Here is a 142853-nt window from a genome sequence, read left to right as displayed (position 1 = left end):
GCAGGGATGTTCACAGAGGGGATAAACTAAAACTGGGAAGTTTTTAGTGTTTTAAATTCACCAGTTGTGCTGGTTCATTCAGTTTCATGCCATCTATAACGGGGATAGAAAAGCAGTGCAGCTTGTAGGTTCACCACTTCATGAGCTAACGTTCGCCCAGCTGCCTGGCTGCATGTACATCTGTGTTTTGGGAGCATGGGTGAAACATCACAGCGGTGCCCAAATCCCAAAAGGTCGGGGATCTCACCCTGTTTTGCTCCCAGTGGAGCTGCAGGGTGGCAGGGTGAAGGAGGATGCTGCTCAGGAGGCACCATTTCATTCTCCAATTTACCTTTCAGATCATTAAGTTATGGCGTCATTCAAGAATTCCATAATTTTCTGAAACTGTACAATGTGGATATCCCCAGCTTTCAAACAGCTTCACTGATAACCATTCCCTTATTTTGACTTGGGGGAAAATGTTTGCACTCTCCAATGAGATGTTGATGCCCAGAGGAGATGGATGAGAAGCCCAAGGAGTGGGCACTGTGAGCTCAGCCCCACGAGGTGTGTGAAGCTCTCTGCACAGCTGCTGCTCTTCATGGAGCCCCCATGGGAAGAGGAGAGATCCTCCTCGTCATCACTGTGAAAACAAAAGTGAGTGCTGCTGGATGGCTAATGGAAGTGGATGTGAAGGCTGAAAAATCCCCCCTCGTGCCTTGATTAATAGCTGAACAAAGTTCTGAAGAATCGCCTAGCTTGCAGAATGGATGAGATTTGCCATTTGAGACTTATCCAACGTGTTATGTCCAATTCCTGCCATCGTTCAGCCTGCACTGCTGTAGTTACTCTGTCTAAAACACCTGCCAGGCTCTCTTTCACTCTACTGACAGTCGTTTAGTGGCCATGCTGCTCATGTGCTTTTGGGTTCAAAATAGCTCCATCATTACACCTTATCCTAATGACTTTTCAAAGCTTATCCACCAAGACTAGGCTCCCTTCTGGGTCTCTAAACATTCTCAGCTGTCGTATACGTTATGCAGGAAGAGCATCCTTGGTGGTTATAAGGTCAGCCCTGTGAGCTGGTGAGCTCTGCTGTGGTATGTGGCATTGGCAGAGATGGCACTTCTGTGTATAAATATGTATATCCACTATAAATACATACATAAGATGGACATAGGAAGTACATGATATTACACATGTTTTACAGTCCTCCATCAAGGAAAATGAAAAAACAAGGCTTTAACTCCTCAGATCCTTGGGCAGCCCTGTCCCCCTCCTTTGAGGGTGCAGCACTTTCCAGCTTCCTTAGGACCGTTCGTTTACTTGCAAAAAGATCAAGAGGTCACACAGCATCAGCGCAGTGAAGCTTCAAGTGAATTACATCATGCATAAAAATTTGCTATTTTCAAGCTAAGAAACTTCTCCTGTGAGAATATTTTGCTCGCTTGAGCAGAAAACAGGCTGTGTTAGCAGCTTTGCTGAGCAGTGTGCTGAGAGCAACCCTGCACACGTTCCTCCAGCCCTGCCCTGGAGGCAGCATCAGATCTCGTGCTGCCCGAAAGGCCATCTGCAGCTGTGCTCCCATTTACTCAGCAATTGCTCGGGTCACAGACAGGGAAATGAGCACACACATGGGGGCTGGAGAGCTGCACAATAGCTGGCTTCTTTAAGGTGTGTTCTGCACCTAGGCACAGTGTGGCTGCTTGAACTCAATGAGATTTCTGTGTGCAGAACTTGTCCCAGAAGATCCTGTCTGCTTCTGTGCAGGGAAAGGCAATTCTTGAGAAAGAGGGGGGATTTAAAAATCTTCCTGGTCCTTATTGACTTGAAATGTGTGAGCAGAAATTTTGGATTCTAAGCAGCACTGCCAGAGATGGGCTTTGGTTTTCTATGGAAGTTTGCAGGGGAGCTCTGTTTGCAGGGGAGCAGAGTGCCTTCCAGTATTTGAAGGGAGAGTATAAACAGGAGGGGGAATGGCTGTTTATGATGGTGGATAGTGATAGCACAAGGGAGAATGGTTTTAAACTGAAACAGAGAGATTTAGGTTGGATATGAGGAGGAAGTTTTTCAGCCAGAAGGTGGTGAGGCACTGGAACAGGTTGCCCAAGGAGGCTGTGGATGCCCCATCCCTGCAGGCATTCAAGGCCAGGCTGGATGTGGCTCTGGGCAGCCTGGGCTGCTGGTTGGCGACCTGCACACAGCAGGGGGTTGGAACTGGATGAGCACTGTGGGCCTTTGCAACCCAGGCCATTCTGTGATTCTATGATTCAAGGGCTCAGTGCTGTGTCCTGCAGAGCGCCAGGCAGCACCACCATACTGTGGTGATACTGGAGATGTCCTGCATGCACGCTGACATGGAATGTATCTGTTGGAGTGTACGAAGATTAGTGACATGTAAGACTTTGCAGCTATTAAGATTGTGTCCTGAATGTTGCAACCAGATTCTTTTGGCCCCCTCAGCAGTTGGTCAGAGAAGAACCAGCACTGAGAAAGGGGAGAAAGGTTCAGTGAGGAGAGAAGGCCTGGCCGGTACCTGCTGGGGTTCCGGCAGAAAGACACCATTTCATCTTCTTATGTGGAAGTTCAGCTCTGTTGAGTTTTTCCATCTCTCTAGTGCTGTAAAGTGTGGCATGGCAATGAAACTACATGCTGGCGTCAGATAACACTCACAATTTTCACAGTGAATAGCAGCATTATCTCCTTTGATTGAGCCCAAGCAGATAGCACAATCTAGGTGTGTATGTGTTCAGGCGAGGCCTGTGAATTTTACATCCTATCACTTCCAGAATCACATATCCAATTATTGCAAAACTGCACGTCCTTGGGAGCTGACATCCGGCCAACACTAATGAAAAAATGTGTGCTGTGGGTGGAAAACTGTGAAAGCAGCAATGCTGAGCTCATAGCACCGCTCCCTGTGTTGGAAGAGCTGCGCAGTCCTGCTCAGGTGTGCTCTGAGCACTTCCACTGTGAGATGGCAGTGTGGGTTGGGCTTTGCTTACCTGTGCAGCCTGGCTGTCTGTTAGTACATCCCCAGCGAGCCAGGCTTAGCTTGGCCACTGCTGGCTTGTGCATACTCTTACAGACATCCTTGCCACTTTGCATGCTCCCTGTGCCATGCAGCCGCTGATTGCATGGGATCCCGCAGCCCCAGCACACACAGCACAGGGAAGCTCCTTGCTCTTCACAAAGCATTCGTATTTAGCAGGAGGTGATGACAACAACCCGTTGTTGAAGAATTATGCAAGTTATAAATGCAGCAGTGCTTGTGAGGAAACACTGAAAGTGTTCAGTTATTTTTGCTCTGAAAAATACTGCAGAACAAAAGGCAGTTCTGATGCAGTTGTTGATAATTTGTTCCAATGTGGTTAACAACACAATAGATCCTTTAAAAGGCTGTGATTTTCTTGTGTCTGTTTTACACATAGGGTCCCAGCTGCTGCTCAGCACTCAGCTATTTTACTGTTGGTGGCTCTAGAGCATCTCCACTGCCTGTTGTGCTGAGCTGCCTCTGCTCAGAGGGAAATTCAATGCCACTGAGGAACCTTGTGAGGCCAAGTCCACAAGAAGTGGTTTTTATGGTTAGCAAACTTATCATAGAATCACAAAATGGCCTGGGTTGAAAAGGCCCACAATGCTCATCCAGTTCCAACCCCCTGCTATGTGCAGGTCACCAACAGCAGCCCAGGCTGCCCAGAGCCACATCCAGCCTGGCCTTGAATGCCTGCAGGGATGGGGCATCCACAAGCCTCCTTGGGCAACCTGTTCCAGTGCCTCACCACCTCTGGGCAAAAAACTTCCTCCTAATATCCAACCTAAATCTCCCTGTTTCAGTTTAAAACCATTCTCCCTTGTCCTATCACTATCCACCCTCCAACTTCCATTGCTAATGTGTGATATCTTAAAACGCTGTGGCACTTCGTGGCCTTATGTCCTGAATTTGGAAAATAATTCCAAATGAGTTTATCCAAAAATGATTTCTCTAGGTTAATAGGCAAATGAGACAGGCAGGTCATGTTATGCAATGAAAACACTTCACAGCATATGAGCTGTACTGAAATGAATATTTGGTGGGATCTTTACAACTTCATTCTGTCCACACTTTCTATTTTTAACCGTTAATCAAAGCTTCTGGCTTGTTGGGAAATATTGCAAATCTTTATATCCCCAAAGCTTTTAAATTATTCACTGTGCTTACTGTTCTCTTCCCGACAGGAGATTATCCTTTCTAATTGGAATTTTTCTTCGTTGTGTGTCTGCAGTGTGTGAAGGTCAGGGAGCAGCACAGGCAGTGGCTCAGATGGGGCTGGGGGAGCTGATTGCACATACCCACCCTGCTGGCACTGCTGCTGTACCCCACACCTGCACTGGTCCCATGGGAGCAGCGAGGGCAGCAGCACACGGCCAGGCCCCATGGGATGCTCAGTTTTCTTCTGCCAGCAGAACCAAAATCCCAATGTTCTGAATAGAATCATAGAATGGCCTGGATTGAAAAGGACCACAATGATCATCTAGTTTCAACCCCCTGCTATGTGCAGGGCCACCAACTACCAGACCGGGCTGCCCAGAGCTGTAGAAATGTGGCACAGAATAGACACAAAGCAGGCTATGTCCTCATCTCACGGGGATCCAAGGCAGAACAAGCCATACAGACTGATGCTGCACCTGATTTTATTAATTCTTCACATGCTGGGATAAAGGCAATGTTTTCTTTCATGTTCTGATCATCTTTTACAGGAGTGCTGAAAGCTGGGAGTTAGTAGGAATGTAATCAGGATCTGATGAGGTATTTGCACACCTAGTGCTGCTTTAATTAGGAGGAGCTGGGCACATTAAAGTCCGACTTCACAGTGGAGAGAGCGTTAAGCGATGTGTTTGTCAGCAGTGGAAAAGGGAACTGCTGGTCCCCACTGCCTTCTGCTCCGTGTGCTTCCAGCACCACTGGGAATTGAGGTGTGTGCTACGTTTAGATTTCTAAATATGAACTATTGCTCTTACCTGGGCTGATGTTAGAAAGTTAAGGCAGAAGTGTTTGTTTGCACGAGTTCTGCTCTGGCTGTAGCACAGTGCCACGCTCTGCACACCCCCCGATGCATGCAGTGCTCAGTCTGGTTCCTCCCGAGCAACTGCAGAAGCAGATGGCTGTGGCACAGCTCTGGGGGATGTTTGGAGCATGCACTGAGCAGAATGGTTGTGGTGAATCCCCAGTGTAATACCAGCACTGCAGCAGGGAGCCCAGAAAGCCCAGCACACACCATTCCACAATCTCCCAACCAAAGGCACTGGCAGGGCAGGCTTGACTGCTCCCATGCACAGATTCCCTTCCCTATGACCAAACACATTCTGCTGCTGACCTCTCCTCCCTGCACACAAACAAATGAGGGGCCACAAAGGACAGAAATGCTCCTCAAGGCCATGAGCCCATCTCCCTGTGATGGTCCCAGCTCTGGGAGGGGGGAGCCTGGCACCAGAGTGGCACCAAACCAGTCTTGCTGAAGCTGGAGGGCTTTGGTCTTTTTTTCCTGTGCTTCTCAGATCATCTGATGGACTGAATGGCACCGATGACCAACTCTGAAGCGGGGAAAAAAAGAGTAAATATACATATTTGACCAGTTTTTGAACAAGTGTTTGCTAGGAAGAGAGAATGTCTAGAAAAGACTGGAAATGAGAGCCTGGGATCCAAAGAGTGAAAATCAATGACTTTCACAATGATTTAAAGTACTTTTATCAATAATAACCTAGAGAGGAGGTAGAAATGCATGATCCTGTGTCAGAAGGGGACGAGCCCTGGTGCAGGGCTTGCAGCAGCCCCATCCTGGTTGTGGTGGCAACCACCAGACCCACTGCCTGTGGGTGTCCATAGCCTGGGACCCAGCATGCAAGGAGCAGCTCTGCAGGATACCACCCCCAGCTCCTTCACAAAGCTTTGGTTTGTTCCTTGTACCAGGCCCTCCAATCTCACACAGTTATCCACTTGCTCTGAACCTCCTGAGCTGAAAATTTCATGAGGACAGTCTGCCTCATGATTTTCTGCTGTTTCTTGCTTTCTCTCCTGATGGCAAATTGCTGTGAGAATGGCTGCTCTTGTTGATTTCAGGAGCTAGCCTTATATTTTTTTGCTGGTCTGGGTTGAATTTAAAAGTGCCTCTGTGCAGCAGGCAAATCATGGGCACTGAGGAGAGCAGGGAACTGAACTGCCTTTGTACATGAAATGGTTTGTTTTGAGCCAATGGTGGCAGGTAGTGAAACTGCAGTGTTTTCTCACGTGTGCACATGGATGTGCATGCTGAGGGCTGGGATAACCCTGCATGTTTCACTGCTGCAGTGAATGTGTTCTGCTTGTGATGTAGGACAGAACACACCGCTGTGGGAATGCACTCATTCTGCTTGAGCTAAATGCTTGCTGGTTTTACTCTGCACAGACAGGATCATTTATTTACACCTGAAAGGCTGCCCCTGCCCAGCTGAGCATTCAGACCCTGCAGAACATCTGCCAAGCTTGATGTGTGACATGTAGGATTGAAGTGAAGGATGATTTTATGATTTATTTAGGTCACAGTGCAGTTTAATTAGTAATGATGTTATGCTGATTTTCAGAGGAGCTTTGAAGGACTCCTTCACTTTGGTTTGGATGCTTGAGATTCCTGGTGGTTCCCCAGGCCCTGCACTGACAATGAGCTCTTCCTTCTGGCACACCCAGAGCAGCACCAACTGGTAAAGAGGACGGGGGAATACAACATACTTTCCTATACAGCAGCATAGGAAAGCTGGTGTAGTGGTTGTTACTTTTGGCAGCAACTCTGGTGCATTGTTCCCTGGGGCACGTGGGAGCAATGGCTGCAGGACGGGCACAGCGTGGTGCTGGCAGTGCTGTCACCAACACCCAGGCTTTGTCACATCAAGGCCATAGGGCTACAGTGCTGGGGTCGGGCTGGGCTGCCCAGCGTGGGCAGGAATTTCCTACCTGAGCAAAGGTTGCCCCTTTTGCTTTGCCAATGTCTTCCACCCAGTTGTCTTCTCTCCTGATTCTCATCCTCTCCCTGGTTTGGATGGAATTGTATTTCCATGATGGTTGTGCTTGAATAGAGTTGTGGACTTCTTGTTTGGACAAAGAAGTACATGAGGGACATGGCTGGTGGGCATGGTGGGGATGGGCTGGGGTTGGACTTGGGGATCTTGGAGGCCTTTTCCAGTCTGAACAGTTCTGTGATTCTATGATACTGTGTCTCCTAGGGAGGAGTTTCAATGAACTCACCCTAGGAGGGTGGTGAATATAATGGTGGCGAAGGTAGAGGTGCCTGTTATTTGCAACAGGTTAATGAATGTGACAGATTAAGATGGCATTCTATTCAGCAGAACCACATGCAAGCATTTTAAAGCCTTAAATACCTGCATTTGAACTGTGAGTTTTGTGTCTTAGCAATGAAACAATCCTTTAAGAATGCACTGAAGGAGTTTCCCTGAACAGGGCTTTTTTTTCATAGATCTGTTTCTCAGCACAGGTGCAGTAATAATTTACAAACCAGAATAATTTGGAAAGCTTCAATTGGTTACTGCCCTCACAGAGTCAAAGCCCAGTGCCCCCTTCCCACCTTCCCAGGCTGCCAAAACTGGTAGGGTGATTTTGCCATAAATTAACCCTGGGGTAAGAGGTGTTTGGTGGAAAGCTGCTGAGGAGCTGCTGATGGGGGTGAGGAGCTGCACTCTATTGAGCTGTGGGAGATGTGGCACAAAGGGAGCTGATGGGCATTGATCTGAGGCACTGGTAGAGGAGCTGCCAGCATCTCATCAGGGCTGTCAGGGAAAGGGTGTTGCTGGATAGCTCTGGATAATGACAGGTCTGTGGGGTCTGGGATCAGGGAGCAGGAAGGGCAGCTCTCCTCTCTCGTTCCTCTTCTTGGCCACATGCAGTAGAGACAACGAGAGCCTGGTGAATATGAAATAACAGTGGCAATGCCACAGTGCCAGAGCCAAGAGCAAGCAGGAATGAGAGCCCGTGGTTGCACTGGGATGGTGCTGCAGCTCTCTGTGCTGCTGCCAGCTGGCACAGCTATATGTGCTGCACACAGCAGGACAAACAACAGGCTCCCCGAGTGCACACATTGCAAAGGAACCTTAGGAGGGCTCCAACTCAGAAAATACAGCTTTTATTTCAGCCTTTCTAATACACTATTACAAAACGACAGTATTAAAACAACATTTCTTCTTTTTTTCTTGATTTCTGCAACTTATCTATGCACTGCCATGTGAGAACAGTGGTATGGCTGAGTTGGGTTGGCTCACAGCTTGTTTTGGTTTCTGCTGGTAGCACAGCCACTGAAGTTTTCAATGTCATTCAGTATACTTTAAATACAATTAATCAATACCTTAATAACAAATGCACTGTGATGCATGCTGAGGTAATTATCTATTTAGATTCTCCAGCTGTCTGTGCAGATGTCTCTAATGGAGCTCGGGTGAAAGGCATCCTTTAGTGTTGGTCTGGGTGGGAGGGCTTCGCAGGGCTGCTGCTCAGAGGGGCTGGAAGCTGCAGTGCAGTTACCATGTATCAGGCGATGCTCTAAACCCAAAGACCAGGAAACACTGTTAATCTGATGAGGTTTTGTAAAAGCTATGGACACATTGTGAATGGAGCAGGAAAAATCTACCTAAACCTGACACAGTTGGGCAAAAGCCAGCCTGAGAGCTGCTGTGAAGGACTGGGCTCTATCAGATGATGAGAATCCCTCCTGGGTTGTCTTACAGAATGGTTTGCTTATTTAAGGACTGGCTGTTGAAGCTGGTCTAATAGCAGCTTCATAGATTTCAGGGAGAAGTTTTTTAATATGAGAGCGGTGAGGTGCTGGAACAGCTGCCCAGAGAGGCTGTGGATGCCCCATCCATCCCTGGAGGTGTTCAAGGCCAGGTTGGATGGGGCCCTGGGCAGCCTGGGCTGGTATTAAATGGGGAAATTGGTGGCCCTGCATGTGGCAGATGGGTTGGAGCTTCATCATCCTTGAGGTGCCTTCCAGCACAAGCCATTTTTTGGTTCTATGATTCTATGGTCTACGTTTCCACTACAATATTATATCCTTACCATAACAATTCTGAAAATGCTTTCCTTTTATTTTATGTTATGTGAGGGATAACTCCGGTTGTCTTTAGGTTGGTGTCAGTTTTGGGTGAACACCATTCCCTACTACTGCAGCCAGCTCATAATCATGGTGAGGAGAACTCATCAGCACAGTCACATAGCTTTTAAAACACATGATGTTAGAAAATACATGAACTGGTATTAAAGAGCAGCTATAGGAAGTCTATGTGTTACAGTTTTAGTAGCGCATGTCAACTGAGCAATTCTGAAACTCTGCTCAGGGGCGGTGAGGCATGGAACAGAAGCACAGTCACAGAGAGTGGATCTGCAAGTGCCTGAAAAAACTGAAGCTATCTCAGGAAACACGTAGCTTGGTTTTAATAGAAGGCTGTGGATGTTCCTGTGCCAGCTGTCTGATGGAACTGACTGACCAACGTGGTACCACAGAGTGAATAAAGAGCACAGGCTGTTTGCTGGGTGCCTGCCACGGTCTGCTTACTTCCCAAAGCTTCAGGTTCGTCAGCCTATTACTGAATAACAATGATAATGATCATAACATATACCCACAACGTCCATGTGCACCTGCTCACCAAGCATCCGAGCCACTGCTGTTAAAATCCAAATATCTGTAAATTAAAACTGCCTTTTTAATGCAAATAAAACTCATGTGAAGTAGCAACCTCGACTGATTTTTCATTGCTCTTACACTTACCGAGCGGGATGATGCTACCACAGAAGGGTCAGTGTTAAGCCCATGCAACAGTGGTGTGGGCCCTGCTGGGCTGCTTGGAGGCAGTGGTTTGCTTGGCACTCACTGTGAGAACTGCACTGTTTGTAGGGCCAGGGAATACATGTGAAGGATGGATTCATTCATATTAAAACCCCTGCAAAGAGGGCTAGTGGATGATGAATATCACGAGCAGAAGAGGCTGTCCTCACCTCCAGCCCAAATTACCCATGCTTATTTATTGCAGGTATTATCTGCAATGTCCTGAGATTGTGTGCGAGGCTGCTGCTTGCAAATAGCCTAAATGTTTTTAGATGAAATACAAGATGGATAAAAAGGATCTTTATTCTGTCAGTTTGATGAGTAATTACAGTACGGGAGCTACTAAAAAGCTCTGCTTGTAACAGGTTTCACCATCAGAGTTATGGCTGAAAGAGAAGTGCTTTACTTTTACTATATTAACTAGAGCTACATTTACAATCTGCGAGCTGACTGAGTAGCTCTGGCCCTTCAGTTGTGGATTAATACCTGTTTGATTCAGATCTATGGCACTCTGTTTTGTAGTGCTGAATAGAAGGGTGTTTCTGGTGAGGCAGTCCTCTTCTAAATCACTGCACTCCAAACCTCCTCTCCACTTTGTGCCTTTTACAGAACCAGTTTTTTTTTTTTTTTCAGTTAATAAAAATATTTGAACTCCTCTCAATGCAAGATTTGCTAATTAGAAATCCATGTCAGGGATGAAACTGTTACGCTTTAGGGAAGGTTCATTTATGGCTGTGCTTTTAGCCTCGTGCCGACGTCGTTATGCACATGGTTTGTTTGTATGATTGAATGCTGCCATAATAATGGGGTGGGAAATGTGCAGGCTGCTAATCTGCATGCTGAGGTATCACGGTCGCAAATGTAGTCCCAGAATTAGAGCGTGTTTGCCCATAGCTCAGTTCTGTAAACAAGGGCCCAGGGCTTGTTGACACACAGAGAATGGAAAAAATACTTTTATCTTTGTCCTGTGAGTTATCCCTGTAATGCAGGAGACACAGAAAGCTCCAAACTGAGCTTTCAGGTCATGTCAGGAATGTAATGAATGGTGCATCCCTGAAACTTAACCACAAAAGCCTCTCCCTAATGTATTCCTTCACTTATCAGCCTGGCAGCACGTGAGCGGCTCAGTAGCACGTTAATCACTGCAGCACCAAACACATTTCCGAACAGTGGTGTTTTGGACAAGCACCAAATCCAGTGCCTCTCTGAGGACCTTCTGTGCTTCTCATTTTGGAGTCCACAAATAGGCAGAGCTCCCCTGGGAAGCAAAGCTGTGTGCAGGAAGAAGAGGAGAGGTGAAGAGAAGCCCACCTGCAGCACAAAGCCCTGGGCTGGACAGGTTCTCACAGCACTGTGACCACAGTGGCAGAGCACTGATGGTGTTTGTCTGTTGCTGAGCTCTGGTTTTTGCTCACAAGGTACAAAGCCTGCTGTTATCAGTCTGAAAGAACATGAGTAAAAGGATGGAGCTGAAGCCTTCAGAATCAGTTGAATATGAGCATCTAATGAGAGTGAAACACTGAAATTCTTTGCTAAGAGCCTCCTTGCTTTCTGAGGAACGTTTAGTTTGGAATTCAGCCCAGAACATGCATCTGCCCCTGCAATTTACACCTCATTGAATAAGGCTAAAGAGGGAGGAAATGAAGATGATTAATTAAGGAAAAGTAAATTAGTCTCACTTTGTATATAGCAACTGTGAGTGATTTTCTTATTGCAGAAAACCTATTTGTGAGCTGGCTTGGTTGCCCTTTGTTTCTGCTGTCAGGATATTCAGTTGTGAGCTGCCAGGTACCAGCTCAGGTGAGTGGATCACCATTGTGCCAAGGAAAGCTAATATGCAATGCAGCTCAGAAGAGCTTGTTCCCCACGACTGCCTTCCTCTCTTTCTGTGAGTTTTTGTTCTCGCTTCATTCTCTGCCAAGGATGATGATAATGTTGCTATTTTTGAGACGTGACCATAAGAGAAGTTGGTAGCTCCTGAGAACAGATTAAGCTTTCCTGAAATTAGGGCTATTTGGTAAGAAGTTCTGCCTGTGATGTAAAGGTGTGATACTGTCCTGCTGCTGGTGTAAATCAGGAGCAAAGTGAGAAAGCCTGGTGCTTCCCTGGGTACTGAGAACAAGTGTTCTATCCTCAGCTGTTCTATAGCACGCTCAGCTTGGCCAGGCTAGGACAAAGCTCTGTTTTTACCCAAATGATACAATGAAGATCCTAAAAGAAGGCGATGTGGCAAGCTGGCGGGCTGCTTATTGCATCAAGGAATGGGAAAGGACTGGACAGCCATTTTCTTCTGTGCTGGTACAGGAGTGTTCTCCCTGTGCTCTATGGAGAGGCAGCAAGGCTGTCTGCAGCCAGCGAGGGTGCAGTGCTGGGGTTTGGGCACTGTGCTGTGTGCACAGACCCATGCAGTTTGCTTTTTGGAGTGTTTTCTGTGTGATTTTTAGTTGCTTTTTACTATCTGTGCCTGACTAGCCTGGTGTAGCAGTCACAGTGCTCTAGAGGTGAAAGATGCATTATTCTTGAAGAAGGACTCGGCCTTCCATTCCTTCTTTTAGTTTTTAATGTGTCTTGATTCATTTTACTCTGTTCATTGAAATGGATGTTATTATCTGCTCCTCATTAAGAGAGAACTTTTTTTCAAAATGCATACCAGGCTCTCCTTTGGCACTGCAAAGGTTTGGGTTCACTTTGATTTATCATAATTGGAAAAAAATGAGGAAGATTAAAAGGGATATGACTGTCTCCTTTGGACTTTGCTCTGTCTTCAGCAGAAGGAGCATCTCTACTGGCTGCAGAGGAGGAAGGAGGAAAAATGTCTCAGATAATGAGACTGGCAGCTTCTATGTAAATATTGTGACTTTTACTTGAAGTAGAGAGCACCTAATGAAAGTGCTGCCAGTTTCCATTGCTTGGAATTCTAATAGCTGTGTCCTAAGAGCTGACCTTCTGGTGGTTCTGCTGGTTGCCCTTTGGGAGTGAAGGAAGCGGGTGATGTGTGTGGATGTCCTGAGGTGTGGGGGATGGACAAACCTAAGGCTGAACAGGAGCAGAGGGGGAAAGCACTTCTCAAAAGGGTTATCTGCACGTCCAGGAGCCACGTGAAGTCATTCAGGACATTGATTTACTGACTCAGCTGGGCCCACTCCAAGAGAGGGTGATTGGTCTGAGGTGGAGATCAGTGGAGAGGAGAAAGGTAGTGAGGAGCTCTGCATGCTTTGCCGCGTCTGCTGCCCTCTGCTTGTTGAAAGAACAACCGGAGAAGTTGTGAAAGCTCGGTCTTAGCAACTGCTCAGCCCTTCTGGGCTTGTTTGCCTTCCCCTTTATTAATTATTGACAAGAAATGAGAGACAGGAGGTAATTGCTAACTTTACTGGTGCCAGGCTAATGGCTCCCTGCATGCCAGCCTGCAGAAGGCCTGCTACAGGGCTATGGTACTGATGAGAAAACAAGTGGAATGCTGCCATGGGAGGTATGGTGCTCCTCTCCACCAGCACCAGGCTGCTCTGTGCCAGGCTGTGTGTTGGCCGCAAAGAGTGGAACGTCTGCTTTGCCATCCATCCATTCCCTCTGCTCTGGGTGGAGCTCAGGTGCCTGCTGGGACCACATCTCCAGCACCCAGGGGCAGTGGGTGAGCAGGCTGAGCCCACAGGCAGGGGCAGCCCATCTGCAGGTCCTGCTCCTTCCCCACTCCTGAGCATATGGCCTCCCTGACAGGCTCAGCTCTCTGAAATGAGCTCTGCTCCAGATAGACTGAAACTTTCTAAAAATCAGTCAATTAAGATAATAGGCAGCACATTCTCACTCTAGGAAAAGAGTACATAAATGAGCGGCACAAAAAGTATTGTATTTTCCTCTGCAAACCACAGGTACTTAGATTAAATGGATCAATAAGCCATCTGTATCACAGTAAGAACAGTCATAAATTACTCAAAAATTCAGTTTTTTGAACAAGTTCTTGGGCACGTGGGCAAAGGCAGAGCTGCAAAGTGCTGCGGCTGGAAGCCATCCTTGCGTGCTGCAGGTTTAATGATTCTATTGCTGGTGAATGAGGGATGGGACGCAGGGATGGGCCAGCAGTGATAAAGACTTGATGTAACGCAGAACAAATGAAGTAGTTCAAATTATACTCCTCATGATGTGCTTAAAATCCACGCACTGGTTAGGTTTCTGAGTCTGAGCAAAGCCCAGTGTGTGTGACTCATTAAGCATTGTGATGGGAGACAAACGTGCTCTCAGATGTCCTAAACTGCTGTCATTGGGCAGCCACAGGAGCCCATGGGCTGTAAGAGCTGCCCATGGCTGTTGGCTGTGCTTGGGGTGGCTGCCCAGGTGCCTACTGGTCTATTCACGCTTCAAAAAGCAGGTAGTGATCATTTAAAGCATTAAACTTGGCCCTTTGTCCTGCTGCCAACTTTAGTGGCTTTATATGCTGGCAGCTAAGCGTTGTTTTCCCCCTTCTGCTGTGTTGCCCACACTGGGGAGATGAGGTGAATGCATACACAGAGGAAACACGATGCTACACAAAATGGCATTGAAAGCATACTTTTTTTTACCACCCTCTCTCCTCCTCCCCTCTCCAGTTTTTCTCACCTCACTAACGGAGCTCTGTTCCAAAGCAAACACAGGCTGTCCAGGTGTGTGTGCTCAGCAGGAGCTGGAGGTGCAGTGCAGCCCCTGACCATCACCTGCTGTTTTTGTTTTTTTTCTTCCTGCCTTTGTCTTCTGCTAAATTGAAGTTTATGAGAGTGCCGGGTCCACAAGCTTGCAAGGTTTCTGTTGAAGAGATTTTGCAGCTCTGCATGATTCCTTTGGGAGGCTGCTATGCAGTTTGCAGACTGGTGTATGAATCCTGTTAGTTTAAAGAGAGAAGCAGCAAAGGGGAGGGAGGGATTCACCCACCAGCGACTTTATCTGTTACTTCCAGAGGTCACATCAGGAAAATGTTCTACTCGGCCGTGTTATCTGCTGCTCCATCTTTGTATTACACAGCACTTCTCAAGAGGATATTTTAATACCGTTTTTTCTTTACTTACCAGAAACTCTTATGCTGGGCAAGCAAGATGCATGCTCACAGCTGCTTGCTGGAGTTTATCTGTGGCTCAGAAATAAAGTATAAAACCATGTCTTTAATAATGCAGGATAGGGCTGTTCCATAAGTGATTTATAAACTTCATAGGTAGAGTGAGTCGCAGCTAAAGTAGATTTACTGCTCTCTACATGAGCATCATTGAAATAATAAGGCAAGCATATGCAAGGTTAAAAGAGTCCCCATTAGTTTCAGTGTAGCTTGGAGGTAAATCTATCTTCTGTCACAGCTCTGACTTTTGCTTGTGGTCCAAGCAGAGCCTCTAGGCAGAATAAAAACAAATGCTGTGAGGATGGCAGTCAGTGAGAGGTGGGGATGGGCAGGACGGGGTGTGCAAAGCAGTGCTGCAGGACCATGAAGCTTCTCCTGCCCTTCCTCCCCATCATGGCCCGCTTTCATCTGGACAGCTGAGAACTCGGTGCAAACAGTGGGATGGAGACAGCCGTTGCATGGCTGGGAATGGAAAAGGTCTGTTCATGGTTGGTGCTGACTGAGCCCAATCGATGCAGCCCTTGTGTCACCTGGAAGTCCTGGAAAATGAATCCTTCCTGACAAAAGGCAGTAGGAGAGGAGGCCTTGGGAGTTGGGAGCGTGGCTTATGTGTCTCCTGAGAGCAGCAGGAGGGTTTGTGATGGGGGAGAGAATGCTTCAGACCAGCTCTAGCCTGGCCCTAGGGGCAGAGAGCATGGTGTGTGCCCACTGGTCACACAGCTCTCCAGCAAGCATGTGTGCTGAACTGTCAGCTCCATGGGCATTGAGAGACCGTCTTGCACACTGCTGGATTCCACCCTGCTCCCTCTCTGCAGGATCCATCCCACTCCACCCTCACTGTCTCTATATTCACGTTCTCTGTGCAGTTTTACAGAGCATGAATCTCCCAATCATGTTCAGCCAGCTGGGTGCTCATTACTGAGTAATATATCATCCTGGTGGCACTGTTACTAACTAACTAATAACAACTCCAGATGGCAAGGATACATTCTGGGATCTCCTGACCATGAAGGAGTAGTCTTGAAAAATCTTAAATATTATCTTTTAACGTGCCACATGTAGTCTCTTTCAAAGAGGCCTAAGAGGTGAAGAGATCACAGGCAATGTAAAGCTTGAAGTTCTCCTGATCTCTGGCTCTGCTGTTTTCCTTCTGGAAGGGAAGGAGGCCACTGTTAGAGATGGATACCAAAGCAATGCCTTTCTCAGGATTTCCTCTAAGTAGATTCAAAACCACCCGCATTATGTTGAGACATTTGTACAAAGTAATGAAGGAGGAGGTTTGTCAGCGTCTGCCGTCAGTATGGAAATCCAAATGTCAGAACCAGCAAAGACACAGCAGGAGTAGGCTGAAAACTTTGAACTTTTCAAGGAAAGAAAAAGGCATTTTCTACAAATTCCACTGAAATGCATTTTCTTCATGTACTCAGGTCTTCAAAGGAGGGGCCTCTTCCCCTTTGCTGGAATAGAAAAAAGCTTTGCTGATAACTGCGTTAACAGATGAAAGGGTGGGCAGAGTTTTTAAACAGACGGGGAAAAGGATTCTTCATCCATCTATTTTCTGTCTTCAAATGAACAAATGGGAAAAATAAACACGTATGGTTTCTCAGTCTATTATTCTCCCTTCATTGTCAAGGCAGATGCTTGCTCAGTTAAAAAAGACGGAAAGGTCTGTGGTTCCTTGAAAGGGCATGTTTTCATTTCAGCGGACGCTTTTTGAAATGATAAGGAAAATGATGTGCTATTTTTTCTTGCCAGATTCTGTTTATCCTTGTTGCTATGTCTCAGCTCTCAACCACTGTAATGCGGTGGGAGGATTTGTCCTCCTGCTGTGGGTCGCTGCACAGCCAGGGCTTGGTGAGGGCAGGGATTTGCATGCCTTCTCCTGCTCTGGCCTGGCTGGAGCCTCATGCTCTCTCCTTGCTCCTGTCTTCCCCACACTCCACCTGTCTGCAGCCTCTCTTCAGCCCCCTCTGTCCACAGTTCAGCCTTCATTCTTCTCCCCCTCTGTTCAGCTCAGCCTCTCCTCTCCCCAGCTCTTCCCCCATCCCAGCCTCCCCTCTGCCTCCCCATTGCCACCCCAGCCCTCCTTCTGCTCCCCCTCCCCCTGGTCCAGCCTCCTCCCTGCTACCCCTCTCCCCATCTGCCCCCAGCCCAGCCTCCTCTCTGCCTCCCATCACAGTGCATTTTGTTGGGTCTCAGTAGAGTGGGGAACTGGGCTCACTATGCCGAATTTCATTTCAAATCTATGGTGGAGAGTTTTAATCTGTGGCAAGCAGGTGCTGCTGCAGGTGAGCACTGCTAAAAGCATATGTTTACTTGTGCTGTTGAAATTAGAAAAAGCTGTTATTTAGAAAAATTCCTTCAATAGTCTGTGTAATCATTGGCAGCCATGCGCTCTCAGCGGCAGGTGTATTCCAATTTTATTTAAAAACCAATTTCAGACTAGCAGGAAGATTTAGTTTGAGCAGTTCAGTACTCTCCGGTACAAAGGAGAGGTTACTGATGTTTAGGGAGTAATGCCCACGTGCATCCCCCCACTTTCCAGGGAGAACAGAGTGGCTCCTGGTGCATGAGAGCCACTGCGTACAGTGGACAATGCAGTACCCAGGATGGGGATGGGGCTGGTGCCTGCTGGAGGTGCTGGGCAATGCCACAGCTGTGTGCAGGACAGGAAAGGAGAAAGGTCAGAATGAAAGAGCTGGATCATGAGAGCACACACTTGTAACATGAATGTGTGAGCAGCGGCAGAGCCATGGGGCATCTCAAAGCATAGAGCCTCTGGGTCTATGGGAGAGACGTGAGGGTTAAGGATGCTCTGGAGATAGGAGGAGAAGGGTGCATGTGTGCAGGACATGGGGGCAATCAGCACTGCTGTGCCAAATGGGGAGCAGGAGAGGCAGTGTGGGGCTGAGAGCAGGATGGGCAGTTCCTGCCCTCACCCCCCTGAAGTGTAGGATGCCATCTGTTTTCCTTGAAATCCCATCTCACAAAGAGTTCTGAGGTTCTTCCAATGAAATATCACCATTAAGTTCCTGGGGAGCGCTGGGCAGGAGCAGCCAGTCGTCCCACTGGTGGGAGTGCTCCTGCAGAATTACATTTCAGCTGCAGGGGAAGCAGTAATGTGCAGCCATTGCAGACTCGGTGACTACAGTATAATTTTATTTATGGGTAAATAATACTTAGCACTGAGCTCACAAACATTAATCTTAAAGCAAGGGTTGTACTTCTACATTGCCTCCTATTGTAAAATTAATAACAGGTTAGATGCACCGGTGAATTTAAGGGGCTGTTACTCTCACTGTGCCGTGGAAGCATCCAGGTTCACTTGTTTACAGACGCAGCTGCATTCCCAAACCTCCCTTGATGCAGATTGTCTGAGAGCCTGGGGCAACTCTGAGTGCAAGCAATAAGCAGGTGCAAAGTGAAGGTGATGTTTAAATTGCATCCTCTTCTGCTGAATTAGTACTCTCTAACCATGTAAAACTTAATCTCCCCGGATGGTTCTGTGAGCAGTCTTGTTCTCAAGAACAACAGAAAAGTTCTGCTGGAACAAACAAGGTGATGCACCCCTCAGCTTTGTTGCTCTAAATACGTGTGATCTGGATGCTACCAGGGCATGCTGCTTAATGCTGACACAGCCAGCCTGCTCACGTGGGGTTCTGTCCTCTTTTATTTCTCATCAGAAATTGTCTCTTAGAATTCTTTTATATGAGTGAATGCCTCCATTCACCCCAGACCTCCTCTTGACTTCACGGCTCCTCCTTGACTCGAGGCCCCTCCTTACATATGCCCTCTTGCAAATGAAACACTTATATTTCAAAATCCTTATTCATAAATATCAACACTTGCAGAGACAGGAAAGTACACGTGGGCTCTAAGTCTTTATTTAAGCTCTCAATAACATCCTCTTATTTTTTAAGTGCTCGGTGTTAAGCAGTTTCTACAGGATTCTTAGCCTAAACCAGCAGCAATAGGATGTCTCCCAGCCCTGCGATTGAGTTCTTCACCCCATCCATCAGAAGTTTGCATCTCATACTCAGTGTGTGCAGCTCTCAGCCCACCAGTCTGTACACTGGGATTTACTGGGCATGAATCCATGCTTTAACTGCACATTTGCTCACTGATGTTTGTGATGTGACGCATGAAGGTGGATCCAGTATTTGTGCCATCTTGGTGGAATGAGGAAATGTTTCAAAGAGGAACTGAGAGATACCCCAATTATTCACGTGTAGTGCCTCATAGGGATCCTCATAGTGGTTTTCTAAATCAGAGGAAGGAGAAGAAATAACACTGGGTCACTTTTCAGTGCTTCTTGTGAACGTGGCTCCATGAAAACGTTTTGTGCTTTCTGATGGAAGCCGTGGATGGCACATTGTCTCCATTACTGAGGTTGCAGTGTGAGGAGTAGTGCATCCTGGTGGCAATAGTATACAATGAGTGCTGCCATTTGCTGTTGGTGGGTGCTGCAGCAGGATGTGGCACATCATAGGGCTGAGCTCCTGACACTGTGTGTGGTGCAGCCTTTAGGAGCCCTCAGGGCAGTGCTGGGGAACAGGTTCTGCATGAGTGTGGGGTGACTGTAGGCACTGGTGTGTTGATGTCAAGCTATGATTTTTGGTTTTGAGTTCTCTTACACTCTCTCCAAGGCCATAGAGAGGGCCAGGTAACCCCACTGAGGATGTCATTCCAGGGCACGGGGCACGATGCTTCACTAGTGATGAGGCTTTAATGCTTGCTGCCTTTGCTCCGTTTTCAGAGTTCAGAGTTTTCAGGATTCAGAGTTACAGCAGGGGTTGTCCATAAGGACGTTGTATTCGAGATATGGAAGTCACAAGCCTATAGGTCTGTCATATCGTATATGTCATATCGTATATGACAGACCTATAGTCTTGTGGTTCCCACGAGCTCTGCTCAGAGCAGAGCTCATTGTCTCACAGTGTCCTGGCTCTGGAAGCACTGCCCAGCAGAGGAGTGGGTTCCTCCTCTGTCAGGGACCCCCAAGGCAGTGTGATGGGAAGCCGCCATGCCTTAGGGATGCCCTCAGCATTGCCACACAGCACCCACCACGTCTCTGTGAGGCTCTGCTGCCCCACAGTGCTGCTCTGCTTCCCCGCTTGCAGGAGGCTGTGCTCAGCTCACACTGCTCCTTTATAGTCAGAAGTGGAACCTCTGTAACAGCCTTCACAGCTGCGATCACCCGCTGATACCACGTTTGATTTCATCTCGCAGTCCGCACCAATGACTAATTCAAATCCCAGTAAGAGATCATCAGAGGCAGAAAGACAGAGCTGAAATAAGCTGAAAATGAGTTCCAGAAAATGTTACAAACCGCAATCCACCCCGTGGGCCTCCTCTGCACACCACCCCTCCATTGGCATTTGCAATGAATGTACCTAACACAGCTCCAACCAAAGGCCCTTCAATGACTCAGACACATCAGTGAGATGGTCTGCATGTGTTGTCGGAGCTCTGAAATGCTCATAATCTCCTAATAAAAGCTGCTGTTCAGCGTGTCCTGATCCAGACTGACTTCAACTGGGTAGACTTGGAGTAAAAAAACTCAACTATGTCTTTAAGGTTTACATGGACACAGGGCTTTAATGAGCTCCCAGGGGAGGCTGAAGGACCTGTGTTTGCTGGATGAACCTGTCCTTGTCCGAGCATATCCCCAGTTGGTGTTCGGGCTGCACCAGTCCATGCTGACCCATGGTGCTTAAGTAACAACAAACACTGATTGCATGAGGCTTTAGTTCACCAAAATGGAGAAAGAAAACCCGCTGTGTTTTGCATTTCAATTTGCAACACAATAGCTTGGCATAACACACAGTTCTGTTTATCATCCAAAAGATTATTTCATCAAACCCTTCCGTCATCCTCAAAAAACTCCTCACCTGAACCACTTCTGAAGTAATGACATAAAGCACATCTGAAGCAAAGACAAAATGAACCCAGTTCCTGTACCTCTGAATTGTCGAACAGTGAATGTAAATGCTGAGAATGAGTCAGAAATTAAACCTCTGCTCTCCAGCAGAAATATTTTAAGCTTCATTCAACAACTTTGTTTTGCTTCAGACAGGAACATGTTCCCGGGGAAACGTTTCTCCAGTTAAAAGAAAATCTTAACTCTGAAAACAAACAAACAAACAAAAAAAACACCTAAACCTGAACTTGTCAGAAACTTTGCAGGTATACTCTTCAAAAAGAAAGAGTTGATTTGTTTTTCTGCATGTTTTTCAAATCCATGCCAGAAGGGCGATGTCACGATCCGGTGATCCGGCCTCGCTGCTCAGGTCCCTGCAGGACTGCATTGCTGGGCTCACTGTGTGCATCACAGATGGGACTCCCTGGGGCTGGCTGAGCACTGTCAGCAGTGGGACCCTTCTCATCTGCCTTCACCTGGTTAAATTCAAGTCAGTGTTTCATCTGGCTTTAGAATCTCAGAACCATTCAGGTTGGAAAAGACCTCTGAGATCCCCAACCCCACCAACCCCACAGTCGCACTACCTGCTCCCTCAGTGCCACATCCCCATGGGATGAACACCTCCATGGACAGGGACTGCCCACGCCTGAGCAGCTGTGCCAGCGCCTGGCTGCTCTCTGGAGAACAAATTGCTCTGATACCAACCTGACCCTACCTGGCACAACGTGAAGCCATCACCTCTCATCCTATCGCTGTGTATGGGAACTGCTGAGTCACGGCCTGAACCTCTGATTGATCACCTGAGGCGAGCAATGAGGCAGCCCTGGGAGCACAGGTGAAAGCAGTTCACCTGTGCTGCAGGAAGGGGTGGAGCCTGGCTGCACCTCTCCTAGACCCATTTAAGAGCTGACTAGCAGGGGGGAAGGATCTCTCTCTCTCTGGAAGATCCACTTCACTGGTCTTTCCTGAGCAAGCCCACAACATGGGTAAGCATCCTATTTATTCTCTTTGTCTTGCTGTGCCTAACTCTCTTGCTTATTTCATTACTATAACATCTTAATGTTATTTGATTATATAATATTCCTTTATATAATTTTCATTAATTATGCACGCTGTTTCCTGGGGCAGAGGCTGACACTCCCTTGCCTCCTTGCCACAACCTGTCAGGAGTTGGAGAGCACCAGGTCTCCCTCAGCCTCCTCTCCCCCAGCCCAACCCATCCCAGCTGCTCCCCATAGCACTGTGTTGCAGACCCACACAATTCCTCTACCCTTCTCTGGGCACGCTGCAAAGAGCTGAACAAACTTTGGTGAAGATGAGTTGAGCACACAGCTAATCAGGACAGTGTGCGAGCGCTTTTGATTGAGGTGGGAAAACTTTACCCTTCTGTCATTCTGACTGTAACAAAAGCTCTGCAAATGAGAGGCTCCTCTAAACCTAATGCTTGGGAAAACAAAAGCAATAAGCAAAAACCCCTCATTTGAAGTAAAATCTTGTGTGTTTGCATACATATGTAGACATAAAATTGTGTAGTATAATTGTTAGCTATTTTAGATTAGTTCTTCCATTATGTATGTTAGGGAGTGATGAGCTGGTCAGTGATTCTGTGTTTGGTCTGCCTGGGATCACTGGGGCTGCCGCCAAGCCCAGTGTCCCTTCACCTTCTGATGATGACATTTCTGAGAGAGCAAATGGGGGTTTGGACACAGAGCATTTACATGTGTCAGCTGACATTGGTGTAAATTAAGCGTGCGCTTAACTGCGAGCAATGGGTTATTGGTTCTGATCCCAGTGGGACCTGACATGGTCTGAAAGCACAGCAGCTGGGTTCCTCTTGGGTTGCCTGCACCCTTCCTGCCATGCAGAGCAGCTCTGGTCTCTCTGGCCACACTCAACTGGCATCTCCCACCATAAGCTTTACTTCCTCTTAGTGCTCAGGCTCAGTGTTTGCCAGCCAGGAGGCACAAACATGGCCAAAGATACATTCCTGCAACCCATCTGCTCCAGTCCACATGGTGAGGGCTTTATTAATGCATCAATGGCTTGTTCCTCCATCCCTCTTTGTCTGATGTGTTGTAATGTTCACGCTGGAGGGTGGGGAGAATATTATTGTAGAATCATAGAATCATAGATTGGCCTGGGTTGCAAAGGCCCACAGTGCTCATCCAGTTCCAACCCCCTGCTATGTGCAGGTCGCCAACCAGCAGCCCAGGCTGCCCAGAGCCACATCCAGCCTGGCCTTGAATGCCTGCAGGGATGGGGCATCCACAGCCTCCTTGGGCAACCTGTTCCAGTGCCTCACCACCTCTGTGTGAAAAACTTCCTCCTAAAATCTAAACTTCAGGGAACTTAGGCACTGGGGTGCCTATGCTGTGGTCACATAGACGTTTGTTCCTTCTCTTAACATAGAAAGTAAGGAGTATAAATTAAAGGAGCAGATCTTCCTGCTTTTCCCTCTTAGAAATACACCATTAGCGTACGGAATGTTGCTGTAACTCAGCAGAAAACTAAAAACATATCAGACCTCAGCTCCTAGGGAGCCAGATCTCTCTGTGAGATTTCAGCAGGCAGGCGGCCAAGTGGGAGCTGCAGCCACTGAGATATATTTCTTCTTGCTCCGGCTCATTAGCAAGAAGCAGCTGTTAGTTCATTCAGTATTAATGTCAGCCGTAATGAAAGGCACCCACTTGTAGGAAGAGGTGAATTTGGAGAGAACTATAAAGAAGGACACTGTGCCAAATTGCACGGTATCAGTCAGGGTGGTTGAATTATAACAAGACTCAATTTTTGTGAAACCATAAAGTAACAATGATAAAAGTAGAAAAGATGTGCATACTCCTGACTCAGCAGACTCTAACCATAATGTGTGCGCTTGACTTCAAATTAATGCAACATATAAAATTAAGAGGAATTTTGCCGGGATGATTTCAAGTGTCAAAACCTAAGATATATTCACTCGTATCTGTATGATACTGCTCATGCTTGATACAACCTGACTGCTGCTGCTCAGACAATCCGCCCCAGGGAATAGCTGAAAAAACTCCTGAAATGAAACTCGTTTCACTTTCCACTTCTGAAAGCACAGGACGAGACTTTACAAACATTTAACCATTTTTCTCCCTTTTAAGAATTAAAAGGAAAGCTGTATCTGCAGTGAGGACAGTCACTATAGAATGATGCTAAGAAACAAGACTGAAGGATTTGCTGGAGGAAAGATTTTGGTATAATTCCTCATTTTTCAGAAATATCGAGGGATGGGGCTACTAAGTGAGGGGAGGATAAGAAAGAAAATAACCCAGAAGGTGCAGGCTTTGCTTGCAACCTTCCATACCCAGTGTGTGGATATCCTATGGTGAACAGGTGAACTCCCCATACCAGCAGCATGCTGTCACTCTGCCTGTGGGTCCCCTTCCTGTTTCCCTGCCATCCCTCCTCAGCTCACTTCCTTTTCACCTAACTCCCTCCTTCCCATTGAAAAACATGCTTCTGAGCAGCAACGGCCTCATTTAGGATCATAGAATCATTTAAGTTGGAAAAGACCTTCAAGGTCGTCAAGTCTGAGCATCAGCTCAGGTGTCCCTGCCTGTAGCAGGGGGTTGGAACTAGGTGAATCTTAAGGGTCCCTTCCAACCCAAACTGTTCTATCATTCAATGACATGCACAAGGCCATACACTATGTGCTGGGGAACCTGAATGCTTTTATTGGGTGTTCCCTTCCACCTGTAGGTCTGGGCAGGTGGGATGTTTCCCCGTTAACACCAAGGTGATGCAGCAGAGGAAATGCTTCTGTGTCCCTCTGAATCCTTCAGAGTGTAATGCTGCTCTGAGCAGGGAGAGGAGAAGGCAGTGGGGAGGGCTGCTGTTGCTCACCAGGAATCTGCTCTGTGCAGGGTGAGTGTGGGTTGTGGTGGTGGTTGTCCTCCTGCCCTGTCCTGTGACCCTGGGTGCTGCCTGGGATGTGTGGGCTGGAACCAACCTGGCTGATGTGTGATGCTGGGGTGCATCTCACAAGATGGTGAGTGAAAGCTTTGGTTGCAGAGGTGTGTGTTTGGCGTTTCTCCTTACAGTTATACAAGGATTATGTAGAATCTCTTTAATGGCAGATGATCTGACACTGTTGGTCTTTGCTGGGCAAGGAATACTTGTATAACCAGCAGACTTGTTTGCTTTAACAGAAACCTGTGGCAGTGGGAGAGAAGCATGGTGGGGCAGCCAGGGCTGGAAGAAGGCAGGTGCAGCCATGTGCCACACATCCTGTACAAATACTGGATGAAATCTATAAGCTGAAACTTCTTTTCAGTTTAGTTTGTGGTAGTTATAAATACTTAGACCCAAAATAGTCTCCTTAGCAAAACTCTGTTCTCATTAGGAAGTTCAAATGCATGATAATTTTGCAGATACATATATTGATCTGTTCTCAAGGATTCCAGTGGAATAGCATTGTGTGTGTGGTTACATGGTGTGGGTCACGAGAGGTGTGATGGAGAAACAAACCCAAGGCTGGTGTGCCACATCCCTTCTGTGCAGCTGGTACTAGCGCAGAGATGCTGCTCTCACTGGGCAATGGTTTCTGTCCTGATTTGGCTTTCTGCTGCATCATTCCCCACTCGTCGGACTTCCACAAAAGAGGTTTGGAGAGGGGAGCTGGATCCTTTCTCAGGATGTGAGTTTTTAGGGATCTTTACAGTGTGACCCCTGCAGCCAATGCTGCTGTCCTGCCTTAAATGCATTGCTGGGAAGAGACCTAAGGGTGAGAATGGCTGAGAACTGCAGCCAAAGAACTGTGGGGTTTGTGATAATGCATTTATGGGCTAAGGTGAAGTATGTGAGCTGAGTGCTTGCTTTATTTGCTGGGTAATGTTCTGTCGTCTTTGCAGGGCAAAGCCAAATGAAAGAAAATCCTCATTTAGGAGCATCATTGTGCATTCAAGCTGAGGGGAAAAAACGCATGAGTAAGTGGAAAGCTTGAGGAAAAGAGCCATTTATAACAGCAGAGAGCAGTAATTACTGCATGAGGCCACATTTGTAACTTTGGAGATTCTGGGTTAGACAAGCACTAGATGCACAGGTGTGGTTTTTTTGACCCAAGGCATGTGTGTTCTTACTCCCCACTGCCTCACAACCAGAGCTGCTGCATCTTCTGTCTCTATTTGATGTCTTTTATATTTGCTCCTCAACAATCGCAGTGCTGATGGCTGACAAAGGGATGGAGTGGGACAGTGCAATGTTTTATTCTGTCAGGGCAGGTGCATGGCTGGAGGGGTGTGCATGGCCAATTGCTTGGATTCTGTGATTCTTTTTGTCTGCAGCTGTGATGACCAAAGTTGCAGCATCCTATGGAGGTGACAGCTATGGCCATCTCACTGCTGTGACAGAACTGTGGGTGCCATGTGGGGAGGCAGGGAGGGGCTGCCTTCAGCACAGCTTGGTGCCATGTGTTGTGGTTGTGCCAATCCCTGCCCACCCTTCCCTGGGGAAACCTCCCCTTGTCCTGGTGCATACATCTTTTCTGCTGATGTTTGCTTGGGCATAGTGATGGAATTCAAAGAACTGAGTGCAATAGTGGTGTTGGTAGGGTCCCTTTCACAGCTGGGAGCTTCTGCCCCCCCCACAGACCCAGCAGCAACTTGCACACATGGGATCCTCAGCAGAGGCAGGGCTAACCAGGTAGGAACCCTGCAGAAGCCCAGCCCTGCCTGGCTGACATCTGCTGTATTCCTGCTTGCCCTGGAGGAAGGAAGGGACAGGCCTGGCAGCCCCGTACCTTATGGGTGTCAGCTCTGTTGGTCCAAGTTTGAAAACTGCTCTTTTAAAAAATACTTGAGGAACGAGCTCTATCAAAGTGTATGTAAACCAGCAGTATTACTTCTAATAAGCCCTATCTCGTTAGCAGTGTGCATGCACTAAGCCCTGCTTCCCAGAAAGATGCAGTTGTGATCCGAGCCCATAAAGCACAGCATTCAGCTCACAGCCAGGTAGTGATTAACAAAAATGGTCCTTTCTGCACAGGGGGTGCGGTGTCTAATGAACTTCTGGGTGATGCTGATTGCAATCAGTCCTCTGTCCAGAACTCATGCAAGGATGGCTTTCCTTTTTTGTAAAGCAACTGAGAGATTTGAAGCATACATCTTCTGTCAGCTGTCCAATGAATATTAATCTATTTGCAATAAACTGCCTTATGAATAATTCGCTTCACAAAATGAGCGACTTTAAGATATTGCAAAGTTAAATGAGCCATTAGTGAAGAATGTCTTGTAAATATTGCCTATTATTGGATGTTTGGGTTTTGTCGCGAGCTTTCATTCCTTCATAGATTAATGCATTGCAAAGAGAGGCTTTAACTTTTGTTCCTCATCACACTTTTTATTGTCTCTATTGAAATGTTGGATGGATTTATGTTAAATTACAATGGTTATGACCCATTAATAACCATAAGAGACTGAAATGCTACAGCCAGTGAGGAACAGAGGGTGGGAGACAGGGAAATACTTGATTAAAATGAAGGAGGAGGATGCCTGGGTTCAGACTCTGGCTCTCATAAGTTACCTCTATTAGCTGGGATATGTCTTCCAGCCTGCCCAACATCATTAAGTAAGGATGCTATTTGTTTTTGTCCAGAAGATTTTTGGTGAGAACAGTTGGGCACCTTGCTAAGCAGGTGTGCTGCCTAGCTCTGAGACAAGCTGATCTTTGCTTGGGGTACTAAATTCTGTACGTTATCTTTCTCAGTATCAAAGTCTGCAAAGCCTAAGAAAATGGGGATAGGGAGGAAGGCTCCAAATTAATATGGTCTCCATGGCTACTGAATCAAAAATTAATTGGTCACTGATATTCTTCCTGGAGTGATGGCCCTGTCTGCCAATGGTCTTCCCTGGGTGGGAGTTCTTCCCTTTTCCCCTTCGGAGGAGGCACTGCATCCAACAGAATCCTAGAATGGCCTGGGTTGAAAAGGAGCACAATGCTCATCCAGTTCCAACCCCCTGCTATATGCAGGTCACCAACCAGCAGACCAGGCTGCCCAGAGCCACATCCAGCCTGGCCTTGAATGCCTGCAGGGATGGGGCATCCACAGCCTCCTTGGGCAACCTGTTCCAGTGCCTCACCACCCTCTGGCTGAAAAACTTCCTCCTCATATCCAACCTAAACCTTCCCCGTCCCAGTTTAAAACCATTCCCCCTGGTCATATCACTATCCAACAGAGAGGAAGAAATCACTCTGAGGTTCCCAACTCATTATCTAACAAATAAATGACAGCTGAAAATGCCTCCTTTCCCCCAGTATTCTTACTTGGCAGTGTGTTACTCGTTTCTGTAGGTGAGCATCCAACAGGTAGTATGAAGATGAGCCTCTATCACAGAAGTAGTCAAGCCATATGAGCTTAGGTATTAATCACTTTAAGCTGCAGTGAAAAATTCTATGAGCTGCTTCCTTCAAAATAAAGGTTTGGTAAATTGGGGAAAGCCATCTGAAAGGAAACACTGGCAGCCATTAGATGAGTCCCTCCTTTGAGACCATTCTCACCTTAATTCAACCAAAAAGCAAACAAACAAAGCCTTACTGCTCTAAGTTATACAAAAAATAATTAAATCAGATATTAGTCATAATGACAGCAGTCATTGTGGCTGTTGGTATGCCTTAGTGCAGCAATACCTTGCCTGAAATCCACCCTTGTTGGAGAATGTCAGCTGCACGTAGAGGAGCAAATGGGGAAGCAGAGCACAGTTTCTGGTTCTCATTGTCTAATGCAGTGAGGGAAGAGGTTTGTTTGTTTTCTCCTTTGAGCAAACACAGATCAGACAGTGCTTTGTCAGCAGGTTACTCTCTTCCTCTCTAAAATGCCACCTGTGACTCCCATTGAGAGAGTCACTGGTTGGACTCTATAGCAATTAACACAATTAGTGTTGCAATATGTTGAAGGGTTCATCAAAACCACTGAGCTGAAAACTTCTGACTAATTAAGTCAGCTGTGCTGGGGACACGAATCTGTTCCTTCTGAGAAATGAGGTGAGCCACAGATCTCAGCCTCCAAACTTTGAAGGGTTAAAGGACCCAGCAATGTGCAGAAATACGCAAGCTGGGCGGACAGATAAGCGTTGCTTATGAATAACATTACCCTATAACTCTCATCTGACGCTCTTATCCTTTCTCCGATGCTGCTATAAAGATTGCAGAGCAGATAATAGAGTCATTTGTAAATTAAGCAGGGTGAGTTTTGTGAGTTATTTTAACATTTCAATCTGTGTCTCTTTCTCCTCTTTGGGCTTATGTGGAGCCGCCCCTTCTTCTTGGCTCATGATAGTGCATCCCATTGCTGGGGTGGCCGTGGAAGCCCTCCCATCCTGTTCTGCATGCAGGATTGTGCTGCTGGTCGTGCTTTGCCCTGGGCAGACTGCAGGGCCTGGAGGTGGGCAGGGGGCTGCTCAGCATGACCCCGTACCCGAGTTGGTGCAGTTACAGCCCGGAAGGCATTGCCTTTCCCAGTTCTAATAACCAACAGGTCTGTTCTCAGCAAGCTTGTTTCCTTGTGCTTCCTCCACAGCCCCTCTGTACCAGGGCATGTGTGCGGAAGCCCACCCCAGGTAGAACAGCCCCACATATCCCAGAAAAGATCCTTATGTGGTTGCAGCTCTGGTAGAATCTCTGCAAAGCAACAGCAGCAGCGATGCTCCATCCCAGGCTGCGCTGCCCCTCGTGTGGCTGCAGAGGTCGGGGAGGAGCTGCTGTGCGGAGGGGGTGATTCTACTTTGTGCTTCTCTAGCAAATTAATTAGGCTATTCTCAGGGCTCTGCAGCAGCAGGTTGCCATGTGGTTCTCCTGTGTGGGTGTAGTCCTGGAGGTTTTCTGAAGCTTTTAATTACTAGTCATGAGCGCGGCGAAGGCTTGTGAATCGCTGTGCCTTGGAGGAATACAGGAATGGGAGGTGGTGGGGGATGTTCCCAGCCAGATACCTGGAGGTAAACCTGCTTGAAACAGTCTCTGGGAGAAATAAAATCAGAAGGAACAATTCTGTGCATTTGAATTAACGTTGCAAAACAGTGGGGTATATACATTATGTTTTTAATTCCAACAGTCTTATAAAATTTGGCCGCTACAGCAAGGGCTTCAGAGGGCTTTTAGCACTGCCAATATTTTCCTCTCTTATAGCAGCTTTTCATGCGTTCCCTTCTGAAAAAAAATTCCTTGTTCTCACTTGGCTAATCTGGTCTCTTACACAGATTTTTAAAGGTTCATTGCTTAGGAACAGAAAACACCACATTTGTACATGGGCTGCGTTACAGCGTCAGATAGGAACAGCAACTGAATGTTTCCAAGGTGCCACCGGGGGGAAAAAAAGTGCTCGTAATAATCATCTCCATTAGATGCTCTCTGCAATTGGGAGGGAGGGGATCAGCTTCTGCCCCAGGTAACAGCGATAGGATGAGAGGTCATGGCCTCACATTGCACCAGGGAGGGTCAGGTTGGTATCAGAGCAATTTGTCCTCCAGAGAGCGGCCAGGCGCTGGCACAGCTGCCCAGGGGTGGGCAGTCCCCATCCATGGAGGTGCTCAGAGCTGCAGGGATGTGGCACTGAGGGACGTGGGCTGTGAGCATGGTGGGTCTCAGAGGGCTATTCCAGCCTGAATGGTTCTGTGATTCTATGCACAGTACCACTCAGGACAGAATGCCACACTCCTCAGCACGTGCAGGAAAGCATTGCTGGGCAGTCCATTGCATCCTGCATGTCTTCAGGATATCCCTGGTCTGTGATCCTTGTTTATATATTCTTCTAGAAAATGAGAGAAGCATAAAGCTTTGAGCTGTCCCGATGCTTCCACGTGTGACACCGTAATCCCAGTAAGGTTCTGGGTTGACCTTGCACAGCTTCTGCTCTGTGTGGGTGGTGGGCAAGTAAATCATCTCCTACTCATTGGGAAATCATACTTTCTCAAAAAAAATTGCATGTTCGTGCTTGGGGCTTCTGTTTATTTGGTCAGTCAGAAAGGCAACCAGCTTGAGCACTTCTCCCACTGACAAGACCTGGTAATACCAGCTCTTCTCTATAACCTGCAGCAGACCGTGGGTTAGGACAGAGTTACCTGCACTGTTAGTGATGCTGATGTGCATCTTTGGAGATCCTTGGACCCCCAGGGATGGCTGAAGCAGGAGCTGCCCTAAAAAGCATCTGGCTTTTTCTTTTGTGACTATCATTATTTTGTTTTTGCAATTGGAGACAGAACATTCTGCACATGACTTTTATCTTGAAGATCAACACTTAAAGAAATAATAATAAATAACACTAAATTAAGAGCCTGTAATAACTCAGAATGTCAATTCCTATATGTTTTTTTTTGTTTTTTTTTTCCTGTGGCATTGAGATTACATGAATGTTTTCCTCCAGTGAGGATCTGACAGATTTGGGTACTTTGTTTTGTTGATGAAGACAAATCCCTCAGATGCTCAGCTGCATTAACATGATGTCTGAGTGTTGGTTAAGGAACACGGTGATAAATTGCTGCTGTTTGACACACGTGTGGGCAGCTGATCAGTACGAAGTTTGAGGGTAAGGCAGAAGTTATTTACTCATAGGTTGTGTAGGTTGATGCCACGTGTTGCTGCCATGATATTTACTGAAGCTTCTCACCCCGTGTCTGGGTGTGCAATTCTGAGTTTTCCCAGCCTACCCTTCCTTTTCCCTCCTCTGTGCACAAATCTCTGTGGCATCCAATGTTCAGGTGAAGCGTTTGGTAACAGCCCAGTTCTACCCAGCCTTGGTTTCATCACATAAGAAATGTGAATTTGCAGGAGGATTTGAGGCTTGATTTTGTTTTAACTGACCTTCATTGTTCCCTTTTCGTTTGCTACTCACTTTTCTTCTTCGTCTCACTCTTCTCACCTTTTTTTACTTATCTTTGTCCCTTCAGTCTCCTCCTCCTTTGTATGTCTCATCTTTCCTCTTGTCAATCTCTTATCATTCTGTTCCTTTTTCCCATAGCACCACTGCCTCTCCATTTGCCTTCAGTGTGTTGTTCTTGCCCTGATTCCTGGTCTCATGTTTTCAGAGCAGGAAGATGCTGGGCTGGAGGAGGTGGCTCAGGCTCTGCTTTCACTGGCCATGCACCAGAGGTGGTGATCTCATCTCACTCATTCTGCACTGCGATTAAGAGGCTGCCCAGAGAGGCTGTGGATGCCCCGTCCATCCCTGCAGGTGTTCAAGGCCAGGTTGGATGGGGCCCTGGGCAGCCTGGGCTGCTATGAAATGTGGAGGTTGGTGGGCCTGCCTTCAGGGGAGGGTTGGACCTTAATGATCTTTGAGGTGCCTTCCAACCCAAGACATCCTATTCTATAAAAGCAGGGAAAAAGTGATTCAGAAAGTATTAACTCAACAGATAACGTCTGTAAATACAGCTTGGCCATCTATGGAAGAAATATGATCTATTTAGTTTCATATTTCAGACTTCTTCAGTTTCAACTAATGCAGCAGTAATGAATCATTGACCCTAGAAAAATATCACTGATTTGATTAATTAGCACTTGAAAGAAATCCTCAGATAGGAAACTTTCAAAGGTTGCAAATAATGCTGGTATTTTATTTGTCCTTTCACTAACTGGATTCCTAAGAAAAAAATCCAACACAGTTTTTATGGAAATTATATTCTGGTTTGCACAGTGTAGCTTCAGATTAGGCTGTTTTAATCAGAAATGTTGTGATACATAGATCACAAGGGAAATTCAAAGGGAAGAATCATAAAATTATAGAATGGCCTGGGTTGCAAAGGAGCACAGTGCTCATCCAGTTCCAACCCCCTGCTGTGTGCAGGTTGCCAACCAGCAGCCCAGGCTGCCCAGAGCCACATCCAGCCTGGCCTTGAATGCCTGCAGGGATGGGGCATCCACAGCCTCCTTGGGCAACCTGTTCCAGTGCCTCACCACCCTCTGTGTGAAAAACTTCCTCCTCATATCCAACCTAAACCTCCCCTGTCTCACTTTAAAACCATTCCCCCTTCTCCTATCACCATCCACCCTCATGAACAGCCATTCCCCCTCCTGTTTATACACTCCCTTCACGTACTGAAAGATGCTGAAGAGCACCTGTGGCGGCACTTGGCAGCAGCTCATACCTCACTTGGGAAACAATTGGGAAACCCAGGTGATTTCCCAGCTGTTCTGTGGGATGAGAAGTCCCAGATGAAGAAGTCCACACGTGCAGTAGCACCAATGTTGTTGCTCCCAACACCAGGAGCAGTGTTAAAATCTCAGTGCCCTGTGCTGTATCACACCGTGTTGCACTCCCACCTGACTGCTGGAGCGTGGCTGCCTGCTGACAAAGCCCAATGCGAGGGATCGGGAGGTTAATCAGGCACAGTGGTTTTCCTGTAGGAAACTGCCAATTGCTTTAAAATTAATGGCTTAGAAGAGTTTCTAGTAGATTTAAATTGGAAAAGAAAAAAAACCCTGAGAAATGCCAGGTTTCCTCCGTAGAGCAGCCACAGAGTAGCTTGCTGCTAACAAACAAGCAGCGAAAAGTCTTTTTTTTTGTCTGCTATTATTGGTATTCAACAAATAATAACATAATCAGAGCAATCATCTTCAAGTGCTGTCAGATTACTTCTGGAATGTGGAAGTGTGTGATGCTGTGGAGGATTTTGGTACAGAGAGGGAGCAAATGGGAGTTTCTCTGCACAGCAATCCAGTGCAGGCTCATAGGGTGCAGTGTGAGCTGGGCTGAGCTCTGTGCATCAGCACTGTGAAAGTGGCACAGGACGTGTGAGGCACTTTGTGTTTGCATGCAGGGGAGTCGCTGGTTAAGAGATGCTCTTAATTATTTTTATTTTAATTTGTTGGAGAAAGAGAGCTGCTTTGTTTTGCTGGAAAAAGCCTTTACCTGCTGCGTGCTATCAGTCAGCTGAGATGTTTGCCTTTCCTATGGAGTTCAGCCCATAACTCCTGAGGGATTTTAATGGGAGAGCTTTCAATGGGAGGCTGCAAACCTAAGGGGGTTAATGAATCCTCAGGAATGGCATTGAACCCTCACCATCTGCTAACTGCTGTTCACAAACCCAGCACTGCTACTTGGAAATAGCTCTATTTGTGCCCTGCTCAGCTCCCTGCCCGGTCTCTTAGGTCTGCGCTGTGCTGCTGTCTGTGTGTGAGCTCTGAGGATCCCAGGAAGGACTCTAAAATAAAACGGGATCAAAGCCAGACAGCTCAGGGCCCTCCTCCACCCCCCACCTCTCTCAGAGTCACGACAAGAGACGCACGGAACTCAATTACTAAGCAGAAATCCAGCGCAGGACATAATTGCCATCCAGCAGCAGGGCCCTCCTGCATTGATTACTTTTTCCCTTTAGGAGTTTACCTGTCAGTTGAGTTTTGCTTTCATTAAAGTACTTTTTTTCTTTCAATTTTCCTCTGTTCAAAAATATCCTGTAAAGCAACTTAGGGCTTTTCTCCTCCCCTCTCTCACAGACAGCGCTGCCAGCTGCTCCTGCACTACCGGCAAGTTAAAACCGAGCGCAGGAATTTTCTAATAAGAAAGGATTTCAATTGCTATTATTCTGCCTTTAAGCCCAGCCTGGAACAGGCTGTGCTCCCACCTCCTGCTGTCCTCTCGAAGGAAAAAGGCAGAGAGGTCTGCAGCAGCTGCATGGATGGTTAACTCCCTCCCTGCCAGCTGTGATGTCTGGGGGCTCAGGAGTGGGGTCTGAGCAGGGTTTGGCTGCTCTTATGCTTCCCCAGTGCTCCTACATCCCCAGGAGGAATGCAGTAGGAGCAGTTCAGCCCTCTCCTAGCACACAGCTGCTGGGGACATGGGGCACCTTGGGGCTGGGGCTGTTGAACAACTTCTACAGCTTTAAGCGCATCTCCTTCCAAGCAACAAACTTCTTTCTAAACGAGGCAATGACTTTCTGTAGTGTTTTCTGCCTGAATTTAAAAGGCTGGAAGCTGCAGCTCAGTCAGTGTTATTCATAACCTGTGTGAAATGGGGTGATCAGTAATTCTCTCTTCCTTGAAAATTTAAGAGGCTGCTGTAAGCCCTAATGAGGAGCTCTTCTGCACGCAGTGCCAGCCTGACCAGCTGCTTAGCTTCACTGCCAGCCCATCGTTAGGCCTCACTGCTCTAACTCCTGTACAGGAGGTTGTGGTGGGGTGGGGGTCAGTCTCTGCCCTAGATAACAGTGATAGGATGAGAGGTGATGGCTTCATGTTGTGCCAGGGGAAGGTCAGCTCGGGTACCAGGAGAAGTTTTCTTCTCCAGAGAGCGGCCGGGTGCTGGCACAGCTGCCCAGGGGTGGGCAGTCCCAGTCCACGGAGGCGTTCAGAGCTGCAGGGATGTGGCATCCATAGCAGTGAGAAGAAAACTTTGCATCCCTCCGGGAGCACATGTAAGCAAGCTGATGCATGCTGCAGGCTGCTCTGCTGTGCCCTGCTATCTCCTGCCTGCCCTGCAGTGCCGTGGCTGTGCAGATGTGAGCGCTGCTCCCCACCTCCTGGTCATAAGCAAGCTGCTTTGCCAAGGAAGGAAGATTGAATCTTCCCACATGAAAACCTGCTGTTAGTCTTCCTATAAGAGAGTCCATCCGACTGCCCATCAGGATTCTCTTCAGAGCAGTAATAGATACGAGATGCCACCGTCTGTTGTTTGTTGCTTTGGAATCTGCTGCTGCTGCTTGGCTAGCAAGGTGTTTTGAGCTAATCATGAACATATTTTGCAGAAATCCATGAAGCAGTTAATTTCCAAGCAAGTTATCATGACAGACATTGTTGATCTGACTTCACTGGAAACCTGGGATGCTCAGTGCATTTTCCTGGCTACCTCAGTGTCATACCTGAGGTACCCAATGTAAGTACATGGCATGTGGTGATGAAGAAGCCTCTGATATATGTTACTCTATTGAGGATGAGTTGTAGCCATTCTCACCTGACCAGTCTGCTTGTGGAGGAGTGCTGGACTGGTGTTTCTACCAGTCAAAGTAGCGTGAAAACTTTCTGGGGTCTATTAAAGGAGGAAGGAAGTTTGTTCTCAAAAGTGCTTTGGGATAAGGTATGGACCAGAGTAGATGCCTTTATGTATCCGAGGTATTTTTATGCTTTTGTTGCTGTGGGTTGGAGCTGGGAATGGTAGAAATGAAGTGTGGTGATCTTTCATTTGTTTTCCTTTCACAAGTAATCAGTCTGAAATACTGATATCAATAACATAATCTTTGCATAAAAATAACTAAAGAATATTGTGTAAGGAACAGCAAAACAGATCAATTGAAGTATAATAGAAAGGAAATTCATATTTTACAACTTGCCAATTAATAATCTTTGTGCAATCATGTGCTCTGACAGCTGCTCCAAGTGCCATCAGTTCGGCTGGCACCCAGTGAATCCAAGATCAGCCTGATCTCCTCAGGGGGCACTTAAAAACCAGCAAGGTGGAGACAGACTGAAAGGGAAAACAATGGCTAATGAGGAACCACACAAGGTGTGCATGGAAGAGCAGTCCTGAGATCAGCAGTGACATGGCTGGAAATTGTTGACACCGGAAGAAGCTGACTGATGGCTGCTGTGCCCCCTCCAGCAGGGCCAGGTTGGTGGTGCAGGAGTTCCCCACCACCCTTTCCCTGACCCTAAGATTGTTTTTGAGAGGAAAAAGCTTCCTCGTGGTTTGACATTTTAGTTTTCCCCATCTGCCCCCTGTTGCTGCTCAGCAGCGCCAGCCCAATGGCTGCTGTGCACTTCCACTTGGTCTCCTGCAGAATCATAGAATCACAGAATGGCCTGGGTTGCAAAGGCCCACAATGCTCATCCAGTTCCAACCCCCTGCTATGTGCAGGTCGCCAACCAGCAGCCCAGGCTGCCCAGAGCCACATCCAGCCTGGCCTTGAATGCCTGCAGGGATGGGGCATCCACAGCCTCCTTGGGCAACCTGTTCCAGTGCCTCACCACCCTCTGGCTGAAAAACTTCCTCCTCATATCCAACCTAAACCTCCCCTGTCTCACTTTAAAACCATTCCCCCTTGTCCTATCACTATCCACCCTTGTAAGCAGGAGGGCTGGGAGAGGCAGGTCTGGGGGGATCTGGGATCTCAGGGTGACTCCCATCACAGCCCCGAGGCGCCAGGAATGACTTTGCTGCAGTGACTTTTATTGCACCAAAGGTACTATCCATGTGACTCCAATTTCTGAGATTTTTCTTAATGGGTTTGAAACAGAGCTTGATACACTGGAGATGGAAATCAATGGGATTTGGCAAAAAATGAGTATGAGGTTATTTCACATTACAGTAATAGAAACAAAAGGTCACTTCAGGATTTTTCATTTGATGTGTTTGCCTTGAGGAACATGTTCAGCAGAGAACAGAGCTGTGCCCTGAGGAGCCATGGGAGCTGTTCTACCACTCACCACTCTCATGTACTCTGTGCTTCCCTCCATCTCCCCATGGGCATCAGCAGCTAAATCATGAAAACTTGACTGCTTCAGGCATCAACCCTGCACAAAGCAGGGGGGTTGAAACTAGATGATCGTTGTGGTCCTTTTCAGCCCAGGCCCTTCTATGATTCATTCTATGATCTGGGGTTAATCCCTCCCCATACAGAGGGACTATGGTTTGGTAGTCATTGTTTCCAAAAGGGGTTGGTCAGAGCTTTAGGTGAGCTGCATACAAGGATAAAAATAACTTCTGTGGTTCTGCTACGTAGAGTGAAAGACATAGAGACAATCAATCCTCATGCTACAGGTTGAAAGCTGATGGCTGCCCAAGGAGGCCCCATCTTTGGAAGCATTCAAAGCCAGGCTGGATGTGGCTCTGGGCAGCCTGGGCTGCTGTTGGTGACCCTGCACATAGCAGGGGGTTGGAACTGGATGAGCACTGTGGTCCTTTTCAATCCTGGCCATTCTATGGTTAATTGGAGTCAGAGCTCATTTCACGTCATAGCAAGGTATCACACAATTAGGTGCATCATGGGTTTATTTGATCTGTTTCTGATGGATTTGCTGTTTATCACTGTTGGAAACAAATGACTGATGCAGCAGGTAGGGATTAACCCCAGGGAAGGATGATTAGTCTTCGTCGTTATGTGAAACCTCAACAGAATAATCACCAGCTGGGTCATTTATTTGGCTGGATGCTTTGGCAGCTCTGCTTGGAAGACATAAGAGCTCCTGAGATGGGGCTCCTGATTGCTGTAGAGCTGCAGAGCAGTGAATCGGGTGGTTTAGTACTTGAGAAGAAAAAGCTGCTTATGTTCATGCTTGCTTTTCAGACAGCTCCAGATAGCAGAGATGGCAGCTGAGATTCCCTTTGCTCTCTCCAACCCCTCTGCACGGTGTGAGACGAGCAGGTTAGGCTGGGAGGCAGGCGCTGGCAAAGATAGCAGGGAGCATAGATAGCGTTTGGGAAGCAGGGAGGAGTTTGTTTGTTAGGGAGCTGCTGAAGCACGCGGTTCTGCCGGGACTGGGCAGTGCGAATCATTGCAGGCAGGCTCACATCTACGTGTCTGCGCAGCTCTGTGCTGGGAGCTGCACAGAACACCTGCAGGCAGAGCTCTGCTTCTGTTCATCACAGCCACTGATGTTCGTGCCTCTGATGGCTGCTGTGCCAGCGAGGAGATTTAGGTCCCCGTCCTATAGATGAGCAGGATGCATTACCATAAGAATGGTCAGTCATTACCCAGTATCGTCCATTTCCCATCGAGAGAACCCAGCAGAAAGGGCAGTTAATAATATCCTCGGTAGGAAATGTCTTTAGTTTAGATGTTAATGAAGGGAGTCCCTTTTTGAATGTTACAGACCCATTTTTCTGGACTTAAAAATGAAGATGATGGACCTCAACCTTTTGTTTGAGGGCTAAATTGACTCTGGGGCTATCCGAAGTACACTTGAGGGTATTCAGGGGGTAATGTGTGCACCAGGTGTGGGTGATTGACTGCCCGGAGTGCTCCCACAGCCTCCCAGAGCACTTCTAAACTGAAATTACCAGTCAAAAAAAAGTTACGCTCCAGACACTTCTTTCCCTTATGGCTTTTTTTCCTTCTAATTCTCCCATTTGTCACACAGCGTTAAATAAGCCGTGTTTGCTGTGCCGGAGCTCTGCGGTGCTTCACCGCCCCAGCGCTGCTTCTGGGCGCTTCGCTGCATCCCTCGCTGCTTAAACCCAACTCAGCATCACTGCCGCTCGCTGGTCTGGCCAGGAAAAGCAGAGCACAGCACGACTACATCCAGAGCCTGACGGGGGAGGCTGAGCTCCTGGTGCGGGGTCCTGTCATAGCACTGCCGTTTATGCAGATGAGGAGATGCTCAAAGGTTTCCTCAGCTCCAGGCAGCACCAGAGCGACGCTTTAATCATATTTTAACCTGTAAGATAAGGAAGTCGACGAGAAAAAGCAGCTGTAAGTGTGAGCATGCGTTTAGCCAGGTGATGGAACGTCTCTTATCAGGAGCTCTCCAGCTTTAACTGACGTGAGTGAGCTCGGGCTTTCTGAAATCACATTACCTGTACAACCTTTCCCAACTCTTGTTAGTGAAGTACTTAGGAAGACTGCCCTCCCCCCCCCCCACCCCCAATTACCAGTAAGTAAATTTGCTTAATTTTCCATGTGGAAAAGGGCACCTGTGTGTGCAGTTGAAAGAACACGAGCACCAGCTGGCTCTGCCCATGCACAGAATCACGGTTGGAAGGGACCTCCAGGATCACGAAGCTCCAACCCCCTGCCACATGCAGGGCCACCAACCTCCCCATTTCATAACAGCCCAGGGCCCCATCCAACCTGGCCTTGAACACCTCCAGGGATGAATGGGGCATCCACAGCCTCTCTGGGCAGCTGTTCCAGCACCTCACCACTCTCATAGGAAAGAACTTTTCTATGAGAAGAACATGCAGTGGCTGCTCCTGCTTGCTTGTGAGCCCTCCTGCTGCCTTTATTCTGCTGGATTGGGCTGAACCCACACGGGGAGGGAGCTGCTCTGAATGTAAAGAGGGCAATGGGTACAAACAGCCACTCAGTGCCTGCAAACTCTCCTCCAGATTTCCAATCCTTGGCAGCTATGAGAAATGTAACAGTTTGCTGTTATGTTGGGTATTTTGTAGATGAACTGCTCCATTTAAGACAAATTCTACTCTAAGAATATTGCGTTTCATAGGAAACAACCATTTTTTCTGTCATTATATTTCTGCTTTTCTCTTCAGTTTCAATTACCACGACAAGATTTTTGTCTTTTTACAAAATAAAATAACCCAGCACTAAAACATTCGGAAGTGTGTTTCTCTTTATCTGATTTCTGTCACTTTTTGTACTCACATCAGCACTTCCCAGATCTCTCTGAGGGGGACTGTAAGCAATGCATTTTCCCAAACATTGTGTTTTAACCACACATCCCAGTGATTTGGCTTCAGAACTTAGGAATTAACTTTGCTGAGGTCATTCACAGCCACAAGAGACCCAATCCCCTGGTGCACCGAATCAGATTAGAGGCAGGGGGGTTGACGTGGATGATCTTTAAGATCCCTTCCGACCCAAGCAATTCTATGATCCTATGAAAAAATCAGTTTTTAAGCCTTTAACTTTCTTCCATGCTGTTTTAAGAAGCCTCCAATTAGCTTATGGATGTCAGCATAATGCTGGCATTGTCCCATTGCAGCCAGCTGGATGGAGCCTTGCTCAGTCCTACTCTGAGGGCCTAACCCTCCAGCCAGCTCTGCACCCAGTGATGGGCATGGCTGCCCCAGGTGTGGGCTGCAGCTTCTGCAGGGGGGTCCCAAAGGAAGCACTGCCACAGGCTTTCCTAAAGTCTGGCTAGTTTGTGTTTTTCCACGTTGGGGCAGAAGTGGGTGGGGTGTGATGTGCTGTGGTGGGGTCACCCAGACCCTCTGAACAGTGCCACAGAGGTCAGCCTGCAGCACACCTGGCCTTTCCAAATGTTTTTTGCCACCAGCAGTGACAGTAAGGGGTTGTGTTTCTGCAGACTGCAGGTGAGGGTTTTGTCGCTAATGAAGGCAGGAGAGCGTTATTCCTCCGCAGCCCACAGCAGGAGCCCTACCGGTGGGGTGGCCACGTAGCAATAGAGACCCACACCGAGCACGTCTTCGCGTAACATCGCCTTTACAGCCAAAACCTGCGATGCGTTTTGCGCGGTTTCGTGTCAGAAAGCCCTTCCGCGGACTCGCTTCAAGGCTCGGTGTGAGGACTGTCCTCCCCCCTCGAAGCTGCCCCGATCCGCCACATCGCGGCTCCCCCCGCACGGCCCCGAAGCTCCGCGTCGCGGTTCCGCCCCGCTCCTCCCTGCTCGGGCGGTGCCTCTCGGCGGGGCGGTGCCTGAGCCGCCGTCGGCTGCCGGCGCGGAGCGGAGTTTCACTGGGCGGCGGGCACGGCGCAGCCCCGTGCCATGTAGGATGCTGCCGGCTCCCGCAGCCAAGCGGCCGCCGCCCCTGCTGTGGCCCGCCGAGCCCCCCTGGGCGTGGGCAGTGCCGGGGCTCCTGAGGGTCGGCGCGGCCCCGCCGCCGCTGCTGCTCTCGGCTCCGGCCGTGGGCTGGCCCGTTCCCTGCGAGCCGCTGCTGCCGCTGCTCGCCGAGCATCCCCCGCCGCTCCACGGGCAGGTAACGGCTCCGTGCCGATCCTCGCCGGGCGCTGCGGCCGCTCGGGGCTGCGCGGTGCGTCCGACAGAAGCCCGTGTGGGTGCCGTGCCGTGCCGGGCAGCGGCCGCTAGAGGTTCTTCGAGCCCCGGGCACGGGGATTTTCCAGCGGGTGGGAAACCCGCGATGCTTTTATTTTGTTCGTTTGGGTTTGTGGTTGTGGGGTTTTTTGCGCCTTTCGGGCTCTGTGGGTTTCTGCTGTCGGGCCGTAGGCGCCGTTCGCGTGCGGTGCGTTCCGTAAGAGATGAGCGAGGAGGACGCGCAGCAATACGAGCACAGCTCCCCGTACCCAGGGGCTCGTTCCGCTCCCGAGTTCCCCGCCGTGCCGCCGAGCCCAGCCCTCCCCGACGGGGTTTCGGTTATTTCTCGCTGCCGCACTGGGAATAATCGGGACTGCGCTTCAGATCGCGCTTTGGCTGCAATAGTTGCCCTGCTACAGCAGGCGGAGCGGCAGCAGTGCCGGTAGCCGCACCGCTCCCTTCGTAACGTTAGAACAAAAGTGCGAAGCAAAGCGGCAGTCGGCGTGCGGCGGGGTCCCGGCAGCGGCAGGCGGGGGCTGAGCTCCGTGTGAGCCCCTCCGCAAGAAATACGCTGCTTGCTTTTCCTTTGGCTCTTCTCCTCTCCGGGGGGTGACCGCTAAAGCCGCCTCCGCTGTTCTGAACGCGGGGTTCCGTCGCAGGTGGGCAGCACCGCATCCTTCCCTGAGCCACGGCCGGGCAGCACGAACGTGCGTTGGACTGAGGCTTGAAATTCAATGCAGTCACCCCAGAGGCGGCTGGAAGATGATGGAAGCATAGACTTGCTCGGGGCAAAAGCCTTCTGTTAACTTCCTGCTTTTTTTTTTTTTTTTTTTTTCTTTTTCTTTCCCCCGCAGTGGATATTTGGAGCTCATTCTCCAGTCGTTGGATTTTCACCATCATCTGGTGTGGAATTTGTGCCCGTTTTTCCTCCCGTGTACACATCTGCTGTTCCACCTCACGCTGGGAAGAGCTGGATAGATAAAAGGCTGCCGAGCTGCAAAGTAAGTCTGGTAGTGTTTAATGCTGATGCTCACAAACTATAGCAGCTGAGAAATATTTCTGGCTTTGTAAACTGTGCCTGCATGCAAGAGGGCAGTAGTTTGTCCAGTGAAACAGCATGGAGAAGAAATATTGTGGGGTTGATGTGTGCAGAAGGCTGCTCCAGTTGTGTTATGTCTTTGGTTCTGTGAAGTTATGCAAAGGATAAAATGCCAGAGGAGGCTGCAGTCTGTGAGCTGCTGATGGAGTTGTGCTGCAGAAGCTGTGGTGGAGGCACTGTTGGCTCCAGCACTCGTTTTCTTTTGGTGATGCTGCTTTAGCTGACTTGTGTTCAGGGCTGGCTGGGTTTGGAGTGATCAGCTGAGTGCTGTCCTCACTTACACAACAGCAGTCAGTCTGTTCTGGTGTTTGTCCCCAGGCTGAGATCCTATCCATGCGGTAATAACGAGTTAAAGACAAAAACAAAAGCTCGGAGATGGAAGGGAGAATAAAGCCTCTCCAACCTTAATGTTCTTTTGCTTGTGTTGGACAGATATACCTAAATAATGCATTTGCTCTGGATTCGGCGTGGATACATCCTGAGGAACCGTGCCTCTTCCAGGGCAATGAGAAGCCTCTGCTAATGACAAATCAAGTGGCGATGGCCATTGCCAGGCCAGCTCCTGCCTCCAGGCCTCTTCCCACAGTGGTGCTGGCACCTCCGCTGATGCCAGGTTAGTAAATAATTGAGTATTTACCACCATTCATGCAGCTCAGGAGAGGAATGAGCCATTTCCTAAAGTAAGGGTTTCATTCCATTCGTCTGAAACTCTCCCGACTGATCTGGAACCTTGATGGCAGAGAGCTCTTCATCCCTTAAGTTACTTCCAAAGTATGTCAAGGATGTATTAATTGAAGGAGATTGCAACAGATAATTCTGTAGCTGGCAGTCTGCTTCCAGAATGATGGGGCGAGTCAGCTCCAAGGTTCTGGGTTTGTTTTCAACCAACCAACGAAAAAAGACCAACTCAGTTCGTCCAGGATTCTCCTATTTGCTGTGAATTTTTGGAGTGAGATGTGGTTTCCATAGACAACTATCAGCAGAAGACAGTAATTGATTGGTCATCTCATTAAAACTCAGTTGTGTACAGTGGTATTTATTAAATAAATGACATTAATCTGCAGAACACAGCTGCTAATAGAAAAGCTGGGATTTATACTTGGAATTCCATTGCTCTAGAGCCCAATCTCTGCTTCTGTGTCACGGTGTTAATCTGAGACAGCAGCTGTCTCATGGAGGAGGTTAGGAAGAAAAAGGCTGTTGGTACTTAAATTTTAGATTCTGAAATTCAGAATCGGGGTATTCTTAGTGGCTTGCTGCCTCTGCTCCTGCGTTCCTTAGGTGTCAGGTAATGTTCCTCTGGTGGGTTTCTGTGGGCACTGCCGTGAGCAGTGCTCCGTATTTGGAAGCTGCGCAGCATGCAGGCAGTTCTGTGTTTTTGCAGTAAGACAGAGAGGGTGCTGGAAGAGATGAGTGCTCGGGTTGCTTTGCCAGATTGATTAATGAGCAATGAATATTGCTGAGAACGGAAGCACGTTGAACAGCGCAGAACAGCTCTGTGCTGGGATGCTTCTAGCAGTCCTTTATGGAAAGCTGTGCTCTGTTCTTGCCAGCATCGAGCGATGCTCCGCTGTAGTGCAGAGTCTCTCTGTTGGGAATGACAGCGGTCATAAATAAGAGTGCCACAGCTTGAAAATCTGTTCTATTGTCGCACAGGGAATATTTGAGTTGTGTTGCGTCGTTCAAAGTGTGTTTTTAATAACAAATGCAATGGTGAAGGAGGAGTTCTGCATAGCTGCATGCATGGCAGGTGGGTTGGTAGCCTGGTAACTGCTGAGCTGGCTTGGGTTTACACGTTGGTTTGTGTGTGTCGTTCTGCTGAGCATGGGGAGAGCCCTGTCCTGAACTGTCAGCTCGTGTGATGCAGTGGATGTGGAGAGTTTAAAGTACATATGTAATATGTCAAACATAAACAACGAGTCTACCTGGTCGTGGATTAGAAGAGCTGGCCAGGCAGAGCAGCGGGTGGCACATGGGTGATCCTAGGGGAGCTGCGCTGTGTGTAAAGGGTTTGCTTCCAGTGAACAATATGTGCGCAGTCAGGGCTGTTGTGTCAAGGGAACTTGAGATGGATCAAACCGGTGCTGATCCATTTTCTTCATTTGGAATGTCTTGCTGAGCAGGGTTTCTGGTAGAGTTATACTGAATGATGATTTTCCCTGCTCTGAAGCCTGTCTGCTGCCTACCTTTCAGACAGGGCTTGGTGTGCAGCTCTTTGTATTATCATAGAATCATAAAATGGCCTGGGTTGCAAAGGAGCACAACGCTCATCCAGTTCCAACCCCCTGCTATGTGCAGGGTCCCAACCAGCAGCCCAGGCTGCCCAGATCCACATCCAGCCTGGCCTTGAATGCCTGCAGGGATGGGGCATCCACAGCCTCCTTGGGCAGCCTGTTAAGACATCTTAGGCTCTGCCTCCTCCCTCCTTCCATCTCTTGATTGTTTTCCCACCACCTTCTGGGCTGATGGCTGTGTGCAGCCCAACATGGCATGGGCTCCTGCTCCTCCTCCAGCAGCGTGCTCAGCATTTAGTGCCCTGCTCCTCAGGAGCACAAGGACCCCTGGCTAACTTGCACTGATGCAATCAATGCATCTGGCTGATACTAATCAAGTAACATCCTAAGCAGTTGGTGAGCTCCAGAGCTCATGAAATCAAACCTGTACGTTTATGACCGTTGTAAGAATGGGAAATTATAATACCAATGCTCTGCAGCCTGGAGGAGAAGCTGCTCCCAAACATACTTAAAGTTCCTAGGAAACATTATGGTAGTACTTGAAGTATTTAGTGTATAATTTTTACGGTTAATATGAAAAGTGATTAAAAATACAGAGAGCAAATTGCTCAGGTAAGTGGCTTAAACTGAGAAGTTAATAAGCTTTTAGCAGGCTGCGTGGCCGTGTTCGTTCTGAAAGCCCATCTCACAGGCAGGTTTGCCTTCTGCAGTTATCGGTAATGATATAATTGTTTCCTCAATTTATCAGCAGTGTTACAAAGATACAGGAATGTGAAGCACTGACATTTGGTGAATGATAATGCACGTAATTTTGCAGCTGTGAGTGCTGGTACTGGCTACCAGGAGGTGGTGTTTTCCATAAGGAAAGGGTTCTGCTGTTATTCTCTAGTATATTTCAAAGCATAAATTTATGTACTTGGAATTTTGGTTTTTCAAAGTGAATAATGGCATTTTATTTTCCCACCATGAAATGGTAGCTTGTTTTATGTCTATTGGAAGAAGGCAGCGCTTGAGTATTTGTGCAGAGAAAGCATTAAGGTTTCTGCCTGCTGCATTGTGCAGTGCCACATGGTTGGAGCTGTGGCTCATTTGGAGCCAAGTCAGATGTGCCCACATCGGTTGTGTTGTCTGGCACTGCCCTGCTGGGGGAGCTCCCTGGAAGCCTTCCTGAAAGCACTGCAGCTTGGTGCTCCTGGGTGGTTCGTGTTTTTGGAACTGCTTTGCACTGAGTAGCTCAGGTTTTAACACTGAGCTTCCCATGGGGAGAAGCAGCTGCTGGCACACTCTGGGTTATGTGAAGCACACGTTGCCTGCCTCCTGGCATTCTTTTTCTGTGTCCCAGTGGGGTTGGTGGCCTGCAGAAAGGAGCCTTGGTTGTACTGTGGAGCTGTAGCCCTCTGATGGGCTGTTGTATCCCCCTGGACACTCTAACTTGGATACCAAGGAATGGGAGAGCTGGCAGGAGCTGGAGCTGAGGCTGGAGGTGAAGGTGTTGGTGGCAGAATGATAACAATGGAGGAAGTGAAAACCCAAAATTAGGGAAGTCAGAATGAATGAGACCTGGAGAATGGAAGATGTGTGGGGGTCTGCATGGGCTGCCAAGGTGGTTCCTGCCTCTCCACCCACAAATCCTTTCCAAACAGCTGGGAAGCACTGAAGGCAAGCTTTATCTTTGTGGATACAAGCAGATAGCTTTGGGACATCTCAGATTGGATACTTCTGTATTTAATGGCCACGTGCTACAGTTCCCAGTTTGTAACACAAGAGCAGCCCTGCAGGGACCTGAACGACCCTGCAATGTCACACAGCTCTCTTAATTCAGGCACTTCAGGGAGGAGCACACGGTGAAATCTTTGGGAATGCTTGATTTAGTTGCAGCCTTCCTGAAGTTTTGGCTTTGTTCGTTAAGCCTGTGCTTTTTGTCACTCTCTGTTTTATCTACCCTTCAGCTCCAGTTAAGACCAGTTAATTTTCACTTCAATTATATAAACGAGGTGCATACTGCATTACAATATGCCTATTGAAAAGGCTTGTTGTTCCAACTTATTTTGTAATATTGTCCGGCTTGGTCCTGAGACCATTATAAAGAAACTCATCCCTCAGTGATTTGTGGTGGCTGTTTTGTTGGTTTTTGTGCTGTTATTTATTGCGTGTGGGCATAGAAATGAGCAGTCAGTGGTTCTTTTACTGGCAGACATGCAATACCAGGCTACAAACGTAAGAGGCTGTACACTTTTTTTCCCCCCCTCCCTTTTGGCTTCGGAAGATGGGAAAATCAATATGTTTTTCTTTGTATTAGGATAAATGCACTATTTAAGTCAAGCCATTGCCTCGTGTTATTGATTGATAAGCACTGCTTCTAGTTGCTCAGCACCTGTAATTCCAAACCACGTGCAGTTCAGATAGCAGAGCCAGCAGGTTCTCCTGGATCTGAATTCTGCAAGTATAAATGCAGGTGTGATAAATGCATGTGTTGTAGGTCTTCAAGCGTTTGTGCTTGATAGAAAAAATGACCAAGTTCCTTGCAAGAAGCACCTGAAATGTTAAAATCATGAGTGGCTTAGGGCCTGCCATGTGTGGGGCAGTGCTGCCCTGCAGGTGGACTGGTGCACTTGGAGAGTGCTGTTCAGTGAAGAAGTGACAGCAGAGAATTAGCCACGGCTCCACCTTCAGGTCACAAACCTATTAGTTCCAGAGTGTGCTTTGCTGATGAGGGAAGTCAGTGTTCTGTTGGAAGTGGCCAGTTGTGGCCAGCTAAGTCTTCTGCAGTGCCCACACTGAGTGATATAGCTGAGTAGATGCTTAAGCAGCATGCTGATATGAAGCAGTGGGCTCAGTGTAGGTAATGCTTCCAATTTCCTTCTCTGTAAATGCATGAGGTTTTCAGCTGAAGCAAATTCTCTACTTGGTTTCCTTAAGTTCTTTACCAAGAGAGTGGTGAGGTGCTGGAACAGCTGCCCAGAGAGGCTGTGGATCCATCCCTGGAGGTGTTCAAGGCCAGGTTGGATGGGGCCCTGGGCAGCCTGGTCTACTATTAGATATGGAGTTTGGTGGCCTTGCATGTGGTGGGGGGTTGGAGCTTCATGATCCTTGAGGCCCTTTCCAACCCAAGCCATTCTGTGTTTCTGTATGATTCCTTCTGCCAGGGTTTTCAGCCTTCCTCCACAAAAAAATGCTTCATTCTTTCTGGTCAGTATACCTCTGCCTTACTAAACCTGAGGATTTTCCATCCTCCCCCTTTTCAGCCCTGTGCTTCTCTGTCACCCAGTGGTTTCCCAGATGATGCTACGCACAGAGCTTCCAGGGCTGTGGCTGGAGCAACCTGCAAGCAGCTTGTGTGCAGCCCTGCAATGGCTCGAGCAAGCGGCAACTTTTGTCCTGCTCTGTTCCTCCCTTGTGCTTTAAATGCACACTTTGTGTAGCTGGCCAGGGCTAGGAAGGTGCTGAGAAAGCAGTGTTGTAATCTGCAGGAGCCCAAGACTCTGGGAGGACTGAATCTAAGGTAGAAATCAGGCTTTTGTTATTCTGTTCCCTCCTTTTTATGGCTTGTCTTCAGGGAGGGGTGGTCAGACAGCAGCAGTCACCATAGCTCATTTCAACTACATTCTTCTCTTTTCCTATCAAGAGACAGTTGTCAGTTTTAATACTGATAACAGCCTAATAAGTTTAATAAAGAACTGTCACATAAAAGACTTTATTTTGTTCCTCTTAAAGACTCTACAGACAGAAGGGAAAGGGAATAAGGGATAGTAAACAATAAATTCACCCTTCAAATGCTTCGTTCTTCTGGATTGCTTTTCCATACACCTTTAGAGGTGGTGATGAGTGCTCTGTGCTGGCTGGTGCTGGAGTGCTGTGCTGCTTGCAGCCAGGTTGGGCAGCCCCAGGGCTGTGCTCCAGCACTTACCTGCTGCCCTGGCCCAGCAGCAGGAGCTGATCGAGGAGCATCCCGTGGCATCTGTGCTGTGTGTCAAGATTTATTGCCTTCAGGCTGGTGCAATAAGAGGCAACCCTATGCTGCAGAATGGGTCCCAAGCTGGAGGACTAGACCTGAGAGATCCACTGTGAGTGTTACTGTCTGGTAATAAACCCTCCTTCTGCCTTCAGCTGGTTTAAGCAGCATCGGCTGTGATTCAGTAAACAGTTCTGGAATGTCCTTGTGATCACAAATGATAGGCTTCTTAACTTTTTTAAGTAGCAGCTGGGATTGTGCAGTGCTTGGATGTGGCACATTGAGTCATGGATGGGCTGTGCAGTGGTAATGGTGCCAGAAACCAACAGGGATCCTGAGGCCAGGGCTGGGATGGGGGAAACCAGCTTGAGCCTCAGAATAGCTTGGGTTGGAAGAGATCTTAAAGTCATCTAGAGATAAGGATGCTGGTGCAGGTTTTTACTTGTTTTATGAATAGAAGTTAAAAACAAACAAGAAAACTGTTGCTTTGAAAAGAACTGGTAACGGTATACAGCCCTCTGTAGGTGAGGATTAAGGCCTCTGTGTTAATTACTTCATTGGCTCTCCATTGAAAGTATTTAATCAACCTGAATTCAATTGGTATTTATTTTCATACAGCCTTCATAATATGTGTGTCCATTGAGAGCCTTCCAAATATTTGCTACCTTAAACATACATGGAAAGTGTTGTAAATCCCTCAGGATGCTGCTCAGTGCTTTGATAGCTGTTTTGGAATCCTTTTCCTAAACTACCAAAGGTCATTTGAGTAGTGTTGAAATGGAACTGTTGGTGAAAGGAAAGCTTAGATATAAGTTGAGTATTGCATGGTCCCATGTGCCTGGTGTCCATTTCTATTGGAAGAGGCAGAGCAGCACTTGGAAGTGGAACTCCATTTGTGTCAAAAAGGTTTCCTTTAAAGAAAGTTAATTCTTCATCAAGACACCCAAAAGTTCCTTTAACTTTGTAGAAGGTCTTTATAAAACCCGTTTGATTTTTTTTTCCTTCTTTCATTTGGGTGTTTTGGGAGATGCTCATGGTTTTTTGGAGGGGGGAAAAATGTTTTCCTGTAGGCAGAACTGAAGAAACAGACTGAAAGAATGTAATAACAATCAGGGTTTGTTATGAAGCCAACAAGCATGGATCTACCATATGAAAATGGATCTTCTGGATGCAACTAGAAAGCTTACCTAAATGATGCTGTGCTGTAATAAAAGAAAGGTACAACAGAAACTTCCATATTTGTGCTTGTAGAGCCTTCTCTACACAGATGGCAACATCTGGGATCTCCTGTTTGCAGGCAGTGTTTGGAGATCAGATGTTGTTCACTGCAATGGGCTCACTGCTGTGTTCCACCTCCATCACTGCACTTCACCCCCTTTGATTTGTTATCTCTGAGTACCCCCACTGCTTGTTCAGCTGCTCTGTGCTTCCATAGCTGCACACCAAGATGTGCTGCCCACCTGCTGTGTCTTTCCCTACTGCTGCTGTAGAGGCACTGGGAAGGAAGGCTGGAAAAGAGCATCAATGTGGGTTTTGTTGTTTTGGCAGACAGCTGCTGCGTTGCTGCTCAGGATGGAGTGTGCCTTGGCAAAAACACATTTGGAGAAAAAGCCATTGGTCATAATTTTGTCCCCCTCAAGATTATCCAGATGAGAGATTTTTACTCCTATTTACAAGGCATTTGCTTCTTATAAATCAAGTAAAGTCATTAAGCTTGATTCTAAAAAAACCCTTTTTTGGAAGTTCTCCCAGCGAAATGGGATTGGTTTCTGCAAAGAGCTGCTTTCCTGCACCCTGCCAATGGCTGAAGAAGTGCCCAGCTCCTGAGAAGAAACATCCCAAGGCAGCCTATGGGGCAGGCTGAGCTGGGGGATCCTCCTGCTGGGATGGCTGGTGTTCAGTGGGCTCAGTGGAAGGTGTGGTGACCACAGGCAGTGATGCGCTCCAGTATTAACAATTACAGGGGTATCCTCGTGTTGTGGAATTATTTAGTAGGAGAGAGCGAGTGAGAGCCTCATCAAAGGCGGGGAAATCACCCAAACTTCTCTTTCAACTGGCTGATGAAACTTTAATAACGGAGCTGATGAAACTTTAATAAGGATGGCCTGCTAGCTCCAGGAGTTCTGCTCGGTTTTGGCAATGCAGGATTCTGTTGCTTTGCTCAGCTCTTTGGGGGACATGTTCTCCAAAAGAAGAATCAGTGGAGAAGTGAACAACCTTTCTGCTCATGTACCCTACAGGAGGCTGGCAGGAAAGTAATGCTCCATGCAACATTTGTTTTCCAAGTGTTGCAGAATGAGTTCAATTGGTTGCTCCCACTGAAGATGGTAGGGTTGCAGGCAGTGATCTCATACAGTTGGGGTGTGGAACCCAACCATCAGCTGTGGTTGTTCGCAGGTGAATGAATGCAAAAATTGAAAAAACAGTCAGAGTAATCAGACCATGAGGTCTTTGGATATTTCCATTGTGACTTTGGGAGAACAACCTATTTTTCATCTATCCACAGTGGAACGATTAAAATGTTGATATCGTTTGTTGGTGTTTCTATGCCTGCATGCCTGCTGTATTGGTGCTCATACAAGTATTGAAATGGATTCCTCTTGGAGCTGGTATCCAAGAGTAGCAATAATGGAGCTTTTTTATGCTGCTTACTGAAAATATTTGACTTCTGTTTCGCAAAGACGGAGTGCTTATTTTGTTGGCAAATAATTGTTTGTTATAAGACTGAGAAGCAGAGCTGCTGAAAGTGAGGAGAATAGCCTCAAGAGCCCCAGTTAGCTGTAAGTGGAACAATTGCCTTTCCAAAAGCACAGAACATTTTTCTCCTACCCCAGGGCTGAGAGCAGGAATGTTTGGCAACAAGAGCATCCAGGTGTCTGGAGGTCCACACAGGGCACCTGGCCACGGAGCTGCGTGGGGCTGGGTTGTGTCCCTGTCCAGAGTGGAGCAGTGGTGGGGCTTCTCTAGGGGCTTCTCTAGGCTTCTCAGTCATTGCTGCTGAGCTGGCAGTGGGGCCCCTTGGTGCCTTCTGATCCCCCAGGGCCAGGCACTGGCTCAGCAGTGATGCAGAGGTGCGGGAAACCCAACAGATTGAGGAAATGTCTGCTGTGATCAAGCAGGGATTTGTGTTCGGCTACAGTTGGCTCTCAGTGCCTGAAGGGTTTCCACATGAGCTGAAAACATTTGCTAAATAACATAATAAGCTAATGATTGCTTAATTTTTGAATACATAGCTCAGTGTAGAGGGAGTAACAGCTGGTGTTTGTCAAATGAGGTTTTTCCTTAAGACTTTCTACTGCTCATTTTCTTGTTTATTTAACATATTTAGCCAAGATTGAGCTCCAAAGGTCTTCCCCTTAAGCATCTCAGACATCAAGGTAAATGTTGTGTAGTCAGAGTTTGAGCCTGCATTTGGTGGGCAGCTGCTGAGTTCCTGTTCAAGGCAGTCTTACAGTCGCAGGACAAAGGGGAAAGAATATGAACTGATAGAGGGGAGATTTAGGTTGGGTGTTTGGAGGAAATTCTTTGCTCAGAGGGTGCTGAAGCCCTTTTCAACCTGAGCCACTCTATGATTGTATGAAATTTCTGCATAATGTGTGCTCAAGGTGGAGGCACCTGCACATGAAGCTTGTACAGCTTAGGTGCTTGCATGCACAGAGCAGGGCAGCAGTCCAACAGGTAACATTAATGTCTGCTTAATGTAATGGGCAACATAAGCATTCAGATCTAAAATCAGACAGCTTTTATTTAGCAGAAGTCAGATACGGGTGTTTGTGCATCGTTATGAACCATGACAGATGAAGTGAACACAGATCAATACTTTCAACTGCTTGGCTTCTTCTATTATTGAGGTTTTTATCATTTAAATTTAATAACTCTGCACAGCTTATACATCACTCAGTATTGCTTGTGTTGTCCCTTCAGGTTGCAAGGGTTTGTTCTCACACCCAGGGTTCAAAGCTCAGAGTTCTGGAAGAATAACAGCAAGAAGGGCTTGGGGCCATGGTGCCAGCACCATAGCCTTGCCAAAGGCACTGCATAAAACACAGCTTCCTTTTATAGTCTTAAGTTTGGAAAATACCCTCAAGGTCATTAAGTCCAACCATCAGTGGCGCTGCAATGAGTGCTTCTTAAAGAAATTAGCATGACTTTGTGAGAACATTGGAACCATTTTCAAAGTGTAACATCTTATTAGAAGCAGATGTTCATTAAGGTCCCTTCCAACCTCAGCCATTCTACAGTCCTATCTTGTGATGTTGGAGGCAAGGTTAAGAATGTTCTGTGTGTTTGTGCTGCCTTTAATTCAGAATGCTGGAAGCATGCTTACGTCCATCCCAATGAAATGATTGCATCTCTCTCTGCAGGTGGCTGCCGGCGTGGTCCCAGCCCTGTGGGCAGTCCTCCAAGCCTGGCGCTGCTGGCAGTAGAGGCTGAAGCCCCCCCAGGACCACCCCCATCCAGCATCCCACAGTGCCGCCTGCTCACCCTCTCACCCCTCAGGATCCCAGTGCTGGGCTCCCCATTCCCAGGTAAGGTCGTTTGGGTCGGGGTGGGGAAGAAGCACTGTGTGCTCTGCAGCACAAACAGCCTCTGTGTGCGTCCTGCTGCTGTGGTTTGGTAGCTGCAAGCACACAGCTGCTGTGTAAGCACACACACCTGGGATTAAATTGTTTTCTCTGGTACTGCTTACAGGTGTTCTCTGATGGCATGTGTTAAAAGTTTGTGCTTGTTAGTAATCTTTTGGTATACTGTGAAAGTTGTGGGCAGTATGTGAACTGAGCTGCATCCTCTGTCAGCTTTGGGAAGGAAATGTGGTCCTAATGGCGCTGGGTCTGCGTGTCATTGGGGTGGTTGCAATGTTGGCAGTTGAAAGGCGTCTGTGTGACATAGAGGGGCAGAACCACAGAACATCCAACAGAGTTGAAAGGCACCCCCAGGAGTCATCGAGTCCAGCCCCTGTCCCACATAGCAGCAACAAACCCCAGACCCTAGGCTGAGAGCGGTGTACCAGTGCTTGCTGAGCTCCAGCAGTTTGGAGCTGTGCCCTCTGCCTATGGAGCACAGTCCTCTCCTAACCCAACCCAACCTTCCCCTGCCAAAGCTCCATGCTCAGGTCCTGTCACTGTCAGCAGAGAGCAGAGCTCAGTGATAACGTTTGGGACAGAAGCAGATTGCTTCCTTATAAAGCCTGCTAGAGGAACGTAGCCTTGGGTTCTGCATGCTTCCTTACAGGTTTGGGTGTGGATGATGTGCCTGTGGTTGCTCACTGCAAAACCTGCTGTTTCCTCTGCATGACACTGCATGTGGTACCGGGGAGCTCTGCAGCATCCCTGTCTGCTGTGAGAGTCTCCTGTTGTAGGTCTTCGTGGTCATTTTTGGAGCTATTTGTGCTTTGGATGCTTAAGGCTCTATTTCTGAAATGCAGTGTTCCAATTAAGTTTAAAAATGTATTTTTGGCACCTTTTCCATCTTTATGGTACTTGAAGTAACGCAGCACAACGCAGCAAGATTGAAATTGGCAGGATGTATGCAGTTATGATATTGGGTGTTCAGATGAAATCTTCGCATGAGAAATGGATCTCTGTAATTATCGTTCCTGTTGAGCAGCCATCAGAGCGGCGCAGATAAACAGCTGCTGGGGAAGGGCTACAGGGTGTGAAGAGCTGATGTCCCCGCAGGGATACGGTCTCCCAGCTGTTACAAAGGACCATCCTGCCAGCAGAGCACAGAGTTCTGTAGGTGCTCCTGTGGGGTGGCAGCTGAGGGATTCCCATGGGATATTTTCTGACCCACAGCGATCACTTTACCCTCTGAAAGTGAGCATCTTATAGGGGAATCGGATGGGAAGAGAGTCGTTCTTCATCCGCGCTGAAATACAAATTTAGATGCTAGATGTATTCTTCCTTGAATTGAGATGCTCGGGCATTCCTGGGAGAAGCAGTCGCAGGACTTCTGATTTACAGCTGCAGCACTGAGCCCTGCATGAATTGTATTAGACACGATAGAATATTATAATATCAAGGAGCTATAGAGTTAAGATAAGTGGCTCGGCTCTGCTGTGATAAACATGTCAGGCCATGATAATTGTTGCTTTCCTTTCGAATGACTGTGTGATAGGCTATCAACTACCATGCTCTGAGTGCCTGAGCAATCAGCCCATTATCAATCATTCACAGTACACCACACGCTTCTGGGTGTGTTCTCCTATGGAATATATAGCAGCTTTTTAGGAAAGAAAGCTTGGAAATGCCCGGCACATATAAAATAAACTCGAGATTCAGCTAACCATTTTTCTCTATTAATCATCCTCTCTGGAGGGCTGGCTATTTCCTTTGCAAAGGCTTACATAAAACATTTTTATGAAACTCCTTTTTATTGTGCTCACGGTGAAGAGGACTCTGAGGTGTTCACTTTAAATTATCTTTGTCAACACGAGCTTGATGGAAAGCTTCCTGAGCTGCGGCGGAGCACTGAGGATGGCGGCGAGGCCTGGGAGCTGGGAAAAAAAGGAAAGTAATAAATGGGAGTTTTCATGAGCTCTAATGAATGAATCAGAATTGGGATAGGTGTGAGTAAAAAGAAAGATGTGTGGGGTGAGTCCTTAGCACAGAGTGGAGCAGGGAAGCTTGCTGTGCAAGCTGCTGGGAGATGTGCAGTAGGGGGTGATGGAGTTGGTGTTACTTTTGGAGGGAAGGAATGGTTGGTGGTATCAGAGTTGGTATCAGGTTGGTATCAGAGCAATGTCTGCTCAGAGAGCAGCCAGGCACTGGTACAGCTGCCCAGGGGTGGGCAGTCCCTGTGCATGGAGGTGTTCAGAGCCATGGGGATGTGGGCAGTGGGACTGTGGGCTGGGTGAGGGTCTCAGAGGGATTTTCTAACCAGAATGGTTCTGTGGTTCTATGACTCTAAGAACATTATCTCACATAAACTTTCAACAAGGAGAACATGGGAAGTTCATTAATTACTGGGTTAGTTTATAAATCTTACATGAAGCAAGAGGAATGCAGCTGCCCCGGGGTCTGCAGATAATGTTCTCTCACAGATCTATTTCTCTCTGAGATCCATGAGTCGTCTTTAATAACGTCAGCATGATGATGCTTTTAGCTGAAAGGCAGGCAGGGTTTAAAGCACACTGTATGCCTGGCATTTTCTGTATGTTAAATTATACTCTGTCTTGAGGCTTTCCCAGTCATTACCTTGTACAGCAATAGTGAAGCAGAGCACTAAGCTGCCTTTGACCACTGACCATTCTTCTCCTCCAAGTTACACCAACTCCACCGCCACTGCCGTGTGCCTCCCAGAAGCTGCAGTACAGGGCAGCCTCCCCATGTTCTCCTTTCTGCCTCAAACCACACCAGACAAGTCCTGTGGTACAGCTCTGAAGTGTATTTGCAGAGGTGTTGGATGCATTGCTCTGTTTGCTGTCTGCCACAGTGTAGGCTTCTGTCCTAAAAGCAGTACCGAAGGAAAGGGTGACTTTGCGCTTCTAATGATGGATGTCCTGAATATCATCTGAAAGCAGTTAAAGCTGTAATTGTTAGGGACTTCTGCTGTGACAGAATGACTGCTTGGCACCACTTTACTTGAAAGGGAATTCCAGCCAAGCCAGTGGTGGCCAGTGCCCCATTCTGGGTTTGGGGGCATAGAAAATAAGTGCCAGATGCTCACTGCCAGAAAGCTCCTCATCCCTGGGTGAAGAGCTACCTGTGAGCAGACAAAGCCAGCAGGGTGAACCCAACGAGGTGGTATGTGGCATCTCAAGCTTTGGGTGCACCCTGTGCTTTGCAAAGCTTTGGCATCCTGGAGAGCGCTGGCTTCAGTTCTTTTGTTCAGTGGCATTTTTGCTCTTCCTTGCTTGGAGAACCTGGTAGCATTGGGTAAATGGTCTGCACTCAGCAAGTGTGGAACTGCTCTGCAGAGCTCTGGTCGTCGTCATGGTGAGAAACCTGAGCAGAGTATTTCTGTGGTTTCTGCTGCACAGAGAGGTGGTTTAACATCAGTGAGCTAACATGGAGAACAGTGCAGAAATACTACTGGAGATCAGCTTTAGGTTAGTTCTTTCTTTCTTCCTCTTTCCCTTTTCTATCTCTTGGTGGTTCTGCTCGTACATTCTATTTAAATATTTAATGCCATCCTTTCTGTTAACGTGGGTTTTGTGCCAGCGTTAACATAAAGACCAAATAAAAGCTTGTGGAAAGCAGCTATGCAGTGATCTGTGCTGCATCCTTGTGCTCATTTGCTCTGCTGGTAAGGAGAGAACTTAATTTTCCAGCACTATCAAGCCAAGGCTTTGAAGAGGACTCTCTCTTAGGAAAAAAAAAAACACAACAAAATCCTAGAATGTAGAGTTATGTGGTGCTTCAGGTATGGGATGGCTGGTAATCTCAAATGCCTTTTTTATGGCTACTGTATTAGGGGCGAGGGGATTTATTTTTTTCACATCCCATTTCTTAATTATTCAAATGGAAAAGGTAAGATACGAGCGTGCAGTTATGGACTCTGTAAATTAGCAGCCAGTACAAATATTAAAAAAGACACCATCTGCCATATAAGCCATTTGCCACCTGTTCTCTTCCTTTCAGAATTATTTAATGGTTTACATTTAATGGTTCAGCCTGCCATGGAACAGCTGGGAAGTGACTAAGTATTTTTCCTATCAGTAACTTAGCGGCCAAGCAACGTTGTATGTTCAAAACACCTCTCAGTGCCAGAGCTTTCTGCATGCTCCTTCATGTGTCTGTCAGCTTGCTTCATTAGCGAATTCTGCTGATACAAAACACATTTTCATAACAACAATTACTCAGTTATTTTGACAGTATTTTTGGGGGGAAACAAAGGGTTTTTCCTCTGCAGCAGAGGAGAAAAGGCTGCTGGCTGTGCTGGAGTGCTGCCCTCCCCACTGCTTTGTCTGGGGGGCACTGAGGGGGTGGGGAAATTGGTTTCTACCAAATAACTGAATGGAGAGCTGAGGCCTGTCCTGTTTGTGCCTGGGGTTGCTGGGGCTGTGATGGTGGTGCACTGGGTGGCAACTTGCCTTGTGTGTCTTTTAGCGTCGTAAGTGTCCAACTCAATGGTTTGGTGTTTTTGTTGTCCTCTTTTTTACATTAAAAAAAAAAAAAAGTTTTGTTGTGTGTATACATGAACTATAGCATATGTTTTATATGAGGTCCATACAATTCCTCCTCGCTCAGTGAGGCCCAGGTGAGCCAAAAAGTTGCACACCTGTGGTCTAACTGATACAGCCTGGGAGTTCGTAGTCCTATGTGAACAAGAAGTAATGTTTTCAGATCAGCAGAGGAGCAGTTCCAGGTATTTCAAGCAGAAGTGTGGCACTGACATACTGGGAAGCTTCCCCCCTCCTTCCTGGTCTCCTGTGTGCCTAGCAGTAACAACCACTCATCTTGGCGCACGGAGCAGTTCTAACGAGCTCGTTGTAAATGATCTGCCCAGCTTTAATGCTGTGTAACGAAGCAAGCAAATGGATGTTTATAGTTATTAAAGTGATAACTTCCTGCTTGAGCTAATATCCAGCATAAAATTACTTCTCAGCTTCATGTCTGTGTTGGCGCGTGTGAGGGAAGCCGTGCGCGTGCAGCGGTTTTTCAGCTAACCTGTTCCCATGAGTGCCAGTTGCCTCCTGCTGGCTGCTACATCTCTGCAGAGCATGGGATGCTCAGCTGCCAGGCAGGGCTGTGTGGTCAGCCCTGGGGTGGGCCTTGGCCTTTGGCTGATCGTTTCGCTGGGGCAGGAGGGGATGCTGCTTCAGTGCCTTGAAAGAGGTATCAAGATACTGACAATAGCAAGAACATAATTAAATAACCTGTGTAGCCACAAAGGCAAACAACCCGAATCCTTCCATTCGTGCCTGACTGTTTGCTTGGTAAATGTCATAAAAGTCGGACTTAATTTACTATATGTTTAACCACCTGTTAAATCAAGCAGTAGTTTTTTGTTTTGTTTTTCCTTCAGACGATGCCAGGATGCTGCTGTAGAGAGCTTGAATCATGTTTCGGGGTTAGGAACACATCTGTGGTGCTAAGATACCTGCAGAGCACTTGTCCCTGGATTGGCAGGCTGGGGGTGGCTGCAGGCATTGGCTCAGCCCTGGCCCTGGGTTGTGCTGCCCACACCTTGCAGTGTGCAAAAGTCAGTGCTGCTCCTTTTCAGCTGGGAGGCATTGTTTTCCCCCTGGAAGAGTTTTCAGCTCCCATTTCCTGCTTTTTTTCTATTGCATGCTGAAATGTAGCTGAGATTCTGTTTATTAAAGCAGTCCCTTAGCTAATCTTGATTCACTACAAGGGTAGCAGAAGTCTGAAAATGAAAAGGCAAATGGCAGCAAGGACAAAATTGTCCAGGCGGGATGAGTGATGGCCCAGGGCTGGGTGGCCTTCAATGGAACTTTGTGCTTTTGTATGTGCTTCTAGCACTTAATAAAGCTACAGCGTGTGGTGGTGCTGCCATGCAAAATGATTCAAAGTAGGATGGTGTAAAGGCATCTGTTGTGAACTGCTGCTTTGGTACTGCTGGGGCTACAGGTCCTGTTCCTGCAGGGCAGTGGGGACCTTCAAAGGACCTTTCCTTCTCAAATGAGTCTCTGGTGCTCAGAACAGGGAGAAGGAGCGTGTTTTGCTGAAGCCCATGTGAAAGTTGGGAAGATGCAGCAGGAGGGACATTGCTTTGAAGCTGATGTCAGCAGCAGCCTGGGCAGTTTGTCTGATGTAACAGTGAGCTTGCTGGGTAAATGGCAGTCCAATAAGGCATGTTTCAGTTTAATTCAAGAATGCTATTATGTTTAACATTCGCAATTAAATTGGTACTGCTATACCTGTGGGGAAGTTCGTGCAAAAGAAAATACAATGCAGACAGAAATTTGGGGCCATAGCAGTAACTTGCAGCAATGAAATGTAGAGGAGCTGCAAACAGGAAACTGGATTTTGGTTATTGGGCTTTGCTTTTATCCAAGGCATCATCTCTGCCCCTTCAACTGATAGACAGTGGGAAACAAATGGCTTTGGTAACTAAAGTCAGGTGTTGGTGGGTGTTGTCTGGCTGGCTGGATGTATTCCTCAATCTGTCCCTGCTATCTAAGTGTAAATAGATTTAACGAGGTAAAACGAATCTTAGCTTGTTGGCCAGCATATAAATCAGGAAAATTAATTAAATTCCACAATTTAAAATGTGCTGTGGATGCTTCCCTAGGGTAGCTAAATAGACTTTCATTGATTTCATTGCAAATTTTGTTCTGTTTACCGCATCCAAAGTGAGCTGGGAGCATTCCTACAAACAAGGTGGGGGTTCTGGCTGCCCCCCAGGACAGCTGCTGCTGGCACGCATGAGCCCCACTGACACCAGCACACACAGTGTGGGTGAGTGCTGCTGGGATGCTGCAGGTCAGGCACTCAGCCTGAGGAGCTGAGGGAGCAAAGGGGGGGGACGAAGATGGAACCACATTTCTACTTTCTGTGTTACTGACTTTGGAATTCCAAAGGTAATTTATAACTTGAATCCTTCCAGAAATAAGGATTGGAAGATTTTTCTCTGAAATACAAAGGATTGGTTCATGCAGAAATAATTGCTCTGATACGACAGAGAGAAAGTTCAAGTTCCAAAGGTTTGTTGCTGCATAATTTATTGTATTCTTCCAGAATTACATCTTATTAAACTACAAGATTGAGATTTCATGCTGGAATTGGTTTTCATAAGGAGAAATATTTCATATGGAAATAAATCAGGAAAGTTTTACAGAATGTGAATGTGTTAATGAGGCACTCAGAGTGGCTGAGCTGTGTCCCCTGCCCTGTGGCTCACACTGCTGTCCTTATTGCTCTGTGCTGGCCACAGGGATGGGGACGTTCAGCTGGGTGCCCTGCAGGCAAGCAGGGTGGTGTTTGGCATGGGATGCTGCTGGTTGGATTCTCACATCCTTATCCTCCAGTTCCTAGTTCCATAGAGTCATTCAGATTGGAAAGGATCTCTGAGATCATCAAACCCAGCCATCCACAAGGCCACAGCTAAGCCATGTCCCTGAGTGCTGTGTCCACACTTCTCCTCTATTCCTGCAGGGATGGGAGCTTCACTGCTGCCCTGGGCAGCCCATTCCAGGGCCTGAGCACTTTCTGTGAAGGAATTCATTTTGGCTTCCAAGCTAAACCTCCCCATGTGCAAATTGCTGTCTCACATCCAGGAATTGGACTCAATGATCCTCATGGGTCCCTTCCAACTTGGGATCATGTATGATTCTATGATCCTGTCCTCTTGTCTCAGACATAACAGTAGATATCCTATGCGAATAAAGGTGACTTTTCCTTAATCCTTGCAGCTTGCAGCTGATTTGTGACACAGTGAGAGGATCAGCAGGGTATCATCGGGTGGTGCAGAGCCTTCCCTGCAGTTCCTGGTGCAGGGACCCTTGGCTGGGAGGGTTCATGTGTGTAAGGAGAAATTGAAGAACAGTCTGATCAACCCATACTGACTTGTCTTTCATCTGAGGGTTGTGGAACCAGTGGTGCTGGAATGGTTGTGGTCCAGTTTGACACATCCTAGGAACACACAGGAACCACAGCTGGAAAACCACAGCATCCCCTGTGCTGCTGTGATCTATTGGTTACGATTCATTTGTGTTCTGCTGCAGAGTGAGGAGCAGTCCCCCAGTCGTGCCCTTTGTAAGTGGGAATTAAGGGGAAGTAATCTCTAAAAAGTCTACAGCAGGGAGCTCAGGTATATCTGTTACTGATTCTAACATATCAGCATTACTGAATGTGTTATTCTATAGGTCAGTAATTAATTAAAATGTGCTGTTTAGGTCTGGCTTTGTAAGGGACAGTGGCAGGACTAATGGATGCTTGCTGTGCTGCCCAGCATGGGGTGGTGGCACCAGAAGTGTGACAGCTGGGGACATGGGGACACAGGCATCAAGCAGTGTGCTGTCCCTGTGTGCTGGGGGAGTTGCCTCACGCTGGCTTCTGCTGGTTGTTCTGATTGAGTACAGAAGAGGAAAAGTCTTTGAACATAAAAGGACAATAAGTGAGCAGAAAAGCCCGGTTTTGCTTCACACACAGCTTATTTTCATGGTAAATCTAGGGGACGATACAGCCCAGTGAATGGCTCCAAACAAGCATCCTGGCTTCATTCCTCTTTAACAAGTGAGCAGTTTGACTTTCTGTGTGGTGTTGCACAAATACTGCATCCTCACCTCGATTTGCTCTGGCAGGTGCATGCTGTTTACTGTGGGCTAAGAGAATTTTGCAGGGTGGATGGTGGTGGAGTGTTTTTTGGCATTAGCACATTGTTTGCTTTCCAGAGGGATGCGTTCGTCGGGTTGCTTGGTTTCAGGAGGCTGGAATCGCTTTGAAAAGGATAAAGCTGTCTGTGCTGCTGTTGTAGGACAGGCACTTAGCACCACATGCATTCCCTCTGTGAACAGGCAGTGCTGGCCATGTGCACATACAAGGTAAATGAGATGACCAGGCAAGGCCAGCACTGCCAGTGGTGCTGGTTGTGAAGGGAGGAACACAGCCATGGTTTAACAAGGACAGGTAGGTGAGTCGGTGCCTGGCTTGGCCACGAATCTCCTACCCCCACTGCTGCACAGCTGTGATTACTGAAATAGGTTCAGTGAGTTAATTAATGAAAGTAGGGCTAGGGAATCTAATTTCACACTTGATGTATGTAGCTGTTCAGAAGCCCTCTTGAAATGCTGTTTAAAAGCTCTGTTGCTAAACATACTGAGATTTGTCCCAGAGCTGGAATTTTAGGGGTGTCTTTGGTGGTGCCCATCTGTGCCCACGGAGCTGCCAGAGGAGTGCAGTGGGGGTTGGGAGCTCTGTCCTTGTGACTGTGAGTGGGAAGTCGGTCTGTATTGGATGTCTTCTATATTCCACTGTTTGTCTTGGGAATAGGGTACAGGAAATTCTGGGCAAGGTTGCTATTTTCCAGCTATCTGAAGTTGGGCTCCAATGCTGAGCTGAGCGTCTGCAGCATCATGTGTGCCCAGGGTCTGTCAGGCTGAGCAGAGGTACAGCAGCTCCAGTAGAGGCTTGGGGATCTGTGTAGCTTCCTTTTCTAAACGTAGGGCTGAAGAGTTGCAGTGATGTTCAATGCTCTTGATGATTTTATTATTAAATACATCACTTTTAATGCTGTTATCACAGAATGCCAGCATTGCAGGAGTTGAAAGGGGCCTCTAGAGATGTCCCTGCTAAAGCAGGTTCCCTACGGTAAGTTGCATGACAAAGTGTCCAGGTGGGTTTTTTAATTGCTCCAGAGAAGGAGAAACCACCACCTCTTGGGCAGCCTGTGCCAGTGCTCTGTTATGCTGATGGCACAGAAGTTCTTTCTCATTGCAGTCAGAAAGTTCATCCAGAGCTGGGAGGTGTCCGTGCCCAGCCCTGCTGATGCCAGGTGCTGTGGTTCCAGGTGGGCTCAGCCATAGCCTGGGGGTGGGGGCTGGCAGTGGGGCAGAGCTGCTCTCCCAAGGCAAGGAGGGAGGGAACCAAAAGCCCTCTGCAATAATTCCTCGGAGAACTCTTAAATCAGGAAACCTCTGTGATCCTGAATGTGGCAGCAAGACTTTGAAAAGCAATTAGCGTTTTAACAGCCTGCAATTAACAGCTTCTGAATGATGAATGTGGGTGGGCAGCAGCAGAGCTCCTGCAGAAACACTGGGTTCTGCAGCCAATGCCTGAGCCCTCCTGCTGACCTGTCCTTGGGTTTCTGGTATTCGTTTTTTAACCTAGATGCTGTTTACAAGCATGGGCAATAAAACACACTGTATCTGTGGGTATATATAGAAATATATAAGACTAAACAGGGGCAATTTAGCTGTAAACGTTTAAGTTTTATGACTACTTCTGACTTCTCTTTGAAGTCACTTTGATTTGATTTCTTTCTCTGTTCGTCTGCTGGAAATTAAAAGCAACAAAAGTAGATTGCTAAAAGGAGGCAGAACAACAAAAAGGATAGAAGAGGTCTTTCCCTATCGCTGTTCATTGGCTGAAGATGTGCGCTGACATTTTGTGCTTTTGCTGCAGATTTACTGAAGTATTTGCTGAGCTTCTGTCTGTCTGTAGAATTATAGAACCTTTAAGGCTGGAAAAAACCTCTAAGATTGTCAGGTTTGATCATCAGCCCATCCCCAGCACAGCTCTGGGGCAGGAGCTCTGCCTGCAGTGGGAGCTGGGGCACAGCCATGGTGCCTTCCTAGTAGGGAAACGTAAGATTGGAGTTTGGGTAAAGGAAAATGGAAAATTTAGAGAAAGGCCTTTGGACTTGCTGTGTGGTGGGTTGGGTATAACTGGGGAGAACTCATGGTGCCCAAGGGTGGGGAGTCCCTGTCCATGGAGGTGTTCAGACCCACGGGGACGTGGCACTGAGGGATGTGAGCAGTGGGCATAATGGGGTCTCAGAGAGCTTTTCCAGCCTTAATAACTCTGTGATTCCTGGGTTCTCCTTCGGTGATGTTTTCATAAGGTTTATACTGAGAGATTTTTTTCTGAAGGGAGAAGTCATGGCAGCATGTTATGGGCTGCAGTGTTGGTCATCCTGTAAGGCTCAGGCTGGTGGGAATCCCAGCTGGAGGACAGCAGCTGAAGGTCTCATCCCAAAAGAAAAACGGCTGATTTTCCTCTCCTTTTCCCCAGATCTATTACATGTGTGACATACATTTGATACCAAAACAGATCCTTTTGAAGGAAACATTTTTTGGGATAGCCTTTAGTAGAAGAAAAGTAATGTAAAACAATGCCAGTCTAATGCAAATTGTAATCTAATATTTGCAGCCATGCTGTCTTGATGATTTGTATCTTGTAAATATCTGCTTGCATGAAACGAGATGAAATCGTATTTTCTCTTCTCTAGAAATCAATTGTCCTCTTCAAATCACAGAGAATGAAAATTATACATTATAGAGTAGCTCCGTAATCTGCAGCCGTGCAGTGCAGCCTGAGTGTGTTTGTGGGTATAAAGACAGCTGCTGTGTTCCAGAAGAAAAGATGAACGTGGGTTGGTTTGGATGGCCATGATACGGCCCTGAGCCTGCAGCACAGCCGTAGCTCCTCAGCTCTGCAAAGCCGTGCCTTTGCTTTTTTGGAAGCTCTTGAGATAATTTAAACCCCAAGTTTAAAGCAAGACAGTAATGAAGATGCAGGAGGAGAGCGTTATGTGATTTTTGACTGGGCTCTGTGGAAGTAATTGCCACGTTATCAGCATTTGGCTCCGCTCCAAAATACATCACACTTAATTATCTGAAACTGATAGTGACACGCAGCTTGCCAGCGTTCTGACATGATAATTTATTTTTGATTTTATCTTTAAGGGAACAAGTGATAATTGCCCCAAAAATGAAAATCATGAAGCCACTTTTCTTTACATTTAATTTCTCTGAGTTTCTCTTAGCACCTCATTTTTCTATTTTGTGCATCACTTTTTTTTATGAAAACAAAGTGCCGTTGAGATTCAATTTAAGGCAATGTTTTTCTGACAACGAAAACACAACTGGAAGTATAAAGGAGCTCTGAGGATTTTCCTCCAAGCAACCACAGCAACAGCACAGTTTTGGCCACCCCTTCAGTCACTGTAAGCATTCAGCCCTGAATGGCACAGCTCGCCCTGCTGCAGCTCAGTGGTGCCTGGGGCACATAGCAGACCTGCTGGCCTGAATCTGGGCATTCTTACTGCTGGCAGACCCTGTGGCAGCTTGGGTTGGCATAGCATTTTGGGGTGTGTTCTTTGTGAGTGTAGCAGAGATACAAAGACATGGCTTGAAGCAGTGATGGAGCACGTGGTGGGAAGGCAGGGCCAGCCCAGGGGAGCACAGATGCATGCAGTGCAGCTGAGTGACTGGATGGATGGAGCCAGGATCCACCCCTTCCAGACCTCATTTAAGGGCTGGCAGTGGAGGTGAGGGTATTCCACTGGCGATCCCTGCCTGCCTGAGACCTTCAGATCACTTATTTTATCTCAGTTACAACTTAATCTTTAAGAGAAAAAAAAAAAAAGGAAAAAAGTGTATCCTGGCTTGTGATTCACATCTTGGGATTCCCCAAGTGCTTCCATAGCATCTGTGAATAATTTTGATGCTCAGGCACAAAGAAGTGTTCATTCTTCTTCCAGCCCCAGAGTGGCCAAGCAGCTCCCAGGCAGATGGAGGGAGGCAGCGATGCTGTGCTTCATTCCTCTGAATTCAGTGGTGCACCAAGAGCTGTCCTCCTACTACAGCTTGAGTGTGTATGTCATAGATGTGTTCTTGTGTCCTGTTTGCCTTCTGCCACGTTCGGTGTAAGGGAGATCAAAGTGGAGATTAATGGTGGAAACAAAGAGCTGGAATGACTCCTTCACTTAAGTTTTCTCTTAGTCCTTTGAGGGCACATCTGGTTGCCTTTCCCACATTGTTTTGCATCACAGTATGGATCCAGGAAAGAAATTAATTCTCTGGGTATGTTTTGCTGGACTTGTAATTCATAGGAGTGCTTCCCACACAGTTCCACTTCAGCAGAGGCATCCCAGAGCCTGTCAGAAGTCACTCTTGCATCCTGAAGCTGCTCCTCTTCCAGCAGCTATGGGCAAAGTGAGGTCTGTGCTGCAGAACTCCTGCAGGAACCCAGCCCTGGAGCCAGCTGCAGTGGCTGCCTGTGAAAGGAAGCAAGTGAATGGAGTGGGCTGAGATTCAGATAACTCTCTGGGTAGTTCGTGGAGAGCATCTTAACTGATCCTAATGACTGTAAATTACAGAATTCTGTGATTTTGGGATAAGCATTGAGTGCAATTAAAACTAATGAAGAATTACAACACTTACTTTGTTTACTTGTTTCCACATAGTAGTGCTTTGCACTGGAGCTACCACCATACAAAGGTGGCTGCTCATCTTGGAAGCACGGCATGCTGGCCATTGTGGCTCCTCATCTGTCTGGGATCAAATCTGAAATCCAGAAAGCATCTATCCTTGCTTGTAGTACTTGTTTAAGTTGAAAACATGGAAGCTGGTTGAGATCCTTCTGGCTCTGGGAGCAGTATTTTCCATGATTTATAGAGGACTCTTCAAGCTTCTGAAATTATTCCTGTTTTTCAGCAGCCACAGCCAACCTGTTCTGCTCTTGCTGGGAGCCAGATCTGGGAGTCAGGAGCTCCCTCAGGCAGCTGTTACCATGGATGGCTTTGGGACAAGGAGCATCTCTTTTTTTCCTAATCCTTCTGAGGCACTTCTATGGGAAATTCTTTCTGGTACCACAGCAGGTGCCCATGCAAAGTGTTCTGTTGCTCATTCTTGTCTTCCAATAAATGTTTGTGTAGGGTGAGTTCAGTTTGAGGAGAACAACTGCTGCTCAGTAGCTGGGAAGCCAACACGTTTCTGCAGGTGTTGCAAATGGGTTGATGGATTCCAGAAAAATGAACAGTTTTATGTATTCCCAGGTACTGATGTTCCCAAGGTCCCTGCTGCAAGCAGCCACAAAGCAGAATGGGTTCTGCATCACAGCAGATTGGCTGCTGCAGACTTGGATGCAGCATGCCAATCCTAAGGTTGTGTGGATATAGAACTACAACGCACATTTTTGGGTTTGTGAATTAAGAATCGTTTTGTAGTGGGGATCTCCATGCAGCCAGTGGGAGCTGTGCAGCTGTCAGTCTGCAGCACTTCTGGCTGTTTTGTTTATGTGCAAGAATTGCTTTCCCTTAATTTGATGTTATGCCCTGTGATATGTCCTGTCTGGCAGGATAAGAGGAAATGGTTTAAAGGTGAAGGACGGAAGATTTTGGTTGAATATCAATGGAAGTTCTTTACTATGAGAGTGGTGAGGTGCTGGAACAGCTGCCCAGAGAGGCTGTGGATACCCCGTCCATCCCTGGAGGTGTTCAAGGCCAGGTTGGATGGGGCTCTGGGCAGCCAACCCTGGGCAACCTCCCTGAAATGTGGAGGTTGGTGGCCCTGCATGCGGTGGGAAGTTGGAGCATGGTGATCCTTGAGGTCCCTTCCAACCCAAACCATTCTGTGATTCTGTAACAATGGGTGCTTCCTGGTTTGCTGTGCACAGGTTAGTGTCTGCACCAGGAAATCTGGAGCCCCATTCTGACCCCTGGGACACAGAGGAAATTTGGGGTTCCTCCTGCTGGTCCCATTGGGTTTCACTGCACTGAGTTCATCTGCTCTATGAGGTTACGAGACTTTGGGGTTGTTATCAATGACAAATGAGGAATTGATGACAAGTTCAAGAGGATTTAAGGGTGATGTGCTTGCATCCCACAAGAATTGCTAAGTCTGTACTCACTGCAAGGAGAAATGGCAGTTAAGTCTGCCTCTATGAACAAAGGTCTTGTAAGCGTTTTATATTCAATATTAGAATTCTGTATTTAATGTGTGTGTCCTGGTTTGGGCTGTTTTAAGTTTGGGTGGTCGGTTTCTTTCATGAAGGAGAGGAATTATACTGACTGGTATCAAAAGGGCAGAGCCCTTGTGCCATCAGCACCACAACACGGGCCCCGTGGAAGCTCTCAGGCAAAGCCTTCCCCGTGCAGAGCCTGAGCACTTAATATTTAATGCTCTTTGTTAATGCATTTTCTCATTACGTTTCAATTTGGATGTAAAAAAGAAGGATTGCAGCTCATATTTGACTTAGAAATAAACACATCGTGGAGTACCTGCCGGGCTTGTTATTAACTTCGGGATTTTCAGCGTTGCATCAGTGACTTGGAAGTCAACAAAATTGTGCTGTTAATGGGTTTTCTGCTCTTCAGTGATGGGAACGCTTTTGAAAATCACATTCTTGGGCTCAGTATCACTGAAATATTTTGTCATCTCAAAAAAGCCAAAGGTTATCCAGTTGTTGTCTTCTGCTCCTGAACTATGAGGATAAAGGAAAAATTCCTTCTCAGAAGGAGAGCAGGCTGCCCAGGGGCTGGGGGAGTCTCTGTTCCTGGAGGGGACATCTGTGGGGATGTGGCACTGGGGGATGTGGGCAGGGGGTACAGTGGGGTGGGCTGATGCTGGGGATCTCAGAGGGCTTTTCCAACCTTAATGATTCTAGGATTCTGTTTTAAGTAGGAGTAAACGTTCCTTTTTTTCTGAGGCTGTCTATGTGATTCCATTGCCTCCACTGACAATGAAAGCTTTTCAGTAACAACACCAACACATTAGTCTGGGTTTCAGCAGCAAGGGCATGGTGATTTTCACTTCTCATGAGCTCCTGCAGTGCAGGAGGCACAGGGCTTATTCTGCACAGCATGGCTGTGGGGTGCAGCCCTCGGTGCCTGAGGAGGAGGAGGTTGAGGAAGGCTCCTGGCAGGGCAGCAGTCCCAATGTGCTTCTGGGTGTTGGCTGGCAGGCACTGACTCTCTCAGCAGCTCAGACTGTAGCAAGGAAGAGCTGCAATGGCAGCACTCTGGCTTCCACCATGGATTACTGGTTTTGTTTAAGGAATGAGCCAATGGATGGTTGTAAAGCTACCAGAATTGGTTGCATTTTTTGTGCCCTGGAGATACCAGCCTGGCTGCAAAGTGGCTGAGCAGTGGGACCCTGTTCTTTCTTTCTCAGTTGGGTCTTTTTGCTGCTGCTGAATGGTGTGAAGGTTAGCTCCATCCTCTGAGCTCTGGAAGCAGGATGCTGCCTGCATGCCTTGGGATGCTCCAGCTGTGGTGCTGCGCCTGGGTAGCAACAGTTGCTTTCCTCCCTCAGTTCTGCTCAGGAGGCTTCTCCTGTCTCAGGCAGCTCCGGTCTGCTTTGAGTAATTGCTTTGCCTCTCTCTTATTGGCATGATTTATTGAGGACATGCCTGCTGTCATTTCATCCTAGTCAAAATAAATGCCCTTATTATCTTTGTTTTCTCTTAGCAGCAGAATGCAGCGAATGCAGGCAGATGTTTCTAACTGAGAAAGAACACAAGGGATGATCCTTTCTTTGTGTTCTGGTGAGGAGCCATCCCAGAGGAGCACTGCCCAGGAGCATGGAGTGTCCCCAAGCAGCACACTGTGACACACAGGGTACAGCTGGTGGCAGGATCCTGTTGCTCCCAGCTCTGAGGTACCCTGCTCCTGAAACAAGCACACACCAATAATGGAGCTGATGTTGATGTCACCTGGGTTTGCCCTCCCATAGGCTGGGAGCTGCACTGGGATGTGTGGATGACTGCATGCTGGTTCCTGTGCCACCATCATGGTGCTTTGAGGCTGACTCCATTTTTGAAGCAGAGGTACAGTGCACGAATTCTGGTAACACCATTCCTGTGGGTGCTTCAAGGAGTACAGGGTTTATAAAGTATGATTGCATTTAGGAGGTTTAACAGAAGAGGAACCTGTAAAGCTAGAGAAATGGCATTTGTGTAATTGAAAGTTGCTTCTCCTGTTTGCCTGATGCTGCCCAACTTGATGTGTCCCCTGGTGCATATATGGGGACAGCATTCTCTGCTGCAGGACAAGCACAGCTGGGAATTTCCCATTCAATTCTTGGGGTGTGCGAGCAGTGATGGACAATGACAGGTCAGGTATGCTTGGTAACTGGGCTGTCCATTATGGCTGTCCCAGTAGGACCAGCACAGCTATAATAACCATTCCCAGTAGGACCAGCACAGCTATCAGCGGCCCCAACCAGGGCAGCTCCCCATGTTGTGGGCTGACCAAGGAGCAGGAGATGCAGCTGACACCAAAGCTGCTGTGCCTGCAAGCAGTGGCAAGATTAACCACCTGTCTGTCCACTGCAGGGATCCCATCAGCATCACTGCCTGCATTCTGCAGAAATTAGGGGATAAGCCACTTTTGCTCCTTAGCCACCACAGGGTGATGCCTAATTCTGCTTGCTCTGTCTCTGCTGTCCTGTTTTGGATCTCCCAGTGAGAAACTTCCAGTGACTGTTTCTTTAAGCTCTTCTCTCCTTCATTCACAACTTTTTCTCTTCCTTCTCCACCCCTCCGCAGCTGGAGCTGCACTGGGGCCACTCTCTCACAGGAGGTGTTTGGGTACCAGGCTGCTCTCACCTGCCTTAGTCCTCCTCTGTCCTTGCAATGTCATCACAGTTACACTGAGATATAGGCTGCTTAGCTTTTTAAATGACAATAAAATGCATTTGCACTGAAATAATTTTTAAAATAGAGAGGTGTTTCCAAACACAAAACTTATGGGTCAGTGCTCCTTGGCTTTAAGGGTATCTAGAAACGTGTCAGGTTCTTTGTGGCTGGTATTTGGGTATTATTCCAGCCCAGGTCATGTGGAGTTCATATTGAAAGCTTATATTGCATTATGACATTCAGTGAAATCCACCGAGTTTATTTGTATTCCAAATCCATCTATTGCAAAGACTGCTTTTTCACGAGCACAAAGTACTGGAAAGCATAAATATTTATTTCTTAAAGTTTATGATTGCCTTAAATCATTCGAGCTTATTTAGCAAGCATAAGTTATAATTGAAGTAAGCCGTTGAGCCTGATCTGCACATATTAAAAATATCTATATGTATGTGTATATATATATATCTATGTATATACTTGAGTCAAATACAGATGGAAGCTCTGAGCTAATTGCTTCCATCACATTGAAAGACGCACCAATAATTTTATTTTTCCTCCAGGTGATCATAAATCACTGCAAAGAGACAGTTAAAGCTGTACGGAGCAGAGTCACGCTTCAACATGCAGTGTGTTTTTGATGGATAAAAGCTGGGCTAATACGCAGTGCTGTATGTCCATCTGCAGGGAGACAGCTCAGCACGTCGTGACGTTATTCCAGGTTTATGTGTGGAGTTGCAGACTGCCATATGTTTGCATACATTAAGGGATGCTTCTGCTCATGGGCTCCTTAGGAGCAGCCGACTTCAAAGTGCTCCCATGGCCATTGTGCTCCAGGGAGCACAGCGAGCTTCACGCTGTCCTGCTCCTCTCCTGGAAGGGATTTATTTGTCCAACATTCTTACCTCTGTCTCGAGTCCCGCTGGCTCTTTGCCATCTGACCCTCTGTCTGCAACCGTGCCAACTGCTGGTGGAGCTGCCAGCGTCCTCCTGTCAGCCCAGCAACTGCTGCCTGTGGGGTGCGGATGCAACACTGGCCATCCTGGCTCTGGCAGGGCTGTAAGAAGCCCATACAAACGTTCAGTGTCTTCTTACATCTGCATGATTTTCATGCCTCAGGAGGAGGGGAACAGAATACAAACTGGGGATGGATGCTCTGCAGTGCTGCTCCGGGTGCACATCCTCCCGGCTGTGTGTGGATGGAGATGTGCAGCACAAGCACTGTTTGTCTGTAGAACGCTCACTTTGAGGGGGAGTTTCACTCTTCCAGAAGCTGGATCCTGCATCCCCAAAGCCTGTAGGTTGGGGGTTGTTCTGAAGGATACCTTTGAAGAGAAATGATGCTGTGTTTTGTGCTGCTGTGAGCAGTGTGGGGCTACAAATCTCCCTGGGGCAGCTGATGGACGGATCCCAGTTGCTCAGGGACAGTAATCCTTTTCCATTTTTTCATTTGGAAAAACATCAGTTGTTATCTTCTGCTGTTGTAAAAGGGGAATAAGAAAAATGGAAGCACAAATAAAATTACATACAGTGCTATAGCATCATCTTCAGCTGGTAGGAGCGTAAGACCCACAGCTCTGGAGATAGCCCAAATTCCAGTCTACCTTCAGGAACTCATAACTGATTGTATGAAAACATCCATTGATGTGGCAGCTTGGAATAGAGAAGGGAAAAGGCTGTGAATCATCAGAGCTGGCTGTCCATGGAGTGCTACCAGGTCTGTGCAGTAGCTGGGGCTTCTGATGTGCACTAACAGCAGGCCAGAAGTAACACTGGGTATAAACAGATGTTTTTCCTCCTCTTCCACCATCTGACCACACTAAAACATGATGAATTTCACAATTAATATTTTATTTTATCCATACAGACAGTTCCAATTATGTTCAATAGAATCTATGTCTGCCTAATGGCAAAGTGCCATTAGGGTCACAATTATTGTTGTTTCTTAAGGAGCCTTTTGAATGTGTCAGGGCTTTTTAGTGTGTCGGGGACCGCTGGCCCTGGCTGAGCACTGCCGCCACTGATGCTGATGGACATTTCAGGACCACATGGAATTACCTCTTGTGTTCTCACTGAAGTGATAACCAAGAGTACGGTTTTGAGGAACAAAAAGTGTATCAAAGTATCCTTTGCTATAATAGAATCAAATGTTACATTCAGGGAAGCCATTGGTGTTTTTCACATTAGTAAGAAATGGGCTCAGTAACCTGGTTTGACAGCTGGGAACTGGGAAACAAAAATCAGTGAAGAAATGGGCAGTGTGCAAGAAGAAAAAAAATGAAGGTTCCAGAAATGATCCCAAATCCTGCACAATGCAGGGTGAGAACTCTTTGATGGCATAAGAGTATGCACTGAAATGGAAGGGCAGTACATTCTTCAGCCTGCATCACACCTGGGAAATACGGTGTTACTGTCAGACTGCCTTAAACCTGGGATGTGTCTCTTCTGTTGGTTGGACTCGATGATCTTTAAGGTCTTTTCCAACCTGAGCGATTCTATGATTCTGCCAACTCAGCCTTGAAATGGTGCTTGTGAGCAGGAGATGGAGACTGCTAATGGGGCATCTGAATTTGTGTCTGAGTTGAGATGGTGGGATGTGTCCCTTAATTCTGGAAAAATACGTGCTGGTCTGAATGCACTGTTAATGGGAAATTAATGCTTCAGATTTGACCTCAAATTTGGCACTAGCCACAAATTCTCAAGGTTTAAGTAGTGCAGTTTAATTAGCATCAATTTAGCAGCAGATCTGGGTTGCTAATTTATCATGAATAAGGCATTTGAGCAGTTCAGTGATTTTCTGTTTTGTGAATCGTCTTTGAGAAGGCTGTGATTCACTGGGATCAAGCTGGTATTTGAAATTATTGGCAAAATATTTCCCATGGATGGGATGGGACACAGGTGGATTGTGGTGAGTAATAATGGGAAATGGATGTGTGCTGTTTAGTCTTAATTAAGAAAACCGATCTTGCTGTTTGTGTCTTTTCTGAAGGCACTAAGATGTCCTTGTACATCTTGTTTTGAGGATCACATCTGTGTTAATGTACAATATCTGCTTGTTTGTTGAAAGTCAATGGGTGTGGAGGTCAGGCTGTAGCACTCACTTGTACAAACACAGACCTGGTCCCTCTAACCATCCTAAGGGTGTGGGGCAGCGAGTTCACAGGAGGTTGGACAATCCTTTTGAGAAATAAGGCTGACAAGAGTGCATTGTTTAATGGTGTTTGTGTCTTCTGGAAAAAAAAACATGATTTCACTGTGGTTTGAATGCAGGTTCAGCCTCGAGAGTGGATGCTCGCCTGAGTCCTTTGATGCCAGCACAAGTCACCAGGGTGACTGCTGTGGCCGCACCAGCTGTGACAATCATGGCAACCAACTTGGTGGAGCAGACACTAACAGGTGTGTATGTGCTTCTGTAGACTGATTACATCACTGAGACATACGTTGTGTGTCTGTATTGCTGATCCAACCCTGCTTTCCACTCTGCACAGTAACAGGGAACACTTACAAAATGGGCTCTGATTTTGGCATTGGCTGTAGCTAGCTGTGAGAGCTTTCAGTGTTGACTCAGTCTGGCACTTGGCAGCAGTTTGGCATCTGGTGACACAAAAGGCAATTTCTGCACTGTCCTTGGGCTTTATGTTTCCCATGCCAGTGGCATTCACAAGTCTGTGGCGATAAAGCCGTTTCTTTTGGGTAGGTTCTCCATGAAGCTCCTTGGCTGACGTCTCCAAGGATGCTGCATGCTGTGCTGTGTGATAAAACTGTGTTTTTCATTCTCACGTCAGTGTGTGTGTGTTACAAAAGGGAGCAAGCACTGTTCCCAAAAGCTGGGAGAAGTCTCGTGGCCTTGCTTGGATTCACGTATACTCCTTGCAAGTCAGGATCAAAGAATTCAGATTTTGGTAGAAAATGGAGAGCATCTTTCCTAGCAATATGAAATTCTGCAGTACTGTCATTATGGTGAAGGTTTGGTGGGGGGCAGGGGAGTGGGGGTGTAGCTGCATTTGGGTTGGACAGATTGTCCCCTGTACGGGGGGGCTGCAGATGTTGGCAGAGGTGAGAGGTGACAGCAAGATCCCTGCAGGTGTGCTTGCCAGGTGAGTGCATTGTGAGCCACATTTCATGGCACATACTGGGCATCGTAGGGAATTATGGGCTGTCAATTCTGGTGTCATTTCTCTGGCCCTTTGTGCCCATACAGGTTTTTCCCATTGCTCAGGTAGATGTTTCAGAAAAACCTACTGTGCCAGGCAAGCATGTAGTGTGCCCCCAAGGCAGGACTGCCCACTGCCAGGTCTTCTGGTGGAATTTGCCTTGCTGAGCTCTCTATCTGAGACTTTTTGAAAATGTCATTACACAGACATAAATCTTAAGGAAAGTTTGTGTTTCTTTTGACAAGCTTTGTTTTAAAGTTTCTCTTTGGCATAGTTTGCGTTTGCAAAACACCTGCTGCTTTTATCACCAGGGTAGTTACAAAGACCTGTTTGTTCTCCCCAGAGTCACTGAGGTGCTGTTGACTTGCTTTCTTGTTGGGAACGAGCAACAGAAGAAATGTTAGAAGTGTATAAAGAACGCACAGATGGAAAGACAGAGACCATGGAATGGTCTGGGTTGAAAAAGGCCACAATGATCATCTTGTTTCAACCCCCTGCTATGTGCAGGGTCTCCAACCACCAGACCAGGCTGCCCAGAACAGATCTGTGCTAGAATCATGCTCTGCCCTTTGTTGCTTGTGGGAAGCTGAAATCGTGGTTTGTGATGTATTTCATGTCAAATGTATTTGCTATCCCCTTTTGGTGGGCTTGCACAAGCCCTCCTGACCCTGTCCATCCTGCTGGATGACAACTGCGTTGTATGAAGCCTTTGATATCTAAATGACTTCTGGTGAGTGGGCTAATAGAAAATCAAGGGGTGACACCGCTGAGAGCTTTCATAGAATCATAGAATGCTTTGGGTTGGAAGGGACCTCTAAGTTCATCAAGTGCCAGCCCCCTCCTGCAGGCAGGGGCACCTACAGACCAAGTTGCTCACAGCCCATCCAGTGGTTTGGAAGAGCAATCATTACATTTTTCCTCGTATACAAGTAATGTAAATAGGATGAAAATTTTATTTTTCTTTCTGGCTTTCCCTTGAAAATGGAAAACACATTCATCTTCCTCTGATATTCATCTTCAATTTCCTGCTGACTACACTGAGAGAAGAACAGCAATTTCACTCGAGTTTTTTCTGTAACATTTCTCAGGAGATGACACTCCTTTCTGCAGGCAGCTATGAGTGTCGTTAATTCCAGTGGAAAAATAATCAAAGAAAGAATGACAATTAAGAGAAACTGGCGGTAATGCAGGTGATTTCAGGCGTCAGCCCCCCAGGTACCCCAGGAGAGGAAGCTGGTGAGGCAGGGGAGCTGCTGGGGTAGGAGAGTTGGGGTTGGGCAGCCTGATGAGCATCAGCTCCATGCAATGAATTTGTAAACCCGTGAGCTGAGCACTTCATTGTGTACTTGGCATCCTGAGCCGCCGTGCTGTGCTTGCAGTGCCCATGGCAGGAACAATAAGCCAACAAATGTCTTTCGCAGGACATTCCAGCCGTGCTTCCATTTTGCAGTATAGATAAGTCTTTTTCTGACTTTGCTTCTAAAGACAAAAGCTGTGTGTTCAGGGAGACTTAGTGCAGTTGTATTCTGCTCATGATAGCACAAAAAATTCTTCCTTCCTCAAGACAAAATTAAATTTTTTTGGGATGTCTGGGGCAGAGGTAATAAACAGAGTCTACAACAGTTCTGGCTTCCAGTAAGCATTTATTCTGTGATGGAAGCTGGAAAAATCTAATGCCAAGTACAAATCATATTTGTTTCCTGTTGTGGTTTAACCCGGAGGGGCTCAGCATTGCACAGTCATTTGCTCCATCCAATGTGATGGGGAGAAGAATTGAAAAAATCAAAGTAGAGCTCATGGGTTGAAATAAAACTGTTTAGTAAGATAGAGAAAAGGATGATTGTTATGACTATATTTATATATAGGAGGAGGATCAGCGAAGTCAACTCTTTGAAAGGGTAGATAACAGCAGGACAAGGGGAAATGGTCTTGAAGGAGGGAAGATTCAGGTTGGATGTCAGGGTGAAGTTCTTTACTATGAGAGTGGTGAGGTGCTGGAACAGCTGCCCAGAGAGGCTGTGGATGCCCCGTCCATCCCTGGAGGTGTTCAAGGCCAGGTTGGATGGGGCCCTGGGCAGCCTGGGCTGCTCTGAAATGTGGAGGTTGGTGGCCCTGCATGTGGTAGGGGGTTGGAGCTTGATGATCCTTGAGGTCCCTTCCAACCCAAGCGATTCTATGATTCTATGCTCCATGTCCTGTGATATGGAGTTTTCTTTTGACCAGTTTCAGTCATCTGCCCTTGTTCTGTTTGCTTCCTGGGCCCTTGGCTGGAATGGCCTGGGCTGTACAGCACTGCTCGGCTGCAGCTATCCGCATCAGACTGTTAGCAGCATCGTTTTCTTCTTAGAATCAGAACTGAGCATTGTACCAGGCACTCTGAAGAAAACAATTCCAACCCAAGCAAGCAAGCAAGCCCAGGTAGAAGCAGGCTGCACAGAAGCACACACATGCAGCTCCCAGTGCTGAGGGTATGCATACAGTGTGGGGCCTGGTGCTGCTGCATGGACAGCGTGTGGGACAGGAGCACGGAGCAGCCTATGCTGAGGGGTTGGGTGGCATGCCGTGTGCTTTGCTTGTTTGCTGGGGAAGTGCTGGATATGGCAGTAGCTCTCCTTTAAAATAGAATATCTGTTGTTGGAATAGTGGCAGATGTCACCTCTGGGAGCGTGTAGGCTGTGTATATGAGGAGCCCAGGAGAGATGCTTGTCTGGGACCTCTGCATCAGGCATGGAGCCCACTTTGGTACAGCAGACAAAGAGCATGCTGTCATCATCCTACTGCTTCTGTTCAAAATCTTCAGGAAAATAACAGAGTGAATGGGAAAAGATTGCTGTAAAGGCAACAAACTGCTCAAGCAGAGATATTCTAAGGAGGGAGGGAGGCACGGAGTTTGACAGATCACAGTGGAATGTGTCAAAGCAGACGCAGGCACTCCTCAGAGGGTAAAATAAGATGTGCAGGAGCAGACTGGGAGATACCCATTGCATTGAATGGTTGTGATGGGTTGAAGGTGGGACCCACATCTGTGGGAGTGGGGCACAGAAGTGTGCATGTCTGCAGCAGGGACAGCCCAGGGTAGCCTGGGGGCTAACCAAGAGCATACACACTTTAAGTCTGTCAAGACAGGAGGTATTCAGTGAAATAATGAAACACTGAATGTCTAGAAGTGTGCACTTGAAGTAAACCCAATTCTTTGCAATATTTAGTCAACATTTTAAACCTATTTAAACTGCCATTGAGAGTAACAGAGGTCTGGCCTCTAAAACCCTTAGCAGAGCAAAGCTTAATTCTGTCTTTGTCTGTATTTTTTCTCGGAGCGAATCAGCCTGCTCTAATTCTGCATTTAATAACATGTTTGTCATCATACACCTCCATCTGCGGCAATATACGTAGGGTAATTTTGCTACTTCACCTCTACTTTTCATTCTGTGAATTATTCATGTCCTCTACCTGCTGTGGAGTCTCAGAGAAATCCCTTTCATCAGATTTCCTGACGCAGGCACGGCACGAGCGCATCGCCGGTAATTGTACTGCTAAGTTTAGGGGCAAAACCGCTGTGTGATTATGTTGGAAGGACGTCACATGGCTTAACTGTCTGCCTGCAGTGTGTCTCAGGCATGTAAGTTAAAGAGAAACAAAAAAAGTTGATTAATGAGAAAAGAGTAACCCTGAGCAATGATATGCACCAGCTGCCAATGGAGGGTGATGCTGTGGTTGCCAGCGGGCCTTTCCAGAGTGTCTGGAGAAGCGACCCCTCATCCTTCTGCCCAACCCCATCCCAGGGAGTGCTCCCAGAGCCTGGAGTGTGCCTGAAGGCTCAGAGCTGACTGGGGAGACACAGCCTTGCAACTTCAGTGTCTCGATATAGTAATTTTGGAAAACCATCTCAGTATTTGCTGTGGATATAAAAATAATTGACTCCCGATGTGCGCAGTGACTTAGAGAACTTCTCCTCCATTTTTCTTTTTTTAGATTTTTCTAAATTTCCATTTTATTTCATATAAATTCACAATGTTGGGAAAGTCCATGTTGTGTGTGAATGCTTAAGGAACGGTGCTGTAGAAGCCCAGTGGTGTGCTGTGCTGACCATGCTGTTTCAAGCAGAGATGCTGCACCCACATCCCTCCGTGAGGTCACTGCTCAGATGATGTGAGAGCTTTTCAAAGGAGAAGAAATGAGAGGTTGCCTCGGGCACTGCCAGCACAGAGCATCTCTGCAGGGAAGCCGTGTAAGGCCCAGGGAGTGAGAGCAGCTGCACGGCTTCAGCTCAGTCAGCTCAGCTGCCCTTGGGCTCTGTGCAGAGATAACCTGCAGCTGCAGACAGCAGGGTGAGAGCAGCAGCAGAAGCAGTAGGGCTACCCCTATGCTACCTGCCTTTGCACCAAGCCAGCACTGAGTTGTCAGTGTTTCAGGTTCTGCCAAATTTCATGTGTGCAATAGAATCATAGAATGGTCTGGATTGAAAAGGACCACAGTGATCATCTGGTTTCAACCACCCTGCTGTGTGCAGGGTTGCCACACCAGACTGGGCTGCCCGGAGCCACATCCAGCCTGCATGTAGTTTCCTTAAATCTATCAGTTGGCATTAATATGTTTTTATTATTGTATGTAAGTTAACCAATGATGCCAGCTTGGTAAATGTGTTCTCTTGTTCCTCATGTGTGCATACACTGTGTGTGGGTGAGTGAAAGTTCTTGGCTTCTTCTTAATCAGAATGGTAATGAAGACCATAAAGGCACTGAAACAGCTTTTCTTTCTAGGATTAGAGAAGGAGATAGGAAGAGGCAGAGCTGCAAGTGGGGTTAATGTGATCTCCGTGCTGAAAGAAAAATAAGCCCAAAGTCCTTATGCATCATCTGACTGTGTTGCTGAATGTTCAGCTGCTGCTTCTTTGCACGACAGCGCTGGGGCTTTGCATTGTCAGGGCAGCGCTTTGCACCAGGAGGTGCTGAGCCCTCCACAGCTCTTTCTTGGGGGTTATTTCTGCAGATGGCCTCCAGCAGAGCTGCCCCAGCAGCTGCACAGCCCACATCAGCAGTGGGAAAACACAGCTCAGGGTAAGGGAGTGATGTACTTTGGTGGATGTGAGAAAACAGCACATCTGTCCTCTGCTGTGTTTTGGAGCACGAGAATGAATCAGCAGAGTGGAATTTGAACCAGGTGTGTAGATGTGCCTCCAAACTTCACAGAGTGAGGAATGAGAGAAATAGCCTTGCTTCTCAGGTGTCCTTCTGTGCCGTTTCTTCCCTCACACAGCTTTTCTGATGGGAGTTTTGTCATGCTTTGTGCCACTGCTTGCCACTGTTGGCAAGCGCGTTGCCCTGCTGTTGTCTTTGCCAGCAGGACCCTGGGTGTTCTCTTGGCTGAAGATGCAATGCTCCTGGGATGTGCCAGCTGTTGTGGCTGTCCAGGCTGGATGCTGTGACCATGGGGAGCTTGGGATGAAGGCACACAGCTTGCAGGGGGCTGACATCGGGTGTTGTTTGGCTGCAGCACAGGCTGAGCCTGGCCCATAGAGCAGAGTCCCTGCAACAGATGTCTGGTGAAGAGGGATACATTTAGAGATCCTCTTGATACTTATTAGCTGTTCCCTTCTCCTTGCTCCTTTAATGTGGCAATGAGTTGATGTGATTTGTAAATTCTCTTCTCCACCACCTATAAAGATTGAGTAATTTGTCTCTTGAGAAAAATGACATCAATTTACATTTTTATTATTGTGATATATTCAGTGGTGAATCGGAGTCAGACCCTTGACAGGTTCAGCCTTTTCCATGATGCTGTGGCTGCATCTGTTCTGTTGTCTGAATAATTTTCAAATTAATGGGATAGCATTTTTGATGGAATTGACTCGTAAGGTAAAATCCTGGAAAAACACCACTTGCAAATAGTTTCTCTGAACCCAAGTTTTAGTTGGGTGACTGGAGAAAACTTGGCTAAAATGCCCAGGTGGAGAAGCGGAAGGACAAGGAAAGGAAATAAGCAAATGGAAGAGAGATTATCTTTTGAATGGTTTCTTCCTGTAAAAGCCACTTTTTCCTGATTGTTTGGGCTGTCTGATACCGGCTGCCTTTTGCCTTTCCTTCTGTTCATTATGGCCCCTCAGTTCTCCAGACGCAGTCATTTCGTAGTGGAAGCACTTTTAGCATTTAGCATTTCAGATGCGGACAACTGCTTTGTAAAGGGGAAGAACTTGTTCTTACAACTGCTTCCAATTAAAAAGCAATTAAGAACTCATGTGCAATTAAGAGCTTCTGTGGCAATTGCTACAGAATCGAAGCCAGCACATGGCAGCGCCTCGGGCTTGCAGGCTCTGCTGAATGTGTCCCTGCACTGTGTTAGCCTTCCTGGAGGTGGGGGGGCTGACCCTTGGGAAGGATGTTATACTGGTCCCTTCTGTGTCTGTCCTGCATCCATCCTGTATCCATCCTGCTTCCATTCTATGTCCATCCTGCATCCATTCATCCTGCATCCATCCTATGTCTGTCCTGCATCCATCCATCCTGCATCCATCGCACATCCATCCTGCATCCATCCTATGTCTGTCCTGCATCCATCCTGCATCCATCCTATGTCCAGCCTGCATCCACCCATCCTGTATCTGTCCTGTGTCAGGGCTGCACCTGAATGACACAGTGTCCCCATTCCCCTCTCCACGATCTCCTCTTCTCCTCCCACACTGCTCCATTTTCCCAGTCCTGAACACGGCCCAACCTTCTCTTGGGGTTTGTCTGAACGAATGCCTATATCAGGCAGCACTGATAGTGCAAGTGCAGTTAGTGTATGGGAGGTGCAAGTGGGTGTGCAAAGATTGTATTTTGAGAGTGCCTCATTATGATCCTTTTTAAGGAAATTGTTGAGCCTAGTTTGGACTTTTAACCTCACATGCTGCTGTCCCCACCATCGGTCTTCTTGCTCTGTCTAGCAACCTGGTGATAACTTAGTGAAGAGAAGGAAAAATGCGTTTCCAAAGTTTTTGAAGAATGCAGCCTGCAAGGTGGCTGGTGGTTCTGTCAAACGTGGTCTTAAAAAAACAGGTTTTGTGCTGGGGAAAGAAAACATGCTCAGTGTGGGCAGAGCTCTGTTTGAAGGACGAGTGCCACTGAAACAAGGAGTGAGCACCATGCTCCTCATCAGGTGTGTAGAGCTGGGGTTGGGAGCTGGGGCCTGGACCCGCAGGTGGGAGCAGCCCCAACCTTCCTGCATGAAACTAATGGGCAATGCTTCCCCTTGCAGATAAAGGCAGAGAACGCAGCAGAGCCTCCTGCCCCCCTGCCCTGATCCTTCGCACCGACAGGAGGAGCGCCTCTGTGGAGAGGGATGGCGACAAGGTCTGCTGTGCGTTCCCTTCTTCCCTTCATTCTTTCCTTAAAAACCATTGCATGATATGGAATGGCACAGATCAGAGCTGGTATAAGGAGCTTGGTTTAGCTGTGCTGTGGAGCTCTGTCAGCCAAGAGCACTACAAGGCTGCCTGCAGTGGGCATCCAGCTGCCTCAGGAGCTCTGTCCCGAGGAGGAGATGAGGATGGAGCACTGCCCAAGCCCTCCTTTGCTTTTCACATTCTTGCCATGCTGCTGTCCATAGGTTCTGCAGGTGTTCCCCACATCTGCAGCTGCGTTGGCACTGGGGCACATCCTCAGTGCTTCAAGCAGCAAAGTACTTTCCAAAAAAAGACCTCTGGACATGCTTTTTATTATTTTTTAATTAAGTACATGCTTGTCACTGCTGTACTGAGCTGGATGGCTGCCTTCCTCCCACACCTCCTCCTCATAGTTTGTTCCCATAAGTTGCACCAGTAAATAGCTGTGCTGGAGCCATTAAAGCACTTGCAGGCTGTACTTGTCAGCTGTGCCACTCCAACACCTTGCTTGGTGCCTGTGTTACAGGACAGAAGTGGTGTTGCATCCACATACGGGACTCACTTCTTCACAAGGGCTCGTTAGCATTTTGTCTTTGCAAAAGAAAAGTACACACAAGCAAGCAGTGAGTGATGCTCACTGCCCCATGGGAGCTATTGGCATGGGCTAAAGCTGCTTTTTCATTTGTGCTCCTGAAAATGGGGCAACAAGTTGATTATATCCAGTTTGTCCTGACTGTTTCCAGAGCGCTTGGCTGTTCATAAAGCTGCTAGTGATATAATGGCCATGTAGGTAATCCACTTCAAGTTTAAGGAAATGATTTGTAAGACAATAACAGTCTTATGCGTCGGCTTTATTTGTTGACTAATCTCTGTCTCTCTTTCAAGGATCATTCTTTTAAACTAGTAAATGAGGATGACAGTACTTCAAATGGCAACAAGCCTGTGGCATCCACTCCAGTGCCAGGATCTCCATGGTAAGCAAATGCAATTAGAGCTAATAAAAGTCATTCATCATTGCTGTTTCTCTCGCCAAACATGCATTAGTGGTCTCTACGTGGGGAAAATACACCACCCTGGATGTTAAGCAGCAGCGCCGTATTCCTTTTCCACTGTAGCTTTCCCTCATTAATCATGTACTTAGCAAAAATGAGAGGATGTTTTGTGACTGCCTCCCTGGGATCCACGAGGTAAGTGCAGCGTGCTGCTGCCAGGAGCACAGCTCAGCCAGGAATGGCTTCTGGCAGAACATGCCTGATGCTTTTTCTTTCTGATTGCCTGGGTGCTTCACTGCTGGTGTTCTGCAGCACGGTGCTGTGCTCAGCCGGGTTCTTAGGGCTCAGGTCCTGCTGGAGCTCTCATGTATTGAAGATCCAGCGTGGATGACTCTTGGATAGATCAAAGGGGGAGTGCAAGACCTGTAAGAAATGTTCTTGCTTTTTAGGGCCAGACCTTCTTCTCTTGTTAGGTTGCAATAGTAGTCTCTTAGTCTTGCAGGATTGGTGTTGCTTTCAGGTTGTATCTGAAAATCTGTGGAAGGTTGTGTCTCATGCCATAGGTTTCCTGATCACATTCCCATTCACTGACTTACATTGATAACTGAAGCTCTTGTGGCTTTAAAATAGAAATTGCTTTTCATTTTTGGTCCTGGATGGCTGACAAGAAGGATTTTTCACCTATTGTACCCATATGCTGTGGAGTAATCAGTTTATTCTCATTGACTGATGTCTGTGGGATCTTTGGCCAAAGCACTCCATATAGATACCAGCCATTATTTCTTGTTATTATTCCATGCCATTTTGCAGCTTGATGCTATGAATACAGTGTGATGTCATATCTAATCTTGGCATCATAAATGGGATTTACATTAATAATTTCTCTTTCTGGTAGTTGCTAATACAGGAACTAGTGCAGGGGAACCATTTGAGACTGGGTGGCAGTTCCACATCTCCTGCAGCAGTGGCTGCTGGGCAGCTCATGGGCACCACCCTCAGATCCAAACCTGTGATGCTGAAACCTCTGAGGAGAAATCTTAAGTTTCTGAGTCTCCAGAGGACTATTTGGTGACCCAGTGAGTATTCATGTGAAAGATAAGGCATTGAAACCTCATTCTTGGGACCAGAGGGAAATGGCATAGTCCTCACACCAACAGTTATCCCCTATTCTGAGGTGAGAGTCTCATCTACCAGTGGCACGATGAAACATGGAGCATACCTGCTGGGTGTTCAATCAGAATTTACTTTTTCTTTTGGTTGTTTTGTAGTTTAAAAGAAGATATGCAACACAGGTTCAACAAATCCTGCATTTACTTCAACCACTTTCTGCCCATAGGTTGGCTCCATGCTTCTGTGAGCCCCGTGGTGTTGTGACGTCTCCAAGTGTTGGGCTGTCATGCTGAAACAGGAGCAAGAGATCGGAGTGGGGCTGGAGATTGTGCCACTTAAAACAAATCAAAAGGTGGTTTTTTTCAGCAGTTAGGTGCTGCCAGCCCCTCTCAGCCTTGTAGGGCATTCAGCATTTGGTGCAAGAGTTCATAGAACTGAATATTTGATCCTTCTATCCTTACCCAGAAAAGCAAAATAGGAGAAAAAGAGCCACTCAGGAGTAGCTAGATCATACTTCTATGGCAGAAACAGTTCAAGAACTTTAACAAGCCTTTCTACCTTACGAATGAAAATAAATGTTTATGTAATCATCTTGTTCCCTTTCTCACGCTTAAACCACAGTTTCTATAAGGGAAAAATGAGCACAGCAATCTCTGCATTTCCAGTTTATGATCTGTGACGGAAACAAAATATCATGCGTCCCCTATGGATAATTGAAACTGTCGTTGTACCATGGAGGAATAGGTGATATGTTACGTGGGGAAGGGGACATTAATTTTAAATTAAATGTCAAGTGATATTAGTCACAGAAGAGGCAAAAAGGGGCCACCAGGGAGCGCGGAGTTTTTCAATGGGGTGGCTGCACAAAGACCTGGCCATACACTGTGGTTAATGGGCACCGTTGGTATCCGTGCCAGTGGTCAGAGGAGCACTGAGCACAGCAGCCTATCAGCAGAGGCAAAACACAAATTTCTGACAGCACTGCTTCCAATCTCACGTAATATCTTTGGCTGTCCCATGTATGTGGGGTGGCACTGCTGTTCCCCAACAGGGAGCTGGATTCGAGCTTCCCAGGATTTACATATGGCTGATTCCCCTCGCGGTATTAATTCTGCAGTATGTCTGTTTGTTCATAATGTGAATTACAGTGAGGGGCATTTCAAAACAGGCATTTACTCCTGTATGGGATTGGGCCTGTGCCCTGACCATAGTTCTGATATTTAATAAAAGGGCAACAACAGCCTGTTTACATGAATCAGCTGAATCTGTCCTCTTCACCTAAATGCCAAGGGCTTTTTCCCTTCCCTCTGGGACAACTGTGGTATTTCTGGGAGTGCAGAGTCTTGATTTGGAAATGTTCTTTTACAACTCCCTCTTGCTATTTCATGCAGAAGAGACTTGGGGCCAATGGTACAGTTACAGTTCTTGACCTGACTGTCAGTGTTTCTGGTAGAGCAGATCTTTAGCTCTGAGACACAAAGTAATGTATATATACCTCATTATTGCCCTATAAAGTATGAGAGGTTTGAGGGGCTGCTTTTTGATCTAGCATGTTTGTGCATTAAAATAAACAGAAAGTTACTAAAATATTTGTCACCCATGTTGCTGAATTCGAGCCTAAGCTCACGTGTGCTGTAAATACAAGTGAAGTCCTCAGCTGAGCTGGTACAGCTGGTTCTGTGCTCAGGAGTGCTGTGGGTGTTTCACAGTGCTGTGTGCAGAGCTGGGGGCACACATGGCACCGAGCTGCTCATGAGCTGTGCACAGCTGCCACCCCCTGCAGGCTGTTATATGAGTTCTTTGGGTTTGATTTTGTGTACGGGCAAGGTGAGTGGTCACGTCTTACTTGTGGTAAATGGGAAACGTTGGGTCACCCACTTATAGTGCGTTGCAGTGATGGACCGTTTTTCATATTTGTAGTCTTCTATCCAGACCAGATTTTTTTTTAAACCACTTCTGCTCCCTTCTCTTTATAACAATCGACCATCAAAACTTCTGCTAACAAGATTTGGCCTTTCCAAATGTTCATGTATCAGAGGCAGCATTTTCCCCTCATAGAATCAATAAGGTTGGAAAAGCTCTTGAGATCCCCATGCCAACCCCAGCACACCCCCACCACTGCCCCTATCCCTCAGTGCCACATCTACCAGTGTGTGCGCGTGTCTGACCAAGTCACAGTGAATATATGCTGCCTATTAGTTTTCTTTGCCATTCAGAAAGTGCAGGCTTTGGGTCAATATTCTGCTAGTTTACTTACTTATAAATTCAATGAGCTCTTCTGAGTGTACATCATGGTGGTATGGGACTTATTTTCCTTATTACTGTAGCTGTTTTATAATGAATCTCAGTGCAAATAGTGCTGTCATGCAGAGACGACTATTTGAGCTGATCAGGTCAATAAACTGGCTTGCACAGTAATGACTTGGTCATGTTTTTGGACTGGCTCCAGAGCCTCCCAATTTTGCGCTGTGGGTTCCTGCTGCAGCCATGTGCACTCCCCTGTGTGGTGCCCGTGACCAAGTGGCACTTTAAAATATGAAATTTGTTTTCCTACGACTCTTTTCACTGTGTACATCACTGTGTTCCTCCTCCCCTTGCTCTCTTCACTACCATGATAAAGTAGTTCACCTGCTTCTGTGGGGCTTTTAGACCATTCATGTTGCATGGAAGGAGTCATTCTGCCCAAGGTGACCTGCATGATGTAGAGGAACCTTGTGCAGGTGCCACTCTGTGTCTCACGCACTGTTAACAACGAGATACAAGAATTAAGCTTGGAGTTAATTGCTTGGTCACAAGTGTATTTGGCATGATCTAAGCATAGTTTATCTCTTGGACTAGGTGTGTAGTCTGGACTGGAGATGACCGGGTCTTCTTCTTCAACCCTACAATGCAGCTGTCGGTGTGGGAGAAGCCGGTGGACCTGAGGCACCGCGGCGACATTAACAGGATCCTCGAGGACCCTCCGCACAAGCGCAAGCTGGATGCTGCAGCAAGTAACTAACGCACCGCGACTGTGCCTCTGTGCCAACGCTGTGGTGGGGCTCTGTGTTCAGTGGAAACGTGATAACCACGATTCAGTGGCTTTCTTTGAGACTTGGTGTCAAGTACCCTGTTAAAATTGATGTTCGTTAGACAATAGTTATTTCCACAGGAGTGGTGAGCGAGGGGACGGAGAGTGCTCATTACTGGCAATAAAGAACCAGGTGGCTTCTTGTACTGGAGGAAGCTGTGATGTATAAAATACATCTTGGAAGACAGTATTACTGTTATTTCCAAGACGTACATTATGAACGCAATACCAATGCATTATTTAGCTATTGCACAGGGGCAGATACTCCAAAGTTAATAATTATTCAACCAAGTTGTAGAGGAGGAAAAACTCCCAGTAGTAAATCTCTAATGGCTGCTAAAAGGTTTGATGGAAACATGGGTGCTTCAGTCTCAACATAGATCTACCAGTCCCCTTTTAAGCACTGTACTGTTGAAGGGGAAATCTGTGGTGCTGGCTAACACATACCATGCTGATCTGCAATAAAACGTGCTAAGTGGTTCAAAGTACAGCCTAAAGGAACAGCCTGGGCTGTTGGCAAGCTGGAGTTTGAGGGTTGTTCCTCCCCATCATGGACAGTTTGCAGAGGAAATTCCTTCATCCCCACGCCCCTTTGTTGTTCCATCTATTTGCTCCACTCTCTGTTGCCTTGTTGCCCAGTCCAGATGTTGTTCCCACCTATGAGCAATCCAGTAATACCCAGTACCTGTACTTGCCCATGTTCTGGTGGCCCCACAGTTTTCCACCACATAGTTCTTCAAAAAGTTTCACCAGTTTTTTCACCAGTTGTTGGCTCCCTTTGCACTGTTACTGGGGCAGTTCCATTCAGTTTTAGTGTTTCTTCTGTTCCCTAAAGCTTCGCGTTGGCTTTCATGTCTGGGCTGTGCCAGTAAGGTACTACCATTGTGGTAGTACATCCAACCATTGGAAGTTCTGCTGGTCCTGGTCAGTGCTGGTGGACCTGTAAACATTGTGCTTTATAACAGGTTCACTGAAAAACCTCCTTCAGCTGACTGGTGGTGAGGTCTAGAAATAGAGAGGGGGGAAAATGGGACTTACATCATTCCTTTAGAACATAGTTACTGTAACTAAAAATCAAATAGCACTATGTGTCTTAAGAAATGACCTGCCTTGTATTGCTGTTGGGAGCAATAGCACAGGCATTGATCCAGAGGCAGGGCTTCCAGTTAAATACTGTGGCACGAGTTGTGAGTGTGTGAGTGATAACTACTATTTATCTCATCGTTATTAGCAGAAGGATACTGAAGAAATACCACAGGGAGTGGTTTTCTATTCCTGTACTCCTTAATATATAACATCATTACATTTTTTTCAGTATTAATTTAAATTGTCAGAGGCTTGAAATTTGCATCATTTTTTTTTTTTCTGTGTGATTTCAATAACTTTAGCCCTGTGTCTAGTAATTCCAAAGCGTATCTGCTGAACTTCATTCTTCAAGAGAAAAGTAGAACATATGCTTCTCATTACTGGATATATTGAAGGAGTGATTAAGTACTGATGAGAGAGCGCGGTAGCCAAAGACAAAAGCAGGGGTCATTGTTCATAGTCTCTAATGAATTACCGAGAAGAATCTAAAGGCACTGCTGATAGGTGCCACTTCACTCCCATCCTTTATCATGTATATATTCCACCAGGATTTGATTTATGCACCAATTTCTTTATGACCATGGTTTTCATTGCTGCTAATAGTCTTCATCTTCCTTGATATAACTGGGATTCGTGGTTGCTCAGTATTTGAGGCAATCAGGTTATAATTAGTACATATTAGCTGCCAAGGTGGAAGAAATTATTTGTTACCATTTCTCTTAGCTAGTAATCTGATTAAATAAATAGCACAAATGAGCCATGTGTTTGCAACAATGGCCAAATGGATTTAGCTTAGTTGCCGCTGCTGAGTTTTAATTAGAGTTTTGAAATCAAAGTCACGAAAAAGTTAACAGGCGTAATTATTCACAGGGCATTATAGGTTATCTGCGCATCATTCCACTGAAAGATCAAGTGCATTGGTAATTCAGGCATAAATGAAACATTGCTCATTTGCACATGGTGCTGCCTCCAGGCAGTGCTGGTTTTGGCAGAGCTGTGAGGCAGACCCACCCTTGGTCCCAGCATCCCCCAGCCCATTCCATGGGCTCAGTGTGGTCTGAGCCCTCCAGCCATCCACTCCATCACAATTACCAACATTTCCATCCATGTATTGCAAATGACCAAATGCAGAGGAAGCACAGAAGCGAGGGCGGCAGGGAGCAGTCAGTGCCAATTCTTTAAAGGAAGATCCAGTTCTTCAAACCTAGGGGTGACATTTGGAACATGGGCCCACGATTGTGGTATTCATCATCAAACCTGAAGGCGGCTGTGGGCAAGGCAAGGTGGTGGGAGTAGATAGGAAAGCAGAAAAAAGACTGAAGTTGAAAAAAGGGCATTTTCTTGACAATTTTTTGCAAATTGATTGCCTGGGTGTGAAGGTCAGGAGGTCTTGCTTATTTCAGATGGGGAACAGAAAATTGGCATTTTAATTACAGAAATTTGCATGTTGATTCACACTCAGTCTGATAGCTATTCACAATTAGGGATGAGTTAGTCTACTCTTTTCCCACAAAAGCTTTTTAACAGTTCATTGTAGCATTCAGACAAAACTAAGCAGCCTGCTCCTTTTATAGAATCACAGAATAGCCTGGGTTGCAAAGGACAACAAAGCTCATCCAGTTCCAACCCCCTGCTATGTGCAGGTCACCAACCAGCAGCCCAGGATGCCCAGAGCCACATCCAGCCTGGCCTTGAATGCCTGCAGGGATGGGGCATCCGCAGCCTCCTTGGGCAACCTGTTCCAGTGCCTCACCACCCTCTGGCTGAAAAACTTCCTCCTAATAGCTATCAGCATTGCTCAGCTCCCTCTTACATGCGATCTGTACACGCTGGGGCTCTGCAGAACCACAGGTCAGGTTTCTATGTGTTGCCAATGGATTGGCAGCGCTTTGACGCACCTGCCAAATAGTGATGTTTTCTTTTCGTTCTGGAAAGTGAACCAAAATTCATTACATGGCTGGGATTAGTCAAATGATTTAATTAATCGGCACTAAGCCTGGTAGACCATCAGACTGTGTCGGTGCTCCGCTTCATGATTTCATGGAGAGATTACTGTCAAGTAATATTCTTCCTCAGTGCTTTAAGTTAATTACTTGAGGTTGTGCTCGGTTGCCTCTCTCCCTCTCTGAGGTTGCTGCTGGCCTTAGCAGCGTGCTGTGATGCAGCACATTGCTGAGTGAGGGTACAGACACCATTTGTCATCTTTCACTGTTTTCCGTCTTGCACTGAGGTGTTAAGTGATGCTGCTGACTCTGTTCTTGTTCCATTTATTCGAGGCAGTCGGTTGTGCAAGAGGAGCAGGGAGGATTTGGTGTCCCCGCTGTTTGTGGGCTCTCACTGTTTTCTGGGAGAACTTGAGATAGGTCAGGAATAGGCAGATAGGAATGTGGGCAGATTGTACCAAGTTCCTTTTATCTGAAAGTTATGTGGTCGTTGAAAGTTGGGTTTTATAAATGTAAGAGCAGTTCAGCTATTTCACAAGAAGAAATGATACAGCCTGCTTTTCAGAGAACTATGGTAGATCTTTTCCAAAGATGGCTGCACATGGAGTTTAGGTTGTCTTTAGGGCTTCATGGGATCATTTTTCATCATTGGTGGGTTTTTCTCTTGTGCTATGGAAACCACAGCTTGATAGGATAAGAGCTGTGTGAGTGGCTGGTACGGAATCGAGCGCCATCTGCACCTTCCATCATCTTTGGGAGCAACACCAAGTGCTCTCTTCTTTTGTATCATTGTCTTCTGAATTCATTAAAGCTGAGATCTCTTCAGCTTCTAAAGCTTTATAGTATTGCTGTTGAACTACATTCCACCATCCAAGTCTATGGATTGCTTTTCTTGTTTCTTTGTAATTTGAATTGGATGTCTTGGAGAATTCAGCAAGAAAAGGTAATGGTTTCATAGAATTGGTATATATGTAAAATATGATTAGATTGATACACGTATTCTTAACGCTTCCATCTAGTGAAGAAAGCTGAGATCAAGCTCTCCTTATTTTAGAACACCATTCACTTTGTGTTATTCTCATGTTAAGCTATAGCTACTAAATATCAAAAGCATTGTTTGCTTGCTGTTCTGCCTCCGGTCCTCATAGGCTGCGGTGTCACAGCTGGCATCTGTCTCACTGCTCCTTCTGCAGTGATGTAACGTGTGCTGCGTGCGTGCAATTGAGATAAATAGTAACGTTTGCTGAAAGCCCACTAATACACTAATATACCACTAATTTCCCTCTAGCAGGGAAAGAAAGTGAGTGAAGAACAAGATTCTTACACTGAAGCTTGAAATGTTCCAATTTCTATTAGCTTTGGTGATATAAAGATTGGACTTGGGCAAATAAGAGGAACTTGTCATTAGTTGATAAGTTTCAAGAGAGGAAAGCAGTAAAGTAACTGAGTTGGAGCAAAGAGAGAAGAATGAAAAGTTTCTTTGTGGAATTGTCTTCCCATTTATCTAATTCAAACCTAACTGCTCTATTTGTTTCTTTTTAGCAGATAAAAGTGTGAGCTCTTGTCCAGGAGATGAAAACGATGATCTTAGCATCAAAATTAAGAGAAATAAGTAAGTCCTAATGTTTACTTGCCTATATTTAATGTTGGGAATCTAAACTACGGTACTGATTAGTGCAAAGAGAATAGAAGATAATAGTATTCTCTTTTATGTTGCCATTCTTACCTTGCACTGAATGGTTCTTTGCTCCTCAGTAGAGTTTCCTTGGATTTATATTATTATGTAGAAAAAATCAGATCCTTTGAGTTCAACGCTCGAAGTATATAAGGACTTAATATGTAGCATCAAAAGTATATATTAATATTTAGTATGTAGTAAATATGTACTCTTAGTATTTATTTTGTATCTGTAAGCTTAATGTAAAATTGATATTCAGTATAAAAGTACTCTTAAGCTCCAATCCCCTGCCACACGCAGGGTCACCAACCTCTACATTTCATAGCAGCCCAGGCTGCCCAGGGCCCCATCCAACCTGGCCTTGAACACCTCCAGGGATGGACGGGGCGTCCACAGCCTCTCTGTTCCAGCACCTCACCACTCTCACAGGAAAGAACGTCCCCCCTGACATCCAACCTCAATCTTCCTTCCTTCAACTGAAAACCATTTCCCCTTGTCCTGCTGATATCTACCCTTTCAAAGAGTTGACTCCCATCCTGTTTGTAGGCTCCCTTTAGGTGCTGAAGGCTGCAATGAGGTCACCCCGCAGCCTTCTCTTCTCCAGGCTGAACAAGCCCAGCTCCCTCAGCCTGCCTTTGTAGGGCTTTTTCCATCCTGTTCTGTGTTGCCAGAATTTGTTTTCTTATTTTTTATTTCCATCAGGATTTCCCCCTCCAGAAAATTATGTCGTATGGGTCAAGCTGGGCAATATCAGTCCAGCCCAGTGCCCAAATGGGCACAGCCTGCGGACCAACACTCTGATCCTGCATAGTGTCTGATGTGTGACATGATCATCATTTAGCAAGTGTTGGATGCTGGGAGCTCTGTCATTAGCCCTGTCTTCATTTAACTTTTAGAATAAATCCCTAGACTAGGAGGAACCGATTCACATTTGTTGTACTTGGGCAATTAGTCCCATGAAAGTCAAGGGCATTAGTCATAAAATAAACAAGCAGGATTTGGCTTGACAGCACAGCAGTCTCTCAGACTTCGTCGTGATGATCCCAATTCCTCAGAAGTTTGACCTGTCACCAGAGAGCCCCGGAGTGTTTATTTTTCTGTCAGCAGAGCATATATCCCCCAACCGCTCCATGATTTCTGCAGCTGCTTTGAATTTTAAATTCTCTTTTATAACATGTAAAGATTTCCTGACATCTTGCTTTGGGCCCTGAAACAACGGCAGAATGCAGAGGTTTGTGGAGGGAGCTTTAGAAACTGACCTTTTGCTAAAGAAGCATGGCTTCAACGCTTGTTTAAATGTATGAATATTAAGCTGCAGCTAAAACTCCTTGACATGTAAATACTTGAGGATTTTCATTTCAGACTAGAATGTAGTTATCCTGTTATCTTTTTCATTAGTGGGTCTGAGACATCCCACAGCATTGGGTGGGATAGCACCAGTAACCCATGCCTGAACTATTCCCATTGCAGCTGTAGGTCTGTGCTCCCACGCTGCCTCCCTGCTTCCGTGTGCATTTTCATGTTGATGCTGAACAGCCTGAAAAATGTTTATGTGCAGGCACGTTATTCACTTCTTTTTGCAATATTAATGATTTGATTTTTTTTTTTTTTTTTTTTATTAAATATAACTAAAATGAGGTTATATGCTTTCAGGATTTGTTTTAAAACATGCAGCAGTTCCTATGCTGTTTTAATTATGTTCTCTCTCTGGAAGTTGTTGCCTTAGTAGATGATAGGGATGCTCTGACACACAATAAATCATCTGCTCTAGAGAGAGCCCCGTGCTGATGATAAGAAGTGATTGCATCAAAGTTCCAGCACAGTGCATCGTAATTCAGCCAGAGGGGTCATCACACAGCGATGTGTAGAGCCTTCTGACTCTATTACTTCTGTCAGTTGTCATTTCTGATGTTCGCACTGATGTCTGTCTTCACGTTTATGTATTACATGTACATCAGTAAGAACAGAACTGCTCCCACAGCCAGTGGGGGATCTGGCCCAAAGCTGGCTGCGGATCAGAGCGAGACCCTTCTGCTCTCGTGGATTTGCACAAGCGTCCTATGGGCTCTGAGCACCTGATGAGCTGTGGGTGTCCCTGCTCACTGCAGGGAGTGGAGCCAGGTGGCCTTTAGAGGACCTTTCCAGCCCAAACCGCTCTATGATTCTGCAGTTATTTGCTGAAGAAAATTATATTGTTTATTGTAATCTCTGGCGTGAGACAAAAGGAAGTCAGGGTAATATTCAGCATCATTTTCAATTTCCTGAGAAAAACTGAAGGAGAGAAGGGTTCTTGTGATGCTGAGCTGATGGAGCAGCGTGCTATATTTCTGCAGTTTCAGCTGGAAGAAGCTCTTTGCTCATCGTAGAAATTGGATTGGGCCTTTCATGGATCATGTTACAGGAAAACATTTGCTGTTGCAATACAAAATTCACTGTCATTCTGCAAAGGAAAACAATCTGATATCTTTGAAATCGCTAGTAATATAACATCGTTTTAGGGTAAATGTAAGTGTAATGTGATTATTTGTAGAGGGAAGATAGTGTACTAGAACTCGTGTTACATACCGATGTAATCCATTTGCTTGGAAATAAGAAAGTGTTTTCATGTAGAAATTCCAAACCTAAGTATTGAACAATGCTGTATAGTAAATTGCATCATTAGCTAATGCAGTCATGCCTAGTAGGATGCTAAGAATCAAAGCAGCCATGAACGTACCTTGTGATCGTTCCCAGATTCTTGGTCTCCCCAGAAAGCACCTTCATGTTTTATTGTGTCTGCTCTGCTGAAGACATTAAGAAGCAGTAGAAAGGACCCAGAGCAGGAGACTGAGTTCTGGCTTGAAACTAAAAGAGGGAAGATTTAGCTTAGATGGCAGATAGGATTTCTTCCTCTAGAGGCACTGAGGTGCAGGCACTGCCTGGAGCTGTGCTGCCCCATCCCTGGAGATGCCCCAGGCCATGGCCAGGCCCTTGGAGCCTAAGCTGGAGAGCACCCAGCTGGTGGTAAGGGTGGGACCTGGGGGGTTTTGGTGTCCCTGCCAACCCAAGCATGCACTCCATGATTCTGTGATTCTATGAGCTCTTCACCAAGGAAGCTCAAGGCATGCCATGACACATGAGGGCCCTCCAAACAATGAATTTCCCAGAGTGGAGTGAGAATGCAGTGTTAATGGTCTCCAGCTCCGATAAAATTATGTAAGCAGTTATCTGGTGGGAAAAACTTTGGTTCCAGTGACTGCACCAATGATGTAGGATTACAGCTGAGGAGAGCATCACCCTCGCACTGCAGCAGCAGGGCCAGTGGTGCTCCAGCACGTTTGTACATGAGATGGATTGCCAGGCTATGGAGAGGGTTAAAAGTGCCCTCCCAAGGCTACAACTGCTGAACTGTTTTCTGTCTTGCCTTGTTAAAGAACAGAAGATTGCCAAGTCGCTGACCAGGGGAAGGCAGGCACAGAGGAGAGGAATGGGAAACCAGCAGCAGCAGAGGTCACACCGCCCCTTGAGGAGCGCATCACTCATTTCCGAGATATGCTTCTGGAGAGAGGGGTAAGGAATAACTTCTTGGGTCAGCATACCTCCTTGGTGAGGGGAGAACATTACGTCTGACCAGTGCAGGAATCACGGTGTGATTATGGCTTGGTATTCAAAGGAGGAATTATTGACAGGGTGCTTTCTATTAACTGGGTAGCTTCTGCATTTCTTTACTTTGGCTTTTCCCCAGTGCCATCCAGTAAAGTGTGGCCATTCAGAACTGAAAGCCCTTTGCTGGTGCAGCTGCAAGTAAGTCCCTATGTGTGCACCCAAAGGTGACTGCTCCTTCTTCTGGGACCCGTGGCTCAGCACTGTGCTGAGCAATGTGCTGGGAGTCCTGGCAGCCCTGCACAATCCCAGGGCTGTGTTACGTGATGGGCAAAGGGTGGAAGATGAGTTGAGTGTCACCTGGCAGGCAGCACAAGGGTATGTCCAGCCTGCTTCGAATGGGCATTCTGGAGGCTCAGAAGCGAAAACCTGTTTGTGTCTTTGGCCTTCCCTGGCTGTCCTTGGACCTGGGAAGACCTGGTGGTCCCGGGGCCATTTTCCTTGGCCATTTCTCTTACTATTTTCCCAGGGTCTGAGCAATATTATGAGCAGGTAGATGGAGCGTAAAGTCTATTTACAGATAGGGTCCATCAGCACTGTAAGCCTCATGACCAAAAGAGAAATACGAGTCACAGCTCACAGTAACAGCATCCTGTTACCGGTTTCGTAAAGAGCTTCACCCTTTTATTTTCTGCCATAGCACTCATAAACCTGTGTCGAACTGCCCCTCTAAAGGTTACCATCAGCAATACAGTTGCTTTTAAATATAAAATTGCCAGTGCAAAATTTTTTGTCTCCCAGTACCCCTTCATTTTCAAGGAAGCAGGAATGGATTTAATAAAGGTACCATGATTCAGCCCTATGCCTGCAAATGGAAAGGGGTGTGTAGTGCAGTTGTGTGTGCGGATTTGATAACTTCCTCCAACACTCTTCGAATACACATTGCATAGAAGTTTATGTAACTTCTGTGAAGAAAAAAGAATCATAAGTGTGTGCTGTTAGGCAGTAAAGCAGGAGAAGTTATCACTGTTAGTCAGCAGACTTCACAGGTTCAGAAGTTCAGCAGTAAATTATCTCCACACCATTCACACTTTTATTCATGCATTTTGTTATTTATGCTTAAAAACCACAGAAATGCCATAAAGAAATACAGTTTGAAGGCTCCTGCTGACATACTTTAAGTCAGGGAATGATAAGTCAAAATTTAGAGGTATTTGGATTATTTGGTAACAGGATTCAAGCGTTTCCAGTTTAAGACTCTGCCTCGCTCATCAAAATAAGAACTGCAGTGAATTTGCTGTTTACTTTTGCTATTATTTACAAATATGTACGTAATAGGATTCTTTGCTTTTACCCAGAGCCTCTCGAGGTGGTCTGACAAGGCGCTGGGTGGGATCAGCTGGCATCTCCCAAAGTGCACTGAGACCACTCGTCTTCTTTGAGCCTGGGTGCTGGAATGGTGCCTGCTGCCATTTCCTTGTCATGTTGGTTTTTCTCGAGAAGGTTCTTGGCAGCATTACAAAGAGCTTGAACTAGATGGAGTTTTTCAGTGTTGTTATGAATCCTCACGCTTTAAATGTTTCAGTAAAAGAATATTGCTTGTAAAATTAAAAATAAGATGTGATTGTGGCGCAGATCTGAGATGGCAGCACTATTCCCAAGTCTGTGGCAAGTTTTCCCGTGTATAAATGTAGTCTCTGATGCAGTCCTTGTGGAAGTTCCACAAAGGACAAATTGCAGCCTCTGCAGATAGCCATGGGGTTCAAGTGTCCAAGTTAAATAACCTTGCTGGGTTGGATGTGGCTCTGGGCAGCCTGGTCATCCCAGGCCATTCCATGATTCTATGATTGTCCCCTTTCTGGGAAAGATTTGTTTTCTAGGATGTCCATGCAATAAAACTTTAAAAGGATATGAATTCAAAACACCATTGTCACCCAGATTTTGCTTCCTTAATATGAGTAAGCATAAAAATGAGGGCCTTTAACCTCTGCCATCCTGCATCAAAGTAATTCTCAATCTCAGCACGTGGCACAGAACAACAGAAAAACAGACTGCATTTTTTTATTGTTGTTTTTCTGCAGCCTATTTTTCTGCCCATTTTTCAGACAGACCCCAGACTGCCTCTGGAAGGATCATTAACCCCTTTCAGTGTGGGTTGGTGTGGGGCTGGCAGGGAGGGCTGTGCCACTTGGTGTGTATCTGCTGTGGGCATCACTCTGCTTGGGTCAGAGTCTGCCTCAGGCTGGGAAGCCTTTGCTGATGAAGATAAATGCACCTGTTGGAAATAGCAAGCACTTCACTTTTCTCTTCTTATCAATCTTTTCATCAAAGCCAAACTTTCAATGTGCTTTCGTAGCTGGGCTTCCAAAGAGAAGAAAAAAATAAAACCAGCTATTCAGATAGGTATCCTTTCACTTCTAAACATACTTCTTCAACTCAGTACACTGCATTTTCATGAGATTTTTCACTGCACTCTGGACTCAGATTAAAAAGCCGGAGCTCTGAACTGAGAAGCAGAGAGAAGCTCAGTTCTCCTTTGCTCTCCTTCTGAGTTGGTACCAGGCTGCAGAGGTCCTTCTGTGTTCTGGGAAGAGCTGCAACCCCCCACCCCATGATGTGTTCCTGGATGAGGGAGAAGAACGATGCAGCTCTTGTGGGGAGATTGGTCAGAATGTGAACGTATGTCTGCAGAGCTCCAAAATGAACAGTGTGTGTACCTAGAAGTAAATCACAAACATCTGCAACCAGCAGTTATTTCAGGTGTATGCCTGCATTTTGTGAAAGCCACCGGTTACTGAAGGAATACTGAAGGAATTCCATAGGAATAATTAAATTATACATCTGCCTGAGTTTAACTAGTGCTGATTTTAAATTGGCCTTTGTACTGGGAGCAGAGTGGGTGTCCAGGAGCAACATTCCTGGAAAGGAATTGCTCCCTCTGACCTCTCTAAAACAGCAGAAAATGCTTGCCTCAGGCTGCAGCCATGGGCATGGAGGCTGTGTCACGAGAAGATGACATTTGGAACAGGCTTTGCCAGACCTGCAGTGCACGAGTAGGGTTTGGATTCAGCCTAACTTAACCTCACGACTTAAGGAAGAACATCTGTGCCACTGGTGGTTTTGCAGCACATGGTAGCTGCGTAATGTCCTCATCCTAATTAAAATGGAATGAGGCATGCACATTCCTACGTTACTTTATTTGCCCTGCAGATACCAGCTGCAGTGATGCACAACCTGTACAAATCTTCCTGGCTGAGATCTGTAGCTTTCCTCTCTCTGGCCCCAGGTACTTGTTCCCATGGCAGCTTCCAGTGTGCCTGCCCCAAGCAGTGGTGTGCCCATGCCCCAGCCCCAGCCCAGCTCCCACCCCAGCACCAGTGCTGGATGTTCCACTTCAACCTTCTTGGCATGACGAAAACCTTCATGTCTGATTGTTAATTAGACTACTTTAATTATACTCCACATACTTTTTTTTTTTTTTTTTTTTACTTCGTGAATTTACTCTTCTTTGCAATTAGATGGAGTGATTGGAATATTTTATCTTATGAAGGAGTTTTCTGTAGCAAATTAATTAACAGTGATTTTGTCTGAGATACCAGGATCAGGCTGGGGATCTCTGCCTCACGCATTTTATGGAACATCATTCCGTAAAACTCCCAGGGCTGAGGAGTGCTGTGGCCCTGCTCAGTTTGGTGGTCCTTATAGCTCACCACCTTGAGGGGCTTCCTCAGAACATGGAAGAACCTCTGTGAGTGTGGCATTGTTATTTTGCAGAGGGTCTATAAATGATGCAGTGATCTTGGCTGCATATCCAGGTACCATTGCTGAGGGCTGAATTCAGTAGAAAGAGGTGGAAGCCTCAGAATGCAGATGGTGACCCCTACCCCCTTGGATGAAAGTGGTAAATTTAATATGATAATGTGATATTTTGGTGTATATCACTGTTAGTTCTTCAGTGTGCATGTGCATTGACAGCTTCATTCGGGTTAGTAGTTAAATTCTGCAAGAGAGGGGAGCTAAAGCTGATGTACCTAATTAAATGGAAATTGATACTTCTGTCTTAAAAGCGGGTAATGAAATGGGCATTTCCCTTTCTGCTGCAGATTCTTTCCATCAAAAAATGTGGAATTAGTGTCTTCCAGATACTCACTGAGATGTCCTAGGGCAAATCAATACTAATGGCATGGGTGCAACCAGATCATTGCCAGAAACAGATTGAAGTGCAACTTCTAACTGCTCTGAGGCATCTTGAGAGGGTTCATTAACTTTCTGAACTACACTTTCATCTCACCTTGGAACATTTCCTTGTTTCCAATCCTTATTAAAATTCTTTATTGCAACTGTGTTTGTATACTTCACAGGTTTCAGCGTTTTCAACATGGGAAAAAGAGTTACACAAAATAGTGTTTGACCCACGGTACCTTCTACTAAATTCAGAGGAACGTAAGCAGGTAAGCATTAGCCCGATGTAGCTGCTGGTTCGTGGCAAACATTTCCCAAATTAACTGTAATAAGCAAGTAATTGTCTTGGTAGGATAAAATGAGCAGCATACAATTGACATTTCTTTCTGGGATTTGCCAGTGTGGCTTTTGATATAATCTGTGCTCCCAGAGAAGAGTTGCCACCTTGGGAAAGCAAATGGCAACAAGTCAGTCAGCCCATAGAGAAAAGCTGCAGCCTCTTAGGTTGTAGGAACGAGTTCCACTGGTGTCTGGGGCTCGGCTCTAAGAAGGCTAATGGCCATAAGGTAATGTTTCCTCTCTGATGTATGCTGCTTATTGTGGGGAGGGTACTTTCTCTTTATTACTTAGGAACATTTTCTATGAGTTTGGCACTATTTATGCTGTATTTTGCAATAACTAGGTGGATGGGGCACACTGGCTATGCTTGTACCTTTAAATGGGCAAGCAACAGGGGGAAGCAGACTTTATTCTGTCCTGTTTATTTGGGCATCAGTTCTCACAAAGGAACTAAAAGGACTCCAGGGCTGTAGATTAGACTAAAAAAATTAGGAGAGATGCAGGGATGTGGCAAGGAAGAGGAACTCTTTTGCGCTGTGGTTATTCATCTTCCTTACCACTTCGTTGTCATCCTGGAAAAGAAAGGATTTTAAATATGGAATTATCTGTTTTTGAAATAACACGATGAATAATGTACTTCTTATGTCTTTGCCATTGCACTGGGGCTCCTATTGTCTTGTGGTTTCTCCAGAGAGCCTGCTGCAGTTATTTGCTGAGGGCCCGGGCACATACATCTTCATTTACTGCCTTTCCAATATTTTCTTTCCTAAGAAAAAAAAAAGGTGAAATAAAATAATAATGAAATACGGGAATGAAAATGTGAGCAAAACTGCTAGAGTGGAAAATACTACTAAAGAAGAGGCTAAGCAAAGAGCCTTCATTTTATTTCAGGGAATCAGCAAGGACAAAACCTAGACCTCGATCAGTCGATCAAGATACGTTCTTCTTTTATTTTATCAATCGCGGAGATGATGTAATAAAAATGCATGATGAATACACGTTATGTGATATGGAGCTTTGCTTGAAGCACCATGGACTCGTCTGCAAGGTGCAGTCAGTGCTGGCAGAGGGGCCGAGTGCTGGTGCTGGCTGTGAGCAAGCTGGGCTGCCAGCTGTGGAGGAAGAGGATAAGCATTGGGTGTACTTTGACTAGCCATGGCCCAGGAGAATTCAGCCTGGAGGACGTGCCACATATTTAATCTATTTTCGCTACTAAACTTGAAGTTAAGAATTCTAGACGTTCCCTGTGAGTGCTTCCCTTTAATTAGACCTCTTTTTCCTCTGGGAAGTGGTTGAAGAAGAAAGGTAGGCTTGGGCAAGGCTAGCTGCCTGATTTAATGAAACACTTACTGAAGTACAGCCTAAATCAGTAGAAGACATCATTTAGATACATGGAAACGTTTATAGTGCAGATGCTGCCTGTGGCCCACATAGCGAGCATCTTGAGTGCTTTGTAAGTTATAGCAATGAATTAATAGCGGAGGTGCTTAGGGATGAAAGCTGGCTCAGAGAAGGGTGAGGAGTTGAGTAGTGAGTGTGTGCCAGAGCACAGCTGGCCCAGCCCAACCCTCTGCTGTCTGCCGTCAGCAGGGCAGGGGCAGCAAGCTGCAGGGGCAGAGCAGGGCTGGGGGGCAGGATGTCCTCCTGCCATGGGCTGCGATGCCCTTGCACAGCCTGAGGAGCACAATGATCTGCTATTGAGTGTTTGTTAAGCACTGGAATAGGGTCCCCAGGGAGGTGGCTGAGTCACCATCCCTGGATGTGTTTAAAAACTATTTGTTTGTGGTGCTCAGGGACATGATTTAGCAAAGAGTGGTTAAAGTTAGGGTAGCATGGTTAGGTTGTGGTTGGACTTGATGGTCTTTAAGGTCTTTTCCAACCTGAGCAATTCTATGATTCTTTGGTTTACGATAGATTGATCCACTGATATTCTCTGAAGGATTACGAGCATCTGAAGGATGCTTCTATGTTTAAGCCTAGGGACATTGAAGGGTAAAGAGGCAACTCGATTAAGTAATGAGCTAGCACTTAGCTTTGATTTATTACTGCTGTAATATCTTCGCTGATAATGCAAAGACAAGCAGTAACAGTTCTCATGTTTTCTTTATTTCCTTTTCCTGCCCTCTCTTATATTCAGATGATGCAGCTGCATACAGTATAATATATTTAGATTTCCTGTGTTGTCACAGCACTTCTTGCATAGCCACTGTTGATGTTTACTTTTCCAGGGCCATTTCTTCCCCTTGCAACATACCATACCAAATGTGTTTTGCAGTTCAGATGCTTACACTGTCCTGAAATGTAGATTTGCACCTGTGCATCCCCCCAGCTGATGAGAAAGCAACCCTGGTAGTAACCACAGTAATCATCTGTGATGTGTATAATCTGCGGTGGAAAGAGATGGATGGTGACTAGGGAAAGCCAATAGCATTCTGCAGAGCAGCTCAGTGTGCAACGTTTTGTAGAGCACAAGGCCAGCAGGATTGGAGTTTTGGTACTTAAAGATGTGATTAAAGGAGGTGGCAGAGATTTTAGACATAGAGCCTTTTCAAGATGCCCACAATCCACTGCTGAGCAACGTGATGCACATTTAGCTGCCAGATGCTGTTGGAGAAAGGTTGTTAGCTCTTTCAATAGCGTTCAAACTTTTGGGTCTGTGTGTGCAGAGAGTCGTGTAAACTCATGGTTTTTGGCAGCTGAATTGAAGGGTCTTTGGGCTTTTTGGGGGTGACCTGCAAAATATTGATGGTTAGCATGATAGACAGTTTCAGGAATGAGAGCAAGCTGGGAAAGATGCGAGGTCTAAACTAAGTGTGTGCAAAGTACAGACACAACGTGGAAACAAAAAATAATGCTATAGGAAGAAAAATGTGAGCATAACACTGAAGTAAGGAAGCCTTGATTTGTGTTTTACTGAATGTTTGAGTGAAGGTATTGTCTGTGCAATGATTGCCTTTCTCCAGCTGTGTGTTTCCTGACCACACGTGCTTAGGGCTCCTTGAAGCAGATTCAGCTGCATTTCAGTCAGCAGAGATTGAGGGCGGATAGGAGCTGTGGTTCTTGAGATTGACAGCCCTTCAATGAAGCATGAATGCCACAAAGCCTTTATTAATAAACACTATATCATTTTTCCTTATTTTGAAAGATATTTGAACAGTTTGTCAAGACCAGGATAAGAGAAGAGTACAAAGAAAAGAAGAACAAATTGTTGTTAGCCAAAGAAGAATTTAAAAAGCTCCTCGAAGAATCCAAGCTATCACCAAGGTATGGCATTGCCGTATGAAGATTTGTTAAGATAACATTTCTAATTTAGTCTGTGCTTATCAGTCCTGGAACGCTGTAGAACAGAATGCACTCTTCATGGCAAGGTTTTACATCTATTGTTACAATGCTGTGCTGACATATCTTTACTACATTTTGTAGTACTTAGTCTATTTCACTGCGAATATTACTGAGAATGAGAATATACTGTTTCTCTCTGTTCCTTTTCTTTTTTTCTCTCTTTCACTTTGACTGTGTGATATTTTGCATAACATGTGTATTTTATGTGCATATATATGGTAGAATTATGTGGCACAGGTGTTCTCCCTCCTGTTTATATGCTCCTTTCAAATACTGGCATGCCACAATGAGGTCTCCCTGGAGCCTTCTCTTCTCCAAGCTAAACAATCCCATTCTCTCAACCTTTCTTCATAGGAGAGGTGCTCCAGCCCTCTGATCACCTTAGTGGTCCTCCTCTGGACCCGCACCAAGAGCTCCATGGAAATTTACCTTGGCTGTAACCCCTAGCTTGATTTTGATGTGCAGTAAAGATATGCAGACAGCTCCATTCCCACAAGGCTGTTATGAGTCTGCACAGTGCTTAAAGCCAACAAGAAATACTGCAGCATTCATACGATATATCCATCATTAATCATAGCGCTGTGAACGCAAAATTGAGAGAGAAACCATTGCTAGAACAATGCACCTGTGAGATTTTAAAGGCCAGGGGTTGAAGCGTAAGCAGGAGGCTGGTGGGGTGCTGGGCTGGGCTGCCAGCAGCACTTGTGCCCTCGGTGCAGGGTCTGTGCTCAGCACCTGGGTTTGGCCATGGCATCCTGTTGCTTCCAGCTGCCGCGTGGCCATGCCTCTCCCATAAGCCACATCTGCAAGGCTGCAGCTTTCAAATCTCTGTCTTTTCTGCAGAACGACATTCAAAGAGTTTGCAGAGAAATATGGCAGGGATCAGAGGTTCCGCCTGGTTCAGAAGAAGAAGGACCAAGAGCATTTTTTCAATCAGTTCATACTTATCCTTAAAAAGAGGGACAAAGAAAACAGGATAAGGCTACGGAAAATGAGATAAAACTGCTTGGAGCTGGCAGTGAGTGCAGAAGCTAAAGCTGGGACTGCAGGAAAGATCCCAAGTGAAGGTGAAAGCAAAGGCTGACCTCGCAGCAGCTGAAGGACGGAGCGCATATCCCTGAGAAAAACTTTCTCTGAATGGTGTTTGTTGAACACACGGAGCATTTGTGAAGGTTGTTCTGCAGGAATCTGAAGGATATTTGTTCCCAAGGAATTAATGTTTCATATTGAAGCTCTCTTTTGTACAACATCCAGAGTTTGATGCATTTCTAATTGCTGTGATATGTCAATCCCTTAATTGTTTTAATTATGCAAATTACTTGTAATACACACAAATTATGAATCCGGTGCAGATTTGTAATTAAGCAGAAACAGATGCCATCCATAACAATCTCAAGATATTTTGATCATTTCGGGGAATTATCTATCTCAATCTTTTGGCAACTTTCTGCATTAGCACAAATTGTTCGGAGGTGCAGCGGGATGCAGGGATTCATTGCCGCGTTCACATGTCTGTGTCCAGTTCTCTGAGTAGTACTATTAAATATTAATTGTTAATCTTAGTGAAGAGTGTGAAAACCCTGGCCAGTGTTCCATAGGAAACTCTCCTTTCCGAAATAGCTTTCCTGATCCCACGGGTGGTGCTTTGGGCTGATAGCAGCACTGCTCTGTCGGAGTTCCGTAAAGGCGTTCTTTTGTACAACCATCGCGGTCTGAGTTACGTTCCTGTATGTGGAAAGTCTGCATGAGATTTTTCTCATCATCTTTGTATAAATTAAATATTTTACTTTTTTAATTAATAAATATTTTAAGTCGATTTTGGGGTTTATTTTTTTTTTTTAAAGTTTCTAAATGTTTGGAAATGCTGGATAAAGCAGCGCAGGTCTCACGGTTCTGACTCGAGAGGTAAAACACTGATTGCTCCTGGGGCTCCTGCTTCGCATGCACGTTTCCACTGATGCCAGCTGCACTCATGAGCAGATTGAGAGCACACGGTGTGTGACACTGAGGATACCAGCAGCAAGCAATAAAACTGCTTGAGATTTCAAATGGCAGACTGGCTTGCTGGGAGTGTGGTATTGATCTCTGTGGCAAGCCTCATCACTGATGACTGCAAAAGGAGAGCAGCTGTGGCAGTAGGGGACAAATGCCTGCAGCTGCTGCTCGGGGCCCAGGTTGCTGTGGGTGGGGAGGCAGAAGGGCCCTGATCAGTGGCAGAGACCAAACCTGTGGCAGCAACAAGGGGCTGGGCTAAAAATGGGTTTGAAAACATATCAGCAGAAACAGGCTCAGCTGCTTGTAGGAGGAAGGTGCTAGCGCTGATAGAACTGCTTAAAGGCTGGGTTTCTTGGACCAGAAGAGTCCTTATCAAAATGGAAAGATTCCTGTGCTATTGCACGTGTTCAGAACCTCTATATTTCAGAAAGCAACTCCTAGTCTGCTCTGTTGAAAGAGTCCAGAAAATAAACTTAAGCTTTTTGGGTGGGGAAAAAACAAAGCAGCAAATTGTTCCTCCTGCCCATCAGCCCATTCCTCCTCATTCTGCAGCAGCCTCAGCCATAACCACTGAGTGGTTCTGGGTCTGTGCTGCAGCCCTGAGGGCTCAGAGTCTGGACAGTGCATGTCCCTTGTCCATGTTTTGCAGCAGAAAAGGCTTCAGTGAGAGCCCTGCTGTGAGTCTGTGATGTCTGAGCACCTGTGGGTGTGGAAAGCTACGGTTTCTCTTCTCACCTTAAAACTTCATGTATTTGAAATATTCCACACGTGTGTGAGTGATGCCTGCTGTTGGTGCAGGGCAGTCTGCAGGCAGTGCTACACCTGGCAGTGGCACTGCTGCCTTGCAGGCATCTCCCCCTGCTCTGCATCTCCCTTGGTGTGCTCCGTGATGGTTCAGGCTCCTTTTTCTCAGGTAAGTCTCTTTATATATATATTATATATATATGTATATATGTATTTCTTTTCCAGTATACATGATCTCATTCTTCAGACTTCAAAGAAAAAAAAGTTATGAAGCACTGAATGGTTTTTGGCTCAACCAGGAGTGCAGAGAGATTTGGGTGGGTTTTACTTTTGTTTCTTGTTTGTTGTTCTTTTTCCTTCTTTTTTGCTTCCCAGTGAGCATGAACGTGTCTGGGTGGAAGCTGAGTGGCTCTGTGATGGTAGAAGTCATTTTGTTTTCCTTTCCTAATTAGTCTGTAGCTCATTTATTTTTTAAAAATTTAGTTCTTCCTATTGTGATACCTACACTTGGCTTGCTTTTGTGAATATTACTTTCCCCCCATCCCTCTGGGACCACATTTCTGTATTGCTGTGATCACTGTTCAGAGAGTTAATCTCTAACATAAGCGAAGAGAAGTCAAAGAAATGAAAACAAATGATGGCATCATTCCCTAGAGACGGCAGGTTTACTTCTCTGGGTTCATAGCAAGATGCTCTGGGTTTGCCTCTGCAAGCAATTTAACTTGATTTATCCCTCCAACCACCAATGAAATACTTCTAGATTGTATTTCTCCAGTAGTGGCCGTGGCACCCGGAGTTGTTGCCTCTCCATGTGCTTTTCATAATGAATGCACTTCTGGCAAGTTATTTGTCTGAGTGGTTGTGTACTCAGACAGTTTGTCATGGTTCCCTTCCATTTACTTGTCTTCAGGTTGTTGTATTTAATAATGCCTTTGCTTTGGGGTGGAAAGAAAAGCAGAGCAGCTGCTAGAAACATGGCAGAAACAGTTCTTTCTCACAAAAAGGGCTGAGTTTCTCTTTTCCCTGTTTCTTCATAGACAGATCTGAAACAAATTTGGAGCATTTAACTCTGAAGATTTTTGTGAAAAGTTAACTGTGGGTGGTAACTGGGATGCTCAGGTGACCCTGGCTGAATGCTTAATTGCCCATCAGCTGCACTGTTCTCTGTGTTGGTAGTGGGTAGAACTTGGCTCTGGGAGTCATAGCACCTAAAATGTGCATTATTGCCAATGAAGGCCCTCTCCTTTTATACCTGCTGAGATTCAATATAGATATGAGTTAATGCCTGAGACAAAAGAGGTGTTTGCAGAGTGAGTGGTACTGCTGATGGCTGGGATTACGGCGAGGTGCTCGGGCAGAATTCTGCAGCGGGCTGTCCCTGCCCATGGGGATATTATACTGCACTCTGGGGCACAGGGCAGGGTGTAGGATGAGATGTCATGGCCTCACATTGCACCAGGAGGGTCAGGTTGGTACCAGCGCAATGTCTGCTCAGAGAGCGGCCGGGCGCTGGCACAGCTGCCCAGGGGTGGGCAGTCCCTGTGCACGGAGGTGTTCAGAGCCATGGGGATGTGGCACTGAGGGACGTGGGCAGTGGGACTGTGGGCTGGGTGGGGGTCTCAGAGGACTTTTCCAGCATTAATGGTTCTGTGTGTGTGGATGGAGATGGAGGAGGGGGATGTCTGATAATGCAGGAATCCACCTCCACCACCCGGGGCACTGCAGTCACCAACTTGGCCAAATGTACATGACATCTAGAGTTTAATTTTTTTAAAAAATCTAATAAATCTCCTAATAACAGACCATTTAAAATTAAGACACAAATAAAAATGTTTTGTTGAAGTTCCTTCTGGCTTCAGCAGAATCAGTCTTCTCCCTTTGGGTCATAACTGCTTAAATTACTGGGAAACAGCACAGAAAGCATTGCTGGGTCCCTCAGCTCCCTCCAGGAGAGCAGCCTGTTCCCTTGCAGCCTGCTTGCTGTGGAATGCCCAGACCTTAGCCCTTCCATGTTACCTATATATTAACCTGCATAATATCTGTGGTCTGAGTGCCAACAGATGGGCTGCAGGCACAAATTAGTCCCCAGGTGCCACCCTGTGTCCTGACCCCCCTCCCTGCAGATCACAGCCTCTACCTGCAGGGCCCCCCAGGCCGACTTCCATGAGCACTGCTGCAAGGCCCTGCAGGTCACTGCCAAGTCACCTTGCCGTGCTGCCAGGTTTGGCTTGCATCAGGTGAAGCCCAAAACCTTTTTTTGTTTGTTTGTTTTCCTCCTTTTCCTACTTTGAAGAGAGAATCTGTTTCCTGGCATCACAAGAAAGTGGTGCTCCTGCTCGGAATGAGCGCTGCATGAGAAACAAGGATGTGTTTAGCTTAAAAGAGCATTCCTAATGAAGCCCTTTCACATCTGAAGAGGCTGCAGTTGTGTGCGCAGCAGGCTGAGCTTTCAAGGCTGTATTTGTTTGTGAGAAATAATGTTACCATAATCTGTGGTGCTTTTCCTCCAAAAAGAATAAAACGTTGACTTAATGCAAACAATGTAGTCAACTGGAGGTTGATCCTCCCAACCTGCATAGATCTTCTTACAAATCATGAGCAGCTTTTGTGTTAAAACTGAAACCAGAATGTTTGCTCTGGAACCATCAGGCTGGCTGCAGAGTTGCAAAATATGGGAAACGTTTCCCTTTGCTTTGCAGGATGAGTGCTGTGTGGAGGGAAATTGCAAAATGGAGAAAACACCAAAGTGAGAAGGAGGTGGCACTGCTACAGGGCTGGCTTTGGCTGCTGCTTCTTTCTGCTCTGATGCTGTTTTATAATCCTACAGGAGATTAGGGAAATGTAAGTCATTCATAAGGTTTTGTAAGTGGCCTAAGGTGAAATGGAGGCCTTAATTAAAACGTGTTATTTACCAATCACTGGAGGGTTCTCTCGTCTGTTCCATTTCCTCATTTAATGCCTATGAGTCATCATCCTGCTCTGCCCTGGGAAGCAGCACAGCTCCCTGGCAATGAACACCTGCAGCACTGCTCTTTGGAGGAGACATCGTTCCTGATGCCCAACTTGACCCTTCCCAGCATAGTGTGAGACCAGCCCCTCTTGTCCTATTGCTGCTACCTAGGGCAGAGGCCGACCCCTCCCTCCCCCCCACCAACACAACCTCCTGTCAGGAGCTGTGGGGGTGATGTGGTCTCCCCTGAAACCCCTCTGGTCCAGACTGACCCACCCAGATGGAAATGTTGTTTTGATGATGCATATATTTGGCAACAGTCATCAGGTTTCCAACAAAATGAATAAGCAGGCAAAGCAAAACAACCTGCAGAAGCTGTGCTGGCTGATGCCCTCGGTGCCCTCAAACCCATGGCTTGGTGGCCACTCATCCCTTTGGCAACGGTGGCAGAAGCGTGTGGTTTTCACATGGTTTTTATTCCTGTTTCCATAAGCAAACACTTATTCCGACTGCTTTCCTAGATATATGTACGTTCTGAAATGGTCTCAGCTGCTGCTGCAAGTAATGGTAATTACCAAACCCATGTGTTGGGTTGATGGGTGGAACCTGACACCTACTTTATAGCAAGTGAGTAATCGATGTATGCAGCTATACATAAATACGGTGACACCACTTCAAAATGATGATGTCCATGCAGTCGTGTCAATGCAGTGACACCACTCCAGTGCCCAGCCAGAGCCCCTCTATGTCCCTATGCTGCCCTCAGCACCACAAAGCTCGTGTGCCCCATTGGTTCTGCAGGGTGGGGCTGTGCCGTTCAGCTCCTTTAACTGAGCATTTTGGCCTGGGGGAATGTTAAAAAGAAAAAAGGAAGAAGTGTGTACATAGTTCTGGAGCTGCTGGTTCTTGCTGCCCCACATCCCTGGTGGCACTCCATCGGTGGCCTTTCCTTCTGCCGAGTATTGCACGCGTAATTATTGCTGTTACTTCTTTTGCAAATGGTTGTGTAGATGAATTTATGCAAATATTCCCAACGCAAATAGAACGGGGATTGCACGTGCTCAGAGCACGTTGCCTCTAAGCATTACAGGACTCCGTGCCGACTCTGCGTGGTTTCACTGAGCGATCCCTGGTGCTGCTGCACCCCATCGTTTGTGTGCCGTAAGGCTGCTGGAGCCCTGAGCTCAGAGCCGAGAGAAGCAGCTGGGCTGGAGGAAGGGATGGGGCAGCAAAGCAGCTCCTGTGATGGAAGCACTACAGATTTCAGTCTGACCAGAGCCGCAAAGCAGTGTAATTCTCTAAACGGTCAGCTTTCCTCATTGCTCCTCTTTCTGCCTTATCTCCTGATTAAAGGGGAAGCACTCAGTTAGCAAACAGAGGCTTTCAAAGGGTGATTAAGCAGAGCTGGGGAAATAACAATCCCATTAACGAGCAAGATCTACACCCACCCACTTAAGTTGCTTTTGTCCTTTGAGGGCAGGCGTGCTCCAATCAGACCTGCACCAGCTCCATGCCTTACGGTTGCTCTTCGGTTTGCATGCAGCTGTGCACATCTCTCAATGGGCTTTTCTTATTATGTGTGATTTCTTTTTTGGTAGTTCCAAAGCAATAATTTAGTAATAATTAGAACCTGATCGGAAATTCAGAAATTGTGTCATTTGGGTTGAAATGGGGCTGCAAGAAGGGTGGGCACCCAGTTCCGAACCAGCTCCAGCTCTGCAAGTTGAGTGACGGTGGGGCTGGGTGTTAGGAACTCAGTGTGGGTGCATTCTGCTTGCTTTGTGATAGGAAAAGGCCACCCTAGTGCAGCCCAGAGCACTTTGCATGGAGTGAGGAGTGGTGCTGGCAGCCTTGGGCGCTGCTGTGTTGGAGGCAGAGCTGCTTTGGGCTGCTCTGATGTGGGGCTGCATGAAAACCTCTGCAAAACCTACAGAGAAAATCCTGTAAATGTAATAAACCTGTATGCATCTCCTATTGCAAATCGATACTAAATATGTAAGTTAAGAAAAATGTTTAGCTATTATACTTGTAGCCATACAGAGAGCTGATACATTGGCTGTTCCTACGTGTCCCCACAGATCCATTTCATGCTGGACAACTTCTGTTCAAATGTTTGTATTTCTAAACTGACAGCATCGTAAGAAAACTATAATAAGTGAAGGGAAGTTAATTAGTGATGGGTGGAGCAAGAGAGGTGGGCCAGGGGAGAGCCACAGTGGAGTTCATTTATTTGGAATGGGGGTGGGCTCTGAGAAATGCGCTGCTCCATGAGGAGATGCCTAAATGTGCCTTGAAAGGATTAGCTTCTCCACACCTAATCTGCTTATGCTTAACCTAAAATAGTGCCGTGACAATGCTCAGTGACTGGGTTTTATTCCTCCTGTCATGGAGGAGGGTGTGCAATGATACTGCCTGCAACTACCGGCAAGAAAAAAAAAAAAAAGAAGAAAAAGGAAAATGCAAAGAGGCAGAACAGAGGGGTTGGGATGAGCAAAGAATTTGGGGAAGGATTAAAAAAGAGGCTTTAAAAAGGCACTTTTGCATGCATGTGTCTGGCTGTGCGTGCCACATACATGGCAGCACCTGCTTTGAGGGCAAAAAATGCCTGAGGGGGAGGGCAGTACTATGTTCCCTGGGCATTTGTTGTTGCCTTAAGGGGCTGAGCTCCCCACATCCCACTGGGATGGAGAGTTTGTTCCCCATGTTGTTGCCCTACACAAGGGAGTAGGGTATTGGTGGCAGTGGGATGCCATGCAAGGAGGTGAGGGCAGCTGCAGCACCACATCCTGCAGGGCACACGCCTGGGCCACAAAAGGCACCAGGAGCACAAGAGGAATTGCAGACGCCGGAGAGAGAATAAATCTTTCCAATCAGCCAATTTATCAGTGGATTCACAGTTCCTAATTCAAAGCAACTGAAGTAATTATTGAAAGAAAGTCATTAATTGGAGTAAAGCTCTTTATTGAATATGCTACTGAGTCATTCTTGCAGACACTTGGGGGTTTATTGCATTGGCTTTGGAACAAAGCAAATCACTGCTGCTACAGAGCGGGGTCACTGGATGGATCCAGGTAAGGACTGGAACTGCTGGTGGCTCTGCCCTGCTCCTCCCATGTGCAACTGAGAGTGGGCTGTGTTTCTTATCTTTTAGTAGAGTTTTTTAATATACTTTAGCATTCTTCTGTTAGCTCTTGTTGCAAGGCTTGTTGGAAAGACCCTTAAGATACCCTGAAGTGCTGAGAGGTGAAATAGAGAGGGGGGGTGCTGTGCCCAGGAGGGCTCATGTGGAGGTGCTGAACTGCAGTTGTGATGAGGGAGGTCACAGTACCACATCCACATGGCTGTGCTCCCAGCTCCCTAGTAGCCAGGGCTGGCAGTGCAGCTTCCACACCCTGCTTTGGTCCTCAGCCTCTGAGGGGCTGCACTCTCCACTTCTGTCTTGTGGATAAATGAAATGAGAAGGTGAAACTATCTGTTCTCTTATTTTGGCTTTATCTACTGAGGGCTTTGTACTTTCTTATTGAGTCTGAGTTTATCCTTTGATTATCAGCCCTGAGTGGCTCCCATCCCATTTGGTTCAGCTAATGGAAAGCACTGGTTCATTCCCATGACCATTTCGTTGCCTCTCGGCTGAACATGAGGCAGCAGTGTGCACAGGTGGCCAAGGAGCTCAGTGGCATCCTGGCTCGTATCAGCAATAGTGCAGCCAGCAGGAACTGGGAACTGATCTTCCCTCTGCACTGGCACTGCTGGGGTCCCTCATTGCAAGAAGGATGTTGGTGTGATGGAGTGTGTCCAGAGAAAGGCAGCGGAGATGTGTGGATTCTGGAGTAGAGTCCTATGGGGAGCAGCTGGGGGAACTGGGGTGGTTCAGTCTGGAGGACACTCAGGACACCCTACAGCTCCTGACAGGAGGTTGTGGCAAGGTGGGGATTGGCAGAGGCTCCTGGTAACAGCAATAGGATGAAAGGTAATGGCCTCACATTGCACTAGGGAGGGTGAGGTTGGGTATCAGAGCAATGTCTGCTCCAGGGAGCGGCCAGGCGCTGGCACAGCTGCCCAGGGGTGGGCAGTCCCTCTCCATGGAGGTGTTCAGAGCTGCAGGGATGTGGCACTGAGGGATGTGGGCAGTGGGCACGATGTGAGTGGGTGGGCTCTGTGCACACTGGGCCCACAGCACAGGACCTGGAGCCTCCAGGCAGGGGGAACAAATGGCAGAGTTGGAGAGGTGGCATTGAAGGTGGAGCACAACAGGAGAAAAGGTGTAAAGGTTCTTGTTAGTTAATGGTGCTTTAGTCCTAAGTTTTGTTATGGCTCAGCAAGGTTCTGATAAAATGTATCATTTACAGGAGCTCCTATTCATTCATAAGTGGCAGACTTAAGGAACATGAAGGGAAGGGCTGCTATGTGACTTTTCTTGTGAGGTACAAAGTTGGGCGTTATTTCTGATGGGGATGTTCATGATCAGAAGCCCCAAATTACTATTTCAAGTGAAGCAGCTGCGTATGCCGCCCTGGAGACGATACATGACTGTTTTTTAATTCATTAAATACGGATTGTCTTCTTTTAATACTGCTGGAAAGAAATCTGGACAGAAGCGGTTATTTCAGCAGCACTGTTGGTTTGTCTGTGTCTGCACGGAGTTGGAATAAAGCACAGCTCCCTATTAGAGACCAACTCAGGATGGTTTGAAAATGTGAAGAAATCAATATCCAACTGCAGCGCCAAACAAGCAGCAGTCCTGGAACAAAGAGGCCGGGGGCTGGCGGTGTGAGCGTCGAACTTGAGATTTCTGATGCTGAAGCTGAGCAGAATTTTATTTGCAAAGAATGCAAGATGAGGAGGTGCAGAACAGTCATCCTATTCCTCAGTTTGCTGTCTCGAATGTTACCCATGCTGAATCTCATTTGGTCTCTCAGTACTGCTTCTTTATGTTGTTTCCAAAGCTCTAACTATCTCCTTGGAGGCGTGGGTATTAATTGATTTCCGAAATCAGAAAGTTACAGAAAACAAAAAGTAGACTGCAGTGCGTTAACGAGGCACATTTCACTTCTGATCAGAGGAGTGATCCAAGGGCACACGTGGAGGGGCTGTAATCTGCAGTGATCTGTTCTGGAAATGTGTAATCAAGAATGGCGACAGGAAACAAATGATTGTGGCACGTAATGGCGGGGCAGGAGCGGTGCTGATTAGCATATATATACCGCCTGACTCTCAAGTATTGGGAGCACAGGCTGTGCAAATTACATCATTTATTTCTGTGACAGTAACAGATATAAAAATTATACCATAAATAAAGTGGAATCAACATTTCAGCATAATTTAATAATGCTTTAAGTAATTCCAGTCCACGTGTTATTTGTCTGTAGCACGGCCACTCGCTTCTGGCTCTCGTTCCTCTGTCTAAAAGAGTCTAATGCCAAGTGAGTGTGTGGAGGGGTGGGTGGTGGCCATGTGCCTGGGCCCAAAAGAATCACAGAATGGCCTGGGTTGAAAGGGGCACAATGATCATTGAGTTTCAACCCCCTGCTATGTGCAGGTCGCCAACCAGCAGAGCAGGCTGCCCAGAGCCACATCCAGCCTGGCCTTGGATGTCTGCAGGGATGGGGCATCTACAACCTCCTTGTTCCAGTGCCTCACCACCCTCTGGCTGAAAAACTTCTTCCTAAGGAAGGACGACAGCCATACTACTGTGCCCATCCCCAGGGCTTCACCTCATGCCATGATTCCCCATCATGCTGTTGGGTCAAAGCAAGCACAAAGATGCTTTAACCTTTGTTGCTTGATCACCTCCATGGATATGTTCAGCTTTTATTTACTGAGCTGCTGAAATCCCTCCTGTAAGAAAGAAAATTAGCCTAGATTTGAATTAAAATTTCATTGCGTGGTAGAACTGATCAAGTGCATGGACTTGCTCCTGGGAAAGGCTAATCTCTTTTCTCTCAGACTTGCAGTGACAGCCCCATTCACTTCCCACTGTGCAGTGCAGTACATGGAAGGGAGTAAAAATGGTGGTGCCAAATGCACACAGCAGTGGTACTCCTTCCTGAAGTTCTTGCTCTGCTCCTGGCCTGGGCTGTGCAGAAGATGGGCAGCGTGCTGTCAGTGGTGGCAATGGGTGACAAGTATGTCATCCATGGGCTGAGGGATGGCTGCAGTCAGGTGTCCTCCAGGGATGCCTTGCACTGCTGTAAGATGACATACTTTGCTCCATGAAAAACAAAATAAGTCAAATCCCAGCTGAGTATAATATGTGCTTTATATATACCAAGACAGATCAAGTGTCAGATTTAATATTTCTTGCTCTTCTCCCGGTAATTCCATATGTCTCTATGGGGTACTCTCTTATTTACTTCCTCTTGAATGCAACCATCCTATCTTTTTGATTTTTCATGTGTTAACTGATTTTTGACTCAGACAACTTTCTGTTTCTGCCCAGCACTTTTGAGACAGTGAGAATTACTGACTTCATTTTCCAAGTAAGACCTCTCCACTTTAGGGAAAAGCAGATGTGGGTTTGTACAAAGGCTCTGTAACGCTTCACGTTGTTTAGTTCCTGTGCTGGTTTAGTGCTGCCCAGCACTGTACTTGAAATGAACAATGCCATGCTATGAGCTTGTCCTCGCAAATGATCCCATGCCTAATCCCCGTGTGTCCATGAGAGGTCTTCCATAATTTATACCTATGTGTCATTGGCAAGACGCGGAGGGCTCCAGCATCACCACCCTGCTGATTGCCTTGAGTTGTCTGTATTCACTAAAGGTCCTCACACTCTATTTTTTTCCTGACCTTTGATAGGTTTCAAGTAATTTGTGACATCGGCCATTTTCCCACTCTATTACTTGGTCACTTCCAGAGCCAGGTGGTTGATGTCAATTTAAACTGCAGAAAGCTTTGGCCACTGATGCTTTGACCTCGATTTCTCTCGGTTCCTGATCTATGACAAAAGAAGTTGAACTTTTGGAGAACATTCTTGGAAGTTTCTTAAGAGTTCATTGAGATCAGAGGTGGGAGGGCCATGGTTGGTCCTCCTGCAGCGTGGCCTAGCAGTGTGACCCGGAGCACTGCTCCTCTTCTTTCTGGAAAGGTCCCAGGTCCAGAAAGGGGGAAGCACTTGTTTTAGCACAACAACAGCTCCACAACACCTGCCTGGAGCCATGGGAGTCAGGTGTTTTGCACCTCCGAGGATCAGATATGCAATGTCAGTTATTTTTAACCATGTTTCAACCAAATTTTATTTGCATAAATTGTGGCTGAGGCTTGAGGAGTCAGTCCTGGCATCTATAGGGTGCAGGCTGCAGGATGATGGCTGTGAATATCCATTCATTATCTGTCAGAAGCATCTGATGCTCTCTAATGTGCTCCGACAGCTCCTTGGCTGGGTGGAAGGACTGGAGCCCCAGGCAGCTGGTGACAATGGAGAGATGTCCCCATCCTCACAGCAGGAGGGGTGGTTCCTGCACACCACAGTGGCATGGGGTGGGGATACGGCTATCCTTTGCCCACTGCTCCTGTAGAAACAGCTTTCCACACCTCTCAGTGCCTTCTGTAAGAAATTTAAACATAAAATTCTCAGCAAATTTTACCAAGGAGTTACATATCATCTGTGCTGTTGATCTGTTTCACTTGATGCCATCCATCCCATTCATCAGCACGAGGTGAACTGGAGCAGACCATGGCCAGTCTGTGGTCAAAGCCCATAAGAGCTCATATGAAATCTTTTGCCACTCCAAGTTAAATTCCATGCTTATATCAAACACAAAGGCACATCCTCATGTTTTTCCTTTCAAATTGAAACTCATATGAAATTAAAAGGATTCTCCACACCTATTGAAAATGGAATTAGGAAAGTCTAGGTTTACAGAGCTGGTGAAAGAGGAGATTGCACTGAGAGAGTCTGGTAAGCGCTCCCCAGAGCCAGACAGGTGCTGGCTGCACTTGCACAGACTTGGCAGAATCCCAGCAGGACACAACAACAGGCTTTGGCTTTCCAAGGGGAAATCTGGGAGAAATTACAGTGGCAGCCCCAGCGCATCATGTTTCATGGGAAGGATGAGAAGGAAACTCATTCCGGTTAACCTTGGGGAGTTTCTGGTTTGTCTGATGCTCCATTTCTCTTCTCTGGGATATTCCTCTTTTCTTCCTACCCACTGTCACTAAACTCAAGGATCACATGAAATTTATCATGAAACTATTTGATAGCTCATCTGATGATTTATTTTCTTTTCCTCAAAGAAAAGAACACAGCCTTGTGCTGCTGAATGGCCATGAATCACATCAGTGTCACTGGCAGGACAGCAGAGAATTAATGTTTATCTTGCTTTTAAAATCTGATATTTAGGGAAGGAAATTCTTCATGCATTTTGTAGTGTGATTTTTTATTACACTTGTCACTCCAGCATTTAGCCGAAATTAGGTTTCTGAGGAAGAGAAATTTGGAGACAGAGTCAGACTTGGTGGCATAGGATTGTTTGCACAGGCTGTGCAGGCAGACTCCCTCCATGCAGGGAGGCTTTGTGGTTGGGCTTTTCTTCTCTCCTAGCTCCAAACTCTTTTTATCCACCACGTTTTTTGCCTTTTTTCCCTCCATGTTTCAGTGCTATGGATGATGCTACCCATGCTGCCACTTGGCTGGCATCTCCTTGCTGCTTCTCTGCTTTGCTGTTCCTATGTCTCTCACCAAGAGCTCATCCTTTGCCAGCAGTGTTTTGTGTGTCCCCATGGTCAGGGCACTGAGGAGGCAGATGTTACACGTGGGGTGCCACTGCTGCTTTTTCCGCTCCTTGCCATAAATCAGCTGCTAGTGGTTGTTGTGTTGGGATTTTACTGGTGTGCAAATGTGTCGTGGCTCTGCTCTTAGTCTTCACGTCAAGTTTATTTCCATTCTGAGTTTGTGCTCCAGTGAGGTAGAAACCATTTGGGACAGGATGCTGACTCTGCTCTGACTGCCATGCAACTGGTGGAAGGATGGCTGGAAATCCCCATCTTTACAAGGAAATACCAAACAGAAGATGAGGAGCCTTGTGCCATTGCCGACAGGTGCATTACTACCAGGTTCCCTCCAACCCACAGCTCCCATGTCACTATTTTGAGCAGGTCTTGTGATGGAAGGGTACATGCTGCACTTTTACGTAGCCTTTGTAAAGCCTCTGGCTGATATAGTAGTGCCCAGCTCGCAGCACAAAAGCAGCAGAGAATCCAGGTGATGGGTTGCAGTGCTGGTTGGTTTCCTGCACTCATAAACAGAGGGACTCAAGAATAAATTAATTTGGGGAAACTAATTTCCTGTGTTATTAAATGGGCTTTAGAAAATTGGTTTAAATTTATTTTTTCAATAATTGAAATTCAAATTGTCGTACATCTGTATTGCAGCCCGGTTTTCCTTCACCATCGTAAGCAAATTTTAGCTGTGCTGCTTAACTCAATCACAGCAGCATGTAATGTCTGTAACACAACCCACCGCGTTAATCTTTATGAGCTCACCGGAGATTTTCAGTTCAGTGACCTGACCCATCTTGGGAGTCGTCGTAAGATTTTGTATGGAGCATGTATATCTCAAAGCTATTGCCTTATTCAGTGATCAAATTTCTTGACCAAGTTTTATGATCTATGCTTTTTTATTGTGATCCATATTAGAATAAGTGCTTTGTCTTCTATAGTCATAGCTGGCATGGTAAGTGTTATTGATGCTCAGTGTGCTCATCTGTATCTGGCTGGCAGAGATCATTGTGCCTCTGGGCAAACCTTGAACAGAGATTCATCTGCTTTTCAGAAAACGGTACGAACCACAACAAAATGTATGAAAGCACATGAGTAATGACGTGAACTTTAAAGTTCCTGAGACTAATCCACGTTGCTCAGGAGTGCTCAGAATCTCCCTGTACAGCAGGCAAAAGCAATAAACACTGCTTTTCTCTCTCCCTTCCTCCATTCTGCAACAGAACCTTTGTGGCAAGAGCAGCCCAAGCCTCTGTGTGCCCCTTGGGCACTGCACAGCAGTTCTTTCCATCCTGGCTCCCACTGATGGGTCTGCACTGCTGAGCACGGGGCAGGCAGCATGAACATCTGCTCTTTGGTGAAGATGGAGATGTGTAATGAGTTGGCTCCTTCCATTGCTTTGGGGGAACAGAGATGTGCATTGCTGTCCTTGTTATATACCACTGAACTGGCAGAAGTCTGTCACCCGAAAAGAGGTTGTTGGCTGGTATTTCTTTTTTCAGCGTGTCCAGAATTAATTGGCCTCTACATGTGCTGGCAAAGTTACTCCAGAGAGTTTGCTGGAAGTCAGAGCTATCGAAAAATAGCTCCTCGAGTTTTTCATTCTGGTTTTTGTTTTTTTTTGTTTTTTGTTTTTTAAATTCCGAAGACAAATACTTCTGTCTTCTGTGGGTGATGTGTGAAATTCCCATCACCTGTCATCATCTCATTGCACATCATTGGAGGGAGAGCTTGTGATTGTTCTCTGCAGAAACCATCGCGTTGTCAGGCTGCCTTTGACAGTCATCAGCTGCTCTCCAAATGCTTAATTAAGGGCTCTAAGCACATACCCAGTACATAAGCTGTTTCTTTCCCCAAGCTGTCTATTTGATGAGGATTTCGGAGAAATCTTTCTACTCCTTGTTGAAAAGTGATTCTTGTATTTCATATGTGTGGGTACAAACACAGTCTGTCTGTGCAGAAAGCCTCCCTCCGACAACAACAAGCAGTTCAAAGCTCAGTCTTACTGTATTGAGCCCAATGGGTGAATTCTATGAAATCATACATATGGAGGGGCTTGCTCATGAAAGGTGGATCTCTGCTAATCAACCCGTAGAAGCCCTTGGACTGAAAATAGGGTGTGAGCATTGCCACCAATGGGTCAGGTGTCTCTTTGGTGCTGTCCCTTGTAGGATGAGCGTGCTGCTGGATGGCTGGGAGATGTGGGCTTGGTTCTGCAGCAGAGCATGTTTTGGGAGTGGTGCCACTGAAGTCTAATGTTCTTAATGGTTATTTAAGACATGTCAGGAGGTATATGTATGAGATGCTCTTTGGACTCAGGCTATCTTCCAGTAGAACAATTTACATGCCTAAAAGAGAGATGAAGAAAATCATATAGTAATCTTGCTGACAGCCTTACAAGGAAGTGAGCTACATGCTACAGAATACTGCAGCGAAAGAGGATAGCAGTTGGCTTCCAGCAAAATGTGGGGAATTTGTCCTAGTTCTGCGTGTGCAGCTGTCATGCTCTGATAGGCTACCAGTCAGCAGCATTAACAGCCATTTTTCAAGATGTGTGACTGAAGCCAAACATGTTTTTGGAATATACTTCGAAGTGCCAGTGGCCATCTACTCCAGCAGTGTTTGTGTACCCTCCTTCTCCTGTCGCAACTGCAGTGCTGCCTGTGGAGTTATGGTGGATACGGACTAAAGGAGACTAAATGGCTCCTTACTTAGGGAAAAAAGATATATATACTTAATTCTCTTGTAGCCTTCTTTTAAACTAACCAGCAAACGCTGCCCTCTGAACTGCACTTGTTTTCACATCTCTCTCTGATGGTTGTGCACTGTGCACCAACTCCATGTCTAAGAAGTGACTTTCCCTGAGGTTGATACAAATCTAGATGAAATATTTTGATTCTTCATAAGAGATGCTTTGCTGGCTCTGCCTAATCCGTTTCTGTAAATGGAGACATCTTTCACAGCATACCAGCTATCCCTTTCTGATGTTGTATTTGCTTCAAACACACACAGCAGGGCTTGTTCTGAGTTGTTACACTTCCTAACTTAAAAATACATTGTTTTTGAGACTCTTCTCTCACTGCAACTTCATAGCACTGCAAGTTTGAGTGCATCAAACAGTCGGGAAGCAGCTCTGCCAGAGCCCTCAAGTGAGCAAGCCCCGGCAATGGAAATGGCAGTTTGTACAGGGAGGGTCAAAAGGCTTGCAGGGATGCCAGGCAAAACAAAGAGCTGGATGCAGGTATCAGCTCTTTGCTTTCCTTCAGCTTACAGCTTTCTCTGTCTTGTATACTCTCACATTGTTCTCTTGTCTGGATATCACTGCCGTGTGTTTTCTACTGGCAGCCTCAGAAGCACAGGAGAAGAGTGGCTGAGGAAGATGTATATCTTGAACCCACCCAAATGTGATCACTGCTAAGAGGAGGGAAGGATAATTGGCATCAATCCTTTGAATAGTTTGTATTCAGGTTGAATGACCCCACTAACTTAAAGCATCTCATTAAATCCAATAAGTAGTGGAAGAGAGAATTCATTGGAGCCAAATTGGTAGTCATGTAGCTCAGGGAGTTCACATGTGGCTGGATCAGCACTTCAGGGGAGACCTGTAAGAACAACGTATGGAAAGAGCCCTTCCTTTTTACCCAATAAGTGAGGCTCCTACCCCCTGCTGGGGGTCTCCCTGGGGTCTGTCTGAGCACACTCACTGTCTGAGGCCCATCACGAGGACAGCAGGATGTGGTGATGTCCCCACAGCGTGCCTCCCTTTGGCATCCACCCTATATAGATCTGCCCTGAAGCAGGCTTTGGGCTCTTTCTAAATGTGGAGGAGGAGTGGTTGATGTAATCCCACTTACACCAGTCTGACTAGGCTGTTGCTGTACCCTATAAAATGCTCAGAAATGAGAACTCAGTAACAATTCTTAATGCATTGGAAATGAAGGAAATGTATTCGTCACTGTTTGCAGATAGAAATATGGAGTGCTAGTCAAGGTCTGTGTAGCAAAAATAGGTATATCAGCTTATTCCAACTTTCTTCTTGTTATCAGTGGCTACAAGGAAACTCATGACCATGGTATTTTAGCAAAACAGAAGCTTCACAGGATTATCTTATCAGCACCTCTTGGGATAGTGCAGCAGTGGTAGTGCTCATCTCTCAGGTGGCAGTGACAGATAGACTCTTCTTTCTGCTAACGGCAGAAGGAAGAACTCAGGCAGGAACTTCCTACAGAGATGATCCTTTTCACAGCCTCTCCCCATCGGCTTTGTGCTCTCAGGCAGTGCCCATCACTCAGCAGCTCTTGCAGTATTACCTCCCACTCAGCTGTTCAAGGCATAGCATGAAGTGCAGCATCTGTCCCTTGCTGTGGCTGCTGCCTGGCCCTGGTTCCCGAGGTGACCTGTGCTCCCTGAGACCAGATCAGTGGAGACAACCCCGCTGCTCTGCCCCATTGACTTTTGGGGCAAGGCACACTGCTCTTCCTTTCTTTCCAGCCCCCCAGATAGTCCATCCTTCCTGCTTCCCGTACACAGAATTTGTAGCTAATTATTGCAGAGCTGAAGAGAAGAGAGGTATCTCCAAGCCAGTGATAGTAACAGGGCAGATAAACAAAAAATTCTTGAGAATTAGCTGAACCCCAGGTGCCCAGCAACATCAAAGCGCGCTCTTTTAACGTGAGTGTTACATTTTAGTCTGAGAAGATGAGAGGGAGTAGAGCAGAGATGAAGCAGAAAATTATCAATCGCCCGCATTTCCTTTCGAGGCCAATAGTGAGATATTCCACCGTTATTTTTCCATTAGAGATGGACAGTCATGGGTTTAACCTGGCCAGAACCACGGCTCGGTTGGAAATGTACTTTGATTGAAGATTTCTTTTGAAGATGCACCACTTTATTTGAGAATATCAGATAGAATAAATAAAAAGAGCATCAGTATAGACCATGAGCTGAAAGATAAATGTCATGGAGTGTGTTCAGAGCGTGGTCCGAAATTCGGATGAGCGGTACTGATTTGAAACAGCAGTATAGAGAATGTAAGTATTTAAAATGAGTGTGGAAATGGAGCCTGTATGTGGCAGAGGAGGGAGAAAGGATTGAAAATTATTTAGAACAGTTTTTGCTTCCGTCCAATGTATTGGTACGTATTTAAGGTAAGTATGGGTCCCAGTGATAATCCAGGCTAGTGTCATACTGAAAAAATAGCAGCAAAGTTTCATTCTTGCATTGTGTGAGTGATTTCTGGTTAGTGCATTTTGTTCTTAACACTTTTAGTTGCCTGTTAGGCAGGTATTCACTCTTGATTTACAGCTTGTTCCTGAAAAATACTCTTCTGTGTCCATTGACAGTGGTAGTGGATCCTGAGCACTGCAATCAGTTCAGTTACTGCTGGAGGTCAGCTGGCCCTAGGGAGGGGAGATGTTTGTGGGGAAAGACTCTCCTTTGGCTGCTTCTTCTTGCCCACAGGAATCATCTACTCTTTTCAGACATCTCCTGTGTGTTTCAACAGGCTCCCAGGGTTGGGGTTTCAGTTCAAAATCAGGGCAAAAGTTAAAATAATTCTTTTGTTACTATCTTGGGCTTCAGCTGGCTGCGCCATCACTTGTTATCATCTTGAAGCTGGTCCTAAAGCCCAGCCAAACCAAGAATTGTCAGAGTTGTGAATCATAAATCATCTCTCAGCCACCTCTCAGCAATACCGATCAGACTTGTAACAATGGCTTGAATAATAAGAGCTACTAATTGCCACAAGGCTGTGGCTTTGCCTTCAGATAAGGAGAGCGGTACACGTTGCTCTGCTCATGAATGCAATCAATTACATGGGGCGTAATTTCCTCCCTGTGTTTGGTGCTGGCACAGCTGGCATAGGAAGGGCAGTCCACTGCCACATCCCTCAGTGCCACATCCCTGTGGGTCTGAACACAGAATCACAGAATGGCCAGGGTTGGAAGGGACCTCAAGGATCACGAAGCTCCAACCCCCCTGCCACATGCAGGGCCACGAACCTCCTCATTTAATGCTAGACCAGGCTGCCCAGGGCCCCATCCAACCTGGCCTTGAACACCTCCAGGGATGGATGGGGCATCCACAGCCTCTCTGGGCAGCCGTTCCAGCACCTCACCACTCTCTCTGTAAAGAATTTCCCCCTGATGTCCAACCTAAGACACCTCCATGGATGGGGTCTGCCCCCCCCCGTGCAGCTGTGCCAGCGCCTGGCCTCCCTTTCAGAGAGGAAATACCTCCTAACAGTCAGTGAGAACCTCCCCTGGCACAATGTGAGGCCATCCCCTCTCATCCCATCTCTGTTTTATTGCCCACAACTCAAAACGTGGCTTCATAACTGCCACGTCTGGATCTCAAACTTTTAAGTATTTTGGAGAGGTCAGCTTGGGAAGAGTCGGGGAGCCCCTTCCTTTCAACAGTACCTGCAATGATCTGCAGGGCTTCCATGCAAAAGGGCACCTCGAGACCAGAGGGCCCTCCGGGAAGTTGAAATTTTATAGATTGCCCACTCCCATTAACGTGGGTTAAAAGGCCTAATTGGTTTCCCGTGAAGAGAAATGGGCTGGTTACTAGGCAACTGAAGACAATTTGCCTTTTCCTTGTTATTCAGGAGAATTCAATCCAAACTTTACAAGAGGACTTTCAATTCTTGTTTGTATTCACCACAAAAAGGCTTTCTGATGCTGTTTTGTTGCCCTTAGGAGGCAAACCCCCTGCTAAACTGTCCTTTACTAACTGGATACAACACAGCTTGTTCTTGGTGCAGTGCACATGGAGAGGAACCAAGGATGGGTATTTGCAGAAATTGCAAATAACCCAAGTTTTGCTTAGTCCTGGCTGAGTGAGCTTCAAAGTGGGGCCTTGGTCCCACAGCAGTGTGCAGGGGTAATTTCTTCCTGGGAATAGTATTTGGGCACTGGAACAGGCTGCCCAGGGAGGCAGTGCTCTGTGCCTTGGGAGTGTTGAGGGACATGTGGATGTGGTGCTTAGGGACAGGGTTACAGGTGGGCTTGGCAACGTTAGGTTGGTGGTTGGACATGATGATCTTTTTCAACCTATAGAATTCCATACCGCCTTTGAAATCAGGCTTAGTAAAAAACAGAGCTACCAAGTCCTACTTTTATTTCCTGAGCCAAACAAACTGTTAAGAGCTTGCAGCTGATCCAAGACCACTGAGCAATCTTGGCACTCTGTTTTAAAGAGTCCCCAGGGGCAAGTGAAAATGGAGGAGTGCTGCAGTTAGATTCTGCATTTCCCATGCACGACAGCAGTGCGTTTGGTGCGGTGCACGTTCTGGTGCAACAAACTGCAGAATAAGAACAGCAGGAAAGCAGCTGCAGACATCTTTAATAGAGATGTCCATGACATTAAACCTTTCCCAACAAAACTTTATTACCATTTCTAAGTTGTCTGTGTTTTGTTTAAAATAGGTAAAGCATAAAATGTCTGTATGCAGAGATAAAAGCTTCTGGTGTTCTCAGTAGTTCATTCAAAATGCTCGAAGTATGGGTTAGTTATTTAAAAAATGGTCAGGGAGAGAAACCCAGAAATGTGCTTGATGTAAAATATTAGCTTGGCTCGCTGGCAGTGACATCTGGAGTCCCTCAGAGGACAACACGCTACCTGTCTTGGCCTCAGCATCAGAGCAGATCCCAGCACTGCTTTGTCTGGCAGTCTGGGAGCTGCCATTGGTTTTCATTTGGAAGACAAACTTGAACGAGAAGTGTGCCAGGTGCTCAGCTGCAATGGAGCAGCTGTGAAGGCTAACGGTGAATCCTAAGTTTCACTACAGAGCTGGTCCCATCACTAGGCAAAGCAAGGCTGATCCCCTGGAAAGTAGGCTTTTTTTATACCATTTCTACCACTGAACAGCTCTGTATGCAACTTGCATTATGCCAAACACTATTAGAATTGCATTATATTCTTCAGCTGACACAAGTTAACATTTTGATATTCTGCTATGACACTTATAATGCACCATTTCTATGTCTGGCCCATCTGCACAGCACAGTTTTTCAACAGTCATTTGGAGGAGGAATAGAAAATTTCTACTACTACTACTACAAAAAAGGCAGTGATGGCTGTAGTAGAGCAACACCATAATGTGAGTCTGCTTTTATGAATAAAACCCTTAAAACTGAAGACGTTAGTAGTGGCAACAGGCAGTGGAGGTGAAGAGCTGGTGGGAATGGGGTGTGTAGTGCTGGAGTGAAAGCTTCATTTCTTAAGCACTGATCAGCGTGACACTGAAACACGTGGCGTGGTGTGTTTGATGCAAAGGGCTGTGATGCTGAGTGGCAGAGCCAGCAGGTCACTGCTTCAAAATTGGATAGTCAAAAGTAGTTTCACCACCAACTTAGAAACCAAATGTATTGAAAGAAATCTAGGTATGTCTTAGTATATGAAAAATACAGTTGATATTCAAATTTATATAAAATATTTTATGCAAAGATTCTGAAGCCATGGAGTAATAATAAGGTCTGAACACAACAAAAGGAAAATAAATTCTCTGTTTATCTGACATGCGCTTCTGTTGCTGAAGAAATCATTCAGCATAAGGAGAAACTGATGAAATATCACATGCCTCGAGTCCTAGAATAAAACCTTAATGACCTCCTTTCTTGTTCCAGACCTCTTCCTCTATTTTTGTGTTGCCTGATGATGGTGTTCCCATTCAGCTGTGCTTTTCTGCTCATCACCATCTCCCTGGGTTCCCTTTTGATGTGGTGCTCTGTGAGTCTTCCAGAGACATCAGGCTCTTGAAAGAGAAAGAAATTTTGCTTTCTGAAAGACATGCTTTGTTTGCAGAAGGCACTGGTAACCAAAGTATTTAAAAACTCAAGTGTCTGCTTCATCTCTTGTAAGGCTCTCTAAAAAACAGTGTTTATTTGCAGATGAGAGGGAGCTGCTGGGGCTGTTCGTTGACTTTGTGCTTACACTTTCCTTATTGTCGATCTGATTTATGTTGAATAAAAACTTCTGAAAAATATTTTGTCAACAGGAAGAGGAGATACAGTATATTCTAAAATATGTTTCAGGCTGGGAATTGCCATGCAAATCCCAGATCTGCTTTTCTGCACCTCAGCATGGTGTTGGTTGACCCCAGCGGACTTCGGGTTGGGATGAGGAGGGTAGGATGGGCTGCTCAGCAGACTGAAGCTTGGGAGAACGGTGTGCAGAGGGAAAATACAGCAACATGCAGAGTGTTGTTGGTAAGAAAAAGCTCTTGTTGTTTCTTACTGATGGAGAAGTTCCTGTGTGCACCATGAGTAACAGCAGCTCCAACCAAAGCTCTGTGTGCTGGGAAGCTGATGGAGTAGAACTGATATCCTCACTAGTTTATGACCACGTTCTTTTCAAATTACTGTCTTGATATGCATATTCTGATCTTTATAAGCTGCTTTCTTAATATTTAAGCTGCTTTCTTAATATTTAAGCTGCTTTCTAATATTTACTAAAATTTCCTAGAGCTTTAACCCTGGTGTTAATTAGGCACATGTTTTAAACTTCAATTAGTCCTGTTAAATATGCCATTATTTATTTTATTGTCTTGAATTTTTCACTGTTTTCCATAAAAATATCACATCATTACTTTATTTCAGAGCTTCAAAACTGGGCTGCAGTGCTGAGAGATGAATATAAAACACAGTTATAGGTATTTTGGTTATATACATACGTGGGTATTTTGGCAACATCATCAGAACTGTCAAGAGTGTGTTAGAGCTCTTGGTCAGACTTTATTACTTTGTATGGAACTTCTATGTTGCTTGATGTCACGTTCTGTTGCCACTTTGTGCTTACAAAGAATTTCCAATTTATTGCTCCAAATTTGACTGAGGCTGTGCTAAAGACTCTTCATTAAACTGCCTTATTCAGATTGTGACCGCATGTCATTTCCAATTAAGAGTGTGTTAGCTTGTGTGAGAAGGAGCCTCAGCTACTACATGGAAGTGATAAAATGCTTTTGGTCTTTTTTTTTTTGTTGTTGTTGTTGGTTTTTTTTTGTTGTTTTGTTTTTGTTCTTTTGGAACAGCAGTAAGATTGGTGCACGTAATCCCTAAATCCCTGAATATGTTGATTGCGACTTTCTTATCAGCTGTGTGTCCCAAGACATTTTTGTACACTGACTTCACTAATCTTTTGCTCCTGTGTCATGAAAGAGCATCGCTGAGACTGGGATCTCCCTTTCTGGATAACAAGCATAGCTTCAGATGGAATAAATCCACTAAAGCACGTGTGTTGCTAACAGGATAGAGGACAATGATATTCAGCCGTGCACAAGGCAGACCAGCTGCTGTTCTGCATACCTGCAGGAAGATGATCCTCTTTGCCTCATAAGATTTTTCCCAAATTTCACAATAGTAGGAGGACCCAGCACTGAGTGCTGCTGCTCAGCACACTGTGAGCTCAGTGCTGTGTGCTGGAGTTACATCGATCCCAGGTTTGGCAGAACCGAACACACACCCAATGCCAGCGCACCGGAGAACTAAAAGATAATTCTGTGCTTTTAAATTGTATGGAAACAAAAAGCAAGACTTTCAAAAGCACTTAAAGATGGCATTCCCAATGATATCTAGGCAGTACTCTGCAGGTGTGCTTAACTTTTGTCTAAATCTCAGTGTCTCCATCCATCTTGCACTGAAGCCAGTGGCGATTTTGGAGCATATGTTGTTTTCAAACACCATTTGGGATGCTCAGTTTTATCTGGGGGAATTTTCTACCTAGTGACTGAAGGAGTTCTGCATCTGTGGAAGCAGTTCTGGTTTCAGGATATTGCCCTGGCATGTGGGTGTGCAGCAGACAGACGAGCAGTGCCAGAGTCCCTGCTGAGGAGCTCCTTGTACATCCATTGTGCTGTGTGCTGCTGCCTGAGTTGCCAAGTGAGACTGTCCTGGAGGTTTGCTGTGCAAAATGCTTTCTTCCTTCTTTTTCCCACGGGCAGATGGTGATAGAACAAGTGGGAATGGCTTTAAAGTAACAGAGGGGAGATGCAGGTTGGGTGTCAGGAGGAAATCCTTCACACAGAGGTGGTACAGCCCTGGTACCGCCCAGAACTGTGCTGCCCCATCCTGGAGGTGCCCATGGACATGGCTGGGCCCTGGGAGCCTGAGGTGAGGGGATACCCAGCCCTCTTTGGGTCTGGGGCTGGAAGGACTATAGAGCCCTTCTGACCTCAGTGTTCAACTCCATGGTTCTTTTGGGGGAGCATTATTGATGGTGATAGAAGCTCTTCCTAAGAAAGAAGGAGGTCTGCAATGAGGCCACCTCCCTATCCCAGGATGCCACCAAAGCACCGATGCTTAGGGGCATAAGTTGTTTACTATGAGAGTGGTGAGGTGCTGGAACAGCTGTCCAGAGAGGTTGTGGATGCTCCATCCCTGGAGGTGTTCAAGGCCAGATTGGATGGGGCCCTGGGCAGCCTGGTCTAGTGTTAAATGTGAAGGATGGCAGACCTGCATGTGGCAGGGGGGTTGGAGCTTCATGATATTTGGGATCCGTTCCAAACCAAATCAGTCCATGATTCTATTCTATGATTCTATGACATGCTGCTGCGAGGCAGGGTCCTGGCAGGAGCCCTGTGCTTGGGGGCTGGGGCCACAGAGCTCCTCCATGCTGATCAACCACTGACTCCCAGTGGCATTCTGGGGCGTTTCAGGATAAAATGCAGTTCTCTGAGGGGAGAGCCATTTTTCAATAGAGTGTTAGGTTAAAAATAAGGCATTTATCTTCTAAATTGCTAGAGTGTTTTCTCCTAAAAATATTAAGTGAGTCCTGCTGTATGGGGCATTCAGGCACTTCTGTGGTTGTTCTGTTTCAGTCTTTGTAGTGCTTCTCACATTTATGCAACCAGGGAGCTCGCCTTCTGGGCAATGGATGTGGGGAGAAAATGAAATTGCTTCAACCCGATGGAATACTAATTTCTGTGTTCTTTTGAAGGGACAAAATCTCCCTTAATCACAGTACAAATGTGATCCAGGAGGTGGTGAAAGGGAAAGGATGTTGCTTCCAGATTCCTAGCATCCAAACCATATATCCTGTCTCACAGGCAGAAGAGACAGCTCCAGACCTTTTAAACACTTGGATTTATTGACTGACAGCCTCCTAAGCAGCCTGAAGTTTAATTTGGAAGCTGTCAGGCATACGGCTCAATTCTTCAGCATCCATCACAAACACAAGCTGGCGATGTGTCGGAACTCACAGATTTCTTTTTTACTTCACTCTTTGAGTATAGAACTTGCAGATTTGGTTGCAGCCATACCTCCTCTGCTGCAGTGGGGCTGATGGACAGCAATGTGTTTGTACACAGACACTGTTCCTTGTCTGGGGATAGAATGGCATGTTGCACCGAATGCCCTGCAGTCAGAGGCTGGGAAGGAATGGCTTTAGAGTGAGCAGAATCTATTTACATGTTGGCTTTAGCTCCTTCCCATCTGTTTTGGGGATCTTTTTGATCCTGCTGAGAAAGGCCAGGGAGGCTTTTTTTGGCTTTTGTTTTGTCAGGCGGGGGTGGTTTGAGAGGCACCCAAACATTTCGACTGCTGCAGAAATCAGAAGCGTTAATGGGGAAATAGTTATGACAGATCTCCTTCAGCAAAGCTGCAAGTGCCAACAAACAACCCATCAATGCTCATTGCTGGATGCACCTACAGACAGTGCTCGCTGCTGGCAGAGGGCCCTGTGCATGCCCTCCTTGCTGTTCCTGGGCTTCTGTGCAGGGCTGGGCTGCCAAACATACCTGCTATGGTCTGTGTGGTGTCGTCAGCCAAGTAACAATGTTTTCATGTTGTTCTGCACCAAGGCCAGGCTGGATGGGGCTCTACACAGCCTAGATTAGCAACTGTGCCCATAGCAGGGGACTGGAACCGGGGGATCTTGGAGGTCCCTTCTAAGCCAAACCATCCTATGATTCCATGGTTACAACCCACAGCAGTGGCCCTGCACGCTTCCTCCAGCAGTAACATTGCTGAGCAGTGCAGGGAGCGATGCTGGCCCAGCACAGGGCTGCAGCTCTGCCAGTGACAGGGGAAGTCTCACAGCTGGAGGATGGTGTCTGCACTCCCAGTGGTTGTTCACAGAGCTATGAGATGGTGATAGCATGATAGCCAGAGGCCTTTCATTTCATGAAGTCTGCACACAAGCACCATTCAAGGAAATGCAACACTTTTGGTGGGCTCTATCTTTTTGGTAGCACTTTGTTGCCAGCAGCTTTTAGGGGATGAATTCTCAGCTCCCAGACCCCTAAAGTCTCCTATCACCACACCAACAGGGGCACCTGGAGGAAAACATCAGTCATCTCACCCAGTGCATTGTGCCAGAGACACCCAGAAGAAGTGGTTGTGGGGATGGGGAGAGGTACCTTTTGCTAGTCAGCACAGGAGCCTGGCATTACACCCTCAACCAAGCTTCATGCTTCTGAACAGCCAGCCTTAGCAGAAAGGATGTCATATGGAAGCTGAGTGCATTGCAGAAAAGGAGGATTTGTCTCTAGATGCACTTGTATCTAGAAGCCAGAGCCTGCGGTGGCTGGTCCCATAAATCCCACCTCCAAAAATTACACAACGCAGTAGAATACCAGCCTGCTGCTTACAAAGCCTGCTCAAGAGCTAAGTTTTTCATGAGAAGATTCATAAAATTCATAAAGCACAGAAAGTTTTGCAGATTTTTTATGAGAACGTTTGCTATCATTTAACAAAGGGTAACAGTAGTAAATCCATATGGGTGGGGGCTTAGCAGGTTTGCTGTAGAACATAAATTACTTAAGTTGTTTAAGCAATTACCTCAATTAGCTGTGCAATTTAAATTCCTTGGCATGAATGATGCCATTTAGCCTAATGAATCCCTTTTGTTCCTGATAGATGCTGTATCTCTAATAATCCATCTGACATCAGCCCTGTGGCTCTGGTCTCTGCCCCCCCAGGGCCCTTCTGCTGTGACTGTGCTGGGTGTGTGGTGAGGAGGGAGCAGAGCAATGTTCTGCGTTCTGCCATCACTGTTCATCATCCAATTAACATGATGTTGGTACCAGCATCTCCCCACCAGCTGAACCAGCCTTGTCACAAATGAGTGCTAACCAGGCTAATACTGAAGGTGTTTTAATTAATCTCATTTATATAAATAGAGTAAGAAAAGAAGAGAAGATGGGCAGTTGGTTGGGTTAATGGTCAATTTGTGCTCGGGGGTGGTTGTGTTCAGGGGGTGTTATGTGTAGGGCTGCATGGTGATGGGTAGAAAGCTTGCTGTCAACGCAACTGGTGGGCAGAGGGAAGGGCTCTGCTTAAGAAAAAGACAAATATAAACTGTTTACTTGTGCTTCAGTTTGTCTCTGTTGACTGTGCTCAGCACAGCAAATTTGTTTATGGACTGAAAATTTGTTTATAGTTAGAGGCACAATAAAAACTGTTTGCTTTGAAGGCAGAGGGTATTAGTCAGGGAAAAGCATCTTGCTCTGTAAGTAGATTCATCTCTGTTAGCTATTGATTTCTAAGCCCTCTGACAGGTTGTAGGGCTGGCTGTGCCATTAGGGCAGCTGGTGGTGATCCATGGTGCCTGGGTGTTCCCTGAGGAGACGGGGAGTCCCCATCCCTGGAGGTGTTCACATCTATGGGGATGTAGCACTGAGGAAGGTGGGCAGTGGGCGCAGTGGGGTGGCTGGGGGGTCCCAGAGGTCTTAATGATTCTATGATTCTGTGGTTCTCCTTCAGGACTGCATATGCAAAAAGAGGTTTACTTGCTGCATCAGGAAAGCAACAAAATGCACTTCCAACCTGTGTGCCCATGTCTGAACTGAGAGCCAGACAAACTCTTGTCTATTTGGGTGAGCATTTCCTTGAGCCTTCCACGATGGGAGGACAAAAGATCTGAGGCAGTGATGGAGAACTCAATAATTTTTGACATCCCCAGAGTAATGCACTGCAGAACCTGAGCAGCCACTGTGCTGAAGTTCCCAGTGTCAGGGAAAAGGTTGTTAAGCACTGGAATGGGTTCCCCAGGGAGGTGGTTGAGTCACCACCATCCCTGGCTGTGTTTAAAAACCACTTGGATGTGGTGCTCAGGGACATGATTTAGCAGAGGGCTGTTACAGTTATGATAGTATGGTTAGACTTGATGTTGGACTTGATGATCTTTAAGGGCTTTTCCAACCTGAGCAATTCTGTGATTCTATTTGCAGTGGCAGTGTTTAGGTCTTCAGCATTCCAATTTCTCTAAGTGGCTCTGATGTTGCTTCTCTGTCCATAAAGAGAACAGAGGAAATTCAGTTGCGGGAGGTGTAAGTGATATGCCTGCAGACAGGCTGGAGGAGGCTGAAGTATGGTTTGCATATCGCCCATTTGATTCTCCTCTCAGTAAATTACATTATTTTCATTTTCTCTTATTATAAGTGCAACCTCATCCTAGCTGGTGCTCTCGTCTTTCAGTCTGCAAGATAATTCATTTAACTGCAGCTGCTCCTTACAGTGGGTTCTGTGCCTCCCTCTTGGTGTTGTAATTCCAAACACATTCCACCCAAGAGATGGCATTTTGGGTACTGTTCTGCCAGCATTGTGCAATGGGAAGTTATTGCTGTTGCTTCTTTCATAACAAATTCATCCTCGGTCAGAAAGGTCCGAGCAGGAATATAAACCCTGCAATTATCAATAATGCAGCTTGAAGGAAACCAAAGCTTGGTCTCTGTTGGTGTCACATGCTTAAAGTGTTTTTCAGACAGACAGGCAATCTCCTAAAGACAATAATATCACACTTGATAAATACGATAATTTACTTGACGTGGCAATGGTGTGTAAATGTGAGCACCTCCTTGGCTGTTAATCCTCTGAAGGATTAATGGAAATAACAATGCCATCACTCACAAGAGCCAGAGTGCAGCAGGATGAGATTTCTAATGGACAATAGAATCACAGAATGGCCAGGGTTGGAAGGGACCTCAAGGATCACGAAGCTCCAACCCCCTGCCACAGGCAGGGCCACCAACCATCCCACCTAATGCTGGACCAGGCTGCCCAGGGCCCCATCCAACCTGGCCTTGAACACCTCCAGGGATGGACGGGGCATCCACAGCCTCTCTGGGCAGCTGTTCCAGCACCTCACCACTCTCACAGTAAAGAATTTTCTCCTGACATCCAACCTAAATCTCCCCTCCCTCAACTGAAAACCATTTCCCCTTGTTCTGCTGTTATCCACCCTGGCAAAGAGTTGACTCTCCTGTTTGTAGGCTTTAGGTCCTGGAAGGCTGCAATGAGGTCACCCTGCAGCCTTTTCTTCTCTAGATAAAAGTTACTGAATCTGAACCAATATATTTTTATTTGTCTTTAGGTGCTGTTGTGGTGCTATATATTAAGGACAATGGCAAGATATTGAGAGGAAATGTTCTATGCTTCAGTGCCTCTCTAAGTAAAAGTCAATCTCTGGAGTTAAGAAGGAAGCAGCTTCCTGGAGGACCAGAAGTACACACCAGAGCAAGAGATGCTCTTCTATAGAATCTTAGAACCATAGTGTGGCTTGTGTTGGAAGGGACCTCAAGGATCATCAAGCTCCAACCCCCTACCACAGGCAGGGCCACCAGCCTCCACACTTAATACTAGAACACTTTAATATTTAGACATTTAATTAAATTAACATTTAATACTAGAATACTTTAATCCCAACTCTACTGGGGAGAAGTATTTCCATAAAAACACCCAGAAACGGAACAACCTCAACTTGTCAAATAATGTTCATTGCACCCAAAACATGGATAACCAATGTGTTAAATCCAGATATAATACAGTGAGAATCTGGGTAAGTAATTGTTTCGTATCAGTTTTTGACATTTTAAAAGCTCCATCTTCAGCAGGCTGGTGGTGTGAGCAGTGTGCTGGGCTAAGGCTCGTTTCCAGAGCAATGGAGGAGATGAGGGATTTGGGGCTCCAGTATCTGCAGTCACTGCCATTGTGGGACTTCTCAGCACCACAGCAATATATCACCTCTTCCTATAAGTCTGTCTTGTGCAATCTCTAAACAAGTTAAATAATTTTTTTAGCTCCCGTATCCAAGTCCCTAAATAACCTGGAAACTCATCCAGCCACCACACTAATAAAACCTAATTCTAACTGATGAGCAAAACCAAGTTTTCTGAAGCAGCAGCTTTTTATTTTGTCCTGACAGCGCGACAAAACCAAATGTTTTGGGGCAGCTCTTCCAGTTTGGCTGGGTTCCCCTACGACAACGCATGAAATCCTCTGGTTCCCTTCAACCATCCCAGCCCATTTTGGCAGCCTGGTCTGCCTGGGGCAGCCTCTGGCACTGAGATCATCCGTTGTAATCCTCTGCTCAGCACAGGGTTGACTTTTTGGGATCAGGCTTTTTGGGACCCTGTCCAACCACTCTATGATAATCCCCTGAAATGCTGAGTTTGCCCATTCTTTATGGGTGACCACCTCCAGAAATTAACTGCTGTCATTACCCAGAGTGATTTTTCCTTATATGCATTTGAAATTCACATTGTTTCAACTTTTTACCCTTCTCTCCTCTTTTTAATTTTTTTTTTTTGTATTTTTTACACTGAAAAATGCTTGTTTTCATTAAGCTAGAATTCAAACTAAAACATATACAAAACTAGAAAAATAATCAAAGCTCTGCCACAAAATGGAAATCCTCTATTTAAAAGCAAGCATACAGGCTGCATGTGCTCAGACTTATGCAGCTGGCCTTCTGGGGTCTCAGTGGGCTTCTGCATGAACAATGGGATCTATTCTGATGAATATGACTGTGAGAGTAGTTTGGGGATCGTAACACAGTATCAGAACATGCATATAAAATAATAATTCATAATAAACTTATTAAGATTCCTTCAAATAAAATCCCATTTACATCCTTTATTTTCTATAGGGAAATTAAGGATTTCTAGTAGTAGATTTTTTTTTAATTCTTGGGAGACGTGGCATTTGCAGCCTTCTGCTCCCAGCATCTGTGCAGCAGACCAAGGAACAGAGCAGAACAACCACTGGCCATATCTCTGAGATTAAAGACAATTGTGTAGGAATTACTTAGTCACGGCCTGAAGCAGTGATTGAGCACCAGGTGAAGGGATGCAGCTGCCCTGGGAGCACAGGTGGAAGCAATTCAACCTTGTGACTGGAAGGGGTGGACCCTGTCTCCATCCCTCCCTAACCTCATTTAAGGGCTGGCAGCCACAAAGAAACGATGTCTACCTGGAGATCTCTCCTTTTGGAGTGTTTGGTGAGCCCTGGTCATTGGGATGGGTAAGCAAATCTTTCTCTCTTTTTTTGACTGGACTGTGGCTGTTGCCCTTTTTTGGGAGGTAAATTTAGCACTGGTTCTCTGACATCACCTTTCCCTACAACCATCTGCAGTAGAACCTCCTGCAGTGTTGCTTCCTGCTGTCCTTCCAGCCCAGGGATGCTGACGTGGGACAAGACACTCTGATAAGGATCTGAAGAGCAGACCAGATCGTGACTTTCATTTGCAGTGGTTCCTGGATCATAACCCAAAGGACAAACCAAGAGTCCAGATGGATCCTAGGAGTTCTGAGAGCGTGCTGCCAGAGCCAGCAAGCATGGGGGCCTCCTGCTCTTTGTACTGCAGGGCCCTTTGTACAGCATCCTTACACAAATCATGTTATGTTTCGGTTTTAATGTTCCTTTTCTCAATTTCCACTTGTTCTGCTGCATTACCTTATAGCAAACGTTTTTTGAGGAGCTAAACCTAAATCTCACTGAAGTATTTAATTAGAAATAGCCTCACTGAAATAAATTATTTAAACCTTAAAGACTTTGCTTCTGAGCCTGGCTGATGTATGCCAAACCACTATGGATGTTAAGGAGAGAAGCCCTCACTTAATGGCACCGAGACAGGAGATCCCTCACATCCCCTTAGCATGGGTAGCAGCTGGCAAACAAGCAGGTAGGCTGTTATGATGTGATGTGTTCCACTGGATTTATTTAGCAAGGAGTAATGACCTGAAAACTGGAACTGTTTGGACTCAGTTGTAGCAAACAGGTACAAATATTTGTGTACATTAAGAGTCCTGGAAAAAAATCAGACTATTTCCTTGTGCTGTCTAGAGACATTAGTAGATGCCAACATACAGTGCCAGAAGTAGGATAAATTCCAGAGCAATAGTATAAGGGCTTTTTTTTTTTATTTTTTTTTTTTTATTTTTGTATCCTAGGTGACCACAAGTCTTCTGCAAGTGCTGTAAAGCAGTTTGCTGCCCTTGCATCACCAGCTGTGCAGACACAGTGCCTGTGCTGGATGGATGGTGAGCAGTGGTTCCTAGAAGGGAGACTGAGCACGCAGCCTCTGCTATGTGCCATGCAGGCATTTCACCTCTTTTGCCTTAATTTGATGTGTGCAAGTAAGTATGGGCTTGTAATTTTTAATGGAAATATTAGACTAGAGAAACTACTGCAAACATTGCTTGTTAATTCAATATTTTACTTCCAGAGGCTGATGGAGTCTGGCCTGTAGGTGTAGGTGGGAGGATTGTTACAAGAAGATGTGCTGGGCTCTGCCTTAGGAGCTGGAATGTATGCTGGAGCTCTTCTCCTGACTTGGAGCTCCCTTGCAATGTGCCGCTGCTCTGACTTTCTCAATGGAACCTCATGGGTGGTGAAATGACTTGAGAAAATCTGATCCAAAACTACTTAAAGATAAAAAGTCATCTGGGAATGTTGGTCAGATGCTGATAGTGATTAACTTCTAGGTTTTTAATCAGAAAATTATAGCGATGTAACTTTAACTTTTCATAAACTACACTCTACATGCAAATTCACAAGCCAGTTCACATAAGCTCAGATAAGATCTCTGTATTTCGCAAAATAATATGGGCAACAATTAAAATTAATAGTGGAAGTACTAGAATTGCTTTGTTTCCTCTCTTCTGAGCAATAAGAACGCTTCTGTTCTCTGCATGCACAGAGGAGAACACATGTAAATTCAAACACTTCTGCTGTTATTGATGATTTCATCCCACAGCTCTGTGATCTTCTGTCTTGTCACCATCTGCATGAAGGTTTCTTTGCAGCTGCCTGATTTCCCTCATCCCTGTGGGCTGGGCTGAGGGTGGTTGGATCCCCCTGCCTGGGGTCCCCAAAGTATGGGATGTGAGCAGGTGGCCCTGGGACTGCAGGCACTGAGTCCAGGTATGGGATGCTCTCAGCACTTTTCCTGCACAAGACAAATCATGGAATCATAGAATGGACTGGGTTGAAAAGGGCCACAATGATCACTTAGTTTCCACCTCTCTGCTATGTGCAGGGTCGCCAACCAGCAGACCAGGCTGCCCAGAGCCACATCCAGCCTGGGAAGATGGATGTGAAGATGGAGATGTCCTGGAGGAGGAAGGAGACTTCCAAAAGTCTCAGGAAGAACACACTGGTATCTGATGAGGCAGTGCAGGAATCGTTACCCAGGTGAGGCCCATTCCTGGCTCAGTATTATTTGAGGTGCACTGTATTCGGTACCCAGGCTTAATTGCTGGTTGTAATTAACAATGGAGGTGGCTGTCCTTAATTATGCCTTTTAATTAGCCAGCCCATAATGCAGGCTGGAAATAATGCTGGCTATCACATATCCACTGTGAGATCTTGCTGCAGCCATTGGGTGCAGTCCTTCCTCGCCCTCTTGTTGCATGGAACAACCCTACCAGCCTTCCTAAGGGCTGGTGGAGTCACCCAGAACTGCCTGGGAAGGCTGAGATGTGGTTGGATGTGTTTATGGTCTCCTGCAGGAAGGTTGAAGAGTGGGGAGGGCACAGTGATAGCAGCAGATGCGATGGCTGTGGCTCATCAGCTGGTGATGTGATTTGCTGTGTCCTTGATGCTGGGCGCTTGTGGTGCTTCTCCAAAGAAGGCATCAGAAGAAAACTCTGGATGTATCCATTATCAAAAAAGTGGGTGAACTAGAGAGAAGGGGAATGTTTTTAAAATGCTTTCACTTTTTTCTTTGAGACATTTTTTCTTTAGCAATGTAATTATTCTTAAAATGCAGCTGACCTTTCACTTCCGCAAACCTTTGCAGTTTTGCTCCTTGATGTTCTGGTTAACATTTGATGTAAAGCACTGAACAGTTCGGAGATTTCTCTTTAATTGAATTGCCTTTAGCCATATGTAGGGTTGTGGATCTACATGTGGGGCTGCACAGATAATTTCTGGCTTAAGTCCCTCTCGTAGAAAGGTGAAAAACCATTCAAAGTAGTGGTTTTGTAGGCTATGTCCTCTTATAGAATTGCTGCAAGGATTGATTAGCTGGTATTACCTCAGCACAGTGTGCCAGCATCCACAAAGTAGGAATATATATATATTGAATATACAACTAAGCACACAAAGATGGGAGAGCTCAGAGCAGAATGCACCAGCCCTTCTGCTTTGTGGAGATACTACCGTAGTCAGCTGATAAAATTAAAACAAATGTTTTCATAATGTGGAGTAATAGAAAATGATTTTATTAGTGTGTGCACTTAATTCTGATAAATGATTGTCTGTGTCCTCCAAGATGACATGAAATGATACCGTGTTGTACAACAAGCAAAAAATACAGATCTAATCATATTTCTGGGGGTTGTCACAACATTTGTTCAAATAAACACAGTGTAGGGCCATAATCTATCATGCATCTTGTGGCATGTTGCCATACCCCATCACCCCCCTTTTCTGTCACCTTTAGGCAAATCAAATGATGCTCTTTTAAAGTAACAGGTATTCATTTATGTAACTGGTTTCTGGTCTCCATTATGTCTGAATCTGAGCAGAAATTGTGTTTCTGTGGGCTGTGTTTTGCACCTGAGCCTGAAGTCAATTCATTATCTGCAGTTCAGAACATGAGAACTAATCCCAGCTTGGAGTCAGCCCTGCAGTGGGTGAGGGAACTGAATCCATGGCACTGCATCTGCCCTCCTGGTGCTGAGCTTCTGACAAGCAACTGCTTCCCTCTATTCCTTGTTATTTAATTAACACCAATGCTTCCAGCAGTTTGATGGGCTGGGGAGGTCCTCAGCCTTTGGATCTACTAATTAGGAGGAGGCATTTCTTTCATGTTAACAGCATGCACTGCAGTGCTCCCATCAGCACGCTCAGGTCAGTGCTGGCATTTTGGGGAATTATTCCCTTATTTTTCACCATTTTCCTCTATCTCCCTATTCCAGCTGCAGATGCTTCTTCTGCCCTGTCTCGTGTTGGAAGAACCCCTCATGGCTGTGCTCACTCCTTCTCTACGGTGGTTTTAACACCAGGACTGCCACGCTGCTGTGGCTGAGGCAACAAGAAAGGCCACAACCTAACTGTACTTTAAGTAACCAGGTAATGCTTCAGTATCTCAATTACTTCTTGTGAAGCAGCTTCCATCGTATCTGAAAGATGAGTTATAATTTGGGGACTGGCCTTAGTAACCTTCGGAGGTCCCTTCCAACCCCTGTGTTTCTGTGATTATCAGTTGTGGATAAACAGAACTGGTAGCTGAATGAGGTACAGGGACTTAAATGATGTGTTGAGCTTGGGAATGATCTGAGGGTTGGCACATCTCTACAACAGTGGTTTCTATTTATGTTCTTCAAGCATGGTTTTCCTGGAGAACACACAGGCCCACACAGTGATGGATGGGGCATGCTGAAGCCCGCTGTCATTTTGAGTCACCAGTATTTTGGGATGGAATAGGGAAGCTCCTTAAAAGCAGACAGTATCACTTTTACTGCTTCGTTTTCATGGGCGAATGTTGCTTTGAGACTAATGTAAGCTCTGTGTCTTATTTGGTACCAAAAGCGTGCTGTGAAATTTCATTTCAAAGTACTCTCAGGGTCATTTATACACACATAACGGGTGGATAAGTCAAACAAAGAGCCGTTCTCTGCCACTCTGGGCACCAGGTCGCACTGAGACATCCATACTGGGAGCCAGAGTAGATACCAGCACAAGTTTGTTGCTTTGCTACGCTGCTTCCTGCCCCACGTATCCATCTGCTCAGCTCTGCTACTGCAGAGCACAGAGGCTGTGGCTGAAGTTTGTGATATGGGGAGAAAAGGGAGGTGGCAGAGTCAGCGGTGAGGGCTGATGTGTTCTGGAGGGACAGCTGGCAGGAAGCTGGCATCACCATACTCTGTGAGTCCACCCTGAGCTGGCAATTCATTGAGAGCCTTCTGGAGACTGTGTGTTGTTTTGTCTAATAGAAAACATGCTTTGCAAATGAGCTCCTGAGCGCTTTAGCAGGGGGTACTTGTCTTGCATGTTTGCAATTTTCAGTTCAGGCATTGATGGCTGTGAACTTCACAATGAGACTGACACTTGAGATCTGTGTAAAGGTCAATTTTTTAATTGTGCCTTATAGATAAAAGAAATATCCACATCGATACAGTTTAATAGCATTGATTTCAGCACAGAGTTTTCAATTATTATTCAGAATTCTCTGTTGTCTTGCTGCGGTCCCACAGGCTCAGCAGATAGGTTACCTCATGGAGCACTGCACTTTAACTCACGCTGGTGTCAAGATGAGTTGTGATGTGCACTGCCTGCCCTTCCACAGTGAGCTGTTTGGGTAAGGAAGGCATTTGTTGCTTCAGTGCAGATCAGGATGCACTGAGGATGCCTTCAGTTCTGATATGGTATATCAGCTGTTCGCAGGTCTGTTGGTGCACAAACAAGCCAAGATCTCAGCTGCACAGGAAGTTGCACTGCAGGGCAGTGGAAGGATTGGCTGTGATTATCCCATTACAAAGAGAAGGATGTCTTAACATTGGAATCATTGCTCATGTTTTAGAGTGACCTTGTAAAGCGTGGTTCATTGCAGGGGGATCAATACTACATAATAATGCTTCTGCTTAGTTCCAGTAAATACCTTGGGTTTATCTAGGTGGTATCATTCACCTGTTTCCAACAGCTTTTACATGATCAGCTGAAGCCAAAAACACATCTCCTTCTTGCAGGTATACCTGTAAGCTGTTAGTAGTGTTCAGAGCAGCCATAGGTATTCTGTTTTCTCAGTAGAAAACCTTTCAGCATGTGAAAGGTTATGGTATAAGCTCAGACAATGTCTCCGTGAAAATATCAGTACGATGGTGGGCACATCTCCATTGACAATTCACAGCCCAGATCTTCCTCTGGGGTTTTAGAGTGTGATATAATGTCAAAGGCCTGCTTGTCCCTGGCTGGGCTCGGGATGGAGGTGCCTGGAATTGTGCTGGGGCTGTTATGGTTTGGGCAGCACATACATCACCGCTCAGTTCTTGTTTGGTTTTCTAATTTCAGAAATTTTGGGTTGCTCTGAGAATCCCAACCCCTGCAAGTAATCTTTGTACTACAAATTGACCTCAGAAAAGAATGCTTTAATTATACACATGCTTCTCTTAATAATGAATTGCAGTTCCATGAGGCAGTTTGGTGGGACTATTCCCATAAATAATGCTGTCAAGGCATGCCTGGCTGGTGGGGAAGTATGGCTGAGCAAAGGGAGTTTCAGGGCAAGAAGTGTCTTAGACTGAGACTCTGAACTTGGAATTCTATGCACTTTGTACAGAAACTAGAAAATGTGCGTATATGTAATTTCAGATTCAGACAATATATGTAATTAATGTGTATATTACATATATGCACTGGAACAGGTTGCCCAAGGAGGCTGTGGATGCCCCATCCCTGCAGGCATTCAAGGCCAGGCTGGATGTGGCTCTGGGCAGCCTGGGCTGCTGGTTGGTGACCTGCACACAGCAGGGGGTTGGAACTGGATGAGCATTGTGGTCCTTTGCAACCCAGGCCATTCTGTGATTCTATATAAACATAAATCATAGATGCGGATAAAATGTTATCACTCTACAGTCTACAGTTGCATTGACTATAATCATGTAGCTTGCATGCATTCTAATATATTCATCAAAGGAAAAGATCAGGCAGGTGCCAAGTGCTGCAAAATGACCTGGACAAGGAATGC

General features: G+C 46.3%; 1 protein-coding gene and 2 long non-coding RNA genes across 5 annotated transcripts; all 3 read left to right on the top strand.

The window, feature by feature from the left end:
• Window positions 1-21752: 21752 nt before the first annotated feature.
• On the top strand, window positions 21753-36602 carry LOC149917142 (uncharacterized). The gene is made up of 3 exons (XR_016468609.1): window positions 21753-21807; window positions 35515-35642; window positions 36134-36602. It is a non-coding gene; the product is annotated as an uncharacterized LOC149917142 (long non-coding RNA).
• Window positions 36603-41078: 4476 nt separating this feature from the next.
• Window positions 41079-105268, top strand: TCERG1L (transcription elongation regulator 1 like). Of its 3 annotated transcripts, none has more exons than XM_090145678.1 (13): window positions 41079-41378; window positions 42289-42435; window positions 42966-43146; window positions 53084-53248; window positions 73973-74098; window positions 82090-82184; window positions 83102-83190; window positions 87157-87311; window positions 91963-92029; window positions 95509-95644; window positions 100039-100128; window positions 103344-103462; window positions 104384-105268. In XM_090145678.1, the coding sequence occupies exons 1-13, from the start codon at window positions 41175-41177 to the stop codon at window positions 104538-104540; spliced, it is 1731 nt and encodes a 576-aa protein (XP_090001804.1). In that variant the 5' UTR covers window positions 41079-41174; the 3' UTR covers window positions 104541-105268. The 3 variants fall into 3 exon arrangements, with proteins under 3 accessions (XP_090001804.1, XP_031453113.2, XP_090001805.1); XM_031597253.2 differs by having other exon boundaries at window positions 41080-41378; window positions 91960-92029; window positions 104384-105265; XM_090145679.1 differs by lacking the exon at window positions 104384-105268 and adding an exon at window positions 103895-104047 and having other exon boundaries at window positions 41081-41378; window positions 91960-92029.
• Window positions 105269-136128: 30860 nt separating this feature from the next.
• LOC116231466 (uncharacterized) lies at window positions 136129-138066 on the top strand. Its single transcript, XR_004167464.2, has 3 exons — window positions 136129-136183; window positions 137113-137298; window positions 137388-138066. It is a non-coding gene; the product is annotated as an uncharacterized LOC116231466 (long non-coding RNA).
• The last annotated feature ends 4787 nt before the right edge of the window (window positions 138067-142853 follow it).

Source organism: Phasianus colchicus, chromosome 8 (genome assembly GCF_987193195.1).
Source record: "Phasianus colchicus chromosome 8, bPhaCol1.hap1.1, whole genome shotgun sequence".
Taxonomy (NCBI): domain Eukaryota; kingdom Metazoa; phylum Chordata; class Aves; order Galliformes; family Phasianidae; genus Phasianus; species Phasianus colchicus.
Note: the sequence above shows the minus strand (reverse complement) of the source record. Positions and strands in the feature narration are given on the sequence as shown.

What these genes read in the sequence shown, in the direction of transcription:
- TCERG1L (XM_031597253.2), top strand. Translation starts at nt 41,175, where the DNA reads ATGCTGCCGGCTCCCGCAGCCAAGCGGCCGCCGCCCCTGCTGTGGCCC. An exon ending in TGGAGAGGGATGGCGACAAG is followed by an intron (nt 82,185 to 83,101) that starts GTCTGCTGTGCG and finishes CTCTCTTTCAAG; the next exon opens with GATCATTCTTTTAAACTAGT. An exon ending in ATATGCTTCTGGAGAGAGGG is followed by an intron (nt 95,645 to 100,038) that starts GTAAGGAATAAC and finishes TATACTTCACAG; the next exon opens with GTTTCAGCGTTTTCAACATG.